Genomic DNA, 144,179 nt, shown 5'->3' with positions numbered 1-144,179 from the left:
ACTATAGTATGTTTTTGGAATGGTTGTATTCGAGAAAGTATTGGCAAAGTTCAACATGTTGGGGGAAGACGTAAGTTGTTTGCATGCAACTCGAACATGGATTTGAACCAGTTTAAAAGTTTCATATGTTCTAAGATTGGATTGGACCCCACTGGAAGTACCGTAAATATAAGTTTTAAATATGAGATGAGTGGAGAATTGTTTGTCTTTCCTGTTGAGGATGATGAGGCTATAGATGCTATGTGGGGGCATTCAAAGTCCACCCAAATTCCCTCTTTGGAGCTATACGTAGAAAAAATACCCTTAGGGAATGTAGTTGCTTCTAATCCTACTCCTATCCCTATGCCTATATCAACTCAGGAAACTCTTAAGCCTTTCGTTCCTTCCACATCTTGTACTTTTTCTCAACCCCCTACGAATCAAGTTCCAATTCATTCAATGGTTAATTTAGGAGAAAGTGATAAGATGAGACCTTGTAATGATGGAAATGAGAGTAATAAGTTCATTGACGACCCTTCTGAGGATGTTGTGGATGTCGATGAGGATACGCTAGCAAATGACATAACTCTTAAGCCTTGGTTCATGGCTTGTATTCGTAAGCATGTCACACAGAGGATGGGTTTATGCGTTATTTCTGATAGACACGCGGGTATTTTAGCAACCATGGAAAAATTGGAGTGGCAACCACCTAATGCCTATCATAGGTTTTGCTTACTTCATTTGCTTAGGAACTTTAGTTCTATTCCAACGCCCTAGGATACTTGTACAAGAGGCTATGTGGTGCTGCCCACAAGAACGTCAAGGAAATTGCGGGACCACTAGTCATATTACAGGTAATAACAATAACATTTAATGTTATTCAGCATTTGTTGAATTACATACTAATTACATTTGTAATGTTCAGCTGTGGGCGTGGGATCATCGGCCAAACTTACAGAACCGTTGGTCGTGGTGATGGCGCTCCTCTGCAACAACCCCCACCAGAAGCTGCATATGGTTCAAGGTGGAATTTTGCACGTCGAACGCGCAAGCACATCGGGACCGGTCTTGGATTCTACCGAAATCAGTTAGACCTGCTACGATCCAACCAGGTAAATATTTCATTACTCATTAACATTAATGCAATTTAATTAACACATCACTTACATTTTCATAACATGTATTTTAGTTTTGTTGGGACCCGTATCCTGCGGAAGCGTATGCAGCTGTTCCCGAGCACTCGAGGATTCAATCAGGCGCATGGAGGTCTTCTGTGCCACTCATATGCTTCGACATTTGTATTTAGTACATCTACCTGAGCGCGTACTGCGCCAATATGGGTTGGTACAAGGCATTCCACCACCTTGCCACACTGAACCCACCTGATTTCGCGCAAGAATCAGGGTACGACGAACTGGATGGAGATCAACTGGTGCCACATCGCTCGTTGGGATCGTAGACTTGAGCAGTTGGCCCAAGGAGCGCCGATCGATGTTCATGGCGCACCTACTACACCGGACTACATGCCGTGGTTCCTCTCCATCACTCGCTGATGGATGACACCACGTGGCATCATCGCAGCAGCACATTACGCACCTGCTGCGCCTACGATGACCCAATTTGTAAGTCTTCATTTGCATTTAAATGATTAAGTATACATAATATAATATTACATTAACTAAATATTAATTGCAGGCACAAGGTGCGGTAGCATTGATGCAGTACAGCCACAAAGAGCCGGTGAGGGAAATTGCGCAAGGCATGCTCGTCGGCACACAGTTCCAGCACTTCATACCGGTTGCAGAGTCCTCACCGATTACCACCTATACGCACGTCTCATCTCCTGCTTATGAATATCATTTGGAGGAGATGGACCTTTTACACCCCATTGACGTTGCGGGGACCTCGCAGGCTGGGCCCCCGCAACCATCACAGTACCAGTCCCTTCCACTGCCAGAACGACACCCAAACGCCTCTTACTACCATAGGAGAAGTAGGAGACCAACTTAGTTGGATAGGGTAGATAAGGGTCGTGAGCATTAGCGTTTCACTTTTGTGTATTTAGATCGACTATATATATATATATATATATATATATATATATATATATATATATATATATATATATATATATATATATATATATATATATATATATATTCAAACATTTGTATATATTTAGCTGTATATATATGTTTATTCACTTTATCAAAGCCTCCAAGCTTTGACTTACGAATGTTCAAAATTTTGGCGATGAATCATCCCGCCTGAAACATACATTGACTTGTAATTACTTATTCTAATGTCTCTAATGCAAATACAACAGATAACAACTCAAAAATTAGGAAAATAAAATTATGTAACATAGTTGTTTGCAGTTAGTAACTGCAAACAGGTCAAACAAAGTCAAAGGGTTGTTCGCAGTTAGTAACTGCGAACTATTTTATCTTTTTTGATCTGTTTGCAGTTACTAACTACGAACAGCTTCATACCTTAAGTTTAGAATTTTCACGCTTATTTTTTAAATAAGTTTAAAAGTTGTCTTATTTCGTTTATTTTTTGATTTTTTATCAATGTTTTCAAATTTTCAAAATTTCAAACAGGCAGTTTTACTAGCTTATATCCACAGGGTTTTAGTTACCAAACAAGAACTGGAGTCAACATAAAGCATTGTACAACTGTAAAATAGACAGAATCACAACGCGAGCAGCAAATGAAACAAACTTGACCTTGAAAAGTTTATTAGTTACAAACTTGAAGTCGACACATTTCAGAGACAGGCTATCTTTTAACTTCCTACTTGCTTTGCAGCTACTATCGAGTTGTCCTTCGGCGCTACCTGTATACAAGTTAAGCTGCCAAAGATGAGCATTCAAGAAGACAAAAACAATTATATGCATAAAATAAATAAGACCCAAATTCAAATACACTCATAACTAATGCTGCATAAGGCTCAATGAACACCAATATTGAGTTAAGACCAGAAGGTTCCATTTTTCTAGAAGAAACAAACAAAAACCAAGTGTGTCACACCAAAATTAGAAAACTCATCAGGAAAATATGCAGAAGGTAAGGATGGAACATAGGGTCACCAAGAGCACCCCCAAAACCAACCTTCGTAGCAAAATTTACTAAGAGCCTTCAGGTAAATGGCTACCATTAGAGCTTTCCAAAATTTATTCAACTTATTACTCAACCTGACCTGAATAACCCGCGTTTAAAATCAAATAGGATTGGCAGGATTCACGTGAAACTACAAACTCAAATTGAAACACCCAAAAACCAACCGAACACCCGGATGTACACATCTAGCTACCATGGGAAGCGCAACGGTATTGGAGGAAGAAGATGGAACTGACTACTAAGAGTTTAGAACGTAATAAAGCATGTTACTTGAACACAACTCCAAGTGTTGGTGTCCAACTAGTATCCAAGACTTAAACTCATGAATGTCTGACATTCTGGAACTCGAGAACATTGCAAAATTTGGAGCGTAGATGAGCACGACTAAAAAAATTTAGAATGTAGTAAAGCATGTTACTTGAACACAACAAGCATGTTATTTATTTATATATTTAAAAGAAAAAATTACCTAGAATAATCCAACCTTTTCATGATTTTCCTTCAGTAATCCCACATATTGATTAACCATATATAATTTCAACTTTAGGGGTATTTGCCTAGAGTAAATTTGGGTAATTCGATGATCTGCTATAGTAGGTAATTCACCAAAAAAAAGTAAACTGAAAATTAATTTAAAATTAGAGAAACATTTTGAAAATTTACATAAAAAATTATAAATAATAAAAAAAAAATCATAAATTTTTTTGTACATTTTTAAACCTTTTTTTCCGACATTTTATTTTAATTTATCTTTTTATAAAAATAAAAATAAAACTTGCTATTACAAGTCATTCGATTACCGGGTTTACTCTATTAAAATACCTCTCAAAGTTGGGATTGTTCATGGTTAATCAATAGGTGGGACTATTATAGGAAAATCATGAATAAATTGGATTATTCTAGGTAATTTTTCCTATTTAAAATTAATACTACTCTGTCCCATACACAATCAACTATTTTCATTTTCTAAAATTGTGTTCGAAGTAAATGGGAGAACAAGACTAAAAAAAAGCCAGAAGTATGAGATGAAAAGATTAGATGTTTGTGGATGACATGAGTGGCAAGAACATGATCTTATTACAAGTTCAGAAATGTAGCAACATGACTAGGATTCGGAGGGAGTAATTTAATATTTCAATTTACTATTGCGTTACTTCCATACTTGAAAGAAACTAAGCAAAAAGATAGCAAGTGCTACTCCTCGTTTTAAATCAAAGTACAAGGTAAAAGATCGAGACAATAGGTAGTTATTTCTACACACGGCCGACTCCGATATCATTCTTTACTCATTTTGTAGCAAACAAAAGGCTCCATATCTATCTAATCTAGTACTCTCATTTTCCCACAAGTTTTGTAACATCTTACATTTTAGACCGTCCCACAGATTTTGCTACATTTTCATTTTTGATCATGACCCATACTCTTTCTTTAAATATCTTCCACATATTTAACTTATCTTTACATCAAATCCACACATTTCTTTCACTTTCCCATAAAGTACACTTTTTTTTTATCCCTTTTCTTTCTTTTCTTGGTTTGCACAAGCCATGGGATGCAGGGAGTATAATAACAAAAAGTACCTAGATTCAAACTCTTCATTTTACCCCAATAGACAACTACCTACATAAGAACTTTAATACCTAAAGCAGCTACTTACTAAAACTAGCTTTTGGCTACTTGGGAAGAGTAGCTGGAAATTTCAGTAGGTCCCTGATTTCTGCAGCAACTTACTAGCTGAAAATTTCAGCTACTTGTCCCACACACCAATATATATACCTTCAAGCTTTTTCTTCACTTGCCAAAGCTAAAATTCAACCATTAATATCTAGGTCTTAATGTGTAAAATTATGAAATAGAAACTTTGCAATATACATTAAGATGAATCTAATAAATCTAATAAGATTAATGAATCTAATAAGATTCTACATCGCTAATTCTTACATGTCAAACTAGTTCAAACATTTGTAATGACACAAAAAAAGCGTAGAACTAAATGATAATTTGTGTGGTTTCAAATTTTCATTTTATCTAGACTAGAAAAGAGAAAGTAGGATACCTAGAAAAGAGACCGAAGGGTATCATTTTAAATAGATGATATTCATGTCGGCAACAGGAGATAAAGTGGGAAATAAACTGGACCAAGACTCGAGGAAAAAAATAATAAACTAAATAGAAATGTAAAAAAAAATTTAAAAAAAAAAAAAGAAAAAAAAGTCAAATCTCATAAGAAATCACCATGTTGTGCATGGAACCAAAAATGGAACTTTCAAAACAGGACAATGGACATGAACAAAACAGTCACATGAACATGCACAAACTACATCAACACCCCACCTAGTCACCTACTTTATCAATAGCACCAGCTCAAAGAGATCAAATTTGATACAAACAAGAATTCAAAAATAAAAGGCATCTACATAAAATAATTCAAGTATTATTTCAAATCAAATAAAAAATAACACGAATACTTGGCACTTCCTAACAACAGATACAAGTGATGTTCAAGACTTCATCCAAGAAACATCATTTTACTTTCACAATTGCCATCAATAATTGTGACAACCAACAGAAATCTTCCAGTATGATGATGATGATGAATTGATAAAAAAGCTTAACAAAACATTAAGAATCTTGCAGAGATTGAGAGAACTACCTTGCAAGTGAGCTGTTTTAAGGTAGACTTCAATAGAGTATCACCAACAATCAATCTCAACTCCTTTATGAAATCATCCCGACAAATTTTCCGTTCCTGAAGTAACATATAAAACAATTTTGGGAATTTCTCTGAGTGTCAAATAGAAAAATAGATAAATAAATAAATAAATAGATAAATAAATAAGAGCACAAAAACACTCCATGCCTTCAACAAATCATAATGAGCCAGTAACAACTTCAAGCTACTTTGAGGAATTTGCTTCGAAATTGCTTCAAATAACAAAGGAAATGGCATCCAAGGGGACGTTGGAAGACTTGGTGCGGTTGAACTCAAACTAGCACATCTTTCCTTGCTTCCATCACTGGTTACGTTTGATTGATGATCACTTCCCTGGATTAAAGATCGTTAACAATGTGATAAACCCTACAATAATGACATAAATTTTGTACAACATTCCATAAAAGCTGTCATATTAAAGGATACAAGAAGAGCAAGCATCAAGTATCATTGTTTCAAACGGCAAGCACAAGAAATTGTGCTTTCCTCAGCCGCCTCAGGCATCCACCAAAATAGTATTCTTAATTTTTTTTTATAAATATTATTTCTGGAATATTTGTTCAGTACCTTGTCATGTGTACCTCAGCTGTGCCACCTCTCAACACCTCACTTCAAGGTTATGTGAGGTGTTTATTCGCAATTTTCAAAGCCAAGAACACACTAGCTTTAAGAGACTAAACATACCACAGGAAGGAAAAGAAAAGCCATGAGAAGACCCATAACAATTTAGAAGCCAATTTTAAGACACATTTTGAGAAAATCACGGAATACCCAAAATTAACATTAAACCTCCAAACATAAGCTGACAATAATGACAAGTGAACTAGCTCTTTGATATCAAACAATTGAATGCTTTCATGCAACTGTTAAATTCCTAGTTAAATATCAGGTTCATAAACACATCATTAAACCTCATTTTTAGTTCATAGGATACTCATTTCCAAGAACTTTGCAACTCAAATGTCATTCTCTCTTGTTCCCCCTTCTTTTCCATCAACACTCGTTAATACAAAAATAAAAAATTAATCCTTATCAATTTTCAAAGTTACTGCTTTCTTCCTTCCAGGCATTCCAATTTTGTTGCTTTGCTTTTTCCTTCTTCAACATTTCTAACCTTATTTTTCAAGAATTTGAATACATCCTTCATATTTCAATGTAATTCATCTCATTTTGTTGACCGTGTATGTATTTTTCATGTGCTAATTGCTCTGCATTCAAATTCGATTAAAATATTTCCTACGATTTGAAAGTTTTAAGCAATTCTGCGCTTTATCCGACACACTCGTTTCACTCTAAACATCTCTAGTTATGTAAGTAAAAATTATACGAAGTTGATATTAAAAAAGTAAGCATCGACATGAATCAAGCAAAACCCAACTTGTCAATATTTTTCTTATATATTAGGAAGATAAAAAGAGAAAAACTTGGTTGAAAAATAAATAATTACTATGCAAATGTTGCAATCTTCCAAAGCCAGAGGAAATCTATTATATTCAAGTTACTCAATTTGTGAGACTCTTGCAAGATTTTCACCGTGTTTAAGGTATCAATCTTCAAGTAAATCCATTTTACAAACATCGCGGTATGCATAAAATACAATCAGAAACAGATATGGAAAGTATGTCAAGTATACAAATCTTGTCCCAAAATCTTCAACACTTTGTCCATTAAATAATACTTTATTCAAGGAAAACTTGTTTGAACACAAAGATCAGAAATCTGATTAGAAATCCTTCTTCATTAAAACCAAATCTATCAATTTGGCGACAAATACATTAGTACTCAAACTCACCGCCATACCTCCTAGAAACGACCAAACATAAACACCGAGGATCACTAAAACCAAATTGTTTGCACATAAAGATCACAATACTCATTAGAAATCCTTCATCGCTCAACTAAAATTTATTATCAACTTGACAATGAGAAAATTAATATCCCAACTCACCACTAGAAAAACCAACTCTTAGCATCGTGGATCAGACTAGTAGCTGTTATATTCACATTGAAGAAACCAAGGATAGAATTGCCTTGAAAGTTCAGAAATTACATTGGCTTCCAAAGCCACTTCATAACAATGGCCATCAAAAAGAAGGTATCCCATTCTCTCTGTATCTGACTTATTAAACAACAAAATGCTTCTGGCTTCTCACACACTTGGTGATTGTATACAATATCAACCAAGACTAAATAGTAAAGCAGAATAAGTACACTTCTTGACAGAACAGGCTCTCGTACTTCTTGCAAGGCCTCTCAAATTCACCACATCCCACATGTGTATCAATTCGGCAAGCATGCTAGACATGTAAAGCATTTCCTTCCTCCCTTAATGTAAAGCCCTTAGAGTCAAATAAGACCTTAGTATTAAGAGCAACACTTTACTTGGGAACCAATGCGGTGACCATAATTTTTTACAAACACAACAAATTTCTACAGGAATGTAAAGAAGTAAATAAATGAAGGCAATTGCAACGCCCAATCAGGCATGTGAGTTCTAATTGGAAGTGAAATGATACACAATTAAATCCACAATCCCCTAAACGGAGAGTTCATTCAAGATTCCCGGTTCACTAAATCCGTAGATAAAAAAATTCAGGTTGGGGATCAGCACTCTGGAGTGGAATTAAGAAAACTTATTTGTTTGTTTGAGAGGATTGGAAGTTGAAGGAAGGATAGGGAATATAAATTGAGAAGAAAAAGGTCCAACTAAAAGTAATAGAGCTACAGACTCGAAGAAGTAAAAGACACATTTGTCATCAATAAAAGTAAATAAGAATAGATAAATTAAGAATATGATTGTAAATATCATCAATTTTCAACCAATTCATTATCTATATTTATTAACTGTCAAACAAAGACATATGACATTTATTTATAAAGTTTATCCCACCCAAAGGTCTCATCCCAAATCTTACCTCAAAATCTCTCAATTCTTATTCCCATTTTACAAATAACCCCTAGAGCCATTATTTCCACCATAATGTTTCCACAACAATATAAATATCCAAATTTTATCTTAAGTATCATAGGACATAACATTGGAGAATCAACTACAACAAAGTAATTGTATCTTTCCATTACAAATGAAAAGGATGGCTTTTCGTAGAGAAGTAAAATCAAATATGCTGATCATTGTAACCCTCATCACAAGACGAACTCACAATTTGTAGTATAAATCATTTATTCTATATATCACAGGTCAAAAGTAACTCACATCACTGTGGATTGCGTACCAGATCGCCAAGGCACTGACCCACTTTTCGTCGTCTTTTTGTCATTTAAAACTTTACTATTTCGATCCTAATTTTTTGGCACCCAATTGTTGTTTGTTAGAAAGATGGAAGGGAGGAGAGAAAAAAAATTAGCAATCTAAAGGAAAACAAGGCTGCCCATCCTTAGAAAGTTTTTTCCGCGTGATTTCTAAGAAGTGTTGAACAGGTGTCTTTTGTTTTCTTTTACTTCACAACACACATTTAACGTTTTGATCCATTTAATACTCTAATTGTTTATCTTGCTTCTAAGATCACAATTTGCTTGATTTATTTTTCCATTGAGATGAGCAACATTACTTTACAGAATATCAATATATGTATATAGCCCAAAGCAGAGAGATCAGTAAACTTACAACGTTAGTTGCAACCTCAATTTCACATCGAGCTATCGGACTCTGATGAACAGTCTCAACTTTCACAACCTTATGGTTGCCACCATTCTTTAGAACACCTGCATTATTCAATATGTAATTCTCAAGTAAAAATTATGAGACCCAAGCCCAACAACATTAGGAGTGCAAATGCGAAAAGATGAATTTTTAATTAGTCATGGTGTTCCCACCAATGATGGATTAATCTCTAACCAAAAGAATTTCTCAAGCCAAAGAAACATAAAACTTCGGTCCAAGCACAAAGTTATGTAATTTTCATGGCAAACTTATCCATGACCATCAGCTCCATAAAAAAATTATCTTATAACCACAAATAATGAAAAATACGTATATGATTCAAAGACGGATGTAAATAACAAGCAAAGGAAAAAAATATCACCTTCATAATTAGCAGAAACCTTGAAACTAACAACATACTCGGGATATATATGAGTATTGATATTCATGCTCCACGCTATATAATGTCGTGGATTTTCAAGATCATCAACTCCACTGTCAAAGCTTTCACTACTAGGGTGGAATTGCTTGGACCCAGGATTAACTACCTCCATATTTCCCATGATGACACGGCAAAGGACCATATGTCGCACTCCATTTTCGTCAACATCACAATAGTTTGCACTGTAAACAAGACACTGTTTTAAAACTAATATTTGTTTGCAGAAGCGGCTGCAGCTATCCACATAATTTTAATAGGTGGGCAATAGATTAGAACATTCAAGAATCTTGGAAAAGGCAAGGAAAACAATGCAAATAAGCATTATTTGCTTGAAAAAAGGAAAGAACTTGATTAGGTGCAGCATTAGTTCCATGTATGGTACCTATAATTGCTGCAGCAATGCATGAGTACACAGTTATAAGAGCTTCAACAATAGCATCCAATTATCCAAGCAAATGCAAGGACAGATGTAAATAAACATGGATACATCAATTCCATATTCTAGCGAAACCGGAGGAAAAAAAAAGCTCTCAGGCAAGATTCATTTGAATTAGTGCCAAGCTACTCCTACCTACACACCAAACCCAAAACAAAAAAACAGATGGAGATGGAATTACAAGAAAAAGAACCATATCACATCTTATCTATTGTGAAAGGGGAGCTGCTGAATTCTTCCAAATCTCTCCATTATTGGAGATATTTATTTCTCACAAATATGAAAGCACACATCCCTGAATTCCCTCCCCTTCATTTTCCTTTACTCCTCATAGCTATCAAAATCCAACTTGAGCATGAACATTTTTGACAAAAATCTTGGAAGCATCTCAGGCCATAGTATAGAAAGAAATTTCACTACAAGTTCGAGAACGTTAAAACTAGTTGGGTATGCCATCTAATATCATAGAGCAAACATATTTTTACAGTCACCATAACTTCGTAAAAGGACTTTTGCAGTGAATGCGAATGGATTTGGGAATTTCATGGTCTTTACTTTGATAATGTTAAGCTCACAATACGATTTCAATGCAGTAATGTGGGAAATATTATGCATTATGCTAAGTACAAGTTCATTCCTAAGGGCTAAGAGACATTCGGACAGCTCTCATGGAGCATCCCACATACCCATGTACCTGTCCGGTTAGGCCCGAGTACATCCAGGGATTTCCCACATATCAGGGTATGGCTGAAGCTAACCTGGGTTAGGTATGAAAAACAAAAAAAACACAAAAAGGTATTTAAACCCCATAAAAAAGCAAACATCAATTCTCCAGCCACCTTTTTCTCACCCCCAACCCCCAAAACGTCTCCGGCATTTTCTAGCTCCAACAAGTTCTAGGTTTTTGTTCTCGCTTATTTCTTTTCTCTATCTCATTTTTCCCCTTTCATTTTCCAATCCTTCTTTTACTCCTCGTTTTGATCTTTCTTTTTTTTTTTCTCTTTGTTCTTCACACCAACTGTCATTCCAAAAGATCGTTTTTCCTTCTCTGTTCTTTCAATTTCAGTTTGAATATTTTTTTTTCTATTCTTTCTCCACCCTGATGTATGATTATAAGAGAAACTGAATTTTAGACAGTCAAAGTGGTCATGAATTTGATACGTACAAATTTATATTTCATGCCTCATTAACAAGCACTATCACTTAAATTATCAAATGAATACCACCAACAAGAATGTTTGCTCAGACTCAGCTGACTTGGAAGGCATATATATTTAGCATAGAATTTTAAAATGTAGTTGACAACCTTCCAAGTGATCTCGTGCTTGGCATATGCAAACTTTCATGTAATTTCCCACAGCACAATCTTCCATCACAAAGTTGCATGCAAAAATAACTTCAACTACAGTTCGAAAAATGATTCAACAAAGAGCAGACTCATCCAATTACTTAAGAAATGATTCCAGATATGCACTAAATAGAAAGACCCAAAACAGAAACCCACATGGCCACAGTTATCCATGAACACTACTAGAGTTTAGACTAACAAATGTGTGAGTTGTTGAGGCCAAGCCAACCAACAAATATACAAGGGCTGCAACACAAGATTGTATATTCCATCATTCCTAGACACATAAGTAATAGCCTATGTTCAACGATATCAAATTTCTCTCCAAGACAGCACCAACTTGTCCAAATCAGTGGCCTTTATCTACATGCCAATACAGACAGTTAAATCATATACCTTACTTCTATGAAAAGAAAATAGAAATCCCTAGAAAACAAAGCAGAAGAATAATGCAAAACTCTGCCATGCTTGAACTTGACAGCTGAATTAGCATAATCCATTGCCGATGCAAGGCTTAGGTCAATGTGTGGGAGGGGTGGAAACTCAGCGTAGTAACAAAATCAAGCAATCAAGACATAGAGGCTCTTCTTCAGCATGTAAGCACAAATCACTCAGTACTATTATCAAGTATCTACATTGCATTCCAAAAAAATGACAGACGATTCAAATGGTCATGTAGAATAGTACAGCATCCTTTCAATATCTGATCTTATTATACAATAACCCCAGGTAAATGTTATTTATCTATGATAAGAACATGCTATCATGCTGATGCGGACTACCGTGTAATGAATCAAAAGGGGGGACCACAACTGAGATTTACTTACTCTAGGAGGGGGGACTAGAAGGACAAGCAAGGATAACAAGTATGAGTAGTGGAAACTTGTATTACCTTATATAGTAGTACTTTAGGCGTACGTTTGCTGTTTTTAGAGAAATTTGGAAGAGTAGTAGTATTATATATACTAGGGGATTGTAATGTGTAATTTCATCTTTTTGAATGTGTAATGCCTTTGGCTATTTTGGAGTGAAAGCCACTCGAAGAGCTTAATTAATTAAACCATTAATCTTTCCCTCAAATCTCTCATTTACTCACTGTTTGGTTACTGTCCTTACTCATCTATTGTGCTTCTGTGTGTACTGACTTGCTCACATTGCAGCCCCTGCTCCATTATATCAGCAGCCACCGCCACCTCTCAGTGGTGAACCACCAGCAGCAACCATAACAAACCCCTTCCCCTTTGACTTCGTTTCCCCTTAAGATTTACATATTTCATTATTTCCCCCACATTTTGAGTGGAGAAGATGAACAAACAGACCATTTTCAATGAAACAGAAATTAATAATAATTGTTACCTCTTTATTTTTCCATTATCAAGATAGCCCAAAATGGATCCCACTTGAGGCTAGTTCAAGTGCATGTAACCTTACCCTGTGATAGAATACCACCTACAAGTACTGTTTACGAGCATTATAATTTATCCATATTCCCCTTGGTCCAATCTACAATTCAAACGCTTCTAAAACATGTCCAGTCTCTGAAGCCAAGTAACCAAGTTTGTGGTCAAACCATAGTGTAAAAACAAGGTCACACCGCATCGCGTCGGCCGCATTGTAAAGGTTTTTAAAAACAACAAACAGAAACTTTCCCGCGTTGTAAAGGTGTAAAAAAACCACGTTTTGGGCCGTATCAAGGGATTTCTTTTGGTTTTGACCGATATTTAAGCATTACGATAAATGCATCACTCCCATTACCGTATCACCGTTTCGTTACCGCAATTGTGACCGTTCCCGCATTTTTACTCTATGGGTCAAACTCACAGATTTGTACCTGATTTACGCTCAATGACAAGGCAGGCCTACTAACGAAATACTGATAGATTCAGCATGAATAAATGGAACAGAAAGGAGATTAACCATGATTTTTTGAAAAATTAAAGATCCGTTAATAACCAAGAAAAACATCACCTAGGCTTCTAGTTGATAACTTTGATTTGAAAGCAAAAGGAGACATTTATACTTGAGAGATTCAAAAGTCAATAATGACCAATAAACCTTTATTCAGCTGAATACTCTGATTCATTGACAAACAGCAACAAACAAGAAAGCTAAAAATAGGTCACATGGCCTAGACAGCAGGTCAGCAGCTACTCAAGGTGAACTTAATCCAGAGATCAGAAACAGTTGACGCGCAAATTTTCATAATATCATGACCAATGTTACTTAAGGTGAGCACTATGCAGCTAACTGCCAAAATACTTCGAGAACACATTATGAAAAATCTTTGGACGCTAGATAAGATGGGTCTCTTCTGTCAGCCAAGCTAGGTAAACTAACTCTGACCCTGATGCGAAGCTGTATAACTCAAACATTCACAAGTATGCAAACCTAGAAACCTCAGAACTGGCTTCCAACTATCCAAGTCAAAGTATAAAGAAAATCTCTTAAGTCAAATAAGATGACAACCATCCACGTACATATACATGCACATCATTCCAAGAGCTCCTATAATCATTGTTCTTAAGATCAAGATTGGCTTAAATTTTCACAAACAAGTTCTTTTCCCTTTAAAAGTCTTGTTTGCTTTTGAACTAATATTATGTAAACAAAATGTAACGATAACATACAAGTATAAAATATTAATTATAATTATTATTATTAATTAGTAATAATAATAATAATAATAATAATAATAATAGTAATAATAGTAATAATAATAATAATAATAATAATAATAATAATAATAATAATAATAATAATAATGATAATAATAATAATAATAATAATAATATTATTATTATTATTATTATTATTATTATTATTATTATTATTATTATTATTATTATTATTATTATTATTATTATTATTATTATCATTATATTTATTTTATTGTTCTTTTATAAATTAAAGACTAAACTAACTTAATTACAATTGTATTATATTAATGAATAAGTAACACCGATTAAAAATTTTATAATTTGATACTTGTATAAATCTTGGGAATTTAATATAATCTTTTAGGATTCTTAATCTCAAGTCATAAAAAAAGGATTCTTAATCTAAAATATAAATTATTCTCAACAATCAACCTATACAAATAATTTCTTTTCAAATTTAGCTATTTTTTAGGATAGTGCGATTCTACAATTCAATCCTATGTGTCTTCACCAATCTAAATAGGATCTCAGTCTTATTAACCTTAAATAAAACTATGATTCTTCAACCAGCCAACTCATTGATGCAATTTTCAAAAGATACATTTCTCTAAAAAATCCACAAGGGAAACATTTATCGGGCATCCATGATTCAGGCCAACGTTTGGCCTACTAACAGAGGGTAACATTGAGCATCAAAAAACATGCATACAGTGGAGTCAGAGCATGTGGACGAACGTGTGTACTGCTGTGTAAGCGAGTGTACACTAATAAGACATCGATAAAGAAATATCACGAACACAGAAAGAAAAAAAGGTTTAACCTGGCATCAGCACAATTTGCAGCTGCAAGATGTACACCAGTTCCATAAAAGGACTTAATTTGTTGATAACCAAAATGCCCAAGTCCATAAGTCATAATAGCTGACACTGCATCTTTTGTTGATGCAAGCCATGCATAGCTAATATTAGCATTACCACGGCACTTTTTTGTTATCTCAACCTGCTTTAGAAAAAGCTCCAACTGAGCCTGACACAGAGAACCAGTGTAGGGGTGAATTTCTACAATTGTTGGGCCAGAAGTAAAATCCATGCCTTTTAAAAACATTTCTTTCACAACATCGGGATCCAAATATGACTTCACATTCTCAACCTCAGCATCAAAAGTTTTCAGCAGATGTTGGTTTTCTCCAACATCTTCATTCATTCTTACATTGGACACCTTATCACAGCTATCCTCAGTTTCAGCATTCTGACAAACTTTTATTCGTTTGACGAAAGGACTCGATTCACCACAATACTCCACCAACTTCGAATCACCAATCCCGTTCACTTGAATTTCAATCTGTAGCTTTATATCTTGAGTTTCTTGTGGCCCATCAATCAGAATGTCAGAATGGAAATGTCTGTGCCGCTCATTACAATTTGTATAAATTTCAGGAAAGAAACAGCATCCTCCTTCATCAATCCATGCAATAGGCTGTTCTAAAAATGTTTTAAAATTGAACTGCACCATATGCACAAAATCAATCACCAGATGGTAACTCTTGAATTTTACTTCTACAGCCGCTATTTTATATTCGAAATCTTTTTTAACCAAGGCAACAACATCCAATTCATGATCGATCCATTCACCATTGTGGAAAAACATCAAGCGTTTAGGCAGCCCACTTTTCATAAAGTTTGAGTAATATCTAACCAAAGACTTATGAGAAGCATGCGTACAGCTTCTGCCCTTGGTCTTGCAAACATCAGGTTTCTTTCGCTTGCCAAGCTTTGCCACAGAAGACTTCAAAGTAGAGAGCTTTGGAATCGCATTGCGAGCCAGAAATGTAGCGTACCTAGAAGCTCTCTTCCTCTTCAAGTCAAAAACTCTACGATCACTATCCAATGCCTTCGCGTATTTTCCTTCCATTTGTATCTGATTGACCTAGTGGATCAATCCCTGAAAACAAACCTAAACCCAAAAATTCAACTCGAACAAAGCCACCAAATGCACTTCTAATGTACAGATTAAGAGTGCGATTTGGGTGCAATTATATACAAGTGGTGAACCCTGTCAAAAAGAAATTTCATTAGTCGAGCCACAGGCAAAACCAAACAGTGAGCATTTGTATCAAAAAGCACCAATTGAGACAAAATTTTGATAAGGAAAGGAGGGGCTTAAATATGAAAAGGCACATCTTAAAGTCCAAAAGAGACAAAAAACAATAGAAGTGCACAACTAACAATCCAATTGTCTTTTACCTGAGAGCAACCAAACCGAGTTCCATTTATTATCTATAGAACTGATTAGAAAAGAAGTACCTGCACAAAATAGAAAAAAATTCAATTTAATGAGGGAAGACCATGGAATAGAAGAATGGGAGAAAGGTACCAGCACCATACAAATTAATCAAATCCAAATTTCTAGCCAAAAGAGATGGATCACAATTTCCAAACAAGTATTTTACAACAAAAAAAATTTACCAATATGATTCCAAAATCCAGCAGGAGACCTTTCTTCTCTCATGGTTTCAGAGATGTTCGATTAATAAAGAAGCCACAAATGTGACGGGTATAAGTAGCCAATGAATGGTATAACACACAATTTATAATGAACATAAACGAAGAAATCTTTTAATGTATGTTGAAAGATGACAACCATAGGGCTAATTAGTTTGATCTAATTAAAAAGGCTAATCTAAAAAAATATTTACTTGGATATTCAAATAAAACCAAGACACATCGGACATTAGAATAGGACTAGTTAATGAGAGTTGACTCGGAAACAATTCGGGGTATAGAAGGCACAACTCGTTTAAGGTATTATTCAATTCAAATTAAATGTAACCAAATCAAGTATGAATTGGAGAAGTGCATTTCTAATTGATTTTCTTAAAGTGTAACATTATACAAAAGCAATCCAGGTGCGTGTAACATTTAAAACCTTGGAAGAACAAATACATGGGCTTCACAAAAAAAGACCCAAACCAGCCATAATATAAGTGCATGAGTCTCACATTCCGTAAAATTCTTCTGTCCATATTAAAATAGCTAACAGTAAGTAATATGTAAATTGAGACAAACAATGCAACTATAGGTCCCTTCATAAAAATAGATTGATAACCAAAGTAATTCCACCATCAGAACTTGCCATGGATGATGAAACTCCATCCGAAAGAATTAAGAAAGCCATAATAAGGAATTAAAAACAGCAATACCTATATCATACAGTACTGAAGCTAAATTTAATACAACATGAACAGAAAACTTTGCCAATCAGCTAAGACAATTAGACAACGGCTGATGGTCACCGAAAAACTTATAATAGTCCCATTGAATCCTTGCAGCAACTGACAGACGTGCTTGTGGATCACCTACTCAACATTACCTGCCAACTTCACATTATGAAAAGATTAGATCATGAAAGGAGGGGTTACCACGCTATTGCACAACAATCACTTGGGTGATATAGCGGGTCCTACAGCAGTTTATGTTATAAATAAAGTTTTGAACTAGGTCAAGAGCAATCTATTTTATCAACATATCGAATTCCCTATAAGCTTCATAGAAGCATTAGCAAGAATACATACATGCTATTGCACAACAATTACTTGACTGAAATAGCGGATCCTACAGCAGTTTATGTGATAAATAATGTTTTGAACTAGGTCAACAGCCATCTATTTTGAGAATTTGTCAACTTTCCAACATCTTCACAAAAACATTACGGCATAATACTTTCTCAAAGTAGTAAAAAATATTTTCCTACAAAGTCTCCCATCCCTGAACTTTGTAATACACCTAACCAAAAACTCATCCTCAAATGAATAAGAGGCATTGAGAACACAAACACTTCACAGGAAAAAAAGATTTCAAGAACACTGCACCCCCAAGTTATTTCATACATCTTTGTAATATTCAGCTTTTTACCTTTCAGTATCTGAAATTTCAGCAACTCAAGAAAAGAAAGAAGGTAACAATAAAGTTCAGCCAACTCACTAGTTGTTATAGCTACTAAATAAAAGTAGCTAAAATTATCAGCTATTTGGCAAAAGTAGCAGATAATTTCAGCTACTCTGGCACTTAAAAACCAACACTTATACTCATTCTTTGCAAATGTAGTTCCAATCACTCTAATAAAATGTACTTCCTAAATCCTAACTGTGATTCTTCAATATTCCTGATTCCCAATATTGCAAGAGCGTATAAAATCAACCTCTACACCATTTTTTCCAAACAAATCTAATAAATCACCAAAAATCCAGTCAACATACTTGATTCTAATCTATTAAAATAATAAAATGAAATCAAAAAATTTAAAAAAGAGTATTTCAATTTCTATAATAACGTAAACAACAAATAGCAAAAGAATAAAAAAATCATGAAGCTGATGACAAGAAATACAATCAACCTAAACAAATCATGAAAGTGAATGACAAAAATTACAAGAAATTTGAAAAATAAACAAAAATAAGAGTCAACCTATAAACCCAATTGATTCAACAAATAGCGCAAACTCGTGAAACTGACGACAAAAATACAAATTAACAGCAAAAATGAAAGTAAATTGCTAAATCTACTAATTAAAAGTTGAGACATCATAAATCAATCAAAATTATATAAAATAAAAAGTCGAGCATATCATGAAGATTACTAATTAAAAGTTGAGACATCATAAACCAATCAAAATTATATAAATTAAAAAGTCGAGCACATCATGAAGTATAACAATTTTCAAATTAACAAAAAGGACTAAACAAACAAAAATTAGAAGGAAAATCACGTATTAAATGTTATAAAAAAAAATACCTAAAACGAGTGATTTAGACGAGTGTTGACGCTCTCAAAGTCTAGAAATCATTCACCCTTAACGCAACGAGAGGATAGACAAAAAAAAAAGGATGAGAAAAAGGAAAGGAAGTTTGCATAACAAGTGACGGCGTTAATAAGCGAACTAACGAAGTAAGTCAACTATTATTGTAGAAAAGAGTTGAAGACTTAATGTGTGGGTAACATCAGTTTGTATATTATTGAAATTCCTTTTTCTTTTATTGTACTGGATTTGAATTTTATTAAATGGAGAAAACGCAATATATATATATATATATATATATATATATATATATATATATATATATATATATATATATATATATATATATATATATATATATACTTTTATTGTTGAAAATTAAAATACAAATTCTCCGATGAGATACATTTACAGTCTTAAAGTAATCACCTACAACTTTACAATGACACGTTATAACCTTAAACTAGAGTCTTAAAATGATCAAGTCATTTATAACTTTAAAGTGATGACTCATAACTTTAATGTTATAAGTGACTGATCATTTTAAGTAGGGGTTTTCAAAACCGGATATTGGATCATATCCGACTTGGATACATGGTTTTCCATATATTCGAAAATGCAATTCAGATCCAACCCGGATTTAATCGGTCGGTTTTGTTAAATTACTCTAGCTCGAATTTTTTTACTCTTTTCCTCTAAGAATTATTTAAATTTTAAAATAAATCAGTTACCTACCTTAAACTCTCGACAAATCAAAAATATTTAGACAAATTATGTAATGGGAATAAGTATAATCTACATCCACATCTTGACATATAATAAATGGAGATTTTCCACCAATTAAAGCTCCAAAGTAACTGGCTTGAAATTGCTATTTGTTGCTAATCCAAGCACCAAACAGCCCAAAATAAACATACTAAAATAGACCAGAATAGACCTTAATGATAGTTTTAACAGACACACTGCACCCTCCTCATGATATCTAAATATACAAGATTAACCTTTTATTTAACAAATTTCTTGTATAATTTGATGGAAATGATCAAAGATATAAGAAAGAAAGGAAGAACAAACATGTTGAAGCATTTATTATAGGCAATTTTCAGTTTAGCACAAGGAGAAGTGGAAGTTTGAGAGCGTCGACACTCGTCTAAATCACTCGTTTTAGGTATATTTTATATCAAATCCGTGATTTTTCTTCTAATTGTTGTTTGTTTATTTCTTTCAGTCAATTTGAAATCCGTAATACTCCATGATTTGTTAGATTTTCTATTTTATTTAAGTTTGATTGATTTATGATGTTTCATTTTCAACTTTTAATTAACAGATCTAGCAATTAATTTTATTTTTTTTGTTAATAATTTGTATTTTTGTCCTCAGTTTTACGACTTTTTGTTATTTGTTGAATCAATTAGGATTATAGGTTGACTCTTATTTATATTTATTTTTAAATTTTTTGTAATTTTTATCTTCACTTTCACTAGCTGTTTATGTTAATTGTATTTCTTATAGTCAAATTCATGATTTTTTTTTATTCTTATGCTATTTGTTATTTACGTTATTATAGAAATTGAAATACTTTGTTTTAAATTTCTTGATTCATTTTATTATAATAGAATATAAAGTATGTTCACTGGATTTTTTTTTTATTAGATTTGTTTGGAAAAAATTGTATAGAGGTTGATTTTATAGGCTTTCGCAATAGAAAGAATTAGGAATATTGAAGAATCACAGTTAGGAAATTATATAAAATTAAGAACCTGCAATCCTTGCTATTTTAGGTAATGTGATTTATGGTGTTGTGTTATTGATGTGTGTGCTTACGTGAGGGTTGAATTTGGTGAATCTTAGTGGTGCATGCCAGTTCTAATGGAATTTGTTTCTCGGTTTGCCATGTACATCTTTTTTGCTCAAGATGGGGGAGTTTTTGAAGTTCTTGTATCATGGTATAGAGTATAGTCCTGTAATAAAAGAGGAAAAACTAATAGGGAAAGCTTATCTAAAATAGTAAACCTTTAGTTAGGGAGGAATACATTACTCCAAAAACGGGATTACTACCTACCCTGAACTATCCAAGGTTAAACATTTACATGAGAATATTTTCCAACTTTCTCTCTCTTCATTTACCTCCTCTCTCTCCTTTCATCAGCTATATGCTCAACGATCATCCATCACTGCTACCTCCATAATCAACCCCATTTCTGCCTTTCCACCACCTCTCACCGCCGTCGTCCACCCTACCACAACCATTTGTAAACATCACATATGTAAAAAAGGATAAAACTTGAACTTTGGGTGGTCAGTTTTATTATGAGATCTCAAATTGGACGAAATCAAACTTGAAGGAAGGAAGGTAAGAAAAAAGTTAAAATATCACTTCTCAATTTCATGGCTATTTAATATGTAATTCTTCCTTTGCACACTTAGATTTACTATTGATTCAGATTCTAAGGTTGATAATGAATTGATGATGAGATGGTTTATTGGGTTGATTACAAAAAATTTGGGGATATGTAAATTTTTGTGATGGTGCTGATGGCTTATCAATAAAAGGTCTTGATAAAATAAGGATTTTACTTTGAATAGAAAGCAGCTCTCGGAATTGGATCGTGAAATATGATCGTAAAATCGACTGATTCTACAAAATTGCCATATTGACGTAGTTATATATGTTTGTATTTCATTTCCAGACATTTTATATGTAAAAAACACTTAGATTAATTATGAATACGTTTTGCAATGATTCATAAATTGTTCTACATGAAAATATCACCTTATAGGATATAAATAAAAAAATACATATTCAACTAAAAAATACTCAAGAACCCTAGACCACACACACAGTAGTGCAACAACCCTAAAGGCAGCAGGATGGACCCTTGAAGCACCCCAAAAAAAACTTAAAAGCAAACCATACACTACTCAAACATAGCACCAATACTGACCTAGAACAAAACAACAAAACAAACAGGAAACAACCCAAAAAGGAGGGTCTTATCTACTATTACCAAATTATGCAATCATGAACAGCAATAAAAATTAAACAGTTTTCATTGTTCATATTCATGTACAACCCTCTCCCTCAACTCCTCTCACGAAAATCAATTCCCTTCAATCCTTAAAAGCATTCATTAATCATTCACTTATCCTTTAAAAATAATTAAAAATGGCTTCACTAAAATGAAATCGAATTAAAAAGCTAAACATCAAGTAGTTTATTCGACTAACAACCACAAATACACTACTTACTACAATAGACAAGAATCATGGATTAATATTTAATGAAAAATAAAATAATTATAAACCCAAAAATAAAGAAATCAAATAAGAAAAAGGGATAGAAATAAAACAAAAAGATCAAGATGAAAGAGAATAATGTGCTGACCGCTGATTTATTGACAGAAATTGACCAATTTCAATTCATACCAATATATCCATTTTGAAACCTCATTTCTAAGATTAGCAATATACAAATTTAAAATGATACAATCAAATAGACAAGTAGGAAGATACGAAGGATTACTCACAGTGACTGGACCTTGATTTATTGATAGAAATTGAATGCTTAATTGTTGATGACAAGTATTTGTATGGAAACAGGAATCTCAACGGATAGAGAAAGGGATTAAATAAGTGTAAGATATTAGAAACTACCTAAAGATTTGGATTCTAACCGTTTAGACATATGCGATGCGTGCCGATGGGCAGAGCAGGTTGTGAAGAACAGGAGAAATCATAAAGTGGAGACTTCTGAAGATCAACAGGGAAGGATGATATTGTTCGAGAAGGGGAATAGGCGTAATGTTTTATTTAGGGATTTGGGGTTTTTTGATTATACGTGAGGGCTTTCTTATTTAATTAGAACTTTTACCTCGCAGGCGAATTCACTTGGTACTTTGGTAGTATTATAAAACATCAGTACTTTTGTAACACATAATAGTATTTAATTTATGTCTTATTTATATGTCGTAGTATTTTTTGTTAAATTCTTTTCAATTTTTGTTAATTCACCATTTTGATGTTTAAGTGTTCGTTGTTGTCTTTATAATTTGCCTTAAACTATTTTTATGCTCACAAATATTTAATACAGCATCTTGACATTTAATTCACTATTTAATTCATCAAATCTTTCAAATGTTGTAACAATTTTGTTGTCATTCAAACCTTTGGTTGATAAGTCAATGTTTTATGGAATGTAATTGTAGATTCAAAGAAGCTAAAAGACTTCGGTATTTTGGATTTCCTGGGAAGTTTGTTTGGAAGAAAAATGAGCGTGAGTGGACCATTTGTAAGAGAGGCTTTTCTATCGGAAGACTTTAATATGTATCTCCAGGATGTGGTGAACGATATTACTTACGCACTTTATCCGAAGTGCGATTGATTTTTATAATCAACATATAACTATTTACCAAGATTACCTGAAACTATACACGAAAGCGAACTCGATCGGCTAAAATCGACTTAATCTGAATCGATTTTTAGTTGAACTTTTGTAAACCCAAATCGATACTCAACCAAATAATTGTAATCTCGAATGAAATAAACAATTCATTTATCAAAAGTATATTTTCATAATTGAACTATTAAAAATATATAGTTTCATATATATCAAAAGTATCAATTCAGTGTTTTGTTATATCAAATAATGGTCATATGTACTATAAATGTTTGCGGCCAAATCTATAATGCTTTTTAACTAATGAAGATAAACAATTCTGAAAACCGACATTACTATAAAACTAATTTGAAAAGGAAGCATTAACAAGTACTTCATTTGTCCCTTTATTTTGCACCTACTACAAAAAGGATAAAATTTAATAGAATTGAAAATGAGTTGAAGAGTAAGACAAAAAAACAAGTGGGTGATAGAAATAATTAGTTAAGATGGAGAGATAACATAAGTTTGTGGATAAAAATTAAAGAAAAAGGGTGGGCGTGGAACCATTACAAAAAAATAAGGTGCAAAATCAATGCGACAAATGAAGATGTAAAATTGTACAAAATAAGAGGAACAAATAAAGGAAGTAACAATTATGACCCCAATTAAAACAATTGAAACAAATAATCTAATGCATCCGATAAAACAACTGGTAATTTTTCATAAGTAGATAAGACTACATCAATTAAAAAACAACTATCAACTTAATTTAATGTTGATCTGATCAATAGAACTTCATAACCGACTCGTATTCAAAAAATAAAGCTCGAACCAAATTTTTTTCCGGAAAAATCATACTAACCATATACCGATGACAACTCGAGTTTAACCCGCCGTTGCATACAACTGAAAATTAACCGATTTGAAATCCAATATCACCAAACTACACCCTCCGAAACAGACCTAATAACCCAAGTAAACACCTCTTGCTTGGAATGATTATCCACTAAATTTGCGAAAATTTGAAAACATTAAGATAAAAAATCAAAAAAATGAACGAAATAATACAACTTTCAAATTTATTCCAAAAATAAGTATGAAAATCCCAAATCTGAGGTATAGAGTTGTTCACAGTTAGTAACTGCGAACAGATCAAAAAAGACAAAATAGTTGTTCCCTTTGACTTTGTTTGACCTGTTCGCACTTACTAACTAAGAACAGATAGCTGCACAAATACGCAGCAATTTCCTTTCCTTCTCATTTTCCTATTTCTCAAAACCCTAGCATAATACTACTCGATACTCTCCACAAATACACTAGCTTGAATCCATCAATTGTTGCGTCCTTTCGTTTCTTCCACATCTTGTACTTTTTCTCAAACCTCTACGAATCAAGTTCCAATTCATTCAATGGTTAACTTAGGAGAAAGTGATGAGATGGGACCTTGGAATGATGGAAATGAGAGTAATGAGTTCATTGACAACCCTTCTGAGGATGATATGGATGTCGATGAGGATGCGCTAGAAAATGACATGAATCTAGGCAACATTCCTACAATCATTCCTCCTACACCTTATGCCCTATGTCCACCTCTAGACGAATATGAGGAGGACAACTCATGGAGAACTTGGGCTTGTGATACCACTTACACCCAGGAAGGACAGTTGGAGAAGGGTATGATATTTAATAGCAAGGAAGCGTTGTTGGAAGCTATCAGAGTGTATCATATTTGCAGAAATATGGAGTATAGAACGAAGACCTCGAACCAAATTGTCCTTACCTTTAAGTGTAAGCGGGGCTGTTCGTGGAGACTTAGGGCTACATTTGATTCTTATTTATCTTCATGGTGTATTGTTATGTATAAGGGTAAGCATGGTTCTTGTGTTTTGGGTAGTGACACTGTTTCGGCTGGACGCATTCACTTGACATCTTCTGTCATTAACAATGTCATTAGAAATTGTATTGCTAAACACCCATCCATTGAGGTATCTGTCGTACGGAAGATGGTTAAAGATCGTTTTGGTGTGGATGTGAATTATAAGCGAGCGTGGTGTGCTAAGCAACAAGCGTTGTTGTCCATATACGGGACTTGGGAAGGTTATTACTCACTCCTTCCACGCTTTTTAGAAGCTTTGCAACATTCCAACTCGGGCTTAGTACTTGAGAGGTTTTTTAAGGAGGACAATGACACGGGGGTATATGTGCGACCTAATATTAGGACCTTTCAACGTGTCTTTTGGGCCTTTAAACCTTGCATTGAAGGCTTTAATCATTGTAAACCTCTTATCACCATTGACGGCACACACTTGTGTGGTAAGTATTGTCATACCTTATTGACTGCCATTGCCCAAGATGGTGATAAGGGAATCTTTCCATCAGCGTTTTCCTTGGTAGAGAAGGAGTGTATAGGTGCATGGTCTTGATTCATGGCTTGTATTTGTAAGCATGTCACACAGAGGATGGGTTTATGCGTTATTTCTGATAGACACGCGGGTATTTTAGCAACCATGGAAGAGCCGGAGTGGCAACCACCTAATGCCTATCATAGGTTTTGCTTACGTCATTTGCTTAGCAACTTTAATCGTGCTATGAGTAATGTTCAGCTGAAGAAGTTGTTTGGTAGAACTGCTGAGCAAAGACAACAAGATAAGGTAATGAATGGCTTAAAGGCAATTGCGACTGCAAAACGAGAAACAATTTTCTGGATTGATGACGTGGGTGATATGTCTAAGGGGTCATTGTGTCATGATGGAGGTCATAGGTATGGCGTTACTAATACGAACTTAGCTGAGGTTTTCAACTATGTGATGAAGGGTGTACGTTTCTTACCTTTGACAACACTTTTTTAATTCACTTTCTATCGGGTTAACGATTATTTTGTTCAAAGACGTGAACGTGCTAGTGCATGGTTACTTGGAGGACACATGTACATAGCGCATGCCACCATGATTATCAATAGAAACATCGAGAAGGAAAATTACCATGACATAATCGCCTTTGATTATGGAAGAGGTGTATTCAAAATTAAGACTGGGAGGGGAAATAGGGGATCGTCCAAGGTGAGTAAGATTCGACATGTGGACTTGAATCAAATGAAGTGCACATGTAACAAACTTGAGATATACCACCTACCTTATTCACATGTACTTGTTGTTTACATCAAACGACACCTTTCATATGAGAGATTTGTGGATCCGTGCTATACATCTCAAAGTTATGCAAGTACATACGAACATTACTTTATGCTAACGATCGATAAGAGGTCATGGCCGCAATAGACGGGCTTTGAACTTAGACATGATCCCGATCAAATTCTTGGTAAAGGGAGGCCTAAGTCTAGGAGAATTGCAAACGAAATGGATGAGGGTAGAAAGAAACAAATTAATTGTCGTCGTTGTGGGAGCGAAGGTCATAACACTAGAACCTGTAACTCCAGGTAATATATTATATATTATACTAGTATGATACTCTATAACACGTATAATAATGTTAAACTAACAACACAAATGTATCATACATAATTACATAATGGTAATATTAACTAAAGCTACTGCAAACACATCAGTAGAGGAGATGGATCCAGCAGCTCTAGAACCGTTGAATTACATACTAATTACATTTGCAATGTTCAGCTGTGGGCGTGGGAACATATTCTTATCGGCCAACCTTACGAAACCGTTGGTCATGGTGATGCCGCTCCTCCGCAACAACCCCCATTAGATGCTGCGTATGGTTCAAGGTGGAATTTTGCACGCCGGACGTGCAAGCACACCGGGACCGGTCTCGGATTCTACCGAGATCACTTAGACCTGCTATAACCCAACTAGGTAAATATTTCATTACTCATTAACATTACTGCAATTTATTCAACACATCACTTACATTTTCATAACATGTATTTTAGTTTTGTTGGGACCCGTACCTTGCGGAAGTGTACGCAGCTGTTCCGTGCACTTGAGGATTCAATTAGGCGCGTGAAGGGCTTCTATGCCACTCATATGCTTCGACATTGTCGAAGTACATCTACCTGAGCGCGTACTGTGCCAATATGGGTTGGTACAAGGCATTCCACTACCTTTCCACGCTGAACTCGAGCTGCACCTGATTTCGCGCAAGAATCAGGGTACGACGAACTGGATGGAGATCAACTGGCGCCTCATAGCTCGTTGGGATCGTAGACTTGAGCTGCTGGCCCAAAGAGCGCCAATTAATGTTCATGGCGCACCTACTACACCGGACTACATGCCGTGGTTCCTCTCCATCACTCGCCGAAGAATGACACCACGTGGCATCATCGCAGCAGCACATTACGCACCTGCTGCGCCTACGATGACCCAATTTGTAAATCTTCATTTGCATTTAAATGATTAAGTATACATAATATAATATTAGATTAACTAAATAATAATTGCAGGCACAAGGTGCGGTATCAGTGATGCGGTACAGCCGCGAGGAGCCGGTGAGGGAGATTGCGCAAGGCATGCTCGTCGGCACGCAGTTTTAGCACTTCATACCGATAGTCGCTGCAGAGTCCTCACCGGCTACCACCGATATGAACGTCTCATCTCTGGCTTATGACTATCATTTGGAGGAGATGGACCTTTCATACCCCGTTGACGTTGCGGGGACCTCGCAGGCTGGGCCATCGCAGCCATCACAATACTAGTCCCCTCCACTGCCAGAGCGACACCCGAACGCCGCTTACTACCGTAGGAGGCGTTGGAGACCAACTCAGTTGGATAGGGTAGATGAGGGTCGTGAGCGTTAGCGTTTCGCTTTTGTGTATTTAGATTGACTATGTATATACATATATTTATGTTTATTTAGTTGTATATTTCAAACATTTGTATATATTTAGTTGTATATATATGTTTATTTACTTTATCATAGCCTCCAAGCTTTGACTTACGAATGTTCGGAGTTTTGGCAATGAATCATCCCGCTTGAAACATACATTGACTTGTAATTACTTATTCTAATGTCTCTAATGCAAATACAACAAATAACAACTCAAAATTTAGGAAAAAAAATATTATGTAACATAGCTGTTCGTAACTGCGAACAGATCAAATAAAGTCAAAGGGCTGTTCGCAGTTGGTAACGGCGAACAACTATTTTGTCTTTTTTGATCTATCCATAACTCAAATTTGGAATTTTCATGCTTACTTTTGGAATAAGTTTGAAAATTATATTATTTCGTTCATTTTTTTTATTTCTTATCTTAATGTTTTCAAATTTTCTAAATTTGCTAGAATTTGAGGAGCTACTCTGCTTTCGCATCGATTTCTGATAATAAATTTTTATTTTTACCCAATAGAACTAAAGTTTTCATCTCTAAAAGATTTCACACAATTTTCTTTGCATATTCTAAAGTGAATAAACTTTTAGAAACAAAGGATTTTAATATTGATATTTTTTCCATATTCACAGATATCCCAAGTAACCTTATGCTCGAGAGAGATACTTATGAAAAAATAATCCAATTCCCACTTCTTGATTAGAGTAAAACTTGTATGAACTTAATTCACCCTAAAAATGTGCACCAATTTTAATATTCCCTCATTTAGTCCTTAAGAGCACCAAATAGCTTGTTTTTACTCAAAGATGCATAATAGCGTTATAAGTGGACTCAAATTTATTACCTGTATATTGATACATTCGGAATAAAGCTGTAATAGCGGTAGACAGGTACAATCAATGGTCGCAATTCACGAACTAAAGAAAAATCAAAAACACAAGAGCACAGATCGAGCACCCAAGTCTGCAACACTGATCATGACGAGCGACACTCGAGCAAACACACAAATTTCAAACAAAACGCAGTTTTACTAGCTTATATCCACAGGGTTTTGGTTACCAAACAAGAACTCGAGTCAACATTTCAGCAATGTACAACTGTAAAATAGACAGAATCACAACGCATTACAACATTTCAGCAAGTGAAACAAATTTGAAGTCGACACATTACAGAGACGGGCTATCTTTCAACTTCCTACTTGTTTTGCAGCTACTATCGAGTTGTCCTTCGGCGCTACCTGTATACAAATTAAGCTGCTAAAGATGAGCATTCAAGAAAACAAAAACAGTTAAATGCATAAAATAAATAGAGCCAAATTCAAATACACTCATAACTAACACTGCATAAGGCTCAATGAACACCAATATTGAGTTAAGACCAGAAGGTTCCATTTTTCTTGAAAAAACAAACAAAAACCAAGTGCGTAATCGGGAAACTCATCAGGAAAATATGCAGAAAGTAAGCATGGAATATAGGGCCACCAAGAGCACCCCAGAAACCAACCTTCATAGCAAAATTTACCAAGCATCTTCAGACAAATGGCTACCATTAGAGCTGTCCAAACTAAATTCAACTATTCACTCAACCTGACCGGAATAACCCCCGTTTAAAAATCAAATAGGATTGGCAAGATTCACATGAAACTACAAACTCAAATTGAACCACCCAAAATCCAACCGAAAACCTGGGTGTACACATCTAACTACCATGGGAAGCGCAACGGTATTGGAGGAAGAAGATGGAACTGACTACTAAGAGTCTAGAACGTAGTAAGGCATGTTACTTGAACACAATTCCAAGTGTTGGTGTCCAACAAGCATCCAAGACTTCAACTCAGAATGCCTGACTTTCTGGAACTCGAGAACAATGCCAAAAATTTAGAGCATAGATGAGCACGACAATAAACCTTGATGTAAATATTTTTATGCACTATTATTTATTTATATATTTAAAATTAATACTAGTAAGACATGTTACTTGAACATAACTCCAAGTGCTGGTGTCCAACAAGCATCCAAGACTCAAACTCATGAATGCCCGACATTCTAGAGCACGAGAACATTGCTAAGAATTTAGAGCGTACATGAGCTCGACAACAAACCTTGATGTAAATATTTTTATGCACCATTATTTATTTATATATTTAAAATTAATACTACTCTGTCCCATACACAATCAACTGTTTTAATTTTCTAGAAGTGTGTTCGAAGTAAATGGGAGAACAAGACCAAAAAAAGACAAAAGAAGTATGAGATGAAAAGAATAGATGTTTGTGGATGACATGAGTGGCGAGAACATGATCTTATTACAAGTTTAGAAATGTAGCAACATGACCAGGATACGGAGGGCGTAATTTAATATTTTAATTTACTATTGCGTTACTTCCATTCTTTAAAGAAACAAAACATAAAGATAGCAAGAGCTACTCCTCGTTTTACATCAAAGTACAAGGTATAAGATAGAGATAATAGGTAGTTGTTTCCACACACGGCCGACTCCGACATGTGTGCCATGTCCGTATCCATATTGACACGAGTATTGGCGTACAGCAGCCACATGTGATGTGTTTGGTAGGACAGCAAATGATGGTAAACTCTCAATACCATCACAAGAAAGGACACGATGATTATATGAAGTGAAATGAGGACAAAGGAAGTTAAAGCCCATTTTCTTATTTCCTTATTTTTTTTTTTAATTTATTTATTTTTATTTCAAAATTCTTAAAAACTAAACAACCAAAAAGAGGAATGTAATTCATTCCTCTAAAACCACACAGAATGACTGCTTTTCTTCTTCAATTCATTCTTTACTCATTTCGTAACAGACAAAAGGCTCCATATCTATCTAATCTAATACTTTAATACCAAACATAGGAATGTAATTCATTCCTCTAAAAACATCTTACATTTTAGACCGTCCCACAGATTTTGCTACATTTTCATTTTTGATCATGACCCATACACTTTCTTTAATTATCTTCCACACATTTAACTAATCTTTATATCAAATTCACACATTTCTTTTACTTCCCCATAAAGTACACTTTTTTTTACCCCTTTTCTTTCTTTTCTTGGTTTGCACAAGATATGTACTCATTGCAAAAGCCATGGGATGGAGGGAGTATAATAACAAAGATACCTAGATTCAAACTCTTCATTTTACCCCAGAAGACAAGTGCCTACATAAGAACTTTACTACTTAAAGCAACTACTTACTAAAAGTAGCTTTTAGCTACTTGGGAAGAGTAGCTGGAAATTCCAGTAGGTCCCTGATTTCTGCAGCGACTTACTAGCTGGAAATTTCAGCTACTTGTCACACACACCAATATATACTCTGTCTATTTTTACCTTCAAGCTTTTTCATCACTTAACAAACCTAAATTTCAACCATTAATATTTCTTAATATGTAAAATTATGAAATAGCTTTGCAATATACATTAAGATGAATCTAATAAGATTCTACATCGCTAATTCTTACATGTCAAACAAGTTCAAACAATCGTAATGACACAAAAAAAGCGTAGAACTAAATGATAATTGTGTGGTTTCCAATTTTTATTTTATCTAGACTAGAAAAGAGAAAGTGGGATACCTAGAAAAGAGATAGAGGGGTATCATTTTAAATAGATGATATTCATCTTGGCAACAGAAGGAGATAAGATGCGCGAGTAAAGTGGGAAGTAAACGGGGCCAAGACTTAAGGAAAGAAATAATAAACTATGAACAATTGGTAGGTCCTTGAGTTTAAATAAATAGAAATGTTAAAAAAAAAGAAGTCAAATCTCATAAGAAATCACCATATGTTGTGCATGGAACCAAAAACGGAACTTTCAAAACAGGATACTGGACATAAGCAACACAGTCACATGAACATGCACAAACTACATCAACACCCCACCTAGTCACCTACTATATCAATAGCACCAGCTCAAAGATATCAGATTTAATACAAACAAGATTTGAAAATGAAATGCATCTACATAAAATTCATTCAAGTGTTATTTCAAATCAAATAAAAAATAACACGAATACTTGGCACTTCCGAACAACAGATACAAGTGATGTTCAAAACTTCACCCTAGAAACATAATTTTACTTTCATAAGTGCCATCATTAATTGTGACAACCAACAGAAATCTTCCAGTATGATGATGACTAAGAATTGATAAAAAGAGCTTAAGAAAACATTAAGAGATTGAGAGAACTACCCTGCAAGTGAGCTGTTTTAAGGTAGACTTCAATAGAGTATCACCAACAATCAATCTCAACTCCTTTATGAAATCATCCCGACAAATTTTCCGTTCCTGAAGTAACATATAAAAACAATTGTGGAAATTTCTCTGAGTGTCAAATAGAAAATTAGATAAATAAATAAATAAAAGCACAAAGACACTCCATGCCTTCAATAAATCATAATGAGCCAGTAACAACTTCAAGCTACTTTGAGGAATTCGCTTCGAAATTGCTTCAAATAGCAAAGGAAATGGCATCCAAGGGGACGTTGGAAGACTTGGTGTGGTTGAGCTCAAACTAGCACATCTTTCCTTGCTTCCATCACTGGTTATGTTTGATTGATGATCACTTCCCTGGACACATGAGGTTAAACAATGTGATAAATCCCACAGTAATGACATAAATTCTGTACAACATTCCATAAAAGCTGTCATATTAAAGGATACAGGAAGAGCAAACATCAAGTATCATTGTTTAAAACGGCAAGCACAAGAAATTGTGCCTTTCCTCAGCCACCTCAGGCATCCACCAAAATAGAATTCTTAATTTTTTTAAGAAAATTTTTTTCTGGAATATTTGTTCAGTGCCTTGTCATGCGTACCTCAGCTGTGCCATCTCTGAACTCCTCAATTCAAGGTTATGTGAGCTGTTTATTCACAATTTTCAAAGCCAAGAATACAATAGCTTTAAGAGACTTGTTCATACCACAGGAAGGAAAAGAAATGCCATGAGAAGACCCATAAAAATTCAGAAGCCAATTTAAGACACATTTTTTAGAAAATCATGGAATACCCAAAATTAACATCAAACCTCCAAACATAGGCTGACAATAATGACAGGTCAACTAGCTCTTTGATATCAAACAATTGAATGCTTTCATGCAACTGTTAAATTCCTAGTTAAATATCAGGTCCATATTCCACATCATTAAACCTCATTTTTAGTTCATAGGATACTCACTTCCAAGAGCGACTCAAATGTCACTTGCTTCTCTTTTGTACAATGTATCCAATTCCCCCTCTCTTCCATCACATACACCTTTTTTAACACTCATCTGGGGCAATTTAGAAGTGTGACCTGTAAGTATATACTAATGGACACAACACTGCAAAGAAAGCTCTTAAACTACCAGTAATTTTAATCCTCCCAAATCCCAATATTACAACATTAAACAGCAAAAACTTTGAATTAAATCTCCTCCTTATGGCTTTGAAGCTTATGGCTTCGGAGTTTGGAATGAGTGATATTTAAAACCTCATACTTGGAACTCGTTAATATAAAAATAAAAATTTAACCCTCATCAATTTTCAAAGCTACTGCTTTCTTCCTTCCAGGCATTCCAATTTTGTTGCTTTGCTTTTTCCTTCTTCAACATTTCTAACCTTATTTTTCAAGAATATCAATTACATCCTTCATATTTCAAGGTAATTCATCTTATTTTGTTGATCTTGTTTGTATTTTCCATGTGTTAATTGCTGTGCATTCAAAATTGATTAAAATATTTCCTACGATTTGAAAGTTTTAAACAATTTTGCGCGTTATCCGTACACTATTTTCACTCTAAACATCTCTAATTATGTAAGTAAAAATTACGAAGTTGATATTGTAAAAGTAAGCATCGACACGAATCAAGCAAAACCCACTTGACTATATTTTTCTTATGTATTAGGAAGATAAAAAGAGATAAACTTTGTTCAAAAATAAATAATTACTTGCAAATGTTGCAAGCTTCCAAAGCCAAAGGAAAGCTACTATATTCAAGTTACTAAATTTGTGAGACTCTTGCAAGATTTTCTCCGTGTTTAAGGTATCAATCTTCCAAGTAAATCTTTTTTTACAAGCATTGTGTTATGCGTAAAAAAAAAATCAGAAACAGATATGGAAAGTATGTCAACTGGGAAATCTTGTCCCAAAATCTTCAACTCTTTATCCATTAAATAATACTTTATTCAATGAAAAATTGTTTGAACACAAATATCAGAAATCTGATTAGGAATCCTTCTTCATTAAAACCAAATTTATCAATTTGACAAAAAATACTATAGTACTCAAACTCACTACCATACCTCCTAGAAACGACCAATCACAAACACGGATAATCACTAAAACCAAATTGTTTGCACATAAAGATCACAATCCTGATTAGAAATCTTCATCGCTCAAATTAAATTTAGGGTTCTTTTAAAAATTCTCAGCTGTAGCCAATAAATTTACCAATTCTCAATTGTACCCAATAATTAGTAGGGTTTTTCTCACTTATACCCACGTACTTTTAAAAATTCTCAGCTGTACCCAATAAATTTACCAATTCTCAATTGTACCCAATAATTAGTATTAATTTAGCAATAATAACCATTTTTTAATGACAACTTAACAACAGTTAGTTAGATTTATTTAAGGCGTTAGTAATATTTTTTGAATTTTTTTTTTAGAATTACCAGTAGCATTATAATGTGAATATGGCTTATATCAACTCTTTTTTTTGTTTTTTTAGAATTACTCTTTGAACAGTAACCATTTTAGAATTGCTCAGTGAAGAAGGAAATTGAAAATGATGAAGGAAGGTGAAAATGAAGTGTTGGGGATTATAGTCACGTGACATTTGGAGGGAAATTTCCCACCAAAACCCAAAGATAACTGTTGTTAAGTTGTAGCGACTTTAACGGTCCATTTGATGGTAAATACTAAACAACGGTAATAAAATGACTTTTTGAGTAAATTTTCGTAATATGTTATTTTCATGGCAATGTAAGTTTTATCCACAATTAAGTGTTGATAAATTTCTCATGAGAGCTGATTGCACACAAGTGCGATGAATTTTCATTCTAAAATCAATTAGTAAAAGCAGTAGTCCATTAAGTTTATATGCTTGTCTAATCCTCTCTAATTCTTCGATATGAGATCACATGTGGTTACTATTTTCCCACAAATATTTTACTGAATTTTATAAAAAAAATGATTACTAGAGTAAGACAAGTATGATCAATAGCCTTCACGTGCTTTTTTCTTGCAAATTTAGCTTAAATTTTCATTATAATTTACACGTTCTAATACCAATAATTAAACGAAACGTAAAAGTTATTAGTTCAAAAAATAAGCTTAATTACCTTTTGATGTAATAATAACAAAAGTCAGCCAAGATCAAAGTTTGAACAACTTCAGCTACCAACATGAGTACGTGGGTATAAGTGAGAAAAACCCTACTAATTATTGGGTACAATTGAGAATTGGTAAATTTAATGGGTACAGCTAATAATTTTTAAAAGTACGTGGGTATAAGTGAGAAAAACCCTACTAATTATTGGGTACAATTGAGAATTGGTAAATTTATTGGCTACAGCTGAGAATTTTTAAAAGTACGTGGGTATAAGTGAGAAAAACCCATTATCAACTTGACAATAAGAAAATAAATATCCAAACTCACCATCAGAAAGACCAACTCTTAGTATCGTGGATCAGACTAGTAGTTGTTGTATTCACGTCGAAGAAACCAAGTATAGAATTGCCTTGAAAGTTCAGAAATTACATTGGCTTCCGAAGCCACTTCACAACAATGGCCATCAAAAAGAAGGTATTCCATTCTCTCTTTATCCGACTTATTTAATAACAAAATGCTTTTTGGCTTCTCACACACTTGGCGATTGTATTCAATATCAACCAAGACTAAATAGTAAAGCAGAAATAAGTCCACTTCTTGACAGAACAGGCTCTCATACTTCTTGCAAGGCCTCTCAAATTCACCACATCCCACATATGTCTATTAATTTGGCAAGCATGCAAGACATGTAAAGAAATTTCCTTCCTCCCTCAATGTAAAACCCTTAAGAGTCAAATACGACCTTAGTATTAAGAGCAACACTTTACTTGGGAACCAATGTGGTTGACCATAATTTTTTACAAACACAACCAATTTTTACATGAATGTAATGAAGTAAATAAATGAAGGCAACTGCAACATCCAATCACATTGCTAAGCAAGTGAGTTTTTAATGGAAGTGACATGATACACAATTAAATCCACATCTCCTAAATGGAGAGTTCATCCAAGAATTCCTGGTTCACTAAATCCATAGACAAAAAAATTTCAGGTTGGGGATCAGCACTCTGGAGCGGAATCAAGAAACTTATTTGTTTGTTTGAGAGGATTGGGAGTTGAGGAAAGATGGGGAATGTAAACTGAGAAGGAAAAAGGTCCAACTAAAATATCTTTGGTGAAGAGTAATAGAGCTTCAGACTCGAAGAAGGGAAAGACACATTTGTCATTAATAAAAGTAAATAAGAATAGATAAATTAAGAATATAATCTTAAATATCATCAATTTTCAACCATTTCATTATCTATATTTATTAGTTGTCAAACAAAGACATATGACATTTATTTATAAAGTTTATCCCACCCAAAAGTCTCACTTCAAATCTTACCTCAAAATCTCTCAATTCTAATTCCCATTTTCCAAATAACCCCTAGAGCCATTATTTCCACCATAATGTTTTACACCACAAAAATATAAATATCCCATTTTTATCTTAAGTATCATTCTTTTTACCTATCCTTAAAGAATCAACAATTGGTGTTATAATTAGGTAATAGCAAAGTACACCTAAGATTTTTCGAAGTAAGAAATTTTCTCGATCACTCTCAAGCACATAAAATTGGAGAATCAACTACAACAAGAAGGTAGTATCATTCACATGAAAAAGATGGCTTTTTGTAGAAGTAACATCAAATATGCTTATCATTGTAACCCTGATCACAAGACGAACTCACAATGTGTAGTGTGAATCATTTATTCCGGATGACGGGTTCACATCGCTGCAGATTGCGTACCAGATCGCAAAGGTACTGACCCACTTTTTGTCGCCTTTTTGTCATCTAAAACTTAGATCCAAATTTTTGGCACCCAATTGTTGTTTGTTAGAAAGATGGAAGGGAGGAGAGAACATTAGCAATCTAAAGGAAAACAAGGCTGTCCAGCCTAAGAAAGTTTTTCCCGCATAATTTGGAAGAAGTGTTGAACAGGTATCTTTTCGTCTCTTTTACCTCACAATACACATTTAATTTTTTGAACCATTTAATACTCTGCATGTTTATCATGCTTTTAAGATCCAAATTTGCTTGATTTATTCTTCCTTTGAGATAGCAACATTACTTTACTGATTATCAATATATGTATATAGCCCAAAGCAGAAAGATCAGTAAACTTACAATGTCAGTTGCAGCCTCAATTTTACATCGAGCTATTGGACTCTGATCAGTCTCAGCTTTCACAGCGTTATGTTTGCCAGCATTCTTTAAAACACCTGCATTATTCAATATCTAGTTCTCAAGTAAAAATTATGAAACCCAACAGCATTAGGAGTGCAAATGCGAAAAGAAGAATTTTAATTAGTCATGGTGTTCCCACCAATAATGGATTAATCTCTAACCAAAAGGATTTCTCAAGCCAAAGAAACATAAAACTTCGGTCCAAGCACAAAGTTATGTAATTTTCATGGCAAACTTTTCCATGACCATAAGCTCCATAAAATAATTATCTTATCAACAACAAATAATGAAAAATTACGCATATGATTCGAGGAAGATGAATAAAAATAACAGGCAAAGGCATAAAATATCACCTTCATGATTAGCAGAAACCTTGAAACTAACAACATACTCGGGATATATATGAGTATTGATATTCATGCTCCACACTGTATAATGTCGTGGATTTTCAGGATCATCAACTCCACTGTCAAAGCTTTCACTACTAGGGTGGAATTGCTTGGACCCAGGATTAACTACCTCCATATTTCCCATGATGACGTGGCAAAGGACCATATGTCGCACTCCATTTTCGTCAACATCACAATAGTTTGCACTGTAAACAAGACACTGTTTTAAAACTAATATTTGTTTGCAGAAGCAGCTGCAGCTATCCACATAATTTTAATAGTTGGGCGATAGATTAGAACATTCAAGAATCTTGGAAAAGGCAAGGAAAACAATGCAAATAAGCATTATTTGCTTGAAAAAAGGACAGAACTTGATTAGGTGAAGCATTAGTACCAAGTATGGTACCTATAATTGCTGCAGCAATCCATGAGTACACAGTTATAAGAGCTTCAACAATAGCATCCGATTATCCAAGCAAATGCAAGGACAGATGTAAATAAAATGGATACATCAATTCCATATTCTAGTGAAACTGGAGGAAAAAAAGCTCTCAGGCAAGATTCATTAGAATTTGTGCCAAGCTACTCCTACCTACACACCCAACCCAAAACAAAAAAAACAGATGGAGATGGAATTACAAGAAAAAGAACCATATCACATCTTATCTATTGTGAAAGGGGAGCGGCTGAGTTCTTCCAAAATCTCTCCATTATTGGAGATATTTATTTCTCACAAAATATGAAAGCACGCATCCCTGAATTCCCTCCCCTTCATTTTCCTTTACTCCTCATAGCTATCAAAATCCAATTTGAAGGAAAAACATCCCTTGACGTGAACATTTTTGACAAAAATCCTGGAAGCATCTCAGGCCATAGTATAGAAAGAAATTTTCACTACAGGTTCGAGAACGTTAAAACTAGTTGGGTATGCCATTGAATATCACAGTGCAAACATATTGTTACAGTCACCATAACGTCGCAAAATGAATTTAGCAGTGAATGCGAATGGATTTGGGGATTGCGTGGTCTTTATTTTGGTAATATTAAGCTCACAATACGATCTCAATACAGTAATGGGGGCAATATAATGCATTATGCTAAGTACAAGTGCATACCTAAGGGCTAAGAGACATTAGAACAGCTCTCATGGAGCATCCCACGTACCCATGTGCCTGTTGGGTTAGGCCCGAGCACATCCAGGGATTTCCTACATATCAGGGTATGGCTGAAGCTAACTGGGTTGGGTATGTAAAAACAAAAACACAAAAAGGTATTTCAAACCCCACAACACGGCAAACATCAATTCTCCAGCCACCTTTTTCTCACCCCCACCCCCCAAAATGTCTCCAGCATTTTCTAGCTCCAACAAGTTTCTAGATTTTTCTTCTCTCTTATTTCTTTTATCTATCTCATTTTCCCCTTTCATTTTCCAATCCTTCTTTTACTCCTCTTTTTGATCTTTTTTATTTTCTTCTCTTTGTTCTTCCAATTTCAGTTTGAATATCTTTATTCCAAAAGATCTTTTTTCCTTCCCTGTTCTTTCAATTGCAGTTTGAATATCTTTTCTCTTCTATCTCCTCACTGATTTATGATTATAAGAGTCATGAAACTGAATTTTTGACACTTAAAGAGGTCATGAATTTAATACGTAAAAATATTATACTTCATGCCTCATTAACAATCACTATCACTTAAATTATCAAATGAATACCACCAACAAGAATGTTTGCTCAGACTCAGCTGACTTGGAAGGCATATATATTTAGCATAGAATTTTAAAATGAAGTTGACAACCTTCCAAGTGATCTCGTGCTTGGCATATGCAAACCTTCATGTAATTCCCCACATCACAATCTTCCATCACAAAGTTGCATGCAAAAATAACTTCAACTACAGTTTGAAAAATGATTCGTTCAGCAAAGAGCAGACTCATCCAATTACTTTAACATATGATTCCAGAAATCCAAAGACCCAAAACAGAAATCCACATGGCCACAATTATCCATGAACACTACTAGAGTTTAGACTAACAGATGTGTGAGTTGTTGAGGCCAAGCTAACCAACAAATGTACAAGGGCTGCACCGCAAGATCATATATTCCATTATTCCTAGTCACATAAGTAATAGCCCATATTCGATGATATCAAAATTTCTCTCCAAGACAGCACCAACTTGTCCAAATCAGTGGCTTTAATTTACATGCCAATACAGACAGTTACAAATCATATACCTTACTTCCATGAAAAGAAAATAGAAATCCCCAGAAAACAAAGCAGAAGAATAATGCAAAACTCTGCCATGCTTTAACTCAACAGCTGAACCAGCATACTCCACTGCTGATGCAAGACTCAGGTCAATGTGGGGGAAGGTTGGAAACTCAGCGTAGTAACAAAATCAAGCAATCAAGACATAGAGGCTCATGTTATCACAAATCACTCGGTACTCTTATCAAGTATCAATAAGCCTACATTGCATTCTAAAAAAATGGCCGCCAGGTATTCCTAGTCAGGCTGCACATATTTCATCTGTCTTTCTTTCTCTACTCTTTCTGGTGTGACAGACGATTCAAATGGTCATGTAGAATAGTACAACATCCTTTCAATATCTGATTTTATTATACAATAAACCCGTGTAGATGTTATTTATCTATGATAAGAACATGCTATCATGCTGATGCGGACTACCAATTCCCCTTTGACTTCGTTCCCCCTAAACATTTAACATATTTCATTATTTCCCCCACATTTTGAGCGGAGAAGATGAACAAACAGACCGTTTTCAAGGAAACGAAAATTAATAATAATTGTTACCTCTTTTTTTTCCATTAAAAAAATAGACCATAAATGGATCCCACTTGAGGCTAGTTTAGAGTGGTCGAGTGTATTTAACCTTACCTTGCGAAAGAATACCACCTACAAGTACTGTATATGAGTATTATAATTTATCCATATTCCCCTTAGTCCAATCTACAATTCAAAGGCTTCTAAAACATGTCCAGTTTGTCTCTGATGTCAAGTTTATGGTCAAACTCACAGATTTATACCTGTGTCAGAAGTCCGTATCTGGATCAGAGCATCATAGGTACATTTACGCTCAATGCCAAGGCAGGCCTATTAAAGTAAATACTTATAGAGATTCAGCATAAAATAAATGGAACAGAAAGGAGACTAATCATGCTTATTTTGAAAAATTCAAAATCCCTAAATAACAAAGAAAACCTCATCTAGGCACATGGCCTAAACAGCAGGTCAACAGCTACTCAAGGTAATATTAATCCAGAGATCAGAAATAGTTGACGTTGAAATTTTCGTAATATCATGACAAAATTTAACTCAAGGTGAGCACTATGCACCTAACTGTCAAAATACTTCGAGAACATATTACGAAAAATCTTTGGACGCTAGATAAGATGGATCTCTTCTGTCAGCCAAGCTAGGTAAACAAAATTGAGTTCTATCACAATTTACCTCAGAAATAAGAACAAACTCTAACCCTAATGTGAAGCTGCATGATTCAAACATTCACAAGTATGCAAACACTGAAACCTCAGAACTAAATTCCAACAATCCAAGTCAAAGTATAAAGAAACTCTCTTAAGTCAAATAAGATGACAACCATCCACGTACATATACGTGCAAATCATTCAAAGTGCTCTATAATCATTGTTGTTAAGATCAAGATTGGCTTATATTTTCACAAACAAGTTCTTTCTCCTTTGAATGTCCTATTTGCTTTTGTACTAATATCATGTAAACAAAATGTAATGATAACATACAAGTATAAATATAAATTATTATTATTATTATTATTATTATTATTATTATTATTATTATTATTATTATTATTATTATTATTATTATTATTATTATTAGTATTTTTATTTTTATTTTTTATTATTTTTTTTTGCAGGCATTATTATTATTATTATTATTATTATTATTATTATTATTATTATTATTATTATTATTATTATTATTATTATTATTATTGTTCTTTTATATATTAAAGACTAAACCAACATAATTTCAAATGTATTATATTAATGAATGAGTAACACCTATTAAAATCTTTTAATTTGATATTTGTATAAATCTTGGGAATTTCACATTATCTTTTAGGATTCTAATTCTCAAGTCATAAAAAGAAGGATAAACAATCTCAAAATATGAATTATTCTCAACAATCAACCTATACAAATTATTTCTTATCAACTTCAGCTATTTAGGATAGTGCGATTCTACAATTCAATCCTATGTGTCTTCACCAATCTAAATAGATCTCGGTCTTAATAACCTTACTTAAAACTTTGATTCTTCAACCTGCCAACTCATTGGCGCAATTTTCAAAAGATACATTTCTCTGTATACTTGAGGAAAACCACAACATTGGCTCTAAAGCATCCACAAGGGAACAATTTAGCAGGCATCCATGATTCAGGCCACCGTTTGGCCTACTAACAGATGCTAATGTTGAGCATCTAAAAACATGCATGCAGTGGAGTCAGAACATGTGGACAAAAGTGCTGAGTAAGTGAGTTTGCACTGATAAAACATCGATAAAGGAATATCACGAACACAGAAGAGAAAAAAAAAAGGTTTAACCTGGCATCAGCACAATTTGCAGCTGCAAGATGTACACCAGTTCCATAAATGGACTTAATTTGTTGATAACCAAAATGCCCAAGTCCATGAGTCATAATTGCTGACACTGCATCTTTTGTTGATGCAAGCCATGCATAGTTAATATTAGCATTACCACGGCACTTTTTTGTTATCTCAACCTGCTTTAGAAAAAGCTCCAACTGAGCCTGACACAGAGAACCAGTGTAGGGGTGAATTTCTACAATTGTTGGGCCAGAAGTAAAATCCATGCCTTTTAAAAACATTTCTTTCACAACATCGGGATCCAAATATGACTTCACATTCTCAACCTCAGCATCAAAAGTTTTCAGCAGATGTTGATTTTCTCCAACATCTTCATTCAATCTTACATTAGACACCTTATCACAGCTATCCTCATTTTCAGCATTCTGACCAGCTTTTATTCGTTTGACAAAAGGACTCGATTCACCACAATACTCCACCAACTTTGAATCACCAATCCCGCTCACTTCAATTTCAATCTGTAGCTCTATCTCTTGAGTATATTGTGGCCTATCATTCAGAATGTCAGAATGGAAATGTCCATGCAGCTCATCACAATTTGTATAAATTTCAGGAAAGAAACAGCATCCTCCTTCATCAATCCATGCAATAGGCTGTTCTAAAAATGTTTTAAAATTGAACTGCACCATATGCACAAAATCAATCACAAGATGGCAACTCTTGAATTTTACTTCAACAGCCGCTATTTTATATTTGAAATCTTTTTTAACCAAGGCAACAACATCCAATTCATGATCGATCCATTCACCATTGAGGAAAAACATCAAGCGTTTAGGCAGCCCACTTTTCATGAAATTTGAGTAATATCTAACCAAAGACCTATGAGAAGCATGTTTACAGCTTCTGCACTTGGTCTTGCAAACATCAGGTTTCTTTCGCTTGCCAAGCTTTGCCGCAGAAGACTTCAAAGTAGAGAGCTTTGGAATAGCATTGCGAGCCAGATATGTAGCGTACCTATAATCTTTCTTCCTCTTCAAGTCAAAAACTCTACGATCACTATCCAATGCCTTCGCGTACTTTCCTTCCATTTGTATCTGATTGACCTAGTGGATCAATCCCTGAAAACAAACCTAAACCCAAAAATTCAACTCGAACAAAGCCACCAAATGCACTTCTAATGTACAGATTAAGAGTGCGATTTGGATGCAATTATATACAAGTGGTGAACCCTGTCAAAAAGAAATTTCATTAGTCGAGCCACAGGCAAAACCAAACAATGACCATTTGTATCAAAATGCACCAATTGAAACAAACTTTTGACAAGGAAAGGAGGGGGTTAAATATAAAAAGGCAACATCTTAAAGTCCAAAAGAAACAAAAAACAATAGAAGTGCACAGCTGACAATCCAATTGCCTTGTACCTGAGAGCAACCAAAGCGTGTTCCATTTATTATCTATAAAACTGATTAGAAAAGAAGTACCTGCACAAAATAGAAAAAAAAATCAAATTAATGAGGGAAGACCATGGAATAGAAGAATGGGAGAAAGGTACCAGCACCGTACAAATTAATCAAATCCAAATTTCTAGCCAAAAGAGATGGATCACAATTTCCAAACAAGTATTTTACAACAAAAAATCTACCACTTGATTCCAAAATCCTGCAGGCTTTTCTTTGCTCATGGTTCAGAGATGTTGGATTAATAAAGAAGCCACAAATGTGACGGGTATAAGTAGCCAATGAATGGTATAGCACACAATTTATAATGAATATAAACGAAAGAATCCTTTAATGTATGTTGAAGGATGACAACCATAGGGGTAATTAGTTTGATCAAACTAGAAAGGCAAATCCAAACAAATATTTACTTGGATATTTAAATAAAACCAAGACACATCGGACATCAGAATAGGACTAGTTGATGAGGGTTAACACGGAAACAATACGGGGTAAAGAAGGCACAATTTGTTTAAGGTATTAGTCAATTCAAATCAAATGTTATCAAATTAAGTATGAATTAGAGAAGTGCGTTTCTGAAGGATTTTCTAAGAATGGAATATTATGAAACAAAAGCAATCCCGGTACACGTGTAACATTTAAAACCTTCGGAGAACAAATACATGGGCTTCACAAAAAAGGCCAAAATCAGCCAACATACATCCCCATGATATAATTGCATGTGTGCATTAGCTCATATTCCGTAAAATTCTTCTGTCCACATTAATATAGCTAACAGCAAGTAATGTGTACTAAATTTGAGACAAACAATGCGACTATAGGTCCCTTCATACAAATAGATTGATCACCAAAGTAATTACACAATTAGAACTTGCCATGGGTGATGAAACTCTACCCGACAGAATTAAGAAAGCCATAATAATGAGTTAAAAACAGCAGTACCTATATCATACAGTACTAAAGCTAAATTTGATACAGCATGAACAGAAAATTTTGCCAATCAGCTAAGACAACGGCTGATGGTCACCGGAAAACCTAATAATAGTCCCATTGAATTCTTGCAGCAACTCACAGATGTGCTTGTGGATCAGCTACTCAACATTACCTGCCAACTTCACACTATGACAAGATTAGATCATGAAAGGAGGGGTTACCATGCTATTGCACAACAATTACTCGACTGAAATAGCAGGTCCCGTCATACGGCAGTTAATGTGATAAATAATGTTTTGAACAAGGTCAACAGCCATCTATTTTGAAAATTTGTCAATTTTCCAACATCTTCACAAAAATTGATATATCCCAGAATTTTTGCAATCAACCCAATAAACCATCTCATCATCAATTCATTACCAACCTTAGAGTATGATTGAATTGTAAATCTAAGAGTGCAAAGGAAGAATTACACATTAAATAGCCATGAAATTGAGAAATGATAGGTTAACTTTTTTATGAACTTCCTTCCTTCAATTTCGATTTCGTCCAATTTACATCTCATAACAAAATTGACCGCCTAAAATTCAAGTTTTATCCATTTTTACATATGTGATGTTTACCAATGGTTGAAGCCGAGATTGTTGTATTGCATGGCGACTCTCGATCTGGATCGTGCGACCCTAATCGCGGGTCACCGGCGTTCTGGATCGTCCAGATTCACGATCTAACCCTTACTGTAATTAAAAATAGTAAAAAGAAATTTCACTTTAAAAAACTTACTTATTGTTTACTGTTTCTTTACCCAACGAGACCATTAGAAGCTTCAAGTTTCTTCAAGATGGGGGAGATGACACCATTGAAACTGATTTGTTTTTTAGTATTTTACAATTTTTCTTTGTTGTTGAATTTCAACCGTTGAAGTTTCTTCTTCCAACATGTCTTTGTCTCGCTCCATACAAGCAGCCCATTAGAAAATAAATAAAAAAAATAAAATTTGAAATGTATAATCTAGCATTTTTTTTGGGCTAACTTAATTGAAGCTATCTCATGATAAGATGATCTCAATAAAAAATTAATGTTCTTTTGAGAATATTATACTTCTAATTAACTAGTATTAAAATTCGTATAATCTACGAAATTATTAGTAAAAAAGATATATTTTAAATATAATTTTAAGAGAATATATATTATGATTATAAAGTTTATAATAGTAAATAATTTTGATTTTTGATAAACTTATAAATTATATATATGTAATCAAAATACGAATAAGGTTGTACTTTTCTTACTCAACCATCTGATAAATTAATTAATGATTTTCTATAATTTATGCAAATTTTCAATTTTAGGATAGGAATTAAGTTATTTTCTTGTCATATACTTCCTTCGTTCCATGTTAGTCGCAACATTGACAAAAATGACACTATTCATTCATGACTCTTAATTTGTGATTAGTTTTTAATTTATAGCTTTGAATATAGTCAAGTGAGATCTTGTTTAATTCTTCTGATTGCAAAGATTAGAGATATTGAGGATTGAATTAGTGCATCGGACTGCGTGAAAAAGCAAATGTTGCAAGTAAATTGGAACGGAGGAAATAGAACACATACAACTACTCCCTCTGTTTCATTGAATTTGCAGCATTTGTCATTTTAATTCGTCCCACTTAATTTGCTCATTTCTATTTTTGACAATGACCCACCACTTGTTTTTTAATTTTATCCATACATTTTAACTCTCTTTTAATTTCATCCACACAATTCATTCTCTCTTTTCATTTATTACCATTATCCACCTTTTTCTTAAAAATATCAATTTTCTCTTTGATTCAATCTATAAAGGACAGAGTAGTTTATACTTCCTCCGTTCCGTAATACCTGCTTCATTTTCTATTTTTGGCAATTTCATATTACTTGCTACATTTCTATTTTTAGTAATAAAACAATCATTTAAAGTTTTACCTACCCCTATTTTTATCCTACTCTATACCTCATTAACTTTTATACCTACCATTATTTAATCTTTATTTATTCCCAATTAAAATTAATATTCTCTCAATATTTATTTCTCCTATTAAAAACCCACCTAATCTCCCATTAAATCCACCATCCCGATTCACACATTCTCCCATTTAAACCCACCTTCCCAACTCCCTCACATAAATGGTGAGATTGTTTTCCATCGTCAGATCAGATGCAGATTGTTTTGATCCCACCGTTCATTTAAAACCCTAATTTAATACCTCCTATATAAACCCACCCACCCTTCCCCAACACCCCCCCCCCCCCCCCCATCTCTCTCTCTCTCATTCTCCCTCTCACAATTATTAGAACAAATTGTAGAAATGGTGATTTTGGATCTGATTTTAATTCTGTAATACCAATCGTTCACGAATTGGGATTTGATTTTCTTTGGTTTTGTATTTGATTTTGCATTAGATTTGGATTTTTTGAGTTGATCTTGTTGGTTTTGGTATAGTCTTTATACTCTTTGCTTTGATCTATTTCGGTTTAATCATGATCTATTTCAGTTTAATCATCATCTGGTATGGTCTTTTAACTCTTGGTTTTGATTTAGGTTTTATTTTGTAGGATTATCATGATTATCATGATTTTGTAAGATCTTTATAATATTGCATGTTGTTTTGATGTTGATTAATGTTTTTATTTTGATTATCTCTTTGATTTGGTTTTAATCCGAAAATTATGATCTGATTTTACGACTTCCTCTGATCTGTTTTCCATTTATGATAATCTTACATGTTGTTTTGATGTTGATTATTTTCTGATTTTGATCTGCCATGTTGTAGTCTTATGTTATGTTGTTTTGATCTGATTTTGATGTTGATTAATGTTTTTATTTTAATTATCTCTTCGATTTGGTTTTAATCCGAAAATCATGATTTGATTTTACTACTTCCTCTGATCTGTTTTCCATTTATGATAATCTTGCATGTTGTTTTGATGTTGATTATTTTCTGATTTTGATCTGCTCTGTTGTAGTCTTATGCTATATTGTTTTGATTTGATTTTGATGTTGATTAATGTTTTTATTTTGATTATCTCTTTGATTTTGATCTGATTTTGATTTTGCCTATGATCTGATTTTTACTATCCTTTTGAGGCTAAAATGTTTTTTTTTTGTTTATTGATTTTGATCTGTTTTGTTGTAGTTTTATGTTATGTTACACTCATGTAAATGGCTTAATTTTGATCAGATTTTTATTATGTTTATTAATATTGATCAGATTTTTATTATGTCTATTAATTTTGATCTGATTTTGATTTTGTCTATTATTTTTGATCTGATTTTTACTATCCTTTTCAGGCTAAAATGTTGTTTTTTTTATTGATTTTGATCTGTTTTGTTGTAGTTTTATGTTATGTTACACTCAAGTAAATGGTTTAATTTTGATCAGATTTTTATTATATTTATTAATATTTGATCAGATTTTTATTATGTCTATTCATTTTGATCTGATTTTGATTTTGTCTATTAATTTTTATCTGATTTAAATGGTTCTGTTTTTAGTATTGATTTTGGTTTTATGTAGTTATGATTTTGGTATATTACTTCTTCTGTTCTGTTTTTGTTGCTACATAAAATTACGTTGCTTGGTTGCCTTTGGAGATGGAAACAGAGGAAAAATCGCTCGACTCATTAACTGATGTCCAAAAAGAATGTATCAAATATGACAATATCTTTGGTTCGTGGTATGATCATTATTATTTGAATTGTGGGGAATTAAATTCTCTTGATGATCCTGAACAAGAACCCCTACCTTGGTACTACAATTTACCAGATGAGGAGGATTATGCATTATTTGAGAAGGTGGAACCTAAACCAAAGCGGCCATGCAAGACGACAATCCGTGGTCTTCACACATGAGCATTCTAAATTTTATTTAGTTGTTTATGATGATGTTTATGCTGATGAAAAATATTGTCTTGTTGGCTATGCTATGTATTGTGTCCCATACTTATCTGCTTTCTCAATGATGATTGTTATTTGTCTGATGAAATGTGTATATTGTAATGTGTTTCATTGCCACCTTAGATTACTTGACATGAGCATGAGATATTAACATATTTATAACTTGCTATCTGATGTTGTTTCATTGCCATACCAATTTCTTGGTATGAGGCTGAAACTTAATAAAGTTACTGATTTGGCAATAGTTAATGTGTTTTGTCTCAATGTCATTTCAAGCCCTAAGATGAGGCTGAAATACTTACATTTGTACAATTTCAAATGATGTTAAACATTAATTCTGAGAGTTAAAGAAACTTACACAAGTGAAACTTGGATTGCTGAATGATGTTTAACTTGATTAGATTTTTATGTGTAACAACCACCTCAATGACTAAATGGAGAGGTGTACATAAGTTCATAGTTATAAAATGTTGCTTAAATATTCTTTCCATTACAAAATGTTGATCCTTGTCTACATAACATAGTAATGATTTACAAAATGTCTACTTAACTAAAGTTAGACAACCCTTGTGATCCAAAAATGTAAGGGTGTTAATCCATTTCTACATATTGATAATTAATTTCAATGTTCTTGTGGAAGATCATTAAGATTAATTATACCATGAGATAAAAATTGACGTGCTGCATCTATAAGTTCTTGAGGAATTTCTAATTGTCTTGGCAACATACCCAACCTGTCCAATCTTTGTTTTTCAATGTGTGGATTCTTGTAATTATTACTACCTCTGACTTTCAACACCTCTATCATGCATAGTTGATATTGTATCCACGTGTAGTTCAAAATTTTTGGTTCAAAAGTGTCGTATGCATCATTGATCACCTTGATCAAATCTTTGAGGTCTGTCGGGAATGACTTTAATTGAATTGATTGTAGTGCACTAAACAAACCCAAATCTAAGATGTTCATATTTGGACTGGATGCCGGTTGACAAACTAGTCTTATGTTAAATCCATCTTTATTGGCTTCTTCATTTGAATGCTTGATCATTTGTTAAAATATGTGGCTTGGCATTATCTTATTGAATCCAAATATCTTTGAATCCATTTACTGGCCATTTCAATCTGATTGCCGGTAGAACTTCATTGATTAGTTTGTCTCGAATAACATCTCGTGTAACTTTTGTTATTGCTCTTAGCTGTGGTGTACCTGCTGGTCTGTTTTCTGACCTTCTCATCGCATAATAAGTCTCTGGGAATGGAAAAATTCATATTTTTCCATCCCACAACACTTCTCCATTAGTACTAATTTGAGGTCTTGCAACAGCTGCTATAAACATTACTTTACCTATAAAATTTTTGTTTTGTACACACCTACATGGTTCTTCCTCTTTCCAAGGGATTAAAATAGTATCTTTTTGATTCCCTACTCATGTAGAACCATTTTTCATCAACGTGTACAACATTATACATCAAACTGAACTTTGGTAGGTTGTCTACAGTAGGTGGTATTATTTGGGATTGAATAAAGTTGAGTCTTCTTATTTTGTGGTCATGAGAAAGTTTTGGTTTAATTAAATTTATATGTACTCTAATATTACCAGATTTCATCATTCTATAAACTTGTGAATGCCCAATGCCTAATACACTTGCCATTGCTCTAATTGTGGTCCTCTTTTCAATTGGAACAACATTAAGCAGAGTTATGTCAAAGACCCTTAGTTTCCTACCAACTCTTCCCCCTTTTCTACTATTAACATCAACTACAATGCCATTTTGCATTGCTGTTTTGGCTGATTTCCAAACCCTTGCTTCTGTCCACGTAGATGTGTTATGTTGCAATGCAATTGTTTTTATTGTATCCCATGGCAAACGTCTATCTGATTCTTTAGACAAACAAGTTAATTGCTGTACAATTAACTTTCTGGTCTGTGTTGGCAATTCCCTTTTGTGACCTATCTGATTATTGTGTTGAAGTTTGTTGTTGGTTTTATTTAGCTACTATTTCCTCCTGTGAGATTGATTGACTTTGGCTAATGGTATCCTCTAAAGTCAAACTGACATCTATGTTTCCATAGTTTTCACTTGTGTACTCCTCATAAATGTCAAATTCAGAATCTATATTAAGGTTTTCAAAGTAAGAAATAAATACCTCAATATCAGGATTGATGAATTCATCTTCTTGACCTTGAACTTCATCCATCTATTTTTTTTTTGGTTGTTTGAGCTGTAATTTGTATTCTCATTGCCCCCCTACCCACCCCACCCCAAAATTAACTTATGTTTGGTTTTGTCGGTTTTGTAGAATTGATGAAAGAATATGAATTGGATCCAAATTCTTATTAACAATTTGGAAGGGAGAAAAGATATCAAAATAAGGCTATGAATTGAAGAAATGAAGTAGAATGCCTCTATATATGGGTATTCTGATGTACTGTGTTGTAATTCAACTTTTGACTTTTTGTAGAAATTTGTAAATTTTGGTGGGAATGTTATGTTTTAGTGGAAAAATCTTATTTTGGAGGGAAATTTATTGTGAAATCAGTTCAGATTTTCCTTTTTTGTAATCTGCTTAAATCAGAAGCTCTTTGTATATGGACTTTCTGATGTACTGTAGCCATGTATTCACCTATTTTAATCAACTACCAAAGCTATTTTCCTTTTTTCCCTCTTCAATTAACAGTAATGGAGGTTATACAGTCAAATCAACAGAATAGCTCAACCTTCTTTTCTTAAGAATTGTGCCCATACAAAATGTAGCAACAATATCAGAGCAGAGGAAGTAATTTTGAATATTGGAAAGGTGAATATTGGTAGGACATGTGGGAAGTGGGCTATTAGCAATTTATTTGTTTTGAATATTTGAGTACACTAGTACTATAGATAGGGTACTAGATTAAATTGAGTTTTTGATTATATGTTTATATTGGTAATATTGTACTTCGTGTATATGTAATAAATATGACAGTAATTTAGAATTATTTTACTAAATAATCTTCTCAACTTTAATCACATTTTTATACATAAAAGTTATATAAAAATTATATTTTTAAAGGAATCGGGCAATCGATCCCGATTCCTACCTCGATCCGCATACCAAAAGAAAAAACTCAACCCAAAACATTTCGTTCCCACCCAAAAAATTTTATACTGGTAAATTTCGACACCGACCCCGTTCCACGACCCAAATCGTTCCTCGATCCCGGTAAGGGTGGATCATGACAGCGGTGAGAGGTGGTGGAAAGGCGGAAATGGGATTGATAATGGAGGTAGCGTCATGGATGATGGTTGAGCATAGATGATGAAAGGAGGGATGAGGTTATTGAAGAGAGAGAAAGTTATAAAATATTCTCATTCGGTATGCAGGATGAAAAAATCTCTCAAACTAGAGCATGTATTCATTCAAGACAGTAGAGTCAGGTGAATAACAATCATTATTATCCTTAAGGGTGTTGTGTACTTGTACTTTTATATTGTGTCGTTGATTGTGATATGTTCATTTCAGGTTTATTATCATATTAGATATGCTAAAGAATGCAACAATGTTTAAATCTCTAGACGCAAGAATCAAGGTTTTTAACCACATGATATTTTGTCAATCTCTCCTTATATTTTGTGTTATTTTTTGGAAAAATCACATAATTGATTTCCCTTCTTTTTGGAAAAGAGCGCATCACTTAGGGTTGAAGGTGGTCGTGCTGTAGCAATGCGAGCAAAGGTTAGCCTTTCCATTTATGCTGAATTTTGTGCATGCTCAAGATCTTCAAACTTCCATGCCATCTTTTCTTTCTTTTTCCCTGTTATTTAAATGATGACTGATACGCTGGTAAGGTGTTGGAATTAAAGCTTTGGCGTTGTCGTATATTTGGATAATGTATCATTATGCTTCACTCAACACCATCATCAAAGCCTTGTTCCTAAAAGATGGGTTTTAGTATTGTTATTTTTCACTATTTTGTATATTAATGCCCCTTGTCATTGCTCACTTTGCAGGCTCAGGTTGCTAGAAGGGGAGTTGTGTCACTGGTGTGCAGGTAGAGTTTACTAGATAACATGTGCAATTGGTCAGTCTCCAGTTTTTTTTTCATAGATAAGAAACTGATCTGTTTCCTATAGGATGGCAGTATTTTGCTAATTTGCTTTTAATTTTTAGAGATACTATAATGTTTGTCCCAAAGCTAAATGTTCATAGATGAAGATTTGCAACATTTTTTTTAACTTTAGGAGGAGATTTTATTTCCTTTCATTTTTGTTTACAATCAATTTTTTACTCGCTATTTATTTACGCCCATTAATGTTAGATATGTAAGCATTCCAGCTTTTATAGAGACTTTGATACTTGCACTGCTTTTCTATTAAATATGAAAATTGTTTGAGAAAAATAGTGCAATCATAAATAAAACGCTTCTCTCTTTAATGTGAAAACTTTTCCGGAAGAAAGATGCAATATTAATAATACGAGTATACGACAGAAATATTACTTTAAAGTGTACAATTTGGTTGTACTAGAAGTTGAAACAAGTTGGAATAAGCTCTCATCACATAAAAACATACACGTCTGAAAAATCTAATAGGTAAATTTGAGTTTTGAATCATAATCATGTTAGTTTAGGATCTACAAATGTACAATATAATCATACCCAAAACGGCTTAAGCTCTATAAATAGTTCTCCAGTTGCCAATTTGATCAGATTATAGTGGCCCGTAAATTCAAGAGTTTCAATGTCAAAACTCAATAGGTCATGAAAATGCTATACATAGATACTTTCACATCCCTCCAAACCCACCAAAAATAGCAAAAGGTATGGAAGAACAAGAGATCCCAGTGGTTAATATAGGTTTGTAAGCAATATGTAGGCAAGGGAAAGAGCACGAGCTCTCAAGTCCCAAGACACAAGACTTGGCAAATTGACTATCTTTCCAATATATTGATATTATAATATTTTTATTCGTATTATTGTTAATAGACGTGTATAAAATAGCATTATAGAATTTAATAGTATAAATTGAGGCGCTGCGCCCACAACTAGTAATCTGAAAAAATAATAAAAGTTAACGGTTTATTCAACTTTTAAACGAAATTTGTTATGGTTTTTATAAATTTGAAACCTTGTGGCTACCATGTGGAAAAAATCATAAAAAATTGCTATCACTCGTGTTTCGCCAAACTTCGTTGCTACCATATAAAATTTTCAAAAAATAATATTTTTTAAATTTTTTTTAACAAATTAAAATTAGGTCAGTTCATATTAAATTGTCTCACAGCTAAACGATCTTGATAAAGAATTTGTCTTAAGGTTATAATGAACTCGTTTAAGATTATAAGTTTCAATTGATCACTCTACAAGTGATGCTTTATAATTTTGCATATAATTAAGCTTTAAAATGTTTACTCTAAGGTTGTAACTGATTATTTGTAAACTTGTTAATTATCAAGTTAAAGTTGTCCACTCTAATATTGTAATTGATCACTTTATATATAATTGATCACTTTTAGGTTTGAATTGATTTTTTTTTTGATATTTTTAATATTTGAGTTTAGCCAGTCTATTAATACTGTCACATAATAAATCCGCCACTTCAAGTTTTTTGCAATATTTGTATTCATGCAAAGGCCTAAAATAAAAAAGAGGGGAAAACATTGAAGGCAATCATTTATCCATCTATACACAAGACAAGAAAAAACATTAAAGGGAAGAAATTAATTTAAAGAATAATGGGAGTATATATCAAGTCTACATTCAATCACCCAACAAAACTATACACAAGAAGTAACATATATCAAACACAAATCATAGCATTTCACTCCACTAAGAGGGATTACAGCTTAACAAAAACAACTTAACATCAATTACAATTCACACCTACACTTAATTTAATTTTACAAACAAATCCAAACTAAAATGTTGATTATATAGGAGTATTACATATATATAGTAACTAGTCACTAATTAATGTAATTATACCACTAATAATAATAATAATAATAATAATAATAATAATAATAATAATAATAATAATAATAATAATAATGACAACAATAATAGCAATAATAAATAAATCTCCTTAAGAAATTGAGAACCTTCTTCTCCTAGGCTTAGTAAGATCAACTCCATCATCCAAATGTGAAGTATCCTTAGACCCATGTTTAAAAGGGTTTAACTTACCTAATGTCTTGGACATTGAAGAGAAAAATGTTTTCTTAGGCATACTAGAACTTGAGCTAGTTTTAGTGGATGTAGTTGCTTGATTATTTTTATGTAAATCAGTAATGTACATCTTCATCTTCATAAGTTCAGATCTTAAGGCCTCATTCTCTTTTACTAAGGACACATCAGCATTTACTTGACCTCTTGTTGTTACTGCTTCTGGTAAGCTATTTTCATTGGCCCCACTTCTGAGTTTTAGTTGATCATAGTAGAGGGCGTGTAACACAATTTGGACTGGGAGTCGCTTATTTTGAGAGGCGTGTACTCGAGCTTCGTACGAGAGTTTTAATGGGTCCATTGAACTGCATACTTTCTCTCTTTCAATCTCGTCTAGATTTGGATGAGTCTGCATGAGAACATGAAGTGTTATACTCAATCAAAACAAGATAAGTCATGTATTTAAGTCGGTTGTTACTAGACAAAAAATTGTTGAAAAAACCAAAACCAAAACTAAGTAGAAGCAAAAAATCAAGTTTTCAACTGTTTGATCAACTAAAAACTCATTTATCAAACACACTCATAATTGTTAGCATTAATTAAACTGACATGTTGCAATGGTTGTTGGTAAAGTTGTTCAAAACAGACTTGATAATTCAATATTAACCCGTCCTTGTAACTGAGCCAACTATATCCCGACTTCAATATGACTTTAAAATCATGAAAACCCAACGTTGACACAAAACCTGTTTTTAAACTGACCTGAAACACCTAATCTAAAATTAACCCGACAACCCAAATGAACAACTCTAGCTTTTGGCATTATAATCCAAGGATACTAACCTTCAAATAGATATCAATTGCTCTATAGAGATCATCATCAGTCCTCCTAGCATCCTTAGGAACAAGATTAGCAATCCCATTGAACTTGGATATACTTAGTGCAGCATAAGTAGCAATCTCACTAAGATAAGTATCAACAGTCTTAGCAACTCTATGCATAGCAACAGAGCAAACCTCCCTAAAGTTACCTCCATTGAAAACATCCACACTCTTTTCCTTACTAACAAATCCTGATATTACCCTTCTTACACTCTCAAGATCAAATAGACTTTCCCCATCATAAGTGAAAGACAAAACCAAAAGATCATCAACCGTGACATGTTCTAAGATTGCAGAAATCCTCTTCTCGAGCTCGTTCTTGCAGCTCGTCGATGCTTTTAGGAATATTGCACATCTAAGAAGAGAACACAAGAAGTTTATAGGGAATGCAGCTTTCTCAGAGGGTAAGATAGCTATGATAGATTCTAGAACATCTCTTTGTCGGATTCTTAGTTCAGAGTGGGCAGAATCGAAGGATTTGATTCCGTTTCCTGAGTGATCGCGAACTAAATCTCTTAGGGATCGTTCAGCATATGTGATGATCGCGCTGGCCACGGATAGAGTCTTGGCCCCACGCGACTTCATGGCTGTAATGACTTTCTGGAAGGAAGCTATGTCGAGGATGGATAGCTCGTCCGTCCACCAGTTTGGAGGGTTACGGCTAGGAAATGTAGCTTCACTGCATGCCTGAATTTTACACAAACCAATACAACAGTGTAAGTAATATTAGGCCGTGACAATTCGTTACATAATCTCACCGTGGCCCATTCGTGTGGACACGGAACAACCGTGGTCTCGGGCCCACAAACCCACGGGTCATGAATATTAACCTGCGCATACACTTGGTGAGGTTCATTGTTTCCCAAAACCATATGGTAGTAGGAAGATTAGCTCACCCAATATATATGCAAGTCTACAATCTACTATTTTATCGATATAAGATTTTGTCACATGTGAAGTATTTCCTAAAAGCACATTTATAAAGAAATACAATTTCTAAGCTTCTGCTATAACTGTTATGCAACAATACAAATAACTCCTATAATTTTCTCTTCGATCAAACAAAACGATCTTAAACAGCCCTCACACGAGAGCCTCTCTTTAGGTTATATTTGGCATGTTTAGTAGGCGGTATTAAATGATGGGAATGATAATGGAAAGTTAATGTAATTTTAGTAGAAATATCTTTTAACATGCTTGCTCACCTTCAATGATCTTATTTTTTTCACAAAATTTATTCTAATGCATTACCATTTAAAAATATAGTATTAGGTAGTAATGGAAAATTATGAATAAAAAACTTTTTTATGATCAAAGTTTACTACATGGGAATGACATGATGCATTAAATGAAAAATCAGTTTTATTATTACCATTTTGTATCGATAATCAAATTGACCGTTAGTTTTTATGAATATTCGAACAATAAACCTTTAAGTTCCATATTTTCTACTTTGACCAATAAACTTTACTTATTGTGACATTCATTCATCCCTTATAGCATACATTATAAATGTGCCTTCATTTCTAACTCTATACCATGTTAAGGAACCAGCTCAACCAAAAGCTTAAATTGATGGTTAAGGCCCTAGGATATATTATACTCTAACAAATTCAACACAGAACCTTCTAATTATTATACATAAAATTTTAAATAATCCACCTGAAATGTAGGGTGAAATAGATCATTTAAACCCGTGATTTTGATTCGTGTATTGCACGAGTTTCTATACTAATGCGTTATATTTCTAAAACATTCTAGACATTCTATTTTACGAATTATCTAGGAAGTAATAACAAACCTTAACGCTGATGACGTCAACACTTCTCTGAACAATATTGAGTTCGAGTGAAAAAGGAAGAAGAGCTTCACAAGTCTTCAAAACAATGACAGCACCAGATAGATTAGTCAAGGCTACTTGAGACAGGAAATCCTCTGTGCGACTAGCAAGATTGTTGTCACAAAACTTGTCAGTCATCTGTAGATACTCTGCTGCACATCGCAAAGCTACTACATTATGAACTGTTATCTCAAAGTTTACTCCGTAGCAGAATTTTGCGGCCTTCTCAAATATTTCAGCTCCACCAGGGATGTCCGACAGGTCGATTTTGGCTAGATCGGATTCCTTGGACTCGAGTATTAATCTCCTTATGTAGTTGCTCTTTGCCACTAGCATGAACTGATCGATGCCATACAAAATTACACAAACATGAATATAATAAGTTTCGGTGTGCACTAACTCGACCATAGAACCTTAACCATCAGCTTAAATTACTTTGGTTGATTTGGTTAATTCATTTACATGGTATCAGAGTTAGCGTGACAAAAGATCATGAGTTCACATTTCAACCATATTCAGCACCAGGTATGAGGGAGTGTTTGTGCTGAATACACACTTCTAGCCCAAAAAGGCTTATTATTAAACTTTTAGTTGAGTTGGTTACTTCACATATATTCGCTAGGTGATGAGTATGAATACAGAGGAGGGGATACCCACACCACGATTTTACCATCTCTTATATTATACTCACTCTTATACATTTAGAATGTCCCATTTGGTTTTGACATGTTTACCAATACACGTTTTCAATCTTAAATATATTTAATTGTGCTTGAGTAAAATTTATACAAAATTAATATAAATAAAATTTACAATAAGATGAATCAAACAAGAGGCCACTGGGTTATATTTTAACTTATAGATTAAAAATAAAGCACACAATAAAAGTGATTGATAAATAAAGTGGCTAATCCTTTTTCTTCTCTATCATTTTGTCAAATTAACTTGATTCTGGATTCACTCAAAGTGGATTAACTTATCTTAAATATAGCAAAGGTGTATGTATTATTCACTCTAGGTCTGCTATAAAGTTAAGATTATTATGATTAATTAATTTAAAAGAGGAATTAAGATTAGGTACTAGGTAAATCTGGACACATGCAACATGTCCTATAGCACAACGGTTCCTAAACTTATGTGCCTCAATTAATAATTTACATTAATTTTTATACAACTTAATTTCTTATTTTTGGGCCCTTATATTTCAACAAGTATAGTACGAGATGTTTATTATGAGAGGAGTTTATGTAATTAGTTTATAAGTGATCATATTAAGGTTACAAGTGATTACTCCAAAAATATAAGTAATTATTTTAAAATTATAAATGATTATTTAAGGTTATAAGAGATCACTATAATGAAAAAAAATAATAAATAGATATAGAAATTATTGTGTATTTTTGCTCGGCTTTTACATGGAATTAGTATCATACAACATGTGTATAGAGAATAAAGAATATCTAAAATAGAGAAACATTGTAAGAAGGGGAAAAGAAAGAGATTTCAGATTTGGGTACCTTATGAAGGGAAAAAGTAGCTTCTCCAACTTCTACAATGATATCAGTGGGAATATCCTGAGAGAATACCCTGTCATCATTCATAAGTCATAGCCCATTGAGTTAAACTCACTCTTTTTTTTAAAAAAAAAAAAAATTGAAATTGAGAAAAATGAAAAAAAAAGTGGGAATTCCATAATCCTAACCATTGGCCAGTCCTTTCCATAGCAAGATTGCCAGATCTTTCCATAGCAAGAGAGCGTCGTCGAGGGTTCAAGCTTGATGCTGTATTCATCATTTTGTTTCACTGCTTTTTAAATTGCCTGTAAATTATAATTAAACACATTAATTCATATTACGACTACTCATTAGACGTTGGAAATATGTAGTGTAAGTTGTAAAAAGAAGATCAATCCCCTCCTTCTACCCTCTTAGATTATTCTAACGTAACGTCAGAGTATAAAAAAACATTGAATTTCAAGATCTATTGCCCTAATAGAGGCATTATGGTGTTAATTAATATTAGTGAGTTTATCAAGAAGTGATAAACACATTAAAATTTTTCATAATACTCCCTCAATTCACTATTAATGTCTCATTTGCTTTTATATACTCTATCTAATGTACTTATTAAATCCTTAATATTTTTAATTGTACATAATTTAAAATTATAGAAAATTGATATGAATAATCTTTGCATTGAGATGAATCAAACATGATTTCAATTGACTATGTTTTATAGATTAATAATAAAATACAAATTAAGAATAATAGATGAATAGCATCTAAAAAGCAAATAGGATATTACTAGTGGATTCGAGGGAGTATATACTTTCCTTTTCATTACTTCTTAATTTACACTTCTTTTTATTTTAGTTTGACCCATTAATTTTGCACTTTTTCCTTCTTTTTGGTAATGGCTACTCTCTTTTTTAATCTCATTTATAAACTTATACTATCTCTACGTCTTAACAAGTTTTTTAATCCACTTTTTTTATTTTCTTATTTTTCAACTCATTCACCTTTAACTAATTAAATTCACTTATGGAGAAAGATAAAAAAAATTATCCATTAACACCGAAAAACAAGCACAAGAAAATGCAAACTTTTAGATAACTTTACAAGATCCTTGGAATGCCAATACAATATTCCATTGCCTCTACTCAAATATTCCTAATTGGTAAACATAAAGCTACTTAAATCTTTTTTTTTTTTTTTTTAATGAAAGCTACTTAAATCTTAGTTTCCTTAGAATTTACAAAAAGAACACCAAACTAAATGAAATATATATGCATCAAAAATCAATCCAAACAAAGATCAATTAAATTGAGGTTCTAAAAATAATCCACAATTACTTGTAAGAGACTTATTGATCCATTACCTAATAAGTCTAAGATTTAAATACATAATTACAAATGCATAAATAAGGAAAATGAATCCAAAGAAGATAATTAAAAGAGCATTGCAAGAACATAAATATAGTAAAAGATCAATAAAAAGGAGTGTAGTTAACCTTGGACAAGATTAGAGTATTTGATTGAGTTGTGCTTGCATGCAATTAAGAGTAGGAAAAGTTAACAAAGAATTGAGTTGGGACTAGAGCAGTTTGGTTTAATGTTGGAGGAACCAAAGGAGGTCACTCTACTTTTATGCAACTTGAATAACTATTATTAATATATGGTGGGGGCTTTCTTTTGTGGACAATATAAATTCTTAGCTTGCATTGCATGTACCCACCTTTATTATTACCAACTATTGTACTAGGAGTAAATCTATCATACGGGCGTGCCTGGTCGAATGTGAGTCCAAAAAATATGTTTATAGGTGTGGAAAAAATCTGACCCGCTTGGCGTAATCAGGTTCTTAGTCTAATTTATGAGTCGAATCACCCAATTAATTGGTTATGTGGTTATTCAGCTTTAATATTAACAACCTCAAGATGAAACAAAATATGTTTTATTAATATAACTTTGATTTCCAAAAATTAAACACACTAACCCAAAATAGACATCAAAATATAACAAAAGCTCTCGAAAAGATAAACAACCTAAAATTCTTTAAAACAAACCAAACTCGAGCCTAAACATCATACATTATATTAAAAAGTTTGAAAATTTTCAAATATCACAAATAAAGAGAGTTTGTCAAATGAAACTTATTTATTGGCTAAAAGATGACATGATATTTAATCTTAACTAATATTTGAAATATATGCACATAATTATGACTTATTTTATAAAGAAACATGATATATCATTTGCTTTTTGTGATTATCTTAATAGTTCATCATCACATGTAATAGTTGATTAAAAGTTCCTTAATTTTAGATAGATTGAAAAGAAAAAAGTTCAGATTTGTTTTGATCATTTTTTTACTTTTAGGTACTACTTAACTAGTGGGATATGATCATTATAATTATAAGAAAATAAAAAGAATAGAACAGAAAGAAAATCACAATCATGGTTGTTTTCATTCAATAAAATATAGTAGGGCAATATCTAGTAGTACTCCTATCTATTCTGATTTCTGACCAAAAGAATAATTGGCATTAATTTAATTCTGGCTTTGAGAATGCCACGTCAATCCCGGCTAATGGCAGAAAATAGTCTTCTTCAAGACAAGTCATGTGTTATTAAGTGTCAGTTGGGCCCACTCATCTAATATGAATAAGTTATTCCGATAATGGGACTGATTTTGATTTTCATGGATCGGTTTAAAATCGAGTTTTGCATACATATTAATTTTTACATATTTGTAAATCGTTTTTAAAGTCCGGTAAATTAGATTCGATTATAAGGTCGGGTAAATTTCAAATTATCAATCTATTTTGAAAAAATTGTCAAAAAATACCTAATAAATTTTTTTTTCAAAAAGTACCTAATAATAAAAGTTTTGCCAAAAAATACCTAACAAAATTTGTATCAAGTAACGTTTTCCTTTAGTTGATCGTCAAATATAACGATTGACTGGTCAAATAAAAAATTCTTTTTCCTCATCTTCAATTTTTTTCAATTTAATCACGATTTTGAGTAAAAAGTAGAGGAAGAAGATTGTGAGGAAATTGAATTGGAAAATAAATTAAAGATGAGGAAGAAGAATTTTTAATTTTGACCAATCAACCGTTATATTTAACGGTTAACGGAAGGAAAACGTTGATTGGTACTCTTAGAAAAGAAAAAAAATTTTATTAGATATTTTTTAACAAAATCTTTTTTATTAGATACTTTTTAGAAATTATTTTTTATTAGGTACTTTGTAACACTTTTCTTTATCTATTTTAAACACCCATAAATACAAGTACAAGGAGAAAGAAGGATTTAGTAAGGGAAGAGGTTTAGCTATATATCTAATAAGCAACAACCTTTATTACACGTGGCATGCTTTATAGCCAAAAGACCTAGATATCCAACCAATCAATTGGATCTCATAAGACTACTCTTATCTACTCAGTCTTTATTGGCGTGAAACTACAATGTCAATAATGGATAGAGTTGTATATTTGGATGTTCAGACAGTTTTTGAATAAAATATTTTAGATTGAGTTGTATTCAATTTGTACGTATGTTAATAACTTAACAATCTCATTTAATATGCAGGTTATTTTGAATCAAATCAAGTCATAATCGATTTCAGACTTTCAGTTAAGCGGGTTAATTATATATATATATATATATATATATATATATATATATATATATATATATATATATATATATATATATATATATATATATATTTGGTTTCTTGAGAAACTATCTTTCTAAAAAAGGATCCTCACGAGCAACCTAATAAAGTTTTAAAAAGAAAAAAAATTAAATAACGGAAACAAATTGTTGCAAGTGAATTTCAGGAAAACAAAAACCATATCTCATGCAGAACTATTGGTAAAACAGTTCTCAATGAAAAATATTGATATCTTGTCCTAATTTACATAGAAAGTACGCACGTAAACACATCAAATTAATGAAAAAACTAATCAAATTATGAAGGGGGGAATATAATGAAAGATTGATGCTTGAATTTAATATGATTACATCTCAAGAACAATAAAAAACACAACAAACAAAATCGAAGGTATATAACTTTCGATTCTTATTGAATATTTTATTAATTTTTGTCAAAGGTTAATATTTGTATTTGGATTTATACATTTCATCTATTAACGAGATTTTGATGATGAAAATAAAATTATTTGCAATGAAAACTCCTATATTTATACATAAAACACTTATTATATATAGTTAAAATACATACTTATTATCTTCCAAAATAAAGGTACTAAAAATCTCATTATAATACGGTAAAACAGCAGTTATAAGTACTCAAAATATGTACTTATTATTATCTTGCAAAATAAAGATACCAAAAACTCCTTCTTTAATACTAATAGATACCTACTATTGCTATTACCTACTTATTATCTAGCAAAATAAAGGTACTGAAAACTCCTATTTTAATACTATAAAACACCAATTGTAAAGAGTAAAAAAAAAACCTACTAAATATCTTGCAAAAGGAAGTGAAAAGGCTTGCTTAACATATTACAAATTTTAAAAACACTTGCTATAATATTGCTAGTTAAAACAACTTTGATGTAAAATTTAAAACGTGTAACTGCAGTCTGAACACAAAAAAGTTAGAATAAAATACTTGATAATCTCTATTAATTCTACTGCTTAAAGGGAAAAATAAATGATTGGTTTTAATCCAACAAAATAAAAATGCCGTGAAAATTGGTCTAAAAGATATGTGATGAAGTGGCCTAGGGTGTGGGGGAACCCCTAAATTCTTGTATGATCAGACTTCTGTCAATAATGTCTAATGTCGGATTAATTATGTGATTGAATAAGATCTTTTTAATCTCAAACTCTCACTCTGTTGATTAACTATTAGATTTAGACCTTATTAATTCAATTTTCACACCCTAGTTTTATTGAATGAATTAATAAGAATTTAACCAAAATTTACCTTAAAGCAAAGTTAATCCTAATCTCACACGGTGTGCATAAAAACTTGATCCGAAATATCCGATCCTGATTATTCGGTATCCGGTTTCCAAAACGGATAATTTACCCGATTTTCACAAACCGGATAATCAGGATCGGGTACCCGGTTTTAATCCAAATTCAATTATTTTTTTATATTAAAACTATTCCTAAATTTTTGGGGTTTTTTTTTTATTTTTATCTTAGTTCATTTTATTTATTTATTTTATTTAAACCTAATTTTTTCTCTTTTTTTTGTAGTTTTAAACGTATAATTTTCTTAATAAATTTATTATTTTGTTTATATTTTCTAAATTTTACATTATTAATTATTTATTACTTTTTAATAATATCTCAGATATTACATTTCGGATACCCGGTTTAAACCGGGTCGGAACCGGATCGCATTTTTAAGTATTTGAATAACCGGATATCCGGATTTCCAGATCCGAGTCGACCTGATATCCGATTTTAAACACCCCTACTATTTATCAGTCCATTAAAGCATATCTAATTTAGGGTTATTAACACAGTTTAATCACATTAATCCTAACTTTTTATACACTTTCAATAATCAAATTATACTTGAATTATAGGTTCAAAGATAAACCCCGACTTAGTGAACCACTTATCAAACTCAATTTTACTATTTATTCCTAGTTCTAATTTGTTTAGCTAGGTTCAAAGACAAATCCAGCATGTGAACCACTTATCGAGCTTGTTAGGAATACTTTGAATGTAATTCAAATGATAAAAATGAGCAATCAAAAAAGGAATAATTTCATAAGGGAATTTTCCAAACTTAACCTTCAATAATCAACCAAATTCAATCTATTTCTTCATCATTTGTTACTTGAGCAACAATGAGCTTGATTTCAATAATATGAGCTTGATTTCATCTTTTCCAATATGCATAAATATATGAGATTTGTAATTGGTATACACAACTTTATCAACATTTCAACACATATTACAAATATATCATATAAATCATGTTGCATTCATAAGATTATAATCAACACAAGCATCTAATATTAAATATATGACACATATGCTAAATATTGCAAGTCTCTACCACTCAAAGAATGAAAAAAGTAAGATGCATTTATACAATCATACTCAACAAAAGCATGTTGCATTTACACAATATCTACTTTGAATATTATAGACACCTACTATAAACACTATATATATCTATTATAAACATTGTAAACACTTGATATACAAATTATAAATGCCTAATTTGAATACTACAAACAACAAATATAAATACTATAAACACATACTATAGATATTATAATCACCTACTTTGAATATTAGAAACACCATGTAAATTCTACTTTTTTATTGGAAATAAGGCAACATATTATAAAGCTAAAAACAGTTAAGATACATCATAAGTGAAATCACAGTTCACATGATCCTCCATAGTCAGTGGAGGAGGATAAACTACGGGAGCAAGTAAAATATCTAAGGATACATCTTGACAAAGAAGTAACTAACTAAAATTAAAAATGATAGCTTCATTTGTTAAGACTGGCGAGGCAGTGAGCTTAAAGAGTCTAAGTTGCTAAAGAATCTCTGTTTGCGCTTGGCGTGAGAGGCAATCTTTTGTGTGAACTTCCTTTCTAGGACATGACGTACTTCCTTATTCAGATTCCAACTTGGGAGATCCCTACAAAAACTACCAAGAAAGGAATATCTATCTGTAATAGAGGAACAATTTGAAAAGCTATCCACAATTACTTTAGAATCTGAAATGATAGTAAACTCGGTCCAAGAGAGTAGATTAGCCACCATAAAACCAATAATAATAATAGCGAGGAGTTCAACCATGTTTGCATCAAGAGCCATAGACGAAAGGACAAAGGAGGAACGCAAAGTCCCTGTACTAGAGAAGCATACAACCCCAATGATACAGAGAGAAGAAAGCATCCACTTGGATTAGTAATTCCTAAAGGGGGGCAATGTCAGGAGATGCAAGGAGGTTTGGGGCAGGATGCCCCCTAGAGAGGTTGGGAATAGAAGAAGTTTAAGGCTAAGGTTTTGGTGTGGTTGAAAGAATAGGATGTTGAGGAATTGGGTTTGAAAAAAACCTTATTGTTATGGTTTGTCCACAAGGTCCAAAGAGTAAGCTGAACCAGGCTGGCCAAGGAATAGAGTTATAGTAAGAAGAGGACCTTAGGTTTAAGTCCCAACCAAGCAGGAAGCTCAAGATTGAAAAAAAATAATAGGTAAGGCAGAAAAGCAAATGATTCAAAAGTCTTTGGCTACTAAGCAGTCTCTGAGACATTAAAGAGAAGTTTCAACAAGGGAAGGACATGAGGGCTATAGGAAGAGGAGAGGATGGAGCAGTGGTAAAGAGTGCATCTAGTGGAGAGAGCATCCCAGGCTATTTGCCAAAGGAAGATAGAAATTTTTTTAGGGGGGGGGGGGTGTTTGAATGATGAAGGCGGGAATGAAGGTCATGGGCGTTGAAAAACTTCCCTTGTGATAAGTTACAAACCATCAGGTCTGGACCTTATTTTGAGATAGGAATAGCAGAGATGTGATTGATAAGCCAAGACGGTAGGGGGTAGGAAATACACGAAAAGTTCCATTGATTATTAGCCAAGAGGTCTCTAAGAGATAGGGTGAGATCCTAGAGACGCAAAGGGCCAATAAGGATAGATCTAAGGGAACCAATCTGGGACCAATTGTTGAACCAAAGGGAGAGATTAGAGGATGAACTTATACTCCAGGTGGTCGATTACCCGAAGAGACCCCGTATTTTACCTAAATTTTTCCAGATATAAGAACCCCAATTAAAAGGTCGGGGAAGAAGAATCATTTGTATTTGGCCTTGTGTCAGGTGGAGGCTAGGGATCTTCTGGAGTGGAGTTTCCAGCATAGTTTGAGTTATGCAATTTGGTTAGCCAGGTCATTTTATCTAATTTCCAGACCCCCTAGGGTTTTAAGAGTAGAGATGAATTTTCAAGCGACCAAGTGGAGTTTTTTTTAGAGAAGATTAAGAGGATCCCCAGAAGAAGTTTCTGATAATTTGATCGACTTTGAACTGAAGGCTTTAGGGAACCTAATGCAGGAAGAAGTATAGGAAGGGATGGAGTTAAGAGTTGAGTTAATGAGGACAAGGCGTCCTACTTTAGAAAGGAGCTTGGTTTTCCAGGAGGCTAGTCTATAAGAGATTTTCCGGGTGATCTCTTGCAGAGTGGAGAGGGAAGCCTAGGTAAGGTCCAAGGCAATCAGAGACAGGAATGGAAAGGAGTTCAGATAAGACTTTCTTAATTTCATCAGAAGCATTTCTAGAGAAGCAGAGGGTGCTTTTTTGGGGTTTACTAACAAACTAGATTCCGAACTAAAATCTTGAAGGATTTCTTTAATAGAAGAGATAGTATCTATGTGAGCTTCTCCAAAAAGGATGAGGTCGTCTGCAAACATAAGATGGGAAATAGAAGCTTTGTTACCTTTCAAGGAAAAGGGTTTCTAAAGGCCTTAATTAATAGAGTTTTCAATTTTCCTTGACAAGGCCTCCATACAAAGAATAAATAGGTAGGGAGAGATAGAATCCCTTTGGCTAATCCCTCTAGAAGGAGAAAAAGGGGTCGAAGGGATGCTGTTGGTTAAAAAAGATATGGAAGAGGAGGACACACAACTCATAATGAGTTTACTGGATGGGTCATCAAACCCATAATGGATATGGGAAGACCTTATAAAGCCCCATTTAATATTGTCGTAAGCCTTTCTCAGATCATGCTTTAGAGCAAAAAAGCTCATCCTACCCTTGACATGCACGGAATGGAGGATTTCAGATGCAATAAGGAAGTTGATCTCTGTCCCCCTTCATGGTAAGAAGCTATTTTGGAAGGGAGAAATAAGGAAGTTGAGGAAAGGGCGAATCCTAGAGACTAAGATTTTGGAGATGATCTTATAAATGGAGTTACACAGGCTAATCGGCCGAAATTGACTAGGGTTAGAAGGGAGATTTGTTTTAGGGATAAGGGCCAGAAAGGTATGATTGATTTCACCTGTGGACAAGGTATGCTAGACGAAAGAGACAAGGGATGTTTCAATGGTTGACCAATGTCTATGGTAAAAAAAGGCTATGGTAGCCATCAGGACCAGGGGATTTTAGAGCAGGGAGGGAGAAAAGAGACGGGATAAATGCAACTGAGAATGAAGGGTTAGGAAAGGGGTAGGGAAGGAGATGAGAAGCCATGGATTGGGAAGAGAAAAGAGAAAGAAAGTGAGTGCCATAGATGTTGGATATGAGAGTGGGGTCAAAGGTTAGTATGCCCTGGGCAACAAGGATATAATCTATTCTATTTCTTTTTCTTTTGATAAGAACAGATTGGTGAAAGAAGGCTGTGTTGCGATCTCCTCTCTGAAGCCAGGAGTCTCTGGCTCTTGAGCTCCAAAACTCTTCTTCCTTGAGGAGGGTAGAGTCCAGATTAGAATGAAGGTTATGGAAGATACTCCAAAGGTTAGCAAAATTTGGGTGAGATTCAAGGGTCTTTTCAATGCCAGCAATCCTTTTTCTGAGAAGATATTTTTCCTTAAAGATGTTTCCAAAGGTGGTCTCAGCCTAGGAGCCAATTTTCTGAGTAAGACATTGGTGGTTAGTAAGGAAGGCGTTAGAGGTCGAAGACTAAGACATATTAACAAGGGACTTAAAGGATGGGTTAAGGTACCACATAGGTTCAAGCTTGAAGGTCTTATGAGGGGGTTTAGACCAAGGAGGGTTAAGGTGTAGAAGGATAGGAGAGTGATCGGATATCAGTTTGGGTAGGTTAAGCACTTTTGCATTTGGAAAAAGAGCCAGGAGAGAGGGTGAAGCAAGGGCTCGATCAAGGTGTTGAAAAATAGGCATAGATCTTCTCATATTGGACCAAGTAAACCTAAGACCATTACAACCCAAATCCGTGAGATTGCAGTCTTCCCAAAAATCCCTAAAAGCTTCGATTCTCCAAAAGGAAGGGGGATTCCCACCAAGTTTCTTATTAGAGTATGCAATTTGGTTAAAGTCTCCTAGCATAATCCAAGGATATCCCATATTGGAGGCCATATTCCTAAATTCATTCCATTGTAATAATCTATCCTCAAAGCTAATACTAGCATAAATAGAGGTCAGATAAATACTAGTGTTAGAAGTGAGTACCTAAAGGATGCCATTAATGGCATGGAGATTCTTAGAGCGAGAAGTGAATGACACTCTTGAGCTATCCCAGATTAGAAGTATGCCACCAGAAAAATCATGAGGTTCCGCCAAGAAAAAGTCAGAATAAGGAAGATTTTCTATAATTTTTTCGATTTTGGAGGTTGAGTAGCAGTTTTCAGAAAGGTAAATGACAGCTGGATTGTGAGCTGAGATGGGGTGTTGGATATTTTCTCAAAAACTAGGGCGTGCAATACCTCTGGCATTCCACGCTAGGATGGAGATAGGGTTGGAGCTATTAGTGATCATTGTTCGCTCCCAAAGCACATGGGGAGGAACAGGGGCTCCCTGAGGCATCACCTTGTTCAAGCTAGGCTGAAGAAAGTGTCAGTTAGTTGGTGTAGCTTTAGGGAACATATTGGGAGGCAGTTCTCCCCACATGTCGATATGGCTGATATTTGTAGTTGGTGTGAGCTCTTGTCTGAGTCCGGGTGAAGAAGAGCATTGGAGTATTCTACTATATTGAGAGTTGTACATGGAGAAGTCAATTTCAAGAAATCTCTGAATGGACTGAAGATTGGCGCAGGATCCACTAAAATCAATAGGTCTTTCTGAACAATTTCTTTCTAATGCGAGGGCATATTTAGGAGCCAATTTGCTCAACCGTTCCCTAAGAATGGATTGAATCCTAGGTCGTCTATAGTAGAGAGATGGGCATGTCTTTTTTCGGTGTTTGGAGGGCTTCCTTTGGGAACAAACATCATTTCTGTATAAGGGTGATTCACAATGGAGGGGCAAGCAATAAACCGTCGGATCATGGCTGGAGACACTCGGTCCCATTGGGACCCCGACTTGATGTAAAACCAGCAGTCATTGGGGTTGAAATCTGGGTAGCAAGGGTGCAGTTTCTCCATAAGGTTGATGCAAGAAGGAGCAGATTTTGGGTGCTTCATAATAACATGTGAAGGGGAAGTTATGTTTTGGGGTTTGTAGGGTGGATTGGAGGGAGAGAAATGTTGATTCATTTTAAAAAAGGGAAGATGTTTGGTTGAGCCATTATTCAGTTTGAAGTCCTTCATAGGTAGAAAGCCAAGAGAGAAAGACAGAAGGTAATAAGGAAGGTAGGAGAAAAAGACCAGCAAAGGATATAAGGGGAAGCAGGAGATAAAATGTGAGAGTAAAAAAAGGAGGGTGGGTTAAAGTAAAAGAAACTAAAAAATAGGGAGGGTGGGTTAAAGTAAAAGTAATAGAAAATTTTATTCTAGCTAGTTGGTAACGAAAAAAAGGAGGGTTCAAATTAGGTGCCAAATCGGGGTAGGTTAGTGAAGGTATGTAAAGCAGTATAGGTTTAGACAAGGGTAGGGATAAGATGGAAGAAGATGAGATCAAGGGAAAAGAAATCAGAGAGGTTGATGAAAAAGGTAAGATTGCAGGCGGATAGGATTTCAAGAGAAGGCAAGCAACCACTTTTTTTAGGTAAGCTAATTACTCTTTATCAGAGGTAGCCATATCAAGAGCAGAAACATCTGTAAATGTTGTTGCAGCTTTAGCAGGGGTAACATCCTAAGTAAACCCACTCAAGCTTTTGGAGACAACAACACTCAACCTGGATAGTAACTGTTGGTCACCACGTTTGTTTACCTTTTATTATTATTTTTTTTCTTATTTTTTCTTTACTTTTTTGAACCTGGAGTCTGGTTTGCTATTGTGGCCACCATTTGTGGCAAAGCTTCATGGGATGAGAATAGACATGGCAACACTTTAAATTTAGAGCACCTTTCATAGAAGTTAGGGATAGGATCCCACTCAAGCTTTTGAAGGAATGAACCAATCCAAATGTCTTCTTTCAAAGGCTTAGAAATGTCAGTAAGAAGGAATATACTTGCTTCTTTTTTCTTGTGGGAAGATGTTAAATGATACATCTAAAGTATTACCCAAGCAGTTACCTAACTCCACAAGTAGGTTAAGATCCAAGAACTCAAGAGTAAGACTAGGGAGGCGCACCCAACAAGGGACGTGGGTAATCACTGCCTTCGATGGGTTGAAGTTCGGTGTCAATGGCTGGGTCGACATATAGCAGCCCATGAGGAACCAAGGACCTTGGTTGAGGATCCAGTTACGTTCGGTGGGGGTAAAAGGCTTGATGAGGATGAACCCACGGTCAAACTTGGAGAATAACGTGGCTTTTTTGAGCAATTCCACAAAGCCCGTACCTTGTCTATGAAGAAATCCACGGAGATGGATTTACCCACCAGCTTGCATATAAGAGCATCTTGTCATTTTTCATTGAGTTTATAATTAGTGTTTTCATGGAGGGGGAAAAAGAAATGAAGGGTTAAATTGAAAGTAGGTAGTGGAGAAGAAGAGCACTAGTTATAAGGATATTTTGTATTTACGATTCGGGTGCACGAAAATAATTATGGCGGTTGGGAAGGGGGAGAAGGTAGTTGTAAAGGAGGGTTAGAGGTGGCATGAACCAGGATGGTTATTGGTGGCAATTTACCAAAAACTAAGGACGTAGGCTTCAAGGGTTCCATAATGCTCTCTCTAACATCTCTCTATTTTTATTGGTCTTAAATTCTACTTTGAATACAATAACTATTCACTTTCTACTTTATATTCTATTATACATACTCAATACAAGCATAATCCAATTTAGAAAACATCTATTTTAAATATTATAAACATCTACTTATTTCCTACATATACCTACTTAACAAACACACATGAATATCCTTAGAAAAAACACATTTACATTCCTTGCTTAGTTTCAAGATTCACAACACAAAGTTTAGCCCTACAAGACTTAATTGTGTTCTCATCATCTTTAGCAACAATCTTAACCAAAGGCTTTCTCTTTTCATATCTTTCCATGTGCTCAATCTTTCATTCCTGCTATAAATTTTGAGGATTATTTTCTCCTGGCCATCACATTGTACTCTCAGGGCCGACCCTAGATATTTTGGAGCCCTGAACGAAATAGCATATTAAGGCCATTTTCCTTTGCAATTTATAACCTATTTGGACCTTCTACAACCATTAATTTTACTTTTTTAATATGGGGTCCTGGGCGACGACCCCTATTGCGCACCCTTAGGGTCGGCCCTGTGTACTCTGACTTATCCAGCTCACAAAATCTTCCGTCTACTCCTCCCACTAAAGTCGTCTTGAAAATTTTGGGGCCCTATGCAAAACTTAATTTTATTTTGCTCTTGTTTAAGTAAATATATTTATTTTATTAATAAGTTAAATATATTTCTTTTTATTAACTTTTTTGTATAACGGGAGAAAATAGAAGTCCTATACAGTCGATCAGCTCGCACACCCTTAAAGACCCCTCTGCTTCCCACGGGAATTTGCCACATCACAAATAGCCTAAACAACCGAAACACATTCTGCAGCAACCAAAACACATTCTAAACTCCACTCCATTAACCATTCTACAGTCTTTCTTGATGCTACCGACTCTTTGAATAACATAGAAATATTCTAAGCTCTCAATTATTTTGTCAGACAATCATGTTAATGTTAATCGCTTTTTTCAGCATCTAATTGTTACTTTTAATACTGTTTATAAAATTCCTATCAAATAACCAAATTATCATAAACTTTTCCTAAATTGAAGCAAAAAATGTATAAAAATATTGGCAGAGTATATTAATGAATGATTGAAATTTTAACTTTAACTTTTCCTTTCATTCTTAGTCCATAATAATTTATTAAAAAGTATCTACCACGTAAATATTTCTCAGCTATTAATTATTTATTTGACTTTTTAAGAAGCTGGCCTTAAAAATTTTTCAATTTTTTTTTATTATATTGCATGATAAAATTAATTAATTATATATAATAATAAGTGTTGCTTTGATAGATTGCTTGGAATTACAGAATCAATCATGTTAAATTGCTAACTTTTTCCCCCAAACTTCCCATTGTAATTCAATAGAAAATTTTTTAAAAATAATGACATTTGTTTTTAATTACTGTAGATATTGATATGAATTATAATATTAATTTTGACCATATAGAGGATTAAATAGTGTCATTAAGGAACAAAATTTGACTTAGCTAACATTTGCTAATTAACTTTTGACATCAACAAAGCAAAACAATAATTAGTGGCATTATTATAACAATGAAGCCATCCCACTCACCAACCTACCTTACCAAATACTGGAATAGTTTTCTACCATTTGAAATGTATTATTATTATTATTTCCTTTTTAGTCATCTTCCTACCTTGATTCATTGCCATAAAAACCATCAATAGCCCATTGGATTGTCCCCTAGAAATTAAACCCACTTAAATTTACACTTCTCTACTCCTTATTCTTGCCAACCTCATTGTCTATATGACTATATATATATATAAACACTAATTCACCCTCTAATTGTAAGTATCCAACCATTCACAATACCTCCCTCAAGGGCAAATATGGAAACACAAAAATATAATCTAGTCAAAAATCTCATTTTTCTTACACTTTCCATCCTTATGTTGACTTCCATATCAACAACTTTAAAACATACTTCCCTATATCTTGCCATATTTGTCCCCATCATATTATACTTTGTCCATTCTATTATCTCTTCCCATGCACAAAATTCCCAAAATACCCCTCCTAGTCCATTCTCCCTTCCAATTTTTGGCAATTGGCTCCAAGTAGGAAACGACCTCAATCACCGTCGTTTAGCCGCCCTTTCCAAGACCTATGGCTCCGTCTTCCTCCTCAAACTCGGTGTTCGAAACCTGGTAGTGGTTTCGAACCCCGAGCTAGCAAATATTGTCCTCCATGCACAAGGGGTAGAGTTTGGATCGCGTCCTAGCAATGTCGTCTTCGACATCTTCACCGGAGGCGGAAAAGACATGGTTTTCACCGTGTACGGTGATCATTGGAGGAAAATGCGACGGATAATGACATTGCCATTCTTCACTAACAAAGTTGTGAATACATATAGCCATATGTGGGAGGAAGAAATGGAGAAAGTTGTAAGAGATTTAAAGGGTAATGATCAAATAATTGGTATTAAAGCAAAAAATGAAGGGTTTGTTATAAGAAAGAGGCTTCAACTTATGTTATATAATATAATGTATAGGATGATGTTTGATGAATGTTTTGAGTGTATGGAGGATCCTAAGTTTTTGGAGGCGACAAAGTTTAACTCTGAAAGGAGTAGATTGGCTCAAAGTTTTGAGTATAATTATGGAGATTTTATTCCTTTGCTTAGACCATTTTTGAATGGATATTTGAACAACTGTAGGGACTTGCAAAAAAGAAGGCTGGCTTTCTTCAATAATTACTACGTCCAGAAAAGAAGGTACCCCTATGTCACTCTCATTTTGCACTGTTTTTCATTTTAATTTGTCTTATTAATTTTACACTATTTTCTTTTTCGGTAGTTTTACCACTTTTCTTCTTTTGATCTCGTACACAAACTTATATTCTCTTTATTTTAACTACTCATTACTATCATTTACTTGTTTTTTGTGTCTCATTCTGCAACCCAATTTCTATTTTCACTAATTTTCAACTATTTTACACTAGATGCAAAATAATAAACACAAAAAAGTATATTTTATACTTTCTTTAAAAGTCAATTACAAAATTAAGATCCTCTTTAGAAAATATTAATAGAAATTATGAAACTAATATTTTTTAAGAGTATATATAAATACTATGGATCCTCTAACCAAATGACTATTACCTAAAATTATTAGCTTGTTTAAAATATTAGCTGATAAATGACTATTACCTAAAATTATTGGCTTGTTTAAAATATTAGCTGATAAATGACTATTACCTAAAATTATTGGCTTGTTTAAAATATTAGCCGATAAGCTTAGAAGTTTAATCCAATCGGGTAACTTAATCGTTATGAAAATGTCTGGTAAAAAATTATTTGTGGATTTTCGGCCATAAAAAATAGGTAAAAATTCAAAAGGAAATTGAAAAATACATATAATAACCTTTAAATTTTAGCTTAAAAATCAACCAATTAAGTGTATTGCCAAGCATTTTTTATGTGTTTGGTAGTTAAAAAGACAAAAACGAACCTAAAATATAATAAACAAAGTCACATACTATATACACTTTATATCTGAAAGTTCATTAGTTGCTCTTAATTTTACTGTCCGTTTGGTTATCGGTACTAAATGGTGGCAATGACAATGATATTTAGTGTCAATTTTCATGATATGTATCATGTGATTCCCATGGTGATGAAAGTTTAATCATTAGAAAAAAATTTTAAAATGATTTTTCTTCACAATTTTCAATTACCATCCAATACCATATGTTCATATGGTAACGCATTAGAATAAATTTTGTGAAGCTAATGAGATTATTAAAGAAGTATGACCATGACCATTAATTTTATCAAAAGATATTCCTCCAAAATTACATTAATTTTCTATTACTATTTCCACAATTTATTACCATTTACCAAATAGGCCGTTAGAGTAAATATTGTTGGATATTCTATAGAATGACAAAATTAAGTGTTTTACAGGAAAATAATGGATGCAAACGGAGAGAAGCACAAGATAAGCTGTGCAATAGACTACATAATTGAAGCCCAAAAGAAGGGAGAAATCAGTGAGGAAAGTGTTCTCTACATTGTGGAAAACATCAATGTAGCCGCCATTGAAACCACTTTATGGTCCATAGAATGGGCAATAGCTGAGCTAGTAAACCACCCCAATATCCAACAAAAAATCCGCCATGAAATCTCCACAATTCTCAAAGAAAACCCAGTTACAGAATCAAATCTCCAAGAATTACCTTATTTACAAGCAACCATAAAAGAAACCCTAAGGTTACACACCCCTATACCCTTATTAGTACCCCATATGAACTTACAAGAAGCTAAGCTTGGTGGGTATTTAATACCAAGCGAATCGAAGGTGGTGGTGAATGCGTGGTGGTTGGGTAACAACCCTGAGTGGTGGAGGGACCCACAAGAGTTTCGTCCTGAGAGGTTTCTTGAGGAAGAAGTTAGGGTTGATGCGACAACCGTGGGTGGTGGAAAGGTGGATTATAGGTTCTTACCGTTTGGTGTAGGAAGGAGGAGTTGTCCTGGAATTGTATTAGCTATGCCTATTTTGGGGTTGATAATAGCAAAATTGGTGAGTAATTTTGAGATGAAACCTCCAAAAGGGGAAGAAAGGATTAATGTGAGTGAGAAAGGAGGGCAATTTAGTTTGCATATTGCCAATCATTCAACTGTCATCTTCACTCCTATTTAAGCTTGTTTCTAAGAGTTTGTTTCTTGTATTATGTATTAGTGTTTTTAAACAATACCTGTAAAATTTAAGAGTTTTAATGTAATAAATATTATTTATTTGTTATTATACAATGGAATAAAGATTCTCTACTTATTCTTTGATTATGGCTTATATGGATTATGCTCATGTTAATTTTGAATGGTAGGAGAATTGATTTTGGTTGATGGTACTTGGTTTGAATTCGATACAAATCCAAATCGAATCAAATAAAATTTGGATTTAATATTTCCAGTCCAAATCCAAATCATAACATTTATAATTCAAATTGAACCAAATCGAATTTTAAAATTCCAATCTAAATTGAACCGAATAGAATGAATTGCACCGATTTGTATATTTTGCGCCGAAAATCAAATTTGCATGTTGTTTCAAAATTATTTTTTCTAAAGCTCCTAAATAAATATAATAATTTTAGGGTTTTTTAATTTGAACAAGTAAAAACTTTTAACAAAAATCTAAATTAAAGGCAAAAATTCAAACAAATAAAATGGAGCATATAACATGCCTTTAACATTTCGATTTATTCGGTTTTTCTGTTTTGTTGGACCCTAGACCGAGTCCAAACCGAACACCGAATTATAATTAAAAGTCAGTCCAAACCAAACCAAATTTAAAATATAGTCAAATCAAATTACTTATTCGATTTGGTTTGGTTCGGTGTTCGGTTTTTCACCAAACTACTTACACCCCTAGATGGTACAATCAAAGTATGTAGAAAAGTTTAAACCTTAGCACCAGTTGAAAACTAATATTTTTTGGAGGGCCCTGGGCGTAGGCATGTTTGCACTTGCTTAGGGCCAGCCTTGAGTGAAGTAAATAGAAATTGTTTTTTTCAACCCAAAAAGAGTTTACATATAGTCTATAATATGTAAGAGTATATAATATATCTTGGGGCTCAACCATCAGCTTAAGCTTTTGGAGTTTTGGTTGAGTTAGTTTCTTAATATGGTAACAAAAGTCAAAGTGACAAGAGGTTACGGGTCCAAATCTTAACCACCCCTCAATTAAAGTGGAATTTCAACGCTTATGCGCATCAACACTTCTAGCCCAATGGGCTCTCGTGTGAGGGGGCGTGTTGAAGTATATAACATATCTTAGGGCCTCAATCATCTACTTAAGCTTTTGGTTAAGTTGGTTTCTTGACACAATCATGTTATATATGCAATGTAAAGAATACCTTTAAGGATCAATTTGTCTCACAAATCTTGAAATGTTGGTCGCTAGAGTTGCTGAGTTTTCACGACATCAAAAGACTAAACAAGTGGGATGGATTGCAAGCAACTCAAATGCCTTGCCACTGAAAAAACCAACATCACAAATTGCTCAGATCTGATTTTCCCTTCTTCATTAAACTTGCTTTCTTCCATGGAAAGCTTAGAAATAAGCTATAGTGCCCTATATTGCAAGCCCTGCCAAAATAAGGTTTTTCGTTATCATTGACATTTAATTTAAACTATGTTATTACTGAATACACCCTTCATTCCTTTAATTTTTCATCACTTTCTATTCCAGTTTGTTTCTTTGATATTGCTAATTTCTGTTTTTTCTTAATGGTCACGCATTCTTTCTTGTAATCAAACTCCCTCCCTTTTATCCACAAATTTCTTCGATCCACTAGTTTTGAAATAAAACAAAACCACCCTTGCTCCCTTGTAGCAAAATCAAATGGTCGAAGGGAGTATATATAAAGCTAGAATGCAAAGACACAACAATGCCAAAATCATATCCCAAAAGATTTGGAGGAGCTGCATAAACAAATAGATCATTTCCATGAAGTATTATTGTGAATTGAATTCTAAACTTATTTACATTGATATTAATTTGCAAATACACAGAGTGCCGCAATACAAAGAGTCAAAAGCTTCTAGAAAATAAAAATATTGATATTTTCAAGCAAGCAAAATAGACTTTGGGATATTAAATTGAAATTCTGATAGAGAAATAACTAACTCATGACCAACTCAAGCGATTCCCTTCTTTTTTTCATCTTCCTCACATGACAGTTGAACAAAAGTGTAGCGGTCACTTATTGAAATTCTAATCGGAAACATCAGATATTCTCTTATAACACGCAGTTTGATCAGTTCTTACGCAAATTGAACATCAAATTCCACTGCTTGTAAAGCCGATTTCTCTGCATTGGGTTTATCCCAAATCAAAAACCCAAACCCTAATTTTATGTCCATTTTATCATGCCCTTTAATCAAAGCACACTCTTAAATTCCCCAATTTGCCTAAAAAAAACTCAAAAATTTGGGGTTTCTTGATCAAAAAGGTAAATTACCCACAAAAGTTATATCCTCTTAGCGAAATTCAATTTTTCCAGGATACTTCTCTTCCAGTTTTCCTGGTCATCCTCCTCTTTCTCTTATTCTTCGTAAATTACATTACTGTTGGTTGTGACAACCATCCAAGATGATCATCCTAAGATGCTGTCCTTTGTTGGGATTCAAGAGTGCTTTCATCAGTTCTTTCAACCTAAAGAAACAAACAACCTTGTTCCTACTGCATAGAAGAAGCCTAAATCCTACTGCATAGAAGAAGCCTCAATATTAGAAAGTTGCTGATGCTGCTGTGGTCATGAAGGAATATTGATAATTGTTTTATATCATAGCATTACTGAGGTGTGCATAGGATTAGTTAGTTGTTAGGTTGTTTTGTTTAGGTTGTTAGATTAGTGACAACTGTCCAAAGTTGTTATAACAAACTTACAAGTGTCCAGAATAGGTGATGCTCTTGTTCTATATATAGGCTATCATTGTATTCTGTTTCTTTTGTATCTTTACATTCGATTAATAAAAATCCTTTGTAAAAGCCTTTGTCTTCTATTTTTCTGTACTTTCAACATGGTATTAGAGCAAGAAGCTTTGAACCTTTGTTTCCATTGAAGAACACCATTCTGTTAAGACACTTCACCAACATTCTACACCTGCTTTTGCCCTTCTGATCTTCTGTTCTTATCTTCAGGTTCTTTTCCTCTCATTTCTTTTCTTTGTGTTTCTTAGTATCATATGCGCATTAGCACTTCCTTAATGATGGCATACAAGAATGAGAAGAAACTTGAACTCACCATGAACCCCTCAAGCCCATATTACCTTCATCTAACAAACATTGGATTAAAACTTATTCCTAATCTTTTCTCTGGAGTGGGTTTTAAAGGGTGGAAAAAGGCTGTCTCCATTGCACTATCTGCTAAAAACAAAATGGGGTTTGTTGATGGAACTTTAAAAAGATCAAGTTCATGAACCGAACATGGCAAAGCATGGGATAGGGTGAATGATGTGGTTTTGGGATGGCTTCTAAATGCTATGGATGAAAAAATTTATCAAAGTGTTTTATGGTTTAACACCGCCCAAGAAGTTTGGGACAATCTTGAACAAAGATTTGGCCGATCTTCCTCAGCACAGCTCATTTCTGTTATAGAAGCTATTAGCAAAGCTGTGCAAACCCTAGAGATGATCATTGAGGACTTCTATACCAAGATGAAAAGCCTATGGGATGAGCTTGATGCTCTTGATCCAGTAGTTTTTTGTTCTTGTTCAGGTTGCACCTGTGAACTAACCAACAAGACTGTAAAAAGTCAGCAAGCAGGCATAGTCATACAATTCCTCATGAAACTCAATGCCAAATACCAACATACAAGGAGAAACATACTCATGATGAAGGAAATCCCAACTGCCTCTGACGCATACAAAATACTTACTCAAGAACAAGCCCACCAAGAATTGAGTTAGGTTAATGATAACTCTCCATTTTACCCTTATTTTATGCTTATTTAGTTTACATTCTCATGCGGTTGTTGTTCTTTCTTATTAGTTTTATGGGATTTGATCGCCCTTGTGTAGCCCTTAATCCCCCAGAGGTTTTGGAGAGGGAACAGAGCTAAACTGAGGATAAGAGATAGTCCCAAGCACTCATTTGAAGGGAGGCAAGAGGACCTTGACATGAGCATTTTGGGAGATTTTGATGAGATCGGTTGGTCAATTATTTTACATCGATCAGTTGATCTCATTTGGCAGCATTTCCAGAAGCAATATGTAGCAACAGCATGAGATCGATTGATTGATCTCTTTAGATCGATCGATCGATCCTATTCATTTTAACTCCAGAAGGTTCATGGTGACAATAGTTGAGATCGATCGGTCGATCTCTTTAGATCGATCAATCGATCTCTTTTCGAGAGACCTCAATGCATCTGTGATGACTAGTAGCTGAGATCGATCGGTCGATCTTTAGATTGATCGATCGATCACTTCTTGAGTTGAACCTTTCACTTCTCCAATTCAAGTGCACATATTCCTAGGGCCCAAATATGATTTGGACGACCTTCTAAGGGTATAATGTCAATTTTTAACAGAGGTCTTAGGTCATGAGGGGTGTTTTTCTATATATATGGTTTGATGTAATAGCAAAAGGGGAAGCCCTAACATAGTTTTATCTTATCCTTTCTAGATTGTTCTTATTTTTAGCTTTCTATTTTGTTTTTTATTAGTTTAAAGAACCCTAAATTTAATCTTCTAGTATTTCAATCAATATGTAATCAAAGTTATTTTCTTATTTTAATTCCTTCAAGTATTTTTTCTATTATCTCACTATTTTTGGGTTTATGTTCATCTCAACCTTCATTGTTGAGAGTTGAAGCTATTGCAATTTCTGGGTTTTATATCTTTGATTACCAATCACTCTCAAATTTTTTAGGTATATTCCTTCTTGCTTTAATCACATTATTCCTTTGTTATTTTGCAATTTCATAATGGTTTGTGATGTTCACCATTGTTGAGTTATACTATATTTTGCTTAATTTTAGTAGCTTAATCATCGTTTTAGCATTTATTGTCATTGCTAAATATATTGATAGTATGAGTAGTAAGTAGTCTTTTAGGGTTGGGGGTTGAACCAACCTTTGCATATGGACTGATTTGATAGTTAATGATTGATGTTGGTTTGATTGTAAACCCAAGAAGTAGGTTACTTTGTTTATTGTGTTAAGATCACTTAGATCGCCCTCTAAACACCAATGAGAGTTGGTTTTCTAGGAGATCCGACCTCCCTCAATGATCGGAGTTGGGGGCAAGGGATCAACGAGAGTTGAACCTTGCACTAACCCCATAGATTAGGAGTTTCACCCTTCACCTTCGAAAGTAGAGAAGGATTGACAGGTTGTTAGATATTTGTTGCCCGTGGGTCTTATTCTCGCTCACAAGAGTGAGGGGAATGAGATTCTCGGAGGCGATCCCAAGACCGATCCAGGATTAGATCGCTTTTTGTATTTGAATCCACACCTTTACAATTAACCCGAAGTAGACCCTTAACATGTCATATTAAGTCCGTTGCATGTAAGTCAGCCCCTACCCCGGTGTTTTCTTTGTTTATTGTTTTTTTAGTTACAATTATAGTTTAAACCATCATTTACCCTTATCTTATGTTATCCTAATACCTAAGAGGGCCTATGTCTCGCATTCCACTCCTTGTGTTCGACCCGTATGTGCTACAACACCATGCACTTACTGTAACTCACTATTTGAGATTAATTTGTGTGAATAGTTAATACTTCTAATAATCATGAAGATACTATGGCATGTAGAGTTGATAAAAGAAAGATTTTTGATAACAAGAACAAAAGCAAGTTTGAACACAAAAATAGAAGGCAAAACACTCAATTTTTTTGTGAACACTATAATATGCATGGGCATACCATAAGTAAATGTTGGAAGGTTCATGGATATCCTCCAAACTTTAAAAACAATACTGGGAAAGAAGAAAATAATTCAAGCAAAGCCAATGCCATAACCAATGATACTAGCACACAAGGAGACATGTTGGTTGATCCAAAACTCATTCAAGAGCAGTATAATATGCTGATTTCTTTGTTGTCCAAGTAGGGATGGTCATGGGGCGGGTCTGGCCAGACATGGACCCTGACCCTTTTATTTTTTATAGATCCAGACTCGGATCTGAACCCTAAGGGTCCAAAATTTTCAGACCCAGACCCAGACCCTTCGGATCTGACGGGTCTAGGGTCCTTGATGGGTTCTTAATGGGTCTTAAAAAAGTCTCTTTGATTGTCAAAATTGAACCTTTTTCGAGTCTTTTTGTAGTTTTGTAAGCAATTTATTATCGTATTACAAACACTTGTTCGAGTGCATGAAATTTAAATACAAAATAATTACTAAAAAGTAAAAAAAAAAAATTTAATTGTATAGGGTCCGAGTCCAGGTCTGAGGGGCGGGTTTAGGGTCTGGGTCCGGATCCGGGTCTGCACCTTGAGACCCGGACCCGGACTCGGACCCGTCAAATATTTTCTGGATCTAGATCCGACCCGGATCCGTTGGATCTCAAAAAATAAGACCCAGACCCTTAAAAAAGGGGCGGGTCCCATAGGGTCCTGGACCCATGACCATCCCTATGTCCAAGCAAGGGACTGATGAACACAAAGAACCTGCAACATCTAATTCAACACATCTGGCAGGTATGATATGCTTACATTCCCTTTTTTTGGCAATGAATGGATTATAGATAGTGGAGCATCCGATCACATTTGTTTCAATCTAAGTCTATTTGCTGATTATAAAACTGTGCATGGAAAGTCTTATTTCGTGACTGTGCCTGATGGAAGGAAAGCAAAGGTTCAATACACTGGAACCATCATTCTGCTCAATTCTTTTAAACTGCATAATGTGTTGTTTGTACCTAATTTCAGATACAATTTGTTATCTGTCAACAAACTAATAAAAGACCTCAATTGGAAAGTGTGGTTTAATGCTAATGAATGTTTTATACAGGAATCGTTGATGAAGAAGCCTATGCTTCTTGGTAAAGAAAGAAATTCAATATACTATGCATGTGCAGCATCAAGAATGCAAAAAGACTTTGAAAGCTCGTTCTTCCAATAATGCTACAATAACTCAACTTCTTAATGACATCAAAATATGGCACCTTAGACTTGGGCATCTTCCGTTTCCTAGTTTACAATTTCTTTTTTCTGAATATAGAACAATAGAAGTCAGGAACACCTATTTTGTACTATTTGCCTAATGGCAAAACAATAAAGATTGAGTTTTAATTCAAGCTGTGTAAAGACTAGTGCATCTTTTCAATTGCTTCATATTGATGTTTGGGGGCTACTAAGGCACCCATCAAGACATAAATGTTCCATGTTCATTACTATAGTAGATGAATTTTCCAGATTTACTTGGATTTTCTTAATAAAGCACAAGTCTAAATTTTTGACTTTATTTGCTCAATTTTATGAATTTGTTCTTACGCAATTCAACAATAAAATTATGTATGTAAGAATTGATAATGCCAAGGAACTTAGTGAAGGAAAAACAAAAGAATTTTACAATGCAAAAGGCATTGAATTACAAACTAGTTGCAATAATACACCCCAACAAAACGAGATTGTTGAAAGGAAACACAGACACTTCTTAGAAGTGACAAGAGCTCTATACTTTCAATCTAAAGTTCTAGTTTCCTTTTGGACTGATTGTGTACAATGTGCTGTACACTTAATAAATAGAATGCCTTTGGCAACTTTACAAAAGAAAACTCCATATGAAGTTATTTACTCTAAGAAGCCTAACTATGAAATGCTTAGGCCCTTTGGGTGTTTATCCTATGCATCTACCCTAAAAAAGGATAGATCCAAATTGGACTATAGGGATGATCCCTGTATTTTCATTAGTTATGTGCTAAATAAAAACGGTTACAAACTCTACAATCTAAGAACCAAAATGGTTTTTGTGTCTAGGGATGTGCATTTTCAGGAAAAATTCTTTCCTTATCAGTTTTCAACTCCAAATGGAGTTGCACAAAGCTTCTTCTTACCTGTGTCCAGTATTGATAGACTAACACATGACGTACCTGATGCAAATCAATATGGCAAAGAACATAAGTCAGAGGCTGCTTCTAACATAAATAAGAAAGCCACTGAGTTAGATGCTGAGAATTACATCACACCTTCATCTAATACTCAAAATAACCTAGAAGAATTGCAAAATAACAATGAAGAAATATTACAAAGTCCAAGAAAGTCAAACAAACTAATTAGAACTCCTATAAAGCTGCAAGACTATATTTGTACTAGTGTGCATACACACTGGTCATTTTATTCAACATCATGCCTTAACCAGTACACCTCATCAACCTTCCTAGGATCTTTTAATATACAAAGAGGTTTTTTTTTATTAAGAAGCAATCCAAAATAATATGTGGAAAGAAGCTATGACTAAGGAGTTAAACTCCCTTGAAAATAACAAAACATGGATCATTGTTTGATCTTCCTAAAGGAAAAAAGGCCATAGGGAGCAAGTGGGTGTACAAAAATCAAATATAAGGCAGATGGTACTCTAGAAAGGTTCAAAGGTAGATTGGTAGCAAAAGGTTACAATCAAAAGTACGGAATAGATTATGAAGAAACCTTTTCTCCCGTTGTGAAAATGACAACCATTAGATGCTTATTAGTAGTTGCTAATTCAAAAGGATGGATTATATACCAATTGGATGTTAATAACGTTTTTTTGCATGGCGATCTTTATGAAGAAGTCTATATGAAAATGCCAGAGGGAATACAAAATCCTCATAACAAAGTTTTTCTTCTAAAAAAATCTTTGTATGGCCTAAAACAAGCATCCTGACAGTAGCATGCTAAATTGCTTCATGAGTTAAAAATTTTAGGATACAAACAGTGAAAGAATGATTATTCTCTTTTTATTAAACACCTACATAATCATATCACCATCATAGCATTTTATGTTGATAATGTTCTTATCACTGGCGGTAACCATGAAGAGATTAGTAAAGTTAAGAGCCATTTGCATAATGCTTTTACCATAGAAGACTTGGGACAATTACATTACTTCCTAGGCATGGAAATATCATACACCTCAGAAGGTATGATTTTAACACAACAAAAATACACTAAGGAACTTCTTCAATCTTCTGGATTACAAACCTTCAAAAAGGTTGTTAAACCCTTGCCAATCAACTTAAAGTTGTCTGCACATGAAGGACATTTGTATTCAAATCCATAACTTTATAGAAGTCTTATTGGCAAGTTAAATTTTCTTACCAATACAAAACCTAACTTGTCTTACACTGCGCAGACTTTAAGTCAATATATGCAAACTCCAAGGTTCCTCACTGGATGGCCCTAACTCATACTCTCATTTATATTAAGAACACAAGTGGGCAAGGTATTGTCATAAAGGGAGACACAAAATTAAACCTTCAAGCTTATTGTGATTCAAACTGGGCTGCATGCCCCAATACCAGAAGATCTGTCTCAGGGTATCTCCTTTTGTTAGGAAAACTCCAATATGCTTGAAGTCTAAGAAACAGGATATTGTTTCCAAATCTTCATTTGAAGCTGAATACAGGGCTATGTCTGATGCCGCCTCTGAGGCAACTTGGACTGTTCGAATTTTGCAAAAATTAGGCCTACATGATTTATTACCTATTACCTTATTTTGTGACAATCAATCGATCATCTATATTGCTAAAAACTTTGTCTTTTATGAACGAACGAAACATTGAGGTGGATTGCCATTTCATTTGAAATAAGGTGTTGGAAAGTCTTATTGAACTTTCTCATTTACCTACTGATTAGCAATTGACTGATATTTTTACAAAAGTATTACCTTCACAACAGTTCAGGAAGTTATTGTTCAAATTAGGAATTTTATTTGTAATAGCTCTGATTATTTTATTTGTATTTCAATTATTCTTTAAACTAGATAAATTCCTCCCAATGCCTACCACCTATTATATTAATTATTAAATATTTCAAAAACATAGAATGAACAATTTATTTTGAATAATCGCAATGCTTAAGCGATGCTTCCTATAATTAAATTAGTAAATATACTAGATTGTAATATCTTATTGATATACAATGATAAAAAAAAAATAGAAAAAGGAAGTGGGTGACACCTAATTAATTAAATTACATGAAAGAAGACTTTGTAAAATGCAAATCAAAATGAAAAAGACTTTGTAAAATGCTTCTATTACGCCAAGATAAAGGGTTCTTGTATCTCCTTTCGATTAATATACACAGAAAATGATTGGGATTAAATTCAACGTCTAACTGTTGATAGGGAACAAATTTACGGATTGAAAATTACCAGTTTATAATTGGATGCAGTGTCATCCGAGCAAAAATGAAAATTTGAAACTGCTAGATTGTTATTTGGTATGAGGAGGCGAAGTGAAATAAAGAAAATGGTGAATAGTAAACCCAATAATCCTATTCTTATGATATTCAATCCAATTAATTATTATTATTTTTTTCCAAGTTATAATACTACCTGGACTCATATATTCAATTAGGATCCTATTCTAATTTCTCATTAAGTTATAATTATTTGTTCCCAAAATTTCGAAATGTTACAATATTTATTTACGTTCTTAAATTATGTTATGATAAATTTATGTAAACAATCTAATGTATTATACTTGTTCATATTATATTATTTAGGTTTTTTGAGAACAGCAACATATAAGGTATTTTTTATTATTTTTAAAAACAAAAAATACCTTATATGTTATGGTTTTTTGTGAACCGCAACATATAAGGTATTTTTTATTTTTTATAAAACAAAAATTACCTTATATGCTCTGGTTCTAAAAAAACTGCAGCATGTATTGTAACTTTTTTTCCTCGTTTTTTCATGCCATTTAATGATGTGTTAAGAAAAAAAGGCAGTAAATGTCACGCATCGGATAAGGTTTTTTCCAGTAGTGGAAATGGGTGAATTGAAGGACAAGATTGTCATGTATTTATCTAATTTATGTGTTTTATAGAGTAATAAGTTTAAATATTTAACTACATATATATATATATATATATATATATATATATATATATATATATATATATATATATATATATATATATATATATATATATATATATATATATATATAGAGGATTTGGATCATGTAAAAACCAATTAAAATGGTAAAAACTGAAAATAGGGGTACATAAAAGCTCAAATGGAGTACATATTTGGGTGGTAGTTTTGTAAATAATTAGACATTTGCTAAATAGTATACATATATGCTTAAAAGGGGTACATATTCAGATGACATTTTTGTGAATAATCTGAACTTTTTTCTTCACAAAAAATCTGTACACCCTATAAGATAATATATATCCCTTTTACTACTAAATATATAGCTCTTCGAGGGCCTGACTAGGGATAGGGATAGTTGAAGGCATCATATCCATGTTTTAGACTACTGATGTCCTTTTAAATTACCTCTTTCCTGCTCCTCTTGTTTATTTTTAGTCTTTTTGTCCCCTTTCATTTTATTTTATAGGTGGCTTTACTTATTTTTTGTTTTATTTATAGGGCTTTTATCTTTCCCGTGTAGCTACGTCTACGTATCTTTCTCAAGCCGGGGGACTCTTTTTGCCGCGCTCTCCTTTATGGGTATGAGTTGCCGCCATCCTTCCCTTTTCAGACTCTGTCCATAGTTTTTTTTATGAGTGAGATATATTGGGTTGGATGATGATATATATATATATATATATATATATATATATATATATATATATATATATATATATATATATATATATATATATATATATATATATATATATATATATATATATTTTCAATTGTGAATTAAAGGACAACTATCGTAATTAAAACGTTAATGAATATGATTTTTTATTTATATTATCGAAATTATTTAATTTTATTTCTGATCCGCTTTTCTAACAAAGTATGCATGTGTAGGTGACAATTGATAATGCTAAGGCTTTCATTGATAGTTTTGATTCTAGATCCCTTTCCTTTTGTTATAGTCTTGAGGGGTCGTCTGGTTTTCTTTATAAATAAAGCTTGGCCTCCCCTTCGATTTCAAAAAAATAAAATAAAATAGATTCTTCCTATGTAGATCATTTTCAAATTGACTACCTTTAGTTTCTTCATAAGAAAGGAGCCAATAATAAGCTACAAGAATTTGTTCCTGGCTAGCTGAACATCAAGATAGTAATTTCCTAGTTAAAATAACATAGCTTGTTGGTCTTCCATATAAAAGCCCTTATTATATGCTTGCCACTAAATAATTTTTTTTTTACCAAATGAAAATTATAAGAGTATTTAAATTTTTTTTTAAAATAGTGCAACATATTAAAACAACATAAAATACTTATTGTACATCATAAATGGAGCTGTTCAAAAGTGACTCGAATCGAAAACTCGAACCAAAAGCGAAAGTAAGCCGATCCGAAAATGTGTTCCTTTTTTATGTTTATCGAACCAACAGTATCCGAATCGAAATTGTACCCGAACCCGAGTTGTAACCGATTTTTGTAACCGACACATAACCGTTAACCGAGATTACCTGAACCTAATAATGACCGACCCGAATCATGCTCGAAACCGAATTTGTTCCGGCTAAAACCTACTTAACCCGAACGAATTTTAGATCGAACTGCTGTAAACCCGAACCAATATTTAACATAGAAGTATGATAGACTCATATTCAATCATCTTATTAGTTAATCTAATAAAGTGTTAGATATTTTAATAAATTAAATTTTATAAATACATGGTTTCATATATTTAGAGTTAATAATCAATGGTCACTGTTTACTTTTAATCGAATTAGATGAAAATTGATAGAAATTTATAATTTTAATTTCCGGTCAAACAAGTAAAAGTAACAAAGTAATAATGATTACTAATTGATTTTGCATTTTAACTATTTTGCATTAAGTAAAGGGAATCTTGTCATCAATTAAAAAATGACTAACAACTTAATTTGATATTGTTTCGATCGATATTAATTAGTAATACGTAGCCGAATTCTGTTTTTTTTAAAAAAACTCGAACCCGATCTGTACCTGACAAAACTAAACCAATTAATAATCGATGACAACCCGAGACTGATTGACACTCGACACAACTTCAACCGACACCGAACTGATGCTAACCCAATAGCTTGAATAACCGATCTCCAACTGAACCGTGACCAATCGGTTTGACCCGAGTGTGACACGTTGTAACACACAGCCGAAAAATAACTGACCCGAAATACAACCGAACCAAATGACACCCGTTCGAAACCGATCCGATCACCCGAATAAACACCTCCAATTATAAGCAAGGACAATGGTCTCATGCTCCTCAAACACAAGGGGATCGAGGAGAGACAACTGGAGCAAATAAAGAATTTAAGGATATATTATATTTACAAGGTAACAAATGATCAAAATCAAAGATAAAATCATCATCTTCATAGGACAACATCATAATGAATTAACGATGTTACTAGTCTGTAAAATATGGGTAATTTTCATACAAGCTTGATAGTCGGATTCTGTTTGGGGACATGCCACACTTCCTTGATAGCTATAAAATAGAACTTTAAGGGCTATATTATACATGGTTTAATCTTGATAGCTATAAGTTTTGAACTATGAATAATGTTATTCAACAGTCAATAGAGCTAAGAACGAAATTATTAGAACTCATCCACATTATCTACAATAATAGTACGGACTCTTACAACCAACATGCATGAATGCATGCATAAACATGAACTAATTCTTTATTAGATGGCAACCATGCAAAACACTCTAATACCCTTGAACTAGACGATTAGCATACTATATATATATATATATATATATATATATATATATATATATATATATATATATATATATATATATATATATATATATATATATATATATATATATATATATATATATATATATATATATATATATATATATATATATATATATATATATATATATATATATAAGTGTAAGTGTTTTAATGAGTAAAACTCACCTAAACCTCACGAACTTGAAAGACATTAGGGTTCTTAACCACAATGTCGTACATATACACTGAATTAAACTTAGAGAAATCATTTGGAAGTGAAATTAAATCGATTGAATTCTTCCTATGAAATTGGATAAGATTTGGATCAGAACCTAAGTACATCTCCCACCCTAAACTTTTAAGTATTCTTTCGAGAATGTCATACGATGAGATAACTTGCCCAGTTGGCAAGTACACCAGCACCTTATTTGGCCTTCTTGCTCTTACTTGCTCACTTCCTTCTTGCTCGGCTTGTGGGTTTTCTACCAATCGAATCACTCCATTATTTTTGAACACCCAAACTCCTGACATTTTTTAAAAGTTTGATAATAGATTTTATTTTATTTTTTTTTGTTTTTTATTGTTTATTTGTTAATTAGGAGGTTTGAAAGAAATAGAACAAGTTTAGGGGTTGTTGGTTGATGAATGGATGAGTAGAAGGGAAGAGTTATATATATAGGGGATGATGTTAAAGAAAGAATATGAAACAAAAGATCAAATTCCCACTTTACAACTGTTATACATATCAAATGTTATTTTTGGTGTAAGAATCTAAAATATAGGGCACACGTGGGTATAATTTAGAAGGAATGTTTTATGCTTCCATTAATTTAATTTAATAGAAGGGAATCTAGGGAACCATGAACACCATGAATAAAGAGAGAAGCAAAGCCTATTCTAAAAAAAGTAGACATTTTATTCAAAAAAAAAAATAAAGAAAGAAAGAAAGTGGACACCATCGATCACTTTGGTCATGCAATACCCATGTGGATATGCTAGATTAAGTGTGTCATGGACATATATACTAACTTCTTCTAAAATACTTCATATAAGCATTTTTTTTTTAGGGTTTGTTATTTAAGTTTATTATATATATTGAGATTAATATTTAAGAAAAAATATATAAAATATAATTAAGTGAGATCTTGTAAGTATTATAATATATAAAATTTTTATAATTTTTAGTTATGCGGTTGGAAACATATCTACTCTGTCCTACGAATTTTACAATATTTTTAATTTTGATCTATTTTATTAAATTTGTTACATATTTATTTTTAATCATGATTCTATTTTTTTATTAATTCTATTTAATATATTTAAATTATGTTATACTTTCTAAATATTTCGCTTTCTTTCCTATAAATAAAATTTTTTTTGTTATTTTTTGCATTTGCTGAAAATTCATTAAACTTAGTTAACTACTGTATACTTTAATAAGCTTGATGTTCAGAACTAGTAAGGGTTTTTTTTTTTTCTAATGACTGCTTATGTTGAAATTTTAATTCTATTTTATCCGTAGAATAAAATGTTTTAACAATTTCGATGATAAATGAATGTGAAGAAATTAATAATGCGGAAATAATAAAAAGAAATTAATAATGCGGAAATAATAAAGTAGAGATTAGTATTTAGATTTTGAATACTTAATGTATATTAAATAATAATGAGAGGTACTACCTCTATTTATACAAGTAATTGGGACTTAAATAAGAAAATAGCAATAATAGAATATTAAACTAAACCTAAACAATAGGAAACAAAATAACCTTAATATCCTAAATATTAGAAAAGATATTCTAATATATTTTATTTTTCTACAAGATATTATAGTATATTTTATTTTTCTACAAGATATTCTAATATATTATATTTTCCCACACTCCTCCTCAAGTTAGGTCTCCAGATCACCGAAACCGAACTTGCACAATAATTTTCAATTCTTCGAATCCAATCGCCTTTAACCCAAATTCCACAAATTGATGTTTTGATTTTACAAAGGAAATTTTGATAATCTCTTCTGCAAATTTTTCATAATTGATTTTCAATTTTTTAAATTTAGATAAAAAATCAAGAAATAAATTGGGTTGATTTATTTTATTATTATGGTTAACGTTTTGGATTTTGGGTTGTGGGCTTAATTGAGTTGATTGGGTCATCTCGCGGGTTAATGGTTTACCTAGTAAAATTGATACCGGTATTAGGTTTTTTAGAGTTGTATTTTTAGATTTTTCAAAAACCTTAACTCCTTTTTTTATCAAAATATCTAAAGTCCCAAGTCCTAACCCCTGCCTTCTCTTTCGGATTTTCTCTCTCCTCTAAACTTTCTTCCTCTTGAACCTCCTATTCACGGTTGCTTAGTAGCTTCGATTCACCTTTGGTGAGTCCTGATGGTGGTGTAGTCGCAACTGGTGGGATAGTATTTTTTATTTTATGAGAGATTAGATCCCCATGATGACTCTTCTCCCTTGACTTTTATATTTCTCTCCTTCACGACCTCACGCTAGATGGTGGCGGAAGCGCCATTCACGGGAGGTAGCGCAACTGATTGAAAGAAATTTTGAATCCTTCCCCAAAGATGTAGAGCAGTTTTAGTGTAGTCAAGAATGTGGTCAATAGGATCGCTATCAATGCTTTCGATGATCTAAGAAATCACTATTTGGTGTAATTTTTGGAATTTAATTTTTCTGTCATTATTGGACATGTATTTATTTTTTGGGTTAACTTTTTCAAAAAGTTGGAACCTTTGTGTCATGGAAATCATGGTTTTTTTTTGTTTGTTTTGGTTCTTGAATCTGATTTTTTATGTGTTTTTGATAAAAATAGAAAGATGAGGGTTCGGTTATAGGTTGTCGGAAAATATCATTGGCTCTGATATCATAAAGAAATGCGAAAATAATAAATAGATATTAATATTGGAGTTTTAAATACTTGGTTTGTATTAAATAAAAGTGAGAGGTACTTGCTCTATTTATACAAGCAATTAGGACTTAAATAAGAAAATAGCAAATATTAAACTAAACCTAAATAATAGAAAACAAAATAATTTTAATATCCTAAATATTAAAAAAGATATTTTAAATATTTTCTAGTATATTTTATTTTCCTACAGGATGTACTTTCATTATCTTATGAGAATGTTTGGTTGCAAGTTATTTTTCTTGTAAGTAAAATTGTTTTTGGAAATAGAATAAATTTGTTTGGTTGACAAAAAGTTTAAAGACTAAAAGAAATTAATCAATTAATTTTTTAAGAAATAAGATCACGCTACAACCATTTGTATATAAAGTGTCAATTGTATCTAAGGTTGTACTCTCTTGATTCTACCAAGTTTTGCTAAATTTTTATTTTGAACTGTTGGCTTATTATATTTTTATTTTTAGTTATGAATCTCACTTTTTTATTTATTTATACATTAACACATTTAATTAATATTTTCGTCTTATTTACATATTTTTCCACTTTCTACTAAATTGCTCCGTTTTACTCACTTTAATTCATATTCTTAGTTTGCTCAAATCTTATTCTTTTGTATTGTAACAAATGTTGTGGGACGAAGAGACCAGACAGTATATAAAATCATAGGCAAATCAAAAGTATTTCCTCCGTTTCACTGTACTTGTTACATTTGATTTTTTACGCTATTCAATGGGTTATTTTGATCATGTATATATTGAATTTTATACATCTAAAAATTATAAAAAGAATATTATGAAAGTATGATATTATGCGATTCAAACAAGATCCCACTTGATCCCAAAAAAAAAGAAAAACAAAATTCCACTTGACTATATTTTTTCATAAACATTAAGTACAATATATAAAATAAGCTAAAATAATAAATAGTATCAATAATTTTTATATAGCGAGTATTTTACAACGGAGGAAGTATATAATTTACTTTCAGAAGTCAATTGATTACATAAGTTATCAATCATTATCCTACTTTTTGAGAAGAAAAAGAAAAACCACCTCAACGAAATTCCAACATAATGTTACACTTATGTCCTTAAAATAAGCGTTTGAACCATATGAATCTCACATGGACATGGAGCTACCTTTATAACTTACATTGGTCCAATCTCTCATTCTCAAGAACCCACCTTTAGTATCCAACTTTGTAAAGTATTCCATACTATTTCCAAACTTTTCATCAAGCTAGGTCAATAGTTTCTTCAAGGTAAATACTTCTCCCGTTCTGAAATACTCGCTACATTTCAATTATGTGCACAATTTATTGTTCAAGCTTTACGACTAATATGTAAGTAAAAATATAGTCAAGTGAGATCTTGTTTAAATCGTCTAATTACATACTTTCATAATACTTCCTCCGTTCCGTTTTAGTATGCCACATTTGCATGGGCACGGTAATTAAGAAAAGTGATTGACCTACACTGTAGCTGATTGTTTACTTTATAGAGTATAGTATTTTATTATTATTAATTGAAAAAGCAAAAGGAAAAATAGGTTGTTAGGTTACTTTATAGAGTATAGTATAGTATTTTATTATAGAGTATAGAGTATAGAGTAGGATAAAAATAGAAAATGTAGCGGGTATTATGGAACGGAGGAAGTATTAACTTTTTATAATTTTTAGAGTTGTATAATTCAACATATAAATAAATAAATTAACACATTGAAATGCATAAAAAGTGATATGTAACAAGTATAATGGAATGGAGGAAGTATGAAACTTAAAACCCTTGTCATAATTTTTTTTTTTGGAAATAAGGCAGCATGTTATAAAAGCCTAAGTTGTTGGAGGATTTCCGTATGAGCTTGGTGGGAGAGACAATCAGCATAGTGGACTTCCTGTCTAGGGACATGACGTACTTCCTTCTTGAGGTTCCAGCTTGGAAGCTCCCTGCAATAGGTACAAAGTGAAGCATATACATCCCTAATAGAAGTAAGCTGTTAGCTACATTTTATCTTTATTTTTACTCCTATAAGTGGCTCGTTTAGCGTGAGGAGATTATATGTTATTGCATTATCTTATTGGATTTTACGCTTGTTTTGTTGCTTTGGTGTTTTATTTCATTTTAGGATCTAATCATCGAAACCGAGCATAAACTAGCCCTTTTTTTGCATACACTGCTCACCTAAAAGTCGAGGGCTCAAAGAAGTGAAAAACATCATGAGCCAAGCCACAAGAATAAACCAAAAGAAGCCCACTCGGCCGGAATTTGCTCGAGCCAAGGTAGCTCGAGCAGTCCAGAAGCATGTACTTCAGATCAGAAGATGAGTATCACATTCCTGAAGGTCGCTCGAACGGTTGAGTAAGGTGGCTCGAGTCGAGTGAGGTGCAGTCAAAATTCCAATAGCTTCTGATCATTAGCAGGATGCATTTCAAGGGTATAGAACATCTGCTCAACCAGGTCGAGCAATGTGGCTCATGTCAAGCGGAGCTAATTTTCACATTTTGACCAATTTTTGAAGTTTCTGATATTGTACCAGATAGTGGCTCGACTGATCAAGCGGGCTCCGCCCGGGTCGAGCGAGATGGGCGGTAGCAGCTTTTGTGATCTTTTTAAATATCATTCGAGGTCCAATCATTTTACTCCTTTTTATTGCTGCTACCAGAACTGCTTAGCCACCCTACCCTATCAATTAGGGGTGACACCTCCCTCCTACAACCTAGGGGCGGTGGAGCAATCATGAAACCACCACCCCCCCACTTGTTTTGAAGGCTATAAATAGAGAAGAGGAAGATGGAGTTTGGCATCTCAGATTTCACCCTTCATTTTGAGTAAATTTTATGTATTCTTCAAAGCTTAGCTTTCTCTTTCAATTTAATTAAGAAGTTTCAATTTCCAATCACAATTTTAATTTCAATCCTCTATTGTACCATTTTTCAATTTGGATTCCTCATCCATTGATGTATTATGATTGAAACTTTTGGAAGGTATTACTTAGAATCATTAACAATCATCTTGTTCATCTTTAGATAGAACCCACTTCTATCTTTTGCTTATATTGTTTTCAATTCATGTCACCAAGTTATCTTTGATTAAGTGTTTTAGTTTCATATATTCATGCTTGTAGTTCTTCAACTTATATTGCATTCATCTTTTTAGAGTACTCAAGTTTCATTCATTCATCTATTGCTCTTGGCTTGTTTGCAATTTACAATCTCAATATGAGCATGGGTGAGTAGTTTATTTTGGCTTAGACTAGGCATTATCACCATGTATGTAGTCTTAATTGCTTTCTTTACCTTTGGCTTGGTTGTGTTGTTTATGGTTTAAGATGGATTTTTCTATCATGTGTAGTGTCATTGAATTGAGGGCGAGAGTTTAACGATAATCTATGCATAAAAATTAAGTCATCTCCAAGAGAATAGGTAGATGCTTTGATTGAAAATATTGAATGTATACTTCATGTCTTAATTTATGCTTAGCTCCATGAGAATAGGTAGTTGAGTATGATTTAGGAAGCTTTTGTTGCTCGAGAGAGAATATTGGTATTGATGATACGTTCTTCCCTATAACAAAACGTCCATGACCTTAGGTTAAAGTTTAGTAAACACTACTTTGGTGAGAAAGCCTAGCTTATGCCTCTTTAGCTTATTGATAATTTTATCCTTGCATTAATTCATTGCGTATTACTTTTATGCTTCATTTTCATTAAATATTTAATTGCTTGCTTTAATTATATCCACCATTAAACATCATGTTATACGTTTTCGAACACATTAATCGATCGAGAAACTATTAACTTGACCCCTACTCCCTGTGGATTCGACCCGTACTTGCCGTCGTATTAAGCTACGTTGTGCACTTGCGGTATTACTATTGAAGGACCTAAAGTCCCGATCAAGTTTTTGGCGCTGTTTCCGTGGAGTGGCGACTTCGTTAATTGCTTTTTTTGATTAGTTAGTTCATTGTTCTTTACCATTTTGAGTTGTTTTCATTTTTCTCTTCACTTTGCACTTGACCCTGATTTTTGAGTGTAGTGTATGCAAACTAGGTCTAAAGGACAAGAAAACCTTGTACCTATAAATCCTGAAATTTAGAGAAGAAGGAGAAGAAGACAACGAAAAATGGCGGGAGAACACCCAAAATCCCTCCGGGAGTACGCCATGCCCGATGGAAGTCTAGGGTCGAGTATTGTTCAGCCAACCATCACAACCGCAAACTATGAGATCAAACCAGCTTTCGTTCAATTCATTGCTCAAAATCAATTTGCCGGCACTGAAATGGAGAATCCAAATGACCATCTAGATGAGTTCGTGAATAAGTGTGGCATTGTGAAATATCAAGGAATTTCTGATGAACAAATGAAACTGATTTGTTTCCCCTACTCACTCCGTGGTGAGGCAAGAGATTGGTTAAGATCTGAAGGGCCAAACAAGTATCGCACTTGGGAGGCATTATCTAATGCTTTTCTTGCTCGATTCTTTTAACCAGCCAAAACTGCTAAACTACGCAATGACATCACTTCATTCCATCAAGAAGATGGCGAAGCATTATATGAGGATTGGGAAAGATATAAAGGTTTGCAAAGGAAGTGTCCCCACCATGGAATCCCAGACTGACTCTTAATTCAGAATTTTTACAATGGTCTTAGGGATGAGATACAAATTTCAGTAGATGCTGCAGCTGGAGGAACATTGATGGCTAAAACCACTGAGGTAGCTAAGCAATGGAACTTAGGGAGAGGGAATGGTCTTGAGTGCATAAAGGGCCAACAAGAATGTATCTTAGGGAGCCAATTTGAGAACAATTATCAAACCAGAGGGAGAGGTTAGAGGATAAACTTATGTTCCAGGTAGCTGACTTTTCGAAGAGGCCCCAGACTTTCCCCAGCTTTTTCCATATATAGGACCCTCAATTAAAGGGTCAAAAAGAGGAGTCACTTTTTTGGTATTTGGCCCGGAAGAAGGATGAAGCTAATGACCCTCCAGAATGTAACTTCCAGAAATGCTTGAGAAGATGGTTTCATTGTCAGCTACTCCAAAGAGGAGGAGATCATCAGCGAACATAAGGTGGGAAATTGAGACTTTGTTTTCTTTCAGGGAGAAGGGTTTCCAAAGTCCTCTATCAACCACGACCTTAATTTTCCTAGACAAGGTTTCCATGCATAGAATGAAGAGGTAGGGGAAATGGGATCGCCTTGTTGAATCCCTCTAGAGGGGAGGAAAGGGGGAGAAGGAGACCCATTAGTTAGAATGGAAATGGAGGAGGAGGAAACACAACTCATGATAAGTTTACTGGAAGACACATCAAACTCATGGTGGAGGAAAGATTGTCTAATGAAGATCTACTTGATACCGTCGTAGGCTTTTTTGAGATATATCTTGAGAGAAAAAAAGCTTTTTCGACCCTTTTTGACACGCATTGAATGAAGGATTTCAGAAGCAATTAAATAATTAACCTCTGTCCCCCTTTTTGGAAGGAAGCTATTTTGGTAAGAAGATATGAGAGAATTTAACGCAGGACGAATGCTAGATACCAAAATCTTTGAGATAATCTTGTACACTGAGTTACAAAGACTAATAGGACAAAATAGTCTAGGATTAGAAGGGGGATTTGTTTTGGGGATAAGAGCAAGGAAGGTATAGTTGATTTCTGGATTGATTTCCCCCTGAAGGAAGGTTTTTTGGACAAAAGAAACTAGGAAAGACTCAATGGTTGACCAATGTCTTTGATAGAAAAGGCAAAGGTACCCATCCGAGCCAGGGGATTTTAAAGCTAGGAGGGAGAAAGCGGCTCTCTTGATTTCCGCTAGAGAAGGGATGTGAGACACGAAGAGAGATAGGTTAAAGGGACTAGAAGTATGAAGAGGAGATGTAGAGAATTGAGAGGTAAAAAGGGAACAGAAGTACGAGTAAAAGATGAAAGATATGTTAACAGGATCAAAAGTAGGGATGCCCTGGGCGTCTAGAATTGATTCAATCCTATTTCTTTTCCTTCTAAGGAGAACTGATTGGTGGAAGAAGGTTGTGTTATGATCACCGCCTTGAGTCTGGGAGTCCCTAGCTCTAGTACACCAACACTCTTCCTCTTTGAGAAGGATAGAGTCTAGATTAGCTTGGATAGATTTATAAAGCCTCCGTAGGTTACTTGAGTTAGGATGAGATTCTAAGGCCTTTTCAATACCAGTAATCCTTTTCTAAAGCGAAGATTTCTCTTTGATGAAGATATTACCAAAAGAGTTATCAGCCCAAGATTCAATATGTTGCGTAAGGAATTGGAGGTTCAAAAGGAAAGAATCCGAGTTAGAGGACCAAAACCTAACTAACAAGGGACCTAAAAGAAGGTTCAAGGTACCATATAGGTTCGAATTTAAAGCTCTTCTTTGGACGTTTAGGCCAAGGTGGGGTGAGTTGGAGAAGGATAAGGGAGTGGTCAGAGTTGAGTTTAGGCAAGTTAAGAGTTCTGGCGTTAAGAAACAACTCTAAGAGAGAAGGGGAGGCTAAGGCTCGGTCAAGACGCTGAAAAATTATCCCAACTCTCTAATAATGTCATGAAAAAATTATCCTGAATAATCCAATTTATTGTCCATTCTTTGCTATCACTTTTTTAAAAAATTTAAATAATTCAACCTTTGCATAACTTTTGTTGTTAATGGATCTTTGTTGCGAAGAACTAGTTACAACTGGTGAATCCCTTTTCCTTTTAATTTATTCAAACACTTTTTATTTTTCTAATTAAAAAATCTCTTGAACCTTTATTAAAGTCTCCGTTTACCTCTTCCTCTTCATTTTGGATAGGAATAAAAATTCTCACCAGCCCTAGAACCTTTCTTCGCCCTTCGCAACTTTACTTTGAAACAATGCTCACATTTCACATAATTTCTGAAAATTTAACACTTCGAGAAAAAAGAGAAATTAGAATTCATATCTTTTAATATTATTAAGATTTTCACTAAATTATATTAGATAATGTGAATTTTTTTTTTTCTCTCTTCAAAATTTTGCAGTTGAGTATGGCGTTACTCTATGGAAGCAAGCTTTTAAAAAAGGAGTAGGATGTCCTATTGAATGTAACGGCTAGTAGTATCCTGGAATAGTCGTTTTGTTTTTTCGAGGGTCCATTCTCAACAAAATGTTGATTTAAAAAATTTCAAAAGGTTGGATTATTCGCAGATAATACGCAACAAGTTGAATTATTTAGGACAATTTTTCTTAATATCATTGAATATTTTCAAAAGGCGTAAAGAGCTACAAAGTTGAACTTGCACTATCGGATGGTCGGGTCCGACCAACTAAGTTGTCGTTTACACTTTTTTTTTTTTTTTTTTTTGTTAGTAATATTCATTTACAATTTACACAGAAGGAATATTTAAAATATTTCCTGGAATCAATTCTCATTTAAAGATAACTTTAGTTTGTAAATTGGTTTTATTTGAAAGCCAGTTTAATTAAAATTTACTAATCCCTGTGATGAAACTATTAATCTATTTTATTCTCAAAATAAATCATACTTATTAATTTAAATATTTCTGAAAATCTGGCAGATTTCTTAAATTCCTATAAAACGCGTTAGCTAAAAGCCTCATATCAAATATTATAACCACCATTTATTTTCCTAATAAAAACCTTTAACCATTTTTTAAAATCTAGACAGACTATTAAAAAACGTTTGAATAGTCGTTTTATATGATTTTATTTTGCATTTGAACGGTGCAAACTCGTGCTAAAATATTGTCCTGACTTTTTTGATAAGAATAAACTATTTTCTGAAATAAAACTTCTTAGAAGGGTAACTTTTTGTGAAATTAGTAAAATCTGGGTAGAATATAAAATTTCCTTTAAAATCATTTATATTCTTCATTCATGTACACTTAAAGGTTTACTACTTTATAGAAGGAAGCTCTTTTATAAGGGAGTTGGTTACAAGAAAGGACAAGTGGCATATGACTGGAGCAAGAAAAAACTAATTCAAGAAAACAAACAAAAAGCTAAAAAACAAGAATACAATATCAGTTTGTTCTTTTGGTAGCTCATAACCAAATACTAATACAAATGCTGGTATACTAACATCCCCTCAAGTTTGGGGTTGAGAAACCATGCCAAGCTTGCAAAGAAGATTCTAAAACTGTGAAGATGGTAAGATCTTGGTGAAGACGTTGGCTAATTGACTTATAGTAGGAAGTTACGTAAGCTGCAATAAACCTTCCATGACCTTTTCGCGTGTAAAATGGCAATCGATGGCGATATGCTTAGTCTTGTCATTAAAAACCGGATTATGAGCAATGTGTAATGTTTATTGATTATCGCAATGTAGTGTTATTGGCTAAAGATTAAAAATACCAAGTTCCTCAAGAAGGCGAATAACCCATGTAATTTCTGAAGCAGCTGATGACATAGCTCGATACTCGACGTCAGCCGATAGATTGTGGTTTGCTTTTTGGACTTTCAGTTAATGGGTGAATTTCCAAATAAGAGGAGATAGCCAGTGATAGAAAGACAAGTGTCAATACACGCGTCCCAATCGGAGTCAAAGAAGGCTTGGAGGAAAGCTTATCAGTTGCGTGGAGGAGAATACCTTGACCAGCAGTTGAGTGGACATAATTGAGTGTATGTTCTAAGGCATGAAAATGATGTTCAATAGGGTTTTGTCAAAATTGACTAAGAGTTTAAACACTGTATGATAAATCGGGGCGAGTATGTGTTAGAAAATTTAATTTTTCAAAAATGCTACGTTATAATGAAGGATCATGAAAAGGTGGAGAATCATCTTGTTTTAGTTTGAGGTTGATGGGAAGAGGAGTGCCACTCTCAGAAAGTAATTCCTTTGTGAATTTGCTTTGGGTCATAGTGATACCTTGGGGTAAATAACCATTCTCAATACCAAGGAAAAAGGTAAGGTGCCCTAAAACCTTAATACTAAACACATTGTGGAGATGGGTTTTTAGAGCAATAATACTTGGTGTATCATCTCCTGTGAGAACAATATCATCAACATATACAGCAACAAAAGTAACAAGATCATTGTTTTTCTTGATAAAAAAGGAGTAGTCATTCTTAGATTGTAGAAAACCTTGATTATGAAGTTTATTTGTGAGCTTAGAAAACCATTGCCGAGATGCTTGCTTGAGGCCATATAAGGACTTTTTGATTTTACAAAGCAAGTTAGGAGCATGTTTAAGACCGGTGGTGGTTTCATAAAGACCTCTTCATGAAGATCACCATGAAGAAAGGCATTGTTGGCATCCAATTGATATAATGGCCAATGTTAAGAAGAAGCGATGGCAAGAAGACAACAAATAGTAGTTATCTTGACAACAGGTGAAAACATCTCTTGAAAATCAATCCCATATTCTTGTGTGTAATCTTTGGCTACAAGTCGAGCTTTGAATCGTTTTATAGATCCATCGACATTGAGTTTAGTTCTGTACACCCATTTACAACCAATTGCTTTTTTGTCGGGAGGAAGGGGAACAAGATCCCAAGTATTATTAACATCCAGAGCTAAAATGTAACATCCCGAGATTTTCAATGACGTAATTATTCAATATTTTAATAACTTTTGAAGATTTTATAATTATATTAAATTATTTTTGAATTAGTTTTAATAAATTTCTTTCATTTACGAATTTAAATGTCAATATATTTTTAGTAAATATAGGTTTACTATTAGTAAAATAAAGAGGTTCAAATTAAATCATACTTGTATTAAAGGGTGAGCACAACAAAAGTGAGTTTTCTTAGATGGACTTTGTGAGAAGATTAATCTAGAAAATAAATAAATTAATAAAATAAAAAGATGAGTTAGGGTTTTTTTTAAGTAAGACCACTCCTTTCCCTAACATTTTGAAAACCGCATACCATTCCCTCCTACTCCTCCTTCTTTCTCTTCTTCCCTTCCCCTTGCACCGCCAGTGACCTACTATGCCACCAGCAGCATCGGCCAGCCTGTTGCCACTGTAAGGATCGGATGGGGTCACTACAACACCCACAAAGTCACACAAACAAGACAACAAACTAATAATCCAAACAAATCAACCCAAATTATCACACAACCAAATAACCAAAATAAAATCAGCAATATATTGGTACCAAAACAGCAACAAAGCAGTACCAAATCACCAAGATAACAAGTGCAAACAATCAAAATCAACACACACAAGTTATACGTGGAAAACCCCTTCGATGTGAATGATAAAAACCACGGGACCTCTTGAGGAGTCCACCCTAACTTCTCTTATTGATAAATTGAGGGAAAAAGAACCTCAAAACAGTACACAAAGGTTCACACACCCACCAACAACAACCAAGAACAATATGAGATGAATTAGAGAGCAAAAGGAGTAGAAATCACCAAAAATACAGCATTCTGTCCAAAGACGATTCTGACCAAACCAAAGCTCAAAAGATGATCTCCACCGTCCAAAATGAAGCCCTTGATGTCAGAAACAAGCTGTCAAAATTTGGGGACGATCCAACGGTGCAATTTTCGACAAACGGTAGTTTTCTGATGGGTGCTCTCAAAGCTACGAGCACCCTCTTCTCTCTTTTTCCTCTCCTTTTGTGTGTTCTAATTTTTTTTTTTTTTGTATGTGAATGCTTCAATAATGCTGCCCTAACTCAGCAAATACCCTCATAAAAAAACTTCCCTTGGAAGCCACAAATATTCATGCCAAAATATGGACAAAAAAAAGACTTAACAAGTCCAACACAAGAGCCCATAAAAAAACATGACCCTAAAAGCAATATTTGGGTATTACACATTGGGCTGGACCCATAACAGCCACGGCCTCCACCAGCAGCAGCACCCCCCCCCCCCCCTTCTCCTCCTCCACAAGCAGCAGAAACTGCGCGTGTGTGCTGCCAGCAGCCAGTGGCTGCGTTTTCTTCCCCTTCCAGCAGCTACGGTGGTTGCCCACCTGCACCACCACCACAACAATCACCTATCCTTTCACCCCTTTATTAATTTCACCATTATAAACAATCACTTAATTATTATAAAACTTTTCGATCCAAAATGATTGGATTCATTAAAATTAATATGAGATTCAATACCAATATAGCGAAGTGTTACAATTATATATATTACCCGAGATTAGTAAAACATTGCATCTAAAAAACAATTGGAGATAGTATTTATGCTTGGGTTGATAATTGTAAGGAGTTAATCTACTCCACAAAAGATACATGCATAAGTCATGGGGATTGAAACAATTAAAGGATATAATTAAACTTGAAATGTCAATCATCATACAAGCTAAGTACGTACAACTCCATAAATCTTTACTTATATGTTATAACATAGGAAAAATAAGTCTAATACGAATTTAGTGAACAACATTATCGTACACCACTTTCAGTTGCGTCTGCACTTTGCACTCTGTAACTCATACTCTTTAAGTATAAGGGGGCAGTGCACACATTTTGATGTGAATGAATGGAAGTCGATCTATGCATCTCGAACTTGAAAGACATTAGGATTCTTAACGACAATATCATACATGTAGATAGAAGTGAATTTAGAAAATTCACTAGGAAGAGAAATTAAATCAATAGAGTTCTTCCTATGAAATTGGTAAAGACTAGTATCAGCCCCAAAGTACATTTCCCATCCTAGACTTTTAATAATTTGTTCAAGGATTTCATAAGATGAGATTACTTGTCCCGTAGGCAAGTAAACCAATACTTTATTAGGCTTTCTTGCTCTTATTTGTTCATTATCTCCTTGCTCGGCTTGAGGGTTTTCCACCAATCGAATCACTTTATTTTTTTCAAACATTCAAACTCTCAAAATTTTTTAAGGTCTTTTTTTACTTGATTACTAAGTAAAAAAAAAATATTTTTTTTAATTTTTATTTTTGAATTTTCTTAGAGGTATGAAAGAAGTAAAGGTTTAGATTTAAAGAGTTTAATGGTTGATGAATGGAGGTCGAGAAGGGAAGGGGTATATACAGACAAAGGGGTAAGGGATAGGGCATAAATAAAGAAGATGGTACAAAGGATAAATTTTCACTTTATTTATACTTCAATTTTTAAACTATTTAGGGTAAGAATCCCAATTGTAGGGCACACGTGGCCGTGTATATTTTGGGAAGGAATAATGGCTAGAGAAGAATCTTGGGAACCAAGAGACATGCAAAATATCATCTCTTAATATATTAATATCATCTAATTGATAAATGTCACCAAAATTTTAGTTATACTTGTAGGAAGTCTTATAAATTGCTTGTCTTATATCAAAATGTGACATCTTCAACTGTCACAACAATGGTGACATTTAAATTATCACACAGTTAAGACTAACATATAAAATTGTCACAAATTTATTTCTCAAAACTGCAATCATTGTGTCGTCTAAATATAATTGTAATTTGAAATAGTAAACACTCCTTCGTTATATTAGGATAATATGTATACATATTAATAGTAATATAAAATTAAAATATATATACACAGTCAAAACGGTATTTTAGTAAAATATTACGATTATATACATAAAGTAAAATATAATAAACTATATATAATTTAAAATTATTTTAATTTTTATAGAAAAGTTATTTTTCAAACATATGATTGCGTTACTTTCTATTGTCACCAATTGATAATATCACATTCATAAGTGTCATTAGTTAAATTGTAACATATATAATTGTGACTTACTAATCTAAGAATAGTGATTATTAGAAGAAGAGTCAAAAGTATTGCTTCACAATTGAACATTTTTTTGTAGTGTCTCTACCATGATAGTTCTAGAAACCATTGCTGGTTTTAAGTATGTATAACGTGTTTCAATGCACAAGGTGTATTAAAACTAATTAAGGCATTTGAAATATTAGTTTAAATTAATTTTGCTTTGATTCAATTACTTGCGTATAGGCCTAAAAGTTGTGAAATTATACAAAATAAATAGGGCTTAAAAATTATTTTGTATGTCTTGCTCAGTCCCTGCAAGAAGCAAATAAATGATAAAATAATTTGCGAATTACAATCTTAAAGTTTAGTAATTTTGCGAATTACAGCCTCAATGTTTATTTTTTGCGAATTACAACAACCAAAATATCAAAGTTTGTAGGTTCAGGCCAAAACACAAAATTCTGACCATTATAATCGTCGAAATTTTAGATTAAGTGGTCGGAGTTCTACGTTTTTGGTCTGAATCTGTAAACTGTGCTACTTTGATGACTGTAATTTATAAAAGATAAACATTAAGACTGTAATTTTACGTACTATCAAGAACACCTTACAAAAGTATAAGATAACGATAAATGTTTATGAGCAAGCACATCAAAATTTTTTAATACGTGTAGATGATTTTATTCGATTATGGGGATTTTATCTAATTGCGCGTATTTTTGTCTTTTTTTTGATGAGGATACGGATATGATTTGTCTGCTAACTGTCTCTTCTAGACTCTAATTTTATATGGAATGCTGGGCTGACAATCATAACCATGACAATCACTTATAGATAATTTCAGGAAAATAATAAATATTTTAATAGTTAATAACATGAACTAAACTTTGAAAATGTTCAAATTGACTGATAGGCCGAAGACGGGTTATTTCATAAAGCATATCAACTAAAAATAAATGTTTATAAAATATTAATATTAAGTTTTAGATCATTGACAACAGCGTAATTTTTTTTATTTATATGATTTTTTTTTAGAATTTTTTTGCTGAACTTTTTGAAGTATTTTATTTGCATTTGAATCATTTTCGAATTAGTGTTATAAAAATAATTAACTCATATTTTATACTAAAATAATTAATGATTGAGATTCTATGATTATGGTGGGAATTATATATAGTCAAAGTCATATTTCAAAGATCATTTTTAAATAGTAATACTTTAAATGCATATATGTATTATTATTCAATGATAAATAATCTGAACAACTTAAAATTCCTTAAATGGATGTCATAAACTTTCGATATTTTAAAACTTTGTCGTACTTTTCTTTTAACCATTACACTTAAATAGTTAAAAATACTCATCAATCAATGTTATTTTACCTTTTGAATAAAGAGTGAACATAAATCAATGGATCCAATTCAAAACAAAAAACATAAACAAAATGGTTTAAGAGTCACAAATATCTAAAATAAAATGTAAGAAAATTACTCCCTCTTATCACCTAAATGTCTTAAAGTGTTCCATTTGACTTTTCATCATTTTTTGGTGGTCAAATGGAACCACATGTGAAAGACAAAAACTGTAGTGCTTTTTAATTTCGTTAGGGGTAAAATGGGGTTAGTGAGTGTCAAGATGTGAAAAGGTTCAGTTTAGTAAAGGTAAATTGGTAATGTTAACATACCTAAAATAAAAATGAGATATTTAGGCAGAGTCGTCTCCGACATTTCAAAGGCTCTAAGCAAAATCTAAATTATGGGCCCCTAAATCTAAAATTATGTTCTATTACAGTTTAGTATTTGTAAATTTGTTTATTAATACTTCAATTAGTACAACTGTTTTATATTAATATATTAAAAATATTGCTAAATTTTCTAATTACATGGAACTAACAATTATTAATCATAAGTTTCAGATAGCCATTCTTATAAGTTTAAAGTTTAAACCACTATCATCACTTATCTTAATTGAACTAATAATAAAAGTAATAAATTAAAAATTATCAAAAGAGATTATAATGCTTACTTTAAATAATTTATACTAGTTATCTTAATCATTCAATACAAGTCAATAATACAAATTTATTAACCAATTTATCTAATTATTATTTAAAAAATAGATTGAATGTAATTTTACAGAAGTCTCCTGAGATACCGTCTTTCTGAGAAACGTCTCTTAGGCCCAATCCATTGTAGCTTAATACCTACTCTTAGTTTATATTTCCTTTATGGCCGACCTAATTAGAGATGGTCTCTCAAAGAGCCCGTCTCTCACAAGAAATTGTGTAAATTTTAATTTTAACCATATAGCAAAAATATGAAGCCCCCTATAAATAAAGGCCCTGAGTAGTAGCTCACGGTGTTCTCCCTTATAGTCAGCCCTGTAATATTTAGGGTGACTTGATTCAATAAGGAAATGGGACAATTAAGTCGAATAGAAAAAAGTATTAAAAATAATTTTGGCATATGCCATGGTCATATTTATGATCATTCAGCTCAGTATCCGGCACAAAAATAGGGTCCCAGAAAGAGGTACCGGTGAGAAATATAAAAATTTACCTTTGTACAATTGATCCATAAAGTTTTGACATACATGGTAGGACTAATTTAGAGTGAACAAGCTTTATAAGTAAAATGAAGATAGATTTAGGACCAATGAGACCATGTGAGATTCAAGTGGTTCATACGCTTGTTTTCATGACAAAACGTAACATCATGCTGGAGAATTTTATTATTGTGGGTTTCGAATTTTATTACCAATACAAACGCATATTTCCTATCCTGTTGCCTTTGAATTGACAGTGTTGATACTAATAAACCACGATTTATATATATTGATTTGCCACTTAGCAACCTTAACTTCCCAAAAGGAAATTTAATGGTGTCAAATTTTGAGCGTTTTCCTTTATTTGTCATTTTTCCTTCCCTTTAGGATAATGGGAAAGAAAAAATATACGGAGAATAAAACTAAATTGATGAATAGAGAGAATAAATTTTATGGATAAAACTAAAAGAAACTTAAAATATATAAATGGGAATATAAGAAAGTATCGGGTCATTATCCAAAAATAAAAACTATGTAAAAGGAGATGTACAACTTAAAACAGATAACGATGCTAGATGAGAGGGATGCAGAAAGTACTCTATTTATACTAAATGGAAATTTTATTTTTATATTGAAAATTTATGTAATATAGTCGAGACTTATTAAAATTAAGGACCTTCAGTTTCTAATTACAAAGTTACTCGTGTAGATTTTAATTACTAACTAAAGGTCCTTTATATAAACAGTTTATTTATTAATTCGAAAAAAAAAATATTTTTTTGAAATGGTTTGAAAAGTCAATAGTATTTTAAATAATATTTGATATAATGATATGTCTCTGTTTAGGCATATTTTGCATGATAGCAGTTAGCTCCGACGTATGTTTAAGTACGTCAGTTTGTTGTTTTATTTAGTAAGAATCGGTTGGCATCTCCTTGAAGACTCGATCAGCAGAGATAGGATTAACTGGAGATGTCATACCCGTATTTCAGATTTTTGATAGTTTCAATCTCTCATCTAATTCTACCTTAGTTCTTTATACAGTTATTTAGTTACCTTATTAGTTCTTTATTCAGTTATGAAAACGACGCTCTATTAGAGATCAAACAACATGTTTCAATCTCTAATATCACCAAGATCGAATGTATGAAGTATTGTGACAAACAAATTACACTATCAATGAAATCGATGTTTGTAGGAGATAATAATGTAATAAAACGACACAAAGATTTAATGAGGTTCACCCAATTAAGGCTACATCCTTCGGTGTGTATCAAAAAGAGTTCAAAGAACTTTCGAATATGGAAAATTACAATAGAAAAGAGATTAGGTTAGTATTTGACTTGGGGTGTTTTTGTACGTATTTTTTCTGAGCACATGAGCTCCCTATTTATAGGGGTTTATAGATTAATGAGTAACTGTTGTGATTTGTGTGACTTGAATGCACATTTGATGAGGTGCATTCATGTGTGACCTTTGGGATGGAATCCCATGAATGTGTTAATGTGGGTGTATTAAGTTAAGTTTTGATGATTGATTTATGATGGTGATTAAGTATGGATTAATAAGGTAATGAAGTGTAAGAGTTATGGGACTTAATGAAGAAGTGGAAAGGTTGATTCAAGATGCTCTAAAATGTAAAGTCGAGCAACTCTGTCAGAAGCTCTCTAAAGTGCCGCTCGACCAGGCTGCTCGACCGAGCGAGCCATATTGGTAGGTCAAGCGGTCAGACAGAATGCTCCAGAATGCAGCTGATAGTCGCTCGACCGAGCGAGCTCTCTGATCCGGTCGAGCGGATCCTCTGATGTGCATGGGATGCTGTTTTTCGACCTTTCAAGTTCTTGGAATTATTTCATATTATTCATTACCCTATATTAATATTGTATTCAAGAGAGCTATTGATATTCTTGTATCTAGTACTATATATAGAGCTCTCGTACTCACATTGTAATTATCCACAAATACACCCCAAGCCAAACACTAGCCTATATCTCTTCTTTATTGTAATTCTCCATATTTGAGAGTTCTTTGAACTCCTTTTGATAATATAAGAGATACTACACACCGGAGGACGTAGCCTTAGTTGGGTGAACCTCGTTAAATCTTTGTGTCGTTTTATTGCTTTATTTTCTCTTACAAACATCGATATTATTGATAGCGTAATTTGTTTGTCACAAAACCTCATACACTCGATCTTGGTAATATTGGAGTTTAAAACACATTGTTCGAACTCTAATACATCGTCGTTTTCAGTAACCATACTTAATACAAAGATTAAATGGCATAATAATCAGCTTGAAACACCAACAGTGGAATAAAAGGATCCAATGCACAGTCTGACCACATTGCTCGTTCGAGCCTATACACAACTTGTTCGAGCAGCTTCATCCAATGGCTTTTGTTGCTTGATCTGCTAAGTGCTCGTTCGAGCATAACCTTTGCTCGTTCGTGCACAGCTTGGTTCTGCAATCTGCCAGCTTATATTCCTCAAGCTCGTTCAAGGCAAGGCTAGACTTCAAGTGCCTTGTTCAAAGAATCTTTCAAAGAACCATAAACTCTTGCAATTCCTCATTAATATCATTCATCATGCTCCATAATTATTGTGTTTAAGTGTTTTTATCAATACCTTCATTACTTCATGTATTTAATCACACATTTAAACACCATATTTATGACACAAATTAAGACTCACACTTAACTACCCATCTTAATTGCTTTATAGGATTCTATCTCTATGCACCCATTAATTCATAGAATTTATTTGGTACACTCAAGTCACCATATTAGTTATCACTAACAAGTTAAACACCATAGAATTTTAATGTGGTTTGTTGGTTGCAGTCTAGTAGGTGCCTACCCATGCGAGATGTATACCACCGACCTTTCTCTTTACAGAGCTCATCTCCTAGGGGGAATATTTCACCGTGCTCAATATTCTTCCCTGCCTTTCCTTAAAATGGTTACATGTATGGTCTGTTCTGTATGTATGGTCTGTTCTGTATCTTCCTCCCACTGGACACTGATTTGTATAAGATATAATTGATAACTATGACTATGAGTATGGTTGGCATCTCTAGTAGCTTCCATTATTCTCGAGAACGCTTTTACTTGTTAATTATCAATCATTATCAATACCAAACATACCAACTATGCAGAAAAGAAATTGTGGAATAAATTGGGGAATATTGATAGCTCATACTCCAATCCTTCCAAAAAGCTTATATATACGTGGTATTATAGATCACTATGAAATCCAACCCCATACATAAAATTGTTCTGAAGCTACACTTTGATCACCACTAAATATTCATGCTTCATTAAACAATTAATTACTAGGAGTCATAAAATTATAAAGCTACAAAAATATTTATTCGTTTATCGAATAAATTCCTTGAATTGAAGCATATTTTTTTTAATATTGTAGAAACAAAAAGATAATATTAAAATAAACAAAGGTTGGTAAGTAAAGGTTATACGCTGATTCACCAATTGGTCTTGTTAACTAAGATATGATACTTTGGTTCGCCAAAACAATTAATATTTGTTTACGTATTCAAATGGAATAAGCTTATAATTGTTTTTTAGCATTTAAAGTAGCGAAAGATTCATCACGGATTTAATTTTATCTGGCGGCTCAACAAAGTTTGATGATCTCATTTCGCACTTAATTCCAAATCAAATTAGTAATCCCTTTGTTCTATTCATTTTGTAGTAATCTCACTAATTTTGCATTAATTTTATTTGCAGACATAAACCTACATTTTCTTTTAATCTCATTTATATATTTTAACTCTCTCTTAGTTTCTCTTTCCTCATTTATGACCAATTTCTTAAAATAATCTTCATAATTTTTTTTTTGTTGCAAATCTAATTGCACAGAAACAATATAAATTTGCAACCAACTTTAATGTTGAAGATTCTTTTTGTTTTTTGGGTACAAACTACAAAGTAGGCAGAAGATAGGAGAGAGCTAGAAAGAAGCCAAGCAATGAAAATCGAACTCAAATTTCTGCCGCAAAAACTTAGACATATCTGAGACAAGATCTAGCCAATTTTATTATTGATGATCAAAAGTCAGTTATAATAATAATAATAATAATAATAATAATAATAATAATAATAATAATAATTATTATTATTATTATTATTATTATTATTATTATTATTATTGTTATTATTATTATTATTATTATTATTATTATTATTATTATTATTATTATTATCATTATTATTATTATACCTTAACTACTATTATTTATTAGTAATAAAAAAAATTATAATAACAAGCTCAATGAAACCAAATCAAATCAGATGAGACCAGACCAAACCAGAACAGACCAGATCAGATCAGATCAGATCAGAAAGATTCAGATCAGACCTTAGTAAATTCAGATCAGATTCAATCAGATCAGACAAAGAGAACGGGCCCTTAGTGGAAACTGTATATGGAAGAAATATAGCATTTAAACTTTTCGGTGCTTTTTTTGTAAAATTTATCACGTTTTTTCTTACGTTTGTTAATAAAAAATTAGGTTAGCCTGATTCAATTGGTCTCTCTAAGAGACCGTTTCAAAGGAGAATTTGTGAATAAAAATTTATTAAATATTTTTGATGGGTTTGAAATAATTAATGATAAGTTAATAATATTATTAATCTATGTCAAAATATGTTTTCTTCAGTCATTTTGAATTATATATTTTATTATTAAATAAATTAACTTTTTAGTTTAAAAAAAAAAATTATTTAGATCTTGCTATAGTATAAGTTGGTTAAGATCAAGTGAGTGTGCATGATGGTTAGCTTTAAACAACAATCACTATAAAAAAAATTACCCTACATTTACCATTTAGTTATGGTATTGGATAGCATCAAATATTCTTTAACATTTTATTCTTCATCAGAATTTTAAAGAGAAAAATTTATACTTTAATAAAGAACAAATAAAAATTTAAAAACATCAACTCTAGGGTTAGAGATTGGCTAGATATGTTATACCCACTACAACATATAATACACTTTTAGTAGGATATATTTAGTGACATTTAATTTAGATATCGCTATTTTAAATTTATAATGTTAGTGGATTTAGTGACATTTATCAAGCCCTTTAGAAGCATAATAAAAAATCATGCTAAAGCTTTTTGCGACATAAAATCTAGTGACATTTTTCATAAATGCCACTATAGACTATAGTAACAATTACATATGTCATTAAAGATTAAATATAAATCAATTTATAGTGTGACTTAACATAAAAATCAATCATAATTACACTAAAAATATAAATCAGTGATATTTTTAATGTTGCTAAATCTTAAGTCGCAAAAATTTAATTTTATTGTAGTGATATAAGATCCATTTGTGTTGGCATGTCAATTAAGTTCATAATTTTTGTGCATTAATTGGCCTAACACAAAAATCCTCTCTATAACTTTTGCCTCCTAAATGTTAAAACTTTTAGGTTCTACATTTTCATAATTTTGATTATAAAAATTATGTACAATTCCTTGCACTAAATGGTAATGCTTCAATACTCCTGTTATCTATACAAATGAGTAGTAAATGAGTTACTCTTAACAATACATATTGCATTCACATGGTATTTTTCTCATCGAATATCATAATTGTAAAACAACAAATATTCAGCAAATAATTATTTTCATAATTATCATTAAACAAGATATTTTTCATAATCTATTTAGCATATAAAAATATTTTCGGCAGTAAATATATATATATATATATATATATATATATATATATATATATATATATATATATATATATCATATTTAATGATATATCTACAATAAATATTTATCATAATAATATAAAAAAAGTTAATTTATTTATAATAAATGAATAATAATGATTGAATCAATACTATATACTAAATGCATTAATCTCAATAAAACATCAATTACATTTTATTTTTTCAGCCTAAACAAGACTGATAAAGCAACAAATTATTATTGAACAAGCTGATCTTTAAAATAAATATAAAGAAATTCTCCTTCACAAAATATATATTTAGATATAATCATTAATGATATTTTTACAAAACAATCTATATACTAGTTAATAATATTTTGTGCATTTTTAGGGAAACTTAAATTAGTAAAGAAACGTGTTAAATATCCTTATCATTAGCTCAATCTTTTCATCTACTCATTTCCTATTGTATTACTACTCATACAAATTCCGAACAACGAAACAAGAATATTTTTTTAATGAACATCAAAAATATTAAACCATCATCATCCCTAGTGATCAAGGATATTAAAGTACACACTAATTTACAAATAAAAAAAATACTAAAGTTATTGCAACAAAAATTTAGTTATTAATTCAACTTATATCTCTTACCATCTCTTTCACCATATTCACATGGGTGTTGCATGAACAAAGTGATGGTTTCAACAATTTTGTTTTATGTGAACATTAGAAATAAACGTCTCTCTTTTTCAAGGTACCCTTTTGTTTCCTAGATTCCCTTCTATTAAATTAAATTACTAAAAGCATAAAACAATATTCCACCTAATTTATACCCACGTGTGCCCTACATTTTAGATTCTTACACCAAAATTAACATTTAATATAGTTGTAAAATGGGAAATTCTCCTTTGTTTCAACTTTTTTCTTTTAAGCCCCTACTTTACCCCTTACCACATCCCCTATATATACACCTCTTCCCTTCTTCCCTTCCATTCATCAACCAACAACATCTAAACTACTATTTCTTCTATACCTCCCGATTAACAAATTAAATAACTATTTATTATCTAACCTAGCTATAAAAAAATGTCAGGAGTTTGGGTGTTCAAAAATAATGGAGTGATTCGATTGGTAGAGAACCCACAAGCCGAGCAAGAAGGAAGTGAGCAAGTAAGGGCAAGAAGGCCAAATAAGGTGTTGGTTTACTTGCCAACTGGGCAAGTTATCTCATCGTATGACATTCTCGAAAGAATACTTAAAAGTTTAGGGTGGGAGATGTACTTAGGTTCTGATCCAAATCTTATCCAATTTCATAGGAAGAACTCTATCGATTTGATTTCACTTCCAAGCGACTTCTCTAAGTTTAATTCTGTTTATATGTACGATATCGTCGTCAAGAATTCCAATGTGTTCCAAGTTCGTGATGTTTAGGTGAGTTTACTCATCAAACATGACTTACACTTACAGATAGTGTGCTTATCGTCTAGTTGCACTGAAGAGTAATAGATTGTGTTTTTCATGGTTGAGATCTAATAAAGAAGATTAGATATATTAGTTCATGTTTATGCATGCATTGTATTCATGTTTTTTGTTTGTAAGTGTGCTATTATTGTTGATATGTATCAGTTGTAATACTTTTTCTTCTTTTTGTGAAGTTGTCATTTCATTCTTATCTAATATATCTAATCAATTAGTAATTATTTAATTGATTCCCAACAAGAAATATTGTGTGCTGTGGGACGAGGCTATTAATCTTTATTATATCTCTCCACCGAGGCTTGTCAAATAGAGCAAGTCGGATTTGCTAGGCTCGTGTTCAGGTCATATGCGAAAACTATAATGAAACAAAAGGTTTGGTAGAGAATTGTATTATTATTTTCTCTAATTTTCTGAATGAATACAATGAAGAACAATATAATATTATGTAGTAAGAATATTACTATATTTAGACTTGTTATTCAAGGCTATGATTATGCTAATTATTCTGTTACCATATTTACAATATTTGAGAATCTTAATATTTCCTACATTCCCCCTCAAGTTGAGTTTTAGGATCTCCAATACTCAACTTGGTCAAGACCTTTGCAAAAAGCTTACTTGCTACTGCTTTTGACAAAATGTCAGCTAATTGCTCTTCAGATCAAAAAAATGGTAGAAAATTGATCCCTGCATCTATCTTTTCTTTGATAAAATGTCTATTGATCTCTATATACTTTATTTGATCGTATTAAACTGGATTGTCAGAAATTTTTATGAATGCCCTGTTATCACAAAAAAGTCTACAAGTTCGTTTAGGATTAAATATTAGTTTGATCAGGAGTTTCCTGATCCATAGAACCTCACATATTCCCAAGGAACTATCTCGGAATTCTGCTTCAGCACTTGAAAGAGCTATCACCTTTTGCTTTTTACTCCTCCAAGTAATTATATTCCCTCCAACTAAACTGAAGTAGCCAGATGTTGATTTTCTATCATTAGGGTTTCCTACCCAATCTGCATCAGTGTGGGCCTCTATTTCCAGATCATTACCTCTTTTGAACAGAACCCCTCTTCCAATAGTTCCTTTCAAGTATCTTTTAATGCGGAAAGCAACAATCATATGATCTTCTTGAGGCTTATGCATAAACTGACTTATGACTCCAACGGCATAACCAATGTCTGGCCTAGTATGTAATAAATAGATGAGCTTCCCAACTAACCTCTGGTATTGTTCTTTGTTAGCTGGTTTTGCTCCCTCAGTTATTTGAAGCCCATGATTCACCACAATAGAAGTATCAGTCAGTTTACAATATATCATACCAGGATCTGCCAATAAATCAAATATATACTTCCTCTGAGAAATAAAAATCCCAATTTTAGATCTTAGGACTTCAATTCCTAAGAATTATTTCAATCTTCCAAGGTCCTTCATTTCAAATTCTTTGAAAAGTTTCCTTTTCAACACCTTTATTTCCTCAATGTCAATGCCAATAATTATCATGTCATCCATATATATTATGAGGCAAGTTGGCAGTTTCCCTCTCCTTTTAAGGAACAATGTGTGATCAGCATTACTTTGATGATACCTATTTTTTTCATCACCTTTGTGAATCTCCCAAACCATGCTCTAGGAGATTTATTAAGCCCATATAATGCCTTTCGCAATCTGTACCCTTCTCCAATCTTGTAATCTTGTGAAAATCCAGGTGATGCTTATATATATACTTCTTCTTTCAAATCTCCATAGAGAAATGCATTTTTGACATCGAACTGAAGTAATTGTCATTCTTGGGTTGCGGCCACTGATAAAAGTACCTGAATTGTATCTAGTTTGGCAACTGGCGAGAAAGTCTCTAAGTAATCAATCCCATAGGTTTGAATATACCCTTTTGCGACCAACCTAGCTTTGTATCTTTCCACTATGCCATCAGCTTTATATTTGATGGTAAACACCCATCTGCATCCTACTGGTCTTTTACCGGCTGGTATTTGACACCTTTCCCATGTTTGATTTTGCTAAAGAGCCATCATCTCAATTAGCATGGCTACCCTTCACTTTTCATCTCTTTGAGCTTCTTTTATTGTGTTGAGGATTTTTGTTGAGTACATTGTTGCATTGAAAGCTTGAGCTTCTTGAGAAAGTCTCCCCTTCACGAGGTTACCTATCGGATATTTTGACTGTCGAGGTTCATACTCATGTTCGTATCGTTTTGGAGGTACCCCCTTGTGCTCCGAGGGGGTAATTTATATAACTTTTCTGACTGTTTTTCAATAACATTTTCCTCCTGTACTTCTGAAAGGTCTCCATCAATATTATCTTCCTATACTTCAAAATTAGTCTCACAGTTAACAGTAATAGGATCTTGAGCATTAACAAAAGGACTAAACTCGGGAATTCGGATAGGAGAAACAACCAAAGTGTCACATTCCAAGTTGGACTGCCCATGTGGAGAATTAGACTCAGTTGGCTCGCCTACTAGTATCAACTTGAGTTAGGATAGTAGCACTCGTGGTTTCAGTCAGAGTATTAGAACATATTAACATAGTATTACAACATCATCGCAGGGTCGTTAAGACCAAAAGTACACGTCAGCAAACGTCGCATACCAAATAAATAATAAGACAAGAGAAAGTTTTAATTTATTAGCTGACAATTCACAGAACCTTACGCTTCGATCATGCTTATTAAGAATAATTATTTTCATGTAAAAGGTTAGTCAGCCATACTGCTGTACTATCCAGCCATACTGCCGGTACACTCCAAACTCCATAAGTGAGACAATACATTAGGGGGAGCTAACCCCTAAGCAAGTCTCTACCATAGACACTCGTCTTACTTCGGTGCCTATGGTTAAGTATGCATACCCCCGCGGTGGCTCATAATGCCCTCATAAACCGCAAGTAATTCATTTCCACCAATTGACGTCATACTACGTCCACTTTAAAGTTAGTGAGGTCATACTACCTCTGCTTATCAAAACAATGTATAAAAATTATTGATTCGAAAGATAACATTATTCGTACTATATATCCATACTTTACTTTTGTGTACCATTATTATATGATACATCGGACTAATGCGAACCACGCTGCGTATACATACCTTAAGCAAGATAACCAACTCACAAGCGTCTTAATCAATTCCCGGTCACGAATCGACTTCCTACAAGGTTCAATCGTATTCGAGAAATAAGCACACATACAGATTTTTCTCAAATTATCCATAACACACATATACAATCACATCCATACCTAGAATACTACACACAATCATGAATATCCATCACATACTATAACATGGTAAATACACAAAACAGGACAGCCTATACAATCTGTCCAGAAACTCAACTTAAAACTGTCAAATTGAAAATCCGACTTCACCGTTGCGTCCTGAAGGCGTCAAAACCCCCGGGTACCAATTTTCATAATTTATAACATAGTATAAGTATTTTTAACTTAATTCCAAAGCCAAAAATGTTCCAAAAACACATTTTTTTCACCATTTTCAAAACCTACGGGATTTGGTCATTCCATCATTTTTTTTATCACAAAAATATAAATATCAATGCTTTATGTCCTATTAAATCTAAACAATAAAATTTACATAAAAATAAATTTTAATGAATTATTATTATTATTTTTTTTTTTCAATATAATTCTTTTTACACAATTGTATACACACATACACATCACATATTTACATGTATATTTTTTTCTCTACCAACATTATAAATCTCTTCTAGTAATCAAAAAATAAATAAATAAATTTCTAACACCACATACATTTTTTTTATGAACATCCATTTTTATATATATATATTTTCAATCATCCTTCAAACAATTTTTTTTTTCACACATATGTAAACATATCCAAAACCCTAAAAAAAACCATACATTAATTTAGATAGAAAAATACATCATACTTTTACACTGAATTTTAAATCATGAACAAATCATAAACCATAAAATAACACACATAAAAATCATAGAAATTTAAATTAAAACTTAAAAATAAAAACTAGATTAAGAATTACTCACAATTGCTCAAGAACAAAACACCAAAATTGATGAACCAATGGAGGATTAGGCGTGAGGATTAGAGGGTTTTGGGAGTGTTTTCTTACTTGCAAATGGTTTGAAATGAAAAGATGTAAGGAAATTAGGAGATTAAGGAAATAAAGAAATTAAGGAAATTAAAGCAATAATTATGGAAGGCAATTACTCTCAATCTTTCAATATTCTTAGGGAGTTACAAATCCCCCATCCTTACTCCATATGGCCGGCCAAATCCATTCGAATTCCCACTTTTATTTTTTATTTTATTTTATTTTATTTTTTTTTTTGAAATTAAAGATAGATTAGGAAAAAGGTTTGGACTTAAAATGGTTTTAATTGCCTTAAAAGTTGAAGTCTCATGATCTAACCTACTAACAAAATAAATAATAAAAGAAATATATTTTTCTAAAAAATAATAATAATAATAATAATATTACTAGCAAATCATTTAATATATCGGAAAAATATCGGGGTGTTACAACTGTATTCTCCCCCTGACCACTTGGATGGTTCTTGTAATAGAGAGTAAGGTTGGCTGGAAGGTTATGATAGGAAGAGAAGACATTAATAGGTGTTTGGAAGTTGAGTTTTTTTGTGGGAAGCCGATTGGTCAAATATGTGGCATTAGCTACAGCTTCAGGACAAAAAGATTGCGGTACTTCAGATTCAAGCATAATGGCACGAGTAATGGCAAGAAGAGTTCTATTTTTCCTTTTGGCTGTTCCATTTTTTTGTGGGGTTATGTGACAAGTAGTTGGATGTATGATACCATGAGTGTTAAAATAAGTTTTCATATCATCATTAATATACTCACCACCATTGTCAGATCTCAAAATTTTAATGGTTTTATTGTATTGGTTATGAATAAGGTTGCAAAAGGATTTGAATTTCTCAAACACATTAGATTTCTTTTTTAAAAAATACACCCAAGTCATTCAAGAACAATCATCAAAAAATCATAAGAAATATGAAAAAACATTCGACCCATTATTTAGTGTTGGACCCCATACATCAGTACAAACTAATAAAAATGGACAATTAGTTCTAGAATGGCTTGGCAACAAACATTGTTTGTGACTCTTAGCAAGAATACATGTTTCACAAATTAAATCTTTATTGAGTTTAGAGAAAGCTGGAATAATCGATCTAAATACCCTGGTGATGGGTGACCGAAATGACGGTGCCACAACCAAAGTTAACGTTCTATTGCCCCGTGAGCTAGCATTGCATTGCCTTGTTGAGTCACCTCATCCACATAGTAGAACCCTCCACGTTCAGTGCCACGCCCAATTATCCGCCTCATCCGAATATCCTGTACAAGACAATATGAGGGATACATGAAAACAACACAATTATGTTCTTTTGTCAATTGACTAATTAATAAGAGCTTATGAGATAGTTCAGGGACATATAAACAATGAGATATTTTAAGATCCTGAGAAAATTCAATACAGCCCGCCCCTTCTACCTAAGACAAGTCACCATTGGCAGTTTGAATATTGGATTTGAGTGGGTTTAAAGAATTTTTAAAGTCTTGTGAATCATATGACATCGTGTCAGTAGCCCCGCTGTCAAAAACCCAAGATATATTTTTTGGGTTGGTTTTTTTTGGTTTTATTGTTTTTGTAAAGAAACTTTGAGTGGGTATATTTTTCAAGGAATTGCATGAATTTGGCCGAAACATGGAAATAGAAGATGGGCTAGGTAAGTTTGTGGAAAGTGTTCATCAAATCCTGTGACATGTCGGCACTTTTCATTGTTTCCTTCTTTTGTTCTATTTGCACATCAGTTCGCCATGAATGAGATTTCATCCTCTTTACCTTTCCTGTCATTATGGCTTGTTGAGAGTGCCACAATACAAGATCTTCCCCACTTTCTTCTTCACAGTAAGTGTCGGTTACCATGGCTACTGTCCCATTATTCCAGTGACCTTTTTTCTTTCTGTCCAGCCACCACTCCGGATACCCGATAATTTGAAACAAACTTCTTTGGTGTGCATTGATCCTCCACCGTGCTCACACTTGAGGTGAGCTCTTTCATCCTCTCGCCGGCTTCTTTGTCGATTTTGTGAGATAAAACCGCTCCCTAGTCCTAAGGGGGTTTCCTCCGATGGTTCTTCGAGCAACTTCTCTTCTGATGGTAAAGTAAGCTACTTTCACCAGGGGTAGTGGAGTTAGATTCAATAGATCTCGCCTCTCTTTGTCCATGGAATTGTTAATACAAGCTAAAAATTGGTATAATCTATCCCTATATGTGATTTCATTGTATTTGGTTATGTCTTCTGGACATTTCATAGGGTTAGGAACTCTTCTGTCAATTTCTTTCCATATGGTGATTAATTTGTTGTAGAAAACTTGAATTGTTTCTTTTCCTTGTTTTAATGTATTTTCTTTGACCATGAGGTCAAAAATCTGCAAGCCATCCTGTCCACTTTTGTACATCATTTCGATGCCTCTCTATAGTTCATACGTTGTTGGATAATCCAGATACTAATTAACCGAATCTATGTCAATGTTCTTTACGATCCACGAAAAATCCGACGCATCTCGTGGGACCCAAATAGTGTATTCTTGGTTGTCGATAGGGATGGGCATTTAAGGCTATGGGTCGGGTCTAGACCCTACCCAGATTCGGACCCTAATTTTAAGGTAGGGTCCAGACCAGGACCCTGATATTAAGGGTCTAAAAATTTAGACCCTGACCCAAACTCTTAGGGTTTGGACTCGGACCCTTAGGGTCTAGAACCATACCCTGATATTTGATGACTCTTTCATGATTGAAAATGACTTCTTTTTTACTGCATAATAATGACAGAATATAACAGAGAATGTCAACTACTTAATCTTGGGTTTATTTGCACAATATTAGAGCCAAACATACCCTCTAACACCTTTCAACCATCAAACAATTTTAGCAACGATCGCTGTAGGAATTGGGGTGATTTTGATAATCTTGATTATGTTGTGCTGCTGGTGTTGCTCTAGGCGTAAACAACGAAAACAGAAGAAGAAATATAGTCACAATATCCCATTGCAAAAACTGAAGAAGAAGAAGAAGAAGGAAGATGATGAATAGTATAAGAATAATGAAAATTCTTATTTCCATTTTGGCAAAAGAGAAAAAAAATAAAAAAAGTATGGAAAAAAACATAAAATAAAATGAGGAGGGATTAAATATTATTTTATACTTAAGCCTAATTTATTTTTTCTCAAATGTTACAAATTATACTCTCCAACCCAAAAAAAATTAAAAATATAAATAATAAAAAGGGTCTAAGGGTCGGGTCCGGGTAGACTCGGACCCGGAACCTTATAATTTTTTTAGACGCGGACCCGGACCTTTAGGGTCCAAAAAAAATAGACCCTTACCCTTAAAAAAAGGTAGGGTCCAATAGAGTTCGGGTAGGGTCTTAGACCCTTGCCCATCCCTAATTGTCGATGGCTAGGGTGGGGCAATGATATGATTGAGCCTCCCCTTACCACTAATGGCCAGGTGCATTAAGCGAGACCATTTGGCATAATTTGTGTTATTTAGTTTTTCGGCTAGATGAATATTAGAGTTCTTGGTTTCAACGACTGGTTTGTTGGTGTTTAATTGTTGTAGCAATTGAAACAACCGATTCATTGTTACTGACGGTTCAATTTAGTTCTAAGAAACTGTTTTTGAGTTAGTTTTCTCCATTATAGGTAAGGTAAAGGTAGATGATGAAGCGAAATGAACGAATTCACAGAAATCGTTTCCGCTCTAATACCATGAAAACTATAATGAAACAGAAGGTTTGGTAGAGAATTGTATTATTATTTCTCTAATTTTCTAAATGAATACATGATGAACAATACAATATTATATAGTAAGAATATTACTATATTTACACTTGTTATTCAAGGCTATGATTATGCTAATTATTCTATTAGCATATTTACAATATTTAAGAATTTTAATATTTTCTACAATATGGAAATTGGTCAGATCCCTGACCCAAACTTGAAAAACAAGTAAATGCATGAGAAAAACATACCAAACATAGCAAACACAAGAGCAAGAACACAAAGATGATTAATGAGGTGTCTTAATTAGACACCTCCCCCTTAAATAAATTTGTAATTTATTAATGAATTCAACAATACATTAACGACCCTTTCCAAGCTTGATATCTCACACTCAAGCCCAAAGTTTCCAACGTTAATGGAAAGACACACTCATAAAAGAAAACAACTCTTTTTACTCTCTCTAACCCAGGTTGCTTTTAGTGTATTAGCCTCTCTACAATGCATTGTAATTTGTAATCTAAATTAGGGTCCTTATATAGCCTCAAACAAACAGAATAACCTTAGCCGCACCCAAAAGACCAAGACTTTCCAACCAATCAAGCTTTAAAATAGAAACCTGCATTTTGGCCTGCACTTGGGTACTCGAACGAGCACCTGTTGAAATGTATTCATTGACTTATTCGTGTGTGTTATCTCGTTCAAGGTGTCTTCGTTCCTTTCTCTTGCCTCGTTCAAGAGAATAATCAAGACCCTCCTTGTGCACCTTATTACCTCGTTCAATAGACTTTTTTTATTTCCTTGTTTAAAGAACTCTTCATATGCACCTTTTTGATCACTTAATGTAGTGATCCAAACCTTAAACTCAAATGAATTTGCACACCCATCATCTTCTTCTAGTGTGTAAGCAATGGAATACTCATTGAGAATCAAAGTTATCTCCACACAAGGAGATTGGCACTTGCACGATTGCACCAATAAGTTAAATTTTAAGACACTTATAAAGATCATTTGATCAGGATCAGCCCAACTTAATAATAATTTTTTTCATTTATAAAATATGCCATTGCAAATTAGAGTACACAATTTCGCTAATTACAAAGAATTAAAAAATGTTCTAATTGAAACTAACAAATCATAATTCAACTTAGCAAATTTTATGGTCTAATTAAAGGTTAAACTAACAAATCATTATTTTAAAGAATTAAATGTTTAGCAACATTACTTGTAACACTTAGGTATTAACATTAATGAAAATGATAAAACAGTAGATCATAATAAATATTTAAAACTTGACATTTTAACTGACTTAATTAGTTTACTTGGACCCTACAACTTGGTATTAGTGCATGCACAATCATCTTTTTAGTTGTTTAAAACTTAAAACAAATTTAATGTACAATCATTCATGCATGGTTGATTAATAATGTGCTTGGAAAAATAATCTGTGTAAACCTTCTTGATCTGGCTCGATAAATGGTCTTGATTAAACATATATTAAAAGCAAAAAATAATTTTAAGATTCAAGTGAAGTCCTTTAATTGATCCGGTCAGTCCAAATACAAACTTTTTGCTTTTAATTCATTTCCAAGATTTGACAAATGAGCTGAGCATATAATTAGAGCGACCTAAACAAGGTTAGTATTCTTATATCGTTAAAATCGTGATTCTAACTTAAATCAGAAACTTACTCTCAAATATTGCAAAAATAAGAAAATGTAATTGTTTATGTGTATTGTTTAATTATTTTAATAATAAAAGAATACTTAAAACTTGTTTAATTTATTAAACACTTTATTTTTATTCAAAAAATATATATATACCTTTTCTTTGTTGCATTAGTTCTCTTATTTTTATGAATTGACAAACATAATAAGATAAACATTAATCATATTTAATATTTTAATAAAAAAAAAACACACCAAGTAAATACTTAACAATAATCTTCTATAAATTAAGTAACACCAAATACATTGATCTCGATCAAGAAATAGGTATATTAAAGTCATATTATATTGGTACAGTTTCAAAATCCTCATAGTTTCATAACACCAAATATAAAAACTCAATAATTTTATCAATCATTAATGCACTTATTATCAATTATGAACATCTATTCAATCATTAATAAGTAATTAACATCAAATGAAACAAGGCCTCAACTAGTAATCTAGATTAAAAAACAATTAAATTATTATCAAGAGTCTCAATTTAATTATTAAAAAGCAAAAATAAAAAATTGTGAAATATTTTTTGAATTGTGTATAATTTTCGAAATCGTACGATTCTAATTACAATTCTATGATTCTAACAATTATTCTTGCAATTCTAACTAATTTCAACTTTCGTAACGATCAAATCATAAAAATGAATTTTGATGTGAGAATGAGATAATGGACCAATGTAACTTAAAAAGCTAGCTTCATGTGAGATTCATATGGTTCAAACACTTACTTTCATGACATAATAAGTGTAACATAATGTTGGAATTTCGTTATGGTGGTTTTCCTTTTGCTTATATCAATCGACCACTGACAACATATGATATACTATTGATTCGCCTAATAACATTAAGTAAATAATCTCTACAATCACCCATATATTCTTCCTTTAAATCAAGTGTATTCTATAATTAACTTAGATTTAGTCAATAATAATTATTCTGATTTACTTAAGAATAGAATGTAAATATTATGTAGTTATTCTATCCCATAATCAAAAGGGATTCTCTTGTAATATATAGTGCACCATATTATATGAATAATACTTACGTTCCCTCAAACCTTCAATAAGGAATACTTATTAGGCTTTCAAATAAAAAAAGTTATCTAAAATATATTGATTTTTTTACAATATTCATAATTTTTTATTGATTGTGCATAATCTAAATTTTAGGGTTACATACCCAAGAATATTGTTGTTCAAGTGGTGACCGATTTTTTACTGTTAATAGCTACAAAAAAATAGAAAAAAATAAAATAAAAAAATCAAAATATTAAAAATTAAAAGTTAAAATTAAAAATAAAGTTACTCGATTTCTCTTTTTAATTTTTATTAATTTTTCAATTTTTACATGATTAAATTTTGTATTTATTTTTTTATTTTTTTATGAAAACGACTCGTTGTACTATATAGGTAAGAGGTTACCTTAGTACGTTCATCATTAGCAAGCATCTTTATAGTTGGAATTATTCATGTTTAATAAAAAATTAAAATTATTATAGAAAAATCAGTAAAAAATTAAATTATTTTGGATAATTTTTCCTTTCAATAAAATCAAATTAAAACTAAACTAATCTTTAAATAAAAATTGATTCCATGAAGTACTTTAAATATTCCTTCTATAAAGTGTAAATTCCAAAATCGTACATCTAAAGCGCACAACTAATAACTCATAATCAAGAAACCATTAAAATAATATGGACAAAGATAATTAAAGATCATTATAAGTTCTTTAGTAACAATGCAAAATACTCGAAAGTATGACTAAATTAATTAGTTGATCGGACCCGACCATCGGATTTATTTTTTTTGAATAAGTAAAGAAGTTAAGTATTCATGTGACTCAAAATCCACGAAATTCTTGAAAATTAGTTTAGAGATAAAAAAAAAATAAAAACCAAATAACTCCATTATAAACAACCAAGATATGAAAAAACTCATAACAATGATGGGAAAGCTTCATGTTAAATTATGACTAGAACACATGTTAGGGCAATCGGTATTAAATAGTGAAAATGAATATGATTCATAAAGTGTAAATTATCATAACATATATCATGTCATTATTATGATAATGAAAGATTGATCATAAAAAGGTTTGGGAAATCCCACGTGGTGACCCTGAGTATTTGGTTTTCCCACAAATGTTTTGAATCCGTATAATGACCTTGAGCTTTCACCTTTTTCATGTAGTAGACAAAATGTTAAGTTTTTAGTTAAATTAAGAAAATTTCGAAATATGTGCTCAATTAGAGTGATCACAACGTTTTTCTTTTTTTAAAAAAAACGTCATTTCGTTGGGTAAAAATAACGTAAAGTTAACAAAAAAACTTCTCTTTTCTTTACCACGTGGAAAAATTGAAAGGTCAAGGTCACCACGTGAATTAAAAAAAGGTTTGTGTATCACGTGGAAAAGCCGTAAATACAGGGTTAGCACATGGAATTTCCCAAAAAAAAAAATTTTAAAATTTTCCGCTACCCACCTAATACTACATGCACAAACAATAATGCTTTGGAATGAATTTTAAAATGAAAATGAGATTGTTGAAAGAATCAACCATGACCATTAAACTTGTCAAGAGATATTCCTACCAAAATTATACTTTAACTTTCTATTACGAAAGAATTTTAAGTTTTATATTCACCATGAAGAAACCGGGCTTGACCTAGCTTGATGAAAAAGTTTTGACTTGGTATGGAGTACTTTACAAGTTGGATACTAAAGGTGGGTTCTTGAAAATGAGATATTGGACCAATGTAACTTATAAAGATAGCTTCATGTGATATTCATATGGTTCAAATGCCTATTTTCATGACACAAATGTAACAATATGTTGGAATTTCGTTAAGGTGGTTTTCCTTTTTTGTTACAAAAAAGTAGGATAAAATGATTGTAAGTACACATGATATACCATTGATTTGCCTATGATTATACAATCTTAAAGCATATAATGCAAAGAAACTCTTGTCATTAACTCAAGCATCAGATCCACTCTAATTTCATGATTCCATTACTTTTATATATATACAACTCCAAAATTGAAAGTTTTTTTTGATAAATAATATAATAACACATAATTATACTTTATAATTTAGACAGACAAAAAAATTACACTGTATACCCAACGAAAAAAACACATAAATAGCGACCGTATATGGCATTGCCAAAAGAAAAGTAAATATATTATTTTATTAATTTTTATATCTATGTGATATTGAATATCTTAAATTTAAGTTATATTGATACAAATTTAAATTGAAAAATCTCTTCTACTTTCGCATTATTATATAACTGAATTTGTTCTTGAAAAGTCTAAAATAAGGAAAAGTCAATTGAGTACACCAAAAGATAGATAAATCTTAAGAAATTCAAAATGAGATATATGAAAAATTAGAAATGAGTAATGAGAAATTAGATATTAAGTTGCTGCAAATGGGGAAAAGAGTATTTTTATAGACAATTTTTGAACCTAGCAACATATTGACTATGGCATGTTGTCTACACAATAATTAACCACAATATTTTCGAAAATGGGAATTATGGCTAAAAATAAATATGTAATAAATTGACAGAAAAATTGGTAAAAAAAATATATGGTAAAATTTTTAGGATGGAGTAGATTTGTTTCCAAGCATCACACCTTAATCTAGCATATCCACATGGGTGTTGCATGACCAAAGTGATCGATGTTGTCCACTTTTTTTAAAAAATAAAAATAATTAATGTTACTTTGAATTAGGTTTTGCTTCTATCTTTTTTCATGGTGATCTTGGTTCCATAGATTTCTTTCTGTTTAATTAAATTAATGGAAGCATAAAACATTCCTCCTAAATTATATCGCCACGTGTGCCCTACATTTCAGATTCTTACACCAAAATGACTTGATATATGCATGTACAGTTGTAAAATAGAAACTTTATACTTTGTTTCATATTCTTTCTTCAACCTCATCCCCTATATATACACCACTTCCATTATTCTACCCATCCATTCATATATCAACCTAACAACCCCTTAACTAAATCTATTTCTTTCATACCTCCCAACTAACAAATAAATAAATTAATTAAATAATAATATATTATTAAACCTAGCTATAAAAAATATCAGGAGTTTGGGTGTTTAAAAATAATAGAGTGATTCGATTGGTAGAGAACCCACAAGCCCAACAAGAAGGAAGTGAACAAGTAAGGGCAAGAAGGCCAAATAAGGTGTTGGTTTACTTGCCAACTGGACAAGTTATCTCATCATATGACATTCTCGAAAGAATACTAAAAAATTTAGGGTGGGAGATATACTTAAGTACTGATCCAAATCTTATCCAATTTCATAGGAAGAACTCTATCGATTTGATTTCACTTTCAAGTGACTTCTCTAAGTTTAATTGATCTGTTTATATGTACGACATCGTTTTTAAGAATCCTAATGTCTTTCAAGTTCGCGACATTTAATTAGGTTAGTTTAAGTCATCAAATCACTTACACTTACAGATAGCTAGTGTACTTATTGTCATGGTTTGAATATATGGCTAATAAAGAAGATTAGATACATTAGTTCATGTTTATGCATGCATAGTATTCATGCTTCTTAGCTTGGCTGTAAGAAAGAGTACTATTATTGTACGTACGTAGATGTGGATCAGTTGTAATACCTTCTTTCTCAGCTTGTATCATGTGAAGATATCATTTCATCTCTAATCTAATCACTTAATAATTTGTTTATGGAGTCTGACAAAACATACTGCTGGTGGGGAGGAGGCGAGCTCTATTATATTTCTCAAACAAGTAATAATAACTAGTATAGAAACTCATGCAATGTACAATTTATAAATACTTTACCTAATTTAACTCTAATTTTAAAAAATAAGATTCTAAATTAAATAAATATTATCATGCAATCAACTATTATCCACTAAAATAATTTCATTTATCAAGGTTTTTTAAAGTTAACATTTGTCATTTTTCAATATTTTTATTAGTATGTATAATTTATTAGTATGTATAATAGAATTTTTTTTTTCTATTTAGAGTAAAATTAGAGAATCCCCTTCACATAACAAAAGTAATAAGATTAATCCAATTTATTGGTGGTGAGAAGAGAGTAGAAGCAAAATCTTTTAAGTAGACTAACTAAAAACTATGATAATAATCTACATAGGTTAATTCCTACCACTAATTTGGCTGGGGCTTGAGGGAGCTAGGTTAACTCCTCATTTTATTTTTCATGTTGTATCAAAAGACAATGAGGAAGACTAAAGATAATTTGGAGAAAATGAGTGAAAATGATATTGAATGACCTATACTACTTTTACAAATTTTGGTAGATTCAGAATGAATGTAAAAAAAGAATCAATGATAACCATTAAAATTGATAAATTGATTCATATAATAAATTTAATATTTTGAGATTAAGGTTCTAACATTGTTATTTTTGTTGTTGTTAGGTGGTGTTGAACTTGGAAGAAAATTGTTTTGCCAACTTTTGGCATGTGTTGTTTAACAACTTATTCAAAACGAAAAATACGAGTGAACTATATTGTAACACCCCATCTAATATTTTTACCCAATTAGGCCAACACGTTACTTAGTACAAACAACCCAGATCATCTATAGCTAGTAATCACTACTTCAACACTAATTTAACATCTTTATTTGTTAACGCAAGAATAAACCTTATAAATAATCTCATTATTAGCTATCATATGTAATACAAGATGACATCACAGGATTACTACATCCCAAATCCAACAAAAGTTAACCCAAAATGTCAAGTACAAAACTTAACACCTACTTATAACAACCGAGATAACTACCACTTGTCAAAGGATTTGATTTCCTTTTTATTCGACACTCTCAATGTAACCAATACTCCTAGTCTGACAAATTTCGTAAGTTACCTGCAATCTAAAATCAAAATAGAAAAGTGTCAACCACGAAAGGTTGAGCAAGTAGATCCAATCCACGTAAACCAATTATTTTGAATTTAAAACATGCTTTCACAAACAAGGAGAATAGAATAGCACATAAAATTCAATATTATCTAATAAATACTTTTATTATCAAGTGACTATCTAATTTAAAATACCAAAATTTCAAAGTGTTACATATATATTTACATAAGATTTTCTAAAAAACATTTTTATAAAATTAACTATGAACAAAAACAACATGATATATTCAGGGCTGATTCTTAACATGTACAAAAATCTTGAACGTAAGTAGCATTAATTTTTAAGGCCAAAAATTAATAGTTTAAATAAATTACACTACTTCAGGAGTATATACTTTAATTAATTTATTTAAACCCTAAATTTATTTGTAAAAAAAACATAAAATAAACATAATGGCAAGATGTTTTGTGGGTTCTTGCTGGCCCTTGATTATAATATTGTATTTAATACGATACTAATTATATCACTTTTGTTTATTTAACTACGGTGAAAAATATAAGTTTTTGTGATTTTCCTATAATAATAATTTCAATGTTTAATTATTCATAAATAATATCAACTTGGGGTCACTAGAATATTTCTAACATGTTAAAAAGTAAACTATAGGAAGTTATATGACAAAAACAATGGTAAATTCATTAATAAAAGAAGTTTGTATTATTCTAGGGAAATAGCCCCTGAATTAATATTATTCATGATTAATTAAAAATTAGTTTTATTATTAGAAAATTAACAAAAAAAATTGTATTATTTACAATAATTTTTTCTTAATCTTATATACTAATTCTGCTCAATTTAATGCAGAGGGGTGGATGGCAGAATCTTCTTTTTTGAAAAGCCCTTTGTAAAATATATACTTATTCCAAAAAAAAATTTACTTTACTCGTTCTAGAACCATTAGCCAAGAGCTACCAACTGTGTAGATGTAGACATGCTCGAATCTGGAACACTAACAAAAGGTAATTAAAGAGAGTAGCGTCAAGAAATGGATCGAATTTGAAGAAAGCAGGGTAAAGCAAATAATTTCGAGTTTCTGTTAATTTTTCATAAATTTTTAAAATTAGGATCCTTAATAATTAAAACGAGAGAATACTCAAACTAAAATAAAAATTCAACACAATTTAAAAGTTAAAGAATTGCTTTGGAAAAATATACAACAGAAGAGAAAAATGTAATTAATAAGTTTTAAACATATATTCTTTGATATGTTTAGTAAACTTCTTACCAGCTACTCTACCAAGTAATATCATATTCCAATATGATTTTTAAATATGAGACACTTTAGGTTTGGGGCCCTGTGTAGTTAGCCACCCCGCACATCTCTAGAACCATCCCTGAAGAAAAGTTTATTGTTTATTTTATTTTTATTTTTTTTTTTGGAAATAAGGCAACATATTATAAAGTTAAAAATAATTAGGATACAACATAAATGAAATCACAATTCTCATGATCCTACATAGGTGGTGGAGGAGGATAAACTACGGAAGCAAATAAGAGATCTAAGGGTACATCTTGACAAAGAAATAATTGACTGAAATTGAAAATGATAGCTTCATCTGTTAAGATTGAGGAGGCAGTGAGCCTAAAGAGTCTAAACTGCTGAGAGATCTTTGTTCGCGCTTGGTGTGAGAGGCAATCTGCAGTGTGAACTTCCTTTCTGGGGGCATGACGAACTCCCTTCTTCAAATTCTAACTTGGGAGAGCCCTACAAAAAAAACAACCAAGAAAAGAATATATGTCTGTAAGAGAGGAACAATCTGACAAGCTATCCACAACTACTTTAGAGTCTGAAATGATAGTAAACTCGGTCTAAGAGAGTAAATCAGCCACCATAAAACCAGAAATATTCATGGGAATTAAAAAAAATAGAATCTTTTAGATTGTAGATATATTATTTTATTGATTAATAAATTTAATTTGATGGAGGAAAAGTGATGACCATAAACATTTAAAAAATATTAGAAGAACACATGTTTTTATAAAGTTAATAGAACACATGTGGGGACCAAAAAAAATATAAAGATGTTAAAATGAAGTTAACATTATTAAAATATTAAAATGAGGATGAAAAAGATTATTCTTGTCTAAAATTTGTTATATAAATATAAAAATTATTTATGGAAACAACAAATGAAACACCCTAAAATGACAAATGAAAACTTCTTTAAGTAACAGATGGAGTATAATTTTTCTAACTTTTTTAATGATTATAAATTTTATATATATGCATAACCCTAGCAATTAGGTATATGTATTATTCATATAATTTACTTTAAATAGTTATCCTAATTATTTTAAGGAAAATTACCGTTAATAATACAACTTTTCGTTAATTTTTCTACAATAATACAAACTATTAATTAACCATGAATAATACCATTTTAGGGATTTTTTTTCCTAAAATAATACCAACTTTAATTAATTAACTAATTTACCAAATTTTTTTGTCATATAATCTCCTGTAGTTTGATTTTTAACATGTTAGGTATATTATAAGGAAACACCCCCAAATTGATATTATTATGGTTAATAAAAAGTTGATATTATTGTAGGGAAATAAGCAAAAAGTTTTATTATTTTTGGTAATTTTTCCTTATTTAAATAACAATAATTTAAAGCTTAAGCGCATACTACCAATTTATTAAAATTAAATTTTCCATATATAACTTTTTGTACAAATTCTTATATGAGATGGTCTCACCGTGAGACTTGCCTCATACATAGGTTAAATAGCCCAATAATAAAAACTTTTAGCTTATAGGCATTTTATTTTAAGGCTGTCTCACCGTGAGACGGTAGACATAAAAGACTGGCTGAACTTTTTATACATCTTTAGGATTATTAATATCACTTAGTTTACATTAAATTAATTAGGATAAAGTTATTGTTATTGTCAAGTAGTGGACACATTTAGTTTATTATAAAGCTGTTTAAACTAGGGTTTATTTAGGATAATAGTTAAGCTGGTGAAAGACTTGTCCTTGCTGTAGTCTTTCTTCGTTCAAGAAGGCAACTTCAAATATACTACACATGTCAACTAACTCGGGACCACATCTAATATCTTTGAAAAGTTGGCTACTTATTTCTTATTAATTGCTTAATATTTTTTTGTTTTGCAGACTTTAAACAAGGAGTAAGGCGATAATAATAGATCACGTAGCTGAAGAAATTAAACGTTTTCATATAATTAAGAGTATAATATTGACTTTAACATGATAAGTTTTATCTTCCATGTATAATGACTAGTTTGGTGGTTGTATATGAAAAACCACTTTAAAATTTTGGATAGTTAAGTGCAATCTATATTTTACATTTAATGTTTTGTTAATATAAAAGTATATTTCAATTTTATATTGTAGATATATTATCCTAATATTTAATTTCCATCTATACTTTTATAGTAGGATGATGGTATATATTTATTATTCAGTGGAAGTATAATTATATTGAAAAATTTAAGTGCCATGCATAATGCTAATTAATCGTGACACTTTAAAATGTTACTAGTACTTAGTGACAATTACAAGTGTCACCATTGCTGTGACAACTAAAGATGTCATAAATTTGTGACACTTCTTGCAAATGTCATTTGATAAGTGCAATTATTTGTTCTTATTTGTATCATTTTATACTCCTTAATGATGGTCGTTGTTAGTAATTTCGTGCTTATTTTGAAGATTTATGCTACATTACTCATTTTGGTTATTCATGTTGATTTTGAGTGGTTTTGCTTGTTTTAAGCATAATCCTTAAGGTTTTAATGATGACGGAGTTTATTAAGGGGATTTTAGCTCGGTTGAAGATTTCTACAAAGAAAATGAACAAAAGGGTAGAAGAGTGTTTATAATGCAATAGTTTTGAGGTGAAATTTGATATATGTCTACTCTTTTGGTCAAAACTTTTGATACGGAGATTGTATTAGTGCAAGATTTACGGCATTGGAAACTAGACTTCAAGAGCTTTCCAACGGTATATTATGTGTCCAATTCCGACAGTCGAGCGAAAAATGGTAACTGCTTAATGTTTGCCAGTCAGCAGAAAAGCGACGAGTCGTTGCCTGAAAGCTACGACTCTCCGCTTTGTTTCTGAATTCGATTTTTGCCGGCGTTTTTCTAATTAATTTTTAGGTTAAATTCTTAATTAGTTTAAATAAGTCCTTAATGACTGATTAGGGTTTCCTCTCTCCTCTCTCTTCCTCTTCTTCCATCATCCTTTAGACTTTCTTCTACACTTTTCCATTAGTTTTGCTCTAGAATTCATCCTTTCATTTAGTTCTTCATTAAGTTTTGCCATTAATCTTTCATTGAGTCTTGTACGTTTCCTTTATTATTTAATTTCCTTTGTTTTTAATTCATTGTACTCGTTTTAATCTTCCATTATTAGTGAACTTTTATTATTGTTATTAATCATCTTTTAATAATAATTAATTTTGTTCTTCATTTATTGCTCTTTGATTCAATTGTTGTGTTCTTTGACATTTAATTATTGCTTCTCTTGAAATTGTCATTATTATCATACTTATTCATGTTTAGTATCATCTTAGGGTTTGTATTTATTGTTTTCACCATAAATAGTGAGTAGATTCATTTTCTAGGGTTAGGATTTGAACCGATAATTCAAGTGTTATTTAATTATTAAAAGTGTTTATGAAATTAGGATTAAAGTGCTTAATTTATGTTAATAATCCTAAATTAAATATGCTCTGTTAGACTAGTCAATAGAACTAGCGTATGAGATTAGGATCAACTTTGCTTTAGGGTAAATTTTAGTTAAATTCTTATTAATTCGTTCAATAAAACTAGCATGTGAGAATTGAATTAGTAGAGTCTAAATCTAATAGTTAATCAACAGAGCGAGAGTTTGAGATTAACAAGATCACATTTAATCACACAAATTAATCCGACATTTCATAAACACTAATGAGAGTTTGATCATACAAGAATTTAGGGGATTTCCGACACCCTAGATCTTTCAATATATAGTTTCAACCACATTTTCTTATTGCATTTTTAGTTTGTTAGAAAACAACTAATCAAATATTTTTTCACTTCAAGCAATATTTTTAGTAGAGATTAGCAAATTTCTTATCTAACTTTCTTATGTTCAACCCACGACTACACGTACATCGTGTGCTTGCACTTAAATAAAATTTGCACCTCACCCCTAAATATTTTAATGACATGCTCAAGTTCCATGGTGTTGACACAATAATTGTCATAATTAGCAGTACTATTTTTTGTAGTGCCTTCCCCTATATCATAGTGACCTCTTTGGCCTCATACTCTCTCAAACACGAAAAGGTCAAACTTTATTAGCACAATTAAGATTTTATATATATATATATATATATATATATATATATATATATATATATATATATATATATATATATATATATATATATATATATATATATATATATATATATATATATGTGAGAATATCTAGGTGAGTAAAGGTTAAGAAACATTACATGGAGCTACAATGAATAAAGCAGAATGAAATTAATTTCACTTTCCTTTTGTCTAAACCGCCATTTTAGATTTTTGGTTGACCTCTTTTTTCTAGTAGAAAAAATATGATAAATAGATAGCGAAAATGAAACATACTCTCATACGAAAGTAGAAAATCTAAACTACAAATACAGATTGTCTTCCGCAAAGCGCTTGGTTGATATCAATAAGTCCTCCAATTGATCAAATCTATCCAAATGGCAAAAAAATTCTTCTCATATTCACAACTTGATTAAGCGTTGGGCATATAAACCTACCTAAATTAACCCTTAAAGATTAAATATGTCTTTAATTTGCGTTTTATCTTTTGGCCTTTTAAACTAAGTAAACGAGCTTAATAATTTATGTCACTCAAAATTTACATATCTTCATTTAACATGAAAACTAGTTTAGAGACAAAAATAAGAAAATGCGATATAACTCTACCATAAACAAAAATAAATGATAAAACTCATGACAATGCTATGCTAAATGGGCAAAGCTTAATGTGAAAATTATGACAAAAAGGGTTTCTGAGTTTCATATGTACCTTCAAGAAACCCTTGACCTAACTTGATGAAAAGTCTTAACTTGGCATGGAGTACTTTACAACTAAAGAGGGCTTCTTGAGAATGAGATATTGGACCAATGTAATTTATAAAGGTAGCTCCATGTGAGATTCATATGGTTCAAACGCCTATTTTTATGACATAAGTTTAACATTATGTTGGAATTCTTTATGGTGGTTTTCCTTTTTCTTACAAAAAAGTAGGATAATGATTGATAACTTATAGAAACACTTAAAGTCAAGTAACAGACCCATTATGATTTCTTGATTCCTTTTGTTTGATCCATGTCCCTAAATTAGTACTGTTGTATATAAAGTTTTTTGTTTTTTCACACATGTTTTTTAAATCTATATGGGGACTTTAAACTTTCGAATTTTTAATGTGATAAATAAAATGTTAAAGCTTTTAGTTAAATTAAGTATTTTAATGAAAAATTTGCATAGAATAATCCCATCTATTGTCCATCAGCTGTGAATAATCCCTACTATTAATTATTTTTAAATAATCTAAATTTTTTAAATTATTTGCTGACAGCACCCCTTTTCACATTTTAACTGGCTAATATAGGCACCTACTACCCAAGAGGAGTAAAGTTAGAACAACGAAAAAGTATAAGTGGGAAGAAGAAGTGAGTGTAACGGCTAGGGATGGTCATGGGTTCAGGACCCTGTTGGACCCGCCCCTTTTTTAAGGGTCTGAGTCTTATTTTTTGAGACCCATCGGATTGGGGTCGGATCTGGATCCAAAAAATATTTGACGAGTTCGGGTCCGGGTCTCAACGTGCAAACCCGGACCCGGACCCAGACACAGACCCTAGACCCGCCCCTCAGACCCGGACTCGAACCCTATACATTTAAATATTTTTTTTTACTTTTTAGTAATTATTTTGTATTTGAATTTCATAGACTCGAATAAGTGTTTGTAATACGATAATAAGTTGCTTACAAAAACACAAAAAGACTCGAAAAAGGTTCAATTTTGACAGTCAAAGAGACTTTGTTTAAGACCCATTAAGGACCCATCAAGGACACTAGACCCGTCAGATTCGGAGGGTTTGGGTCTGGTTCTAAAAGTTTTGGGCCTTAGGGTTCGGATCCGGGTTTGGATCTATAAAACAATAAAAGGGTCTGGGTCCAGGTCTGGCTAAACCCGCTCCAAAGCCCCCATGACCATCCTTAGTAACGGCTAATAGGTACCTACAATAGCTGGTTAAAATGTGAAAATGGGTGATATCAGCAAATAATATACAAAGGTTGGATTATTTAGAAATAATCAATACTCTAGGGATTATTCACAGCAAATGGGCAATATGTGAGATTATTCTAGACAATGTTTTCTATTTAATTCTGGATTTCGAAATATGTGATCAGTCAGCGTGATCACGACGTTTGTTTTTTGAAAAATATGTCATTACGTTGGTTAATATATAATAGCGTAAAGTTCAAAAAAAAAAACTTCTCTTTTGTTTACCACGTGGGAAAATTGAAAGGTCAAGGTCACCACGTAAATTAAAAAAATAATATTTGTCTACAGACTAATAAATAGAAAAGTCGAAAGTTCAGGATTACTAGCTACAAGAGTTTTTAAACAATGAATGATGATATAAAATTTGTATATCTCAATTGGCACATCTTGTTTTTGTCTGAAAATTATTGAAAATGGCAATTAAATCGAAAAAAAAAGACAAAAATAAAATTATTGAAAATGGCAATTAAATCGAAAAATAAGACAAAAATAAACGAACAGATGATGAAAATATCTTATAAAGATGATGAGTATAATTTAGAGGCAAATAGAAAAAAAGTAAATATTTGGATAAAAAAATATAAAGGTGACTTGATCACATGATAATATTAACTTTGTGATCGTTAAGCAGCTATTATATAACAATTTAAACTATTAAAATTTTATTTTCTTGTGAATTTATGATTATATTGTTGGAGTATTAAATTCCTAAAAATTTAACAACATTGTTTGCTACACATTGAAAATTTATACTGCAACACAAGAATGTTTATAAGTACCAAAGGGGACATGCCTATTAAATTCTTTCATTTCATAGGAATTTCTCCTTCTTTATAATAACATTAAGTCATGCTCTTTAATTAACCAAACACAAACTGATAGACCTATTTTCTTCACATTTATTATTCAGAAATAAAATTCAATGAAAAAACTTCATAATATAATGATATAATTACGTCAATCTATCATTTAATATCTTTTAAAAGCCTCTTCATCCACTAAATAAAGTAAAATCATAAGTTGGATCAATTATTTAAGGATGCCTTTGGAAATAAATATTTCATTTCAAATTGTTTATCTCAATTATGAAATCATAGTGAAAATTTTAAAATTGACAAGGGTTGTCATGTCATTTTCAAATCTTCATCTTTAACCAATTTCATAACAATAGTAGATTTGACTCAAATCAAATTTAAATTTTTGTTATCTGTCAAACACTAAATTTAAGTCAAACTTTTATTTACAAATAAAATCATCATGAGCAAAATAATTAACTAGGAAAAATAAATCCCTTCAAATTCTAGACATCAAGCTGAGCTTATTAGAGTACACACAAGACTAAACCAATTAATTTATTGGAGCAAAAATATTTTCTCTGTCCCACTTATTTTTTATTAATTATCATTTTAATCTATTATACTTAATTTTATAATAATAATCTACCACTTTTTTTAATCTCATTTATACATTTTAATTTTTTTTTTAATTTTAATTGCACAATTCATTTTGTCTATTTATTTATAATAATTTCTTAAAACCTAAAAATTTCTCTTTACTGTGACAGACGAATATATCTGTTATCAACTTATATATAACATCACACCTTAGCCACCATATCCACATGGATATCGCATGACAGAAGTGATGGTGTCCACTTCTTTATTGTTTTTATTTTTATAATTTTTCAAATGTCTACTTTAGAATAGGCTTAGCTTTTCTTTTTTTTTTTTTTTTTATTCTGTTCTTGGTTCCCTAGATTCCCTACTATCAAATTAAATTAAATACTCCCTTTCTTTTCTAATGTTTTTTCTATATACTTTTTCCACAATTTTAAAAGTAAATTTGGAGTCTTAATATCTCTAAATACGCATTATAAAAAATTATAAAAAAATATATAATTAAAAAGTATATTTTAAGACGAATCTAACAAGATCTCACATGAATATACTTTATAATTTATATATGTCTTAAAAATCTTAATTAAATTTCTCTCTACAAAATAGAATATTATAAATAGGAAGAACATTAGAAAACCGAGCGACTAATTAATCGAATTAAGTATAACACATTCCTCCCAAATTACAGCCACGTGTGCCCGACATTTTAGATTCCTACACTAAAATTGACATTTCATATATACAGTTGTAAAGTGGAAAATTTATCCTTAGTTGCATATTCCTTTTTCAACCCCCTATATATACACCTCTTCCCTTCTACCCGTCTATTCATCATCCAACAAACTCTAAACTGAATATAAATTTCTTTCATACCTCCTAATTAACAAATAAAAAATTAAATAATTATCTATTAACAAATCTTTAGAAAAATGTCAGGAGTTTGGGTGTTTAAAAATAATGGAGTGATTCGATTGGTAGAGAACCCACAAGCCGAGCAAGAAGGAAGTGAGCAAGTAAGAGCAAGAAGACCAAATAAGGTGCTGGTTTACTTGCCAACTGGGCAAGTTATCTCATCGTATGACATTCTCGAAAGAATACTTAAAAGTTTAGGGTGGGAGATGTACTTAGGTTCTGATCCAAATCTTATCCAATTTCATAGGAAGAACTCTATCGATTTGATTTCACTTCCAAGCGGCTTCTCTAAATTTAATTCTGTTTATATGTACGATATTGTCATCAAGAATTCCAATGTCTTCCAAGTTCGTGATGTTTAGGTGAATTACTCATCAAACATGATTTACACTTACAAAAAGTGTACTTATCGTCTAGTTCAAGAGTAGAGTGTTTTACATGGTTGCAGTATGGCATACCATCTAATAAAGAAAATTACATATGTTCTTGTTTATGCATTGTATTCATGCTTGTTATTTGTACTGTTGATATGGATCCGTTATAATACTTTTCTTTTTAGCTTGCATGTGAAGTTGTCAATGATCAGACAAATATGGTGAAAATTATTAGTAACAAACAGAATTAACTATGTTGAATTAGAAGAGCAATCTAAAGACGGATAAAATATTGAGAACGAGAGCAATTAGATCTTCTATGTTAATGCGTATTCTCTATAAAGACCCTTAATGTTCTCATATTAATTTTCTCTGATAATGGAATGACAATGAGAAAAAAAAAATACAATTAACATATATAGGGATCATAGCTGTTATATATAATAATAACTTATAACTAATATTCAGTCTATCATAGAGCATATGTATTTACATATAAGCCCAATGTTGAACTATGATCCAAGAATCTCCTACTTAGGATATATGTATCAAATTAGTCCACTTTAATAATGAGATCAAACTATTATCATAATATTATCAGAGTGTAAAACCAACTTTATCATATCTTTATTTCTACAAAAAAAACTTTATAACAAAAAATGTCGACATATGTTCCATAAAATAAAATTACAAACTCCCACTAAAACAACACATCCTACATAGCAGAAACAACACCTATATGACACAACAAAAGAATAATAAAATGGCGACTACACATTTCATCGCCATTTGATAGCTAAATGGTCAAAAAGTGGGACAGGCGACGGGCTGACGACGGGCCTTAAGGCGGTCGCCTTTTCGTTGGTCGTCAAAATAAAAGTGGACGTCATTTCCTCGCCATTTTTCAGAACAAAAGGGCGACCAGCTGGCGACGAACATACCCTCGCCAAACACACATCTGAACAGGCGACGAGCCTGGCCGTCGCAAGCCTCTCGCCTGTACTTTCTGATAATAGGCGATTAACGGCCCGTCGCAACCCTGTATGCTTTTTTTTTCCCTTTTTCGCATTATATATATATATATATATATATATATATATATATATATATATATATATATATATATATATATATATATTTCTTGTAATATTAAGATAATAATATACACATAAAACAAATAAATAAAAATAAAAAAAGTGGGACATATTATTTATAAAACAAAAGTTTATCTACAAAGCCACAAAAGTTACATATATTCAATCATTGATTAGGAGGAGGTGGAGGAGGGGGTTGATATAAATTGAGATGCGATTGAACAAATCTCAAAAAAGTTCTCGTTCTCTTTCGATTTGTTCAGTCAGCCTTTGGTGAGTCTCATACGCAGTCTGAGCATTTCCCATTCGCACCGCTTCCCATAATCAATTGTTAAACTCTATTTGTTGTGCTTTCAAATCTACAAACCTTTGTTGAGTGATGGCATCATAATCAGGCTGTGCAGGTTGAGAAGACGGATTATCGGTTGGCTTTGATGGATAAATAATTTAGGAGGCGGACCCAACCCCAAATACCTCTCTCCTTTTTTTCCTTTTTGTTCTTGACCCAGTCTCTACATTTTTAATGGCATCCAACCAAATTTGACTTGAGTCGCGGGTAGGATGCTCGTTCAATAAGCTCCATATTCATCCCTCAATAAAACGAACAAATCAATCAGAAATAAACATGTTAATAATTGATAATAAAATTAAAAAAATAAAAAGGTTAATAAATTATTACATTAACTTTTTGCGACTTCGTATTAGTCCATTGGGAACAATCCCCAGATTCAGCATCAAAGACCCCATGTGTTAGTGTAAATATCTCATAAGGTGTGGGTCTTTGAGCTTTTGATTGTTCCTAAAATAAAAAATAAAATTAACCAAAAAATAATAAACCAATTCAATATAATACTACATAATTAACTAAATACTCACCAAATCCCGCATGGTCCTGGCATGCAAGACTGAGCCACCTATATGGGTGGCTTCAGCTTTGTCTCTTCCTCCACGTCGATTGGAGGAGTTCCTAGCCGATAGAGCTTTATTATCAGGGCGTTCCTAATCATTTTTCCATCGTGCCCAAGTCTCACTATCGATGGAAGCAGGCTTAAAATCAGGCTCGCTTTTCAACTTTTTGCGCGCTTTGAAAAGCATATCCGCATAACGATTTGCGGCTTTTTCCTCCCATGCCCTCCTAACGAAATGGTCGATACGAGGGTCCCATTTGTATTGTTTCTAAATACATAAATGATTCATTAAATAAATACTTATAATAATTTATGTATAAAAAAAATCTGAAAATAAACAAGTACATAATTATTTTACCTTAAATTCATTAAAGTAAAAATCTTTAGTGGGTTTGGTGACACCCTTCCAACTACTACCTTCTACTTCTTGTCTATAGTTGAAGGTAGCTCTTATTTTTGAAGCAATTGTATTCCGTATGCAGGATCGAATCTTATAGTAATTAAAAAATTAGTTTAAAAAATTTAATTAATAAAAAAATATTAATAATAATAAGATTATAAAAAAAACTTACTAGTTTATGTTTGCTAGCCATAGAATATCAGACGAGGATTGTTTCCATCGTCTTCTTCCATACTATTCACATAATCATTTGGAGTATTTTCATTACTCCCATGAACTTGATTTGTGTTTTCTTCATTACTATTTTCTTCATTATTATTTGACAGATTATTGAAGAAGATTTAGACCAATCGTTAGGATCGTTGTTCATTTTGCCTATAACATTTATATCAAACCCTAATATTATTTCCAAATAAAATCAATCTCTATCTACAGCATAAAATTTCCCA

General features: G+C 32.6%; 9 protein-coding genes, 1 non-coding gene and 2 pseudogenes across 15 annotated transcripts; 5 read left to right on the top strand and 7 right to left on the bottom strand.

Annotated features, from left to right (window-relative positions):
• Positions 1–2,530: 2,530 nt before the first annotated feature.
• On the bottom strand, positions 2,531–23,001 carry LOC130797828 (inactive poly [ADP-ribose] polymerase RCD1-like). Of its 4 annotated transcripts, none has more exons than XM_057660597.1 (9): positions 22,681–23,001; positions 17,559–17,735; positions 16,603–16,662; positions 15,180–16,411; positions 9,859–10,100; positions 9,441–9,538; positions 5,963–6,148; positions 5,756–5,851; positions 2,531–2,818 (listed from the first exon to the last, which is right to left on the bottom strand). In XM_057660597.1, exons 4-9 carry the CDS (start codon positions 16,268–16,270, stop codon positions 2,768–2,770), a joined length of 1,764 nt encoding a protein of 587 aa, XP_057516580.1. In that variant the 5' UTR covers positions 16,271–16,411; positions 16,603–16,662; positions 17,559–17,735; positions 22,681–23,001; the 3' UTR covers positions 2,531–2,767. The 4 variants fall into 4 exon arrangements, with proteins under 4 accessions (XP_057516580.1, XP_057516582.1, XP_057516581.1 ...); XM_057660599.1 differs by having other exon boundaries at positions 17,559–17,728; XM_057660598.1 differs by having other exon boundaries at positions 22,828–23,001.
• A 6,336-nt stretch (positions 23,002–29,337) lies between these two features.
• LOC130797827 (inactive poly [ADP-ribose] polymerase RCD1-like) lies at positions 29,338–46,175 on the bottom strand. Of its 3 annotated transcripts, none has more exons than XM_057660596.1 (9): positions 45,835–46,175; positions 45,221–45,397; positions 44,243–44,302; positions 42,819–44,050; positions 38,181–38,422; positions 37,768–37,862; positions 32,730–32,915; positions 32,538–32,633; positions 29,338–29,566 (listed from the first exon to the last, which is right to left on the bottom strand). In XM_057660596.1, exons 4-9 carry the CDS (start codon positions 43,907–43,909, stop codon positions 29,516–29,518), a joined length of 1,761 nt encoding a protein of 586 aa, XP_057516579.1. In that variant the 5' UTR covers positions 43,910–44,050; positions 44,243–44,302; positions 45,221–45,397; positions 45,835–46,175; the 3' UTR covers positions 29,338–29,515. The 3 variants fall into 3 exon arrangements, with proteins under 3 accessions (XP_057516579.1, XP_057516578.1, XP_057516577.1); XM_057660595.1 differs by having other exon boundaries at positions 45,995–46,175; XM_057660594.1 differs by having other exon boundaries at positions 45,221–45,390; positions 45,995–46,150.
• Positions 46,176–54,705: 8,530 nt separating this feature from the next.
• LOC130797826 (root phototropism protein 2) lies at positions 54,706–61,346 on the bottom strand. Its single transcript, XM_057660593.1, has 6 exons — positions 61,022–61,346; positions 59,715–59,831; positions 59,530–59,599; positions 57,974–58,351; positions 56,134–56,859; positions 54,706–55,699 (listed from the first exon to the last, which is right to left on the bottom strand). The coding sequence occupies exons 2-6, from the start codon at positions 59,804–59,806 to the stop codon at positions 55,211–55,213; spliced, it is 1,755 nt and encodes a 584-aa protein (XP_057516576.1). The 5' UTR covers positions 59,807–59,831; positions 61,022–61,346; the 3' UTR covers positions 54,706–55,210.
• Positions 61,347–74,044: 12,698 nt separating this feature from the next.
• Positions 74,045–77,037, top strand: LOC130797825 (cytochrome P450 CYP73A100-like). The gene is made up of 2 exons (XM_057660592.1): positions 74,045–74,964; positions 76,156–77,037. Exons 1-2 carry the CDS (start codon positions 74,081–74,083, stop codon positions 76,889–76,891), a joined length of 1,620 nt encoding a protein of 539 aa, XP_057516575.1. The 5' UTR covers positions 74,045–74,080; the 3' UTR covers positions 76,892–77,037.
• Positions 77,038–79,965: 2,928 nt separating this feature from the next.
• Positions 79,966–82,812, top strand: LOC130798814 (uncharacterized). The gene is made up of 5 exons (XM_057661906.1): positions 79,966–80,138; positions 80,202–80,451; positions 80,776–80,967; positions 82,090–82,196; positions 82,515–82,812. Exons 1-5 carry the CDS (start codon positions 79,966–79,968, stop codon positions 82,810–82,812), a joined length of 1,020 nt encoding a protein of 339 aa, XP_057517889.1.
• A 7,935-nt stretch (positions 82,813–90,747) lies between these two features.
• On the bottom strand, positions 90,748–91,130 carry LOC130797824 (flowering-promoting factor 1-like protein 2). Its single transcript, XM_057660591.1, has one exon. It carries the CDS (start codon positions 91,090–91,092, stop codon positions 90,748–90,750), a length of 345 nt encoding a protein of 114 aa, XP_057516574.1. The 5' UTR covers positions 91,093–91,130.
• A 6,848-nt stretch (positions 91,131–97,978) lies between these two features.
• On the bottom strand, positions 97,979–98,085 carry LOC130799050 (small nucleolar RNA R71). Its single transcript, XR_009039197.1, has one exon. It is a non-coding gene; the product is annotated as a small nucleolar RNA R71 (small nucleolar RNA).
• Positions 98,086–104,921: 6,836 nt separating this feature from the next.
• Positions 104,922–111,736, bottom strand: LOC130798812 (flowering-promoting factor 1-like; annotated as a pseudogene).
• Positions 111,737–115,450: 3,714 nt separating this feature from the next.
• LOC130797822 (flowering-promoting factor 1-like protein 2) lies at positions 115,451–115,795 on the top strand. Its single transcript, XM_057660590.1, has one exon. The coding sequence runs from the start codon at positions 115,451–115,453 to the stop codon at positions 115,793–115,795; it is 345 nt and encodes a 114-aa protein (XP_057516573.1).
• Positions 115,796–116,591: 796 nt separating this feature from the next.
• LOC130798811 (secreted RxLR effector protein 161-like) lies at positions 116,592–117,161 on the bottom strand. Its single transcript, XM_057661905.1, has one exon. It carries the CDS (start codon positions 117,159–117,161, stop codon positions 116,592–116,594), a length of 570 nt encoding a protein of 189 aa, XP_057517888.1.
• A 12,331-nt stretch (positions 117,162–129,492) lies between these two features.
• On the top strand, positions 129,493–129,840 carry LOC130798810 (flowering-promoting factor 1-like protein 2; annotated as a pseudogene).
• An 11,131-nt stretch (positions 129,841–140,971) lies between these two features.
• On the top strand, positions 140,972–141,486 carry LOC130797821 (flowering-promoting factor 1-like protein 2). The gene has a single exon (XM_057660589.1). It carries the CDS (start codon positions 140,972–140,974, stop codon positions 141,314–141,316), a length of 345 nt encoding a protein of 114 aa, XP_057516572.1. The 3' UTR covers positions 141,317–141,486.
• Positions 141,487–144,179: the final 2,693 nt, after the last annotated feature.

This window comes from Amaranthus tricolor, chromosome 13 (genome assembly GCF_026212465.1).
Source record: "Amaranthus tricolor cultivar Red isolate AtriRed21 chromosome 13, ASM2621246v1, whole genome shotgun sequence".
Taxonomy (NCBI): domain Eukaryota; kingdom Viridiplantae; phylum Streptophyta; class Magnoliopsida; order Caryophyllales; family Amaranthaceae; genus Amaranthus; species Amaranthus tricolor.
Note: the sequence above shows the minus strand (reverse complement) of the source record. Positions and strands in the feature narration are given on the sequence as shown.

What these genes read in the sequence shown, in the direction of transcription:
- LOC130797828 (XM_057660597.1), bottom strand. Translation starts at nt 16,270, where the DNA reads ATGGAAGGAAAATACGCGAAGGCATTGGATAGTGATCGTAGAGTTTTT. An exon ending in GGTTTCTGCTAATTATGAAG is followed by an intron (nt 9,539 to 9,858) that starts GTGATATTTTTT and finishes TGAATAATGCAG; the next exon opens with GTGTTCTAAAGAATGGTGGC. An exon ending in TTGAGGTTGCAACTAACGTT is followed by an intron (nt 6,149 to 9,440) that starts GTAAGTTTACTG and finishes TCTTTAATCCAG; the next exon opens with GGAAGTGATCATCAATCAAA.
- LOC130797821 (XM_057660589.1), top strand. Translation starts at nt 140,972, where the DNA reads ATGTCAGGAGTTTGGGTGTTTAAAAATAATGGAGTGATTCGATTGGTA.
- LOC130797825 (XM_057660592.1), top strand. Translation starts at nt 74,081, where the DNA reads ATGGAAACACAAAAATATAATCTAGTCAAAAATCTCATTTTTCTTACA. An exon ending in TACTACGTCCAGAAAAGAAG is followed by an intron (nt 74,965 to 76,155) that starts GTACCCCTATGT and finishes AGTGTTTTACAG; the next exon opens with GAAAATAATGGATGCAAACG.
- LOC130797827 (XM_057660596.1), bottom strand. Translation starts at nt 43,909, where the DNA reads ATGGAAGGAAAGTACGCGAAGGCATTGGATAGTGATCGTAGAGTTTTT. An exon ending in TTGAGGCTGCAACTGACATT is followed by an intron (nt 32,916 to 37,767) that starts GTAAGTTTACTG and finishes TCATGTGTCCAG; the next exon opens with GGAAGTGATCATCAATCAAA. An exon ending in CTCATTATGATTTATTGAAG is followed by an intron (nt 32,634 to 32,729) that starts GCATGGAGTGTC and finishes ATGTTACTTCAG; the next exon opens with GAACGGAAAATTTGTCGGGA.
- LOC130797822 (XM_057660590.1), top strand. Translation starts at nt 115,451, where the DNA reads ATGTCAGGAGTTTGGGTGTTCAAAAATAATGGAGTGATTCGATTGGTA.
- LOC130797824 (XM_057660591.1), bottom strand. Translation starts at nt 91,092, where the DNA reads ATGTCAGGAGTTTGGGTGTTCAAAAATAATGGAGTGATTCGATTGGTA.
- LOC130798811 (XM_057661905.1), bottom strand. Translation starts at nt 117,161, where the DNA reads ATGATATATTGTAAACTGACTGATACTTCTATTGTGGTGAATCATGGG.
- LOC130797826 (XM_057660593.1), bottom strand. Translation starts at nt 59,806, where the DNA reads ATGATGAATACAGCATCAAGCTTGAACCCTCGACGACGCTCTCTTGCT. An exon ending in TTGACGTCATCAGCGTTAAG is followed by an intron (nt 56,860 to 57,973) that starts GTTTGTTATTAC and finishes TGTAAAATTCAG; the next exon opens with GCATGCAGTGAAGCTACATT. An exon ending in CAATTGATATCTATTTGAAG is followed by an intron (nt 55,700 to 56,133) that starts GTTAGTATCCTT and finishes GTTCTCATGCAG; the next exon opens with ACTCATCCAAATCTAGACGA.
- LOC130798814 (XM_057661906.1), top strand. Translation starts at nt 79,966, where the DNA reads ATGGCATACAAGAATGAGAAGAAACTTGAACTCACCATGAACCCCTCA. An exon ending in TCTGCTAAAAACAAAATGGG is followed by an intron (nt 80,139 to 80,201) that starts GTTTGTTGATGG and finishes AGCATGGGATAG; the next exon opens with GGTGAATGATGTGGTTTTGG. An exon ending in CCAGGATTAGATCGCTTTTT is followed by an intron (nt 82,197 to 82,514) that starts GTATTTGAATCC and finishes TATGGCATGTAG; the next exon opens with AGTTGATAAAAGAAAGATTT.